The 144,179-nt window shown below is 40.4% G+C and overlaps 1 protein-coding gene and 1 pseudogene across 1 annotated transcript; both read right to left on the bottom strand.

Annotated features, from left to right (window-relative positions):
• Positions 1–23,387: 23,387 nt before the first annotated feature.
• Positions 23,388–24,641, bottom strand: LOC133444852 (ciliary microtubule associated protein 1A-like; annotated as a pseudogene).
• Positions 24,642–37,551: 12,910 nt separating this feature from the next.
• LOC133443805 (PDZ domain-containing RING finger protein 4-like) lies at positions 37,552–107,024 on the bottom strand. Its single transcript, XM_061721068.1, has 8 exons — positions 106,812–107,024; positions 64,064–64,317; positions 59,598–59,697; positions 50,539–50,637; positions 45,121–45,183; positions 43,083–43,184; positions 42,172–42,300; positions 37,552–40,316 (listed from the first exon to the last, which is right to left on the bottom strand). Exons 1-8 carry the CDS (start codon positions 106,878–106,880, stop codon positions 38,844–38,846), a joined length of 2,289 nt encoding a protein of 762 aa, XP_061577052.1. The 5' UTR covers positions 106,881–107,024; the 3' UTR covers positions 37,552–38,843.
• Positions 107,025–144,179: the final 37,155 nt, after the last annotated feature.

Below are 144,179 nucleotides of genomic sequence, written 5' to 3'. Positions count from 1 at the left end.
CTGTGTTGTTAATTTAGGTGAAACATACAGCTGCAGGCAAAACTTTCAGCAACAGCTAGCATGTAATTGTGTGTTGGTGGCAAGTATGAAACAATGTACTGTGTACATTTTGACAAATTAGTGACTGTGCTTAATATCAGGTAATGTTTGCAGGTGGCTAAATAGAGCTGCTTCTAGAGAAGAAGAAGAACATAACCCAAGTGCTCACTGCAATTTTTGAATTAAACTTTTACCTTCTGTTTAATACGGATATGCTACTTTTATGTGATTTTTTTTTTTTTAAACTATGGTGTATTGTGACTTTGTCTTTTCATTTAGCTTGTAAATTTACCGTGAGCAGAAACACTGAGGTCTGGCTGCAAGCAGTAATTTAGTGTTGAAAAACAATGGCAACCATTTAAAAAAAAGAGGCATTAAATGTGCTCCTATTATTTTTTTGGTAGCTCTGAAATAACCATCTCCTCTTCACACAGGATAAAAGTCTCATCTGATACCTTCTAGCTTATGATATAACAGCGGTGTATGATTGTTATGTCTGGTTTCATACCATCCCAGTTTGCAGTTTGTGAATGGACGCAGCTTCGCTGTGGGGGAGCGGCAAAATAACACTGCCGAGCATCTTTATTGAAATAGAGGAGAGGTTTGTTTTTAGAACCCTTTTAAACTTTACGGTGGTCATCACTCATTATTCTGTGGCTGAAGTTCACAATATCTGGCGTGGCACGGCCAGACCGTGGTGCTTCTGCACCCAGTGGGACCCGTTTGGGCTGTCTTTCAAAACAAACTACTACTACTTATTGGTACTTGACGGTACTTAGTACTACTCAAACATAGTACACAGTATGAAAACAACTGCATGATTTCTAGAATGTATTACTTTAGGAAAAATTTTTGAGTAGGCAACTGACCAATATATTGCATCCCATAATGCCCTGTGGAACTACAGTGGTCAAAACAATGATGAAAAATGGCAAACAGCAAAAAAAAAAAAAAAACTAAAAGAACTTATCATGAATGCTGCAGCCTATTGTAATTTAAAATTGCTTTCACAGTTTTATTAGAATTGCCAAAATAGAAACAAAAAAATCTATACTGCGTAGGAGTACATAGTAGGTTATACGATTTTTAAAAAGCAAAGGTCACTTGTATTTTCCCTTGTCAAACTCACCTCTTTCTTCATTAAGATGTCACTACTTGGGTCTAATGATTTTCTTTTCCACTTTTGTTTGAGCTTATTCCTAAATCTTATTTTTGTTATCCCAGTCTCTGTCAGACTGTCTTTGCACAACCCTTCTCTTTATGTTGACTTCTTTACAAGGCTCAAATCATCTGATTCAAAGACTCGGCTCACTTGCCAACTCTGCTCATCCTCCCTGACCAACATCCTGAATTCAGATCCTCCTCTCTTCTTGCTTTACTGATGTCTTTGTTCCACTGTCAGTGTTTAACTCTGGAACTAACTCCCATGTGACATCCGTAATAGTGACTCTTTATCCCAGTTCAAATCCAGACTCATCTGATTCAAATTGCATACAATTTATAATCTGTACTTTATTTTATTTTATATAGTTCTTTGTCTGTTTTTATTGATTTCATTATGTTCTAATTTACTGTAAAGTGTCCTTGAGTACCTTAAAAGGTGCTATTAAATAAAATGTATTACTATTATTAACTTGTACTTTTTACATCAATACATTTTCCATCAGTATTTCACTTTACTTCTCCTTATTGAAGTTGCTGTAGCTAAGACAGTCATGCTTTTACCTCGGCTTTTCTTGTATTTCAGGTTTTCCAAATGTATTTTTCAAAATAATCTTCACATGCCATCATTTCTCTTTCAATTTTTATTCATTTATTATTTAACCTCAACATTTTAGTTTTTACGAAACATGCTGCCATCACCAAGATTGAACATATGGAGGTTACAGTTTAAATGAGATGATGTGCCGTGCCTGGTTTCCTCCAGATGCGCCTTTGGGAAATTGTGATATAGTTCATCTTCAATCTTCATTTCATTAAATCACAACATTTCACTTGTGATGATTAGACAATCATTCAGGCGCCTTTTAGCAAACTCCCAGCAGGCTGGGTGGAATGGCTTCTTTTTGACCACTGTGCCACAAAGGCACGATTGGTTGAGTATTAACCCATTTTAAACTTAATTTTAAAATGACACTTAAAACCTGAGTCATCTAGAAAATATATATATAATATATATATATATATATATATATATATATATATATATATATATATATATATATATATATATATATATATGCAATTTCATCTTGCAGCAAATGTAAGTTTTTTCTAGTATGCATATAAGAGCAAATGTGAGAGCAAATGTGAAAGTGCTGGATGGCACGGTGGTTAAAGCAAGCGGCCCATGTACTGAGGCTAGTCGTCCTGCAGTGGTCGCAGGTTTGAGTCCCGGCCTGTGACCCTTTGCTTCCTGTCGTCCTCATTCTCTTTCTCTACACATTGAATAAAGGCCACTAAAGTCACAAAATAAATCTTAAAAAAAAAGAAAAAAAAGTGCCCTTCATCAGCCCTCTTGATGGCATTGCATGGTTTTTGTTTCAAATCCATTGTGGTAGTATATGAGGAATAATCTTAACAATAAAATCTGTCATTGTTCAAATATAGACAGATTTGTGTCTTTTATATTATATGTAATGATTTCCATAAATTTAAAAAAAATCCATTCACACTTCTATTAATTCTATAAATTGTAAAACATCTCAGGGATACATATGGGATGCAGCATCACTCTTATAAAATGGCTTAACAAAAGTTTTTTTTATACTTGTGTGAATTGCATATTACAGTTATTCATATTTAATAAACTAATTAAATAATCTTTTCTTCCATTTCATCATGGACAGCTATGTGTAGATGGATGACAAAAAGTTTTGAATTTAAATTTTTGTTAAAAATCAAGTAATGTTTTAACAATGGTCTGGTAATTTTCTATTGGAACTTATACAGAATGTCATAGGATGGATGTGGACATAAACCTTGTATCATCAATCCCCCAGTGCTTCCATTTTTTCCCCCAGCCTACATCCACAATACTTAGTTAAATCACTCCAAACCTACAGACAAACCGCCGCGCTCCATCTGTTTTCAATCCAAAGCGGAGGTCCCAGACAGGTGCACAAACCTGTGATGCCACATTAAAGCTGTAGGAGTCTGGGGATCTGGAAAAGAGATGAGGGAGCCGGAAGTAGGACATGCAACAAAAGGGTAAAATCAGCTTAGGAAATTCCCTCCGGGGGCTCTGAAGGCTTCCTCCCCTCAAGCAGCTACCACACACGAATCCATAGACACAGACGCAAAGCACAATACCTGTTTTGATCCATTAGTAGAATGATAGGAGGGCTGTGTAGCACAGAGACGAATATACATGTGAATGCAAATTCAGTTTGTGGACAGAATGAGGAGTATCCTTCAGGGGACAGCATGCGGCTGTGGCAGCAGCGGGGCGGCTTCACCAGGGCCAAATATGAAGGCTAGTAAACAAGCATTAAATGATGCCGAGTTTGGCAGCATGACATTTCTGCTCTGTGAGATTAATAATGAAGGAGATTACAGGCACCTCGATGGGGACAGACAAATGAGCAGAAATCCAAGGAAGAGTATTAGAAGGCCATCAGCCAACGTCAAATAAGGTAGAGCCCCAGACAGCTGTTCTGAAATTAATATATCATGGCATTCCCGCGAAGACTACAAAGATCTTGCTACCGATGATGTGGCAGACAAAACTGACATAGCCATGTCCTGAAAATACAGTATGTGCCGATTATTATGGAGGGGAAGCAATGAAATAATTCATGCAAAATAATTGTTATTCTTTTTGTTTAAGAAATAAAACATAAGTGCCTAAACCAATTGTTGTTTCGGTGAAATGGCAGATAGTGTTTGTCAAAGGAGCAAACAAGGAAGGATATTTTTACATCTTGACACAATTTGAATATCCCTTTTATGGTCTTCAAATAATGCTGCAGTGAGGAATCTTGATGTAAACTGACAGTAAGGCAGGATCAAACAGATCGGGATTGACAGGTGAATTTAATTTGCAAGTTTCCGCCCTCATTTAGTGCTGAGTGTTGATTTTGATCTCTGACAGACACATGAGCAGTCACTGCCTGTTTCACTTCCCCCAAAACAGCAGGCTGGCTGCTCCTAGCGTACCATTTTAATCTCATTTCCAAACCAGACAATGCTTTTGCTCAGGCAAACTCCAGAATGTAGAGCAGGACTATGTTTGTTGACTCAATGTGCGTTAGAAATACTACGCCGGCATTACTGGCAATTCATCACCTCAGGGAATGAATTGCTTCATTTTGCAGATGTATAAATTTCTCTGACAGTACGTGGTGAAATGAACGTAATTATGGTTCCATAGTATCCTCTGCATTTGCCTGTGAGGTTCGCTGCATGCAGCTGTTGATGCACGGTTGTGTCGAGCCTCATCTAAACGTGGCTGAAGGTCATTCAGCTTTGCAGGAATGATTCATAACTCTGCGTGTTCGCATCGTCGAGGCGAGATGGAAACCGCTGCCTTTCATTTGCAAAATTTATTTCATTTTATCGCAATGTGAATGTCTGAATATAAACACCAATGCAGTGTCATATATAAATGTGATGTTGCAGAGGATTTGAAGGTTTATGGGACTAAACAAGACTCTCTAAGGTAGCTTTTATTGTTTGGATTACTTCTGCTCCAGCAACTGACGTCAACAACGGAGAACAGCCTCGCTTATCAACGTTGACTATTTGAATTAAAACTTACAGAAACCGTGTAAGCATAATACTTTTTCAAGAGTGACCTTATACCTCCACATCACTTGTCATTATCACCATAAGGCTTTAATGACAACATCATGATCCTCTTGGGAACTGTTAGCGTTACGGCCTTAAATTCTGTTTGAGTAATTCTGATCACGAATGTTGCACTGGAGGGTGTTTGTGAAGAATACTCAGCTATATGTACAGTACAGGACAAAAATGGCACGGCTCACTAACGTTAAAACATCAACCCAATGGCCAAGTATGGTAGTGACTTTACTGCCTCAGACTCTAGCCCACTTGCCATCGTCAAGGGGGAAAATGAATTCTTACATTTACCAAAATATCATCCAGAATGAAGTGAGGATGGCTGTTCTCCAGCTGAAGCTCAATCATGAAGTTGAATGATGCAGCAGCACAATGACTCAAAGCACTGAATTAAATCTACCACAAATTGGCACAAGAGAAGAAAGTCTGCATTTTGGAGCAGTCGGTCCAGATCCCAGAATGACTCTGGATGGATATGCGGTGGATTTACTTCACAAGAGCAGTTCATACCTGATCATACATCCTACACATGTGTCTGAGTTGCGGCACTCCTATGAGTGTATAAAAGTGTTTACTTACATTTCCTCCTGCAACTTGAATGATTTCTGCCTACATTCAGTAAAGACACCTAAAGTTATAGTTGTGTCTTTTCAGCAAAGGATAGCAGGTGTCTGTCATTGTTACTTCAGAGATCGGATCACATTTTATGACAGTTTATATGTAATATACACACATATTTGAGTTTGACTAATGGTATTGGATCGAGTTTTTTGGAGTTTGCATGTTCTCCCCGTGCTTGCGTGGGTTCTCTCCGGGTACTCCGGCTTTCTCCCACAGTCCAAAAACATGCATGTTAGGTTACTTGATGATTCTAAATTGCCCGTAGGTGTGAGTAGGAGCTTGCATGGTTGTTTATCTACATATGTGGCCCTGCGATAGACTGATGACCTGTCCAGGGTGGACCTCTGCCTCTCATCTGTAATGAGCTGGAATAAGTTCCAGCAGACCCCCGTGACCCTACAGGATTAAATGGGTATAAAAAATGGATGGATGGATGATTGGATGCTGGTATTGCCTCAACCTGAGTGTGGCTGCCCTAAAATGGCAGGTTATCCATCAGACGTGGCCCAATTCTTTATCAGTGTTTCTCAGTTCCAGTTCTCAAGTCCCACTGCCTCTTTCCTGCTCCAGCACACCAGGCTCAGCTTAAAGGGTCATTGAAGGATTTATGACCTTGATGCCAAACAAAAGAGATGATCCCCTCATTTGACTCTGGTGTGTTGGCACAGGAAAATGCCTAAAACATGTAGGGCAGCAGTACTTGAGGACTGAAAGAAAGAAAAACTGCTCTATTATCTTTGTTCTTTCTCAACGCTTAAAGGGGATATATTATGAAAAACTACTTTTTACTTGTTTTAACATATATAAAGTGGTCTCCCCTCACCCTGCCAACACAGAAAAGATGGGAAGCCACGAAATTCTGCAGGGTCTGTACAACCCGCCCGGCTGAATCTTCCAGTGTCATGTGACTTCTACGAGCCGTTCAGAATCTGCGCCTATGGTGACGTCACCATAGGCGCAGAGGTTTGGCCTCCGCTGCTGAAACCACGCCCACAACTAACTCCGCCGGCTGGAGCGTCCGCCATTGTTCAGAAGCAGTGACTGTTTCCACAGGCGAGGGACAGTTTTTAGTCCCTCGCAGTCAGCGGTAAGTGACGTTATTTTTTTTATGTTATTTATATTTGTCTACAAGTATGATCTTTGCATGGGCTAAGTATTTAGCTTAGCTCCGGAGCACCGGGGCCGCTCACCGGACCGGACTGGTGAGCAGCTCCGGTGGCTCCAGTGTTACCTAACGGAGCCACTCACTCGTTAGGTAACACCGGAGCTCTATTAGTAATACATTTTTCTTCTGTTTATGGTTTCAGATCTTCCAAGCAATGCACCTGATTTTCAACGACACCTTTAGAAGAAATGCACGGTCCTTCCTTGAGCCAGCAATAGTGCATAAATGTAATTTATATACAACTTATGTTTTATTTTTTTTAACAATAAAGTTGCCATTTGTGAAAATTCAGTGTTGTGAGTTCTTTACAGTTAACATGATTCATTTGTCTTGTAACATAAGAAATGAAATGATGAGGAATTGGAGTTAATAACTGTGGTGTACCTGTTTAGAATTCAATTAAATCTTCCTGTGTGAATTAGTGTGAAGACGAGGTGAGCTGGATTCCTCTTCAGGTAACTAAAGGCTGATTTATGGTTCCGCGTTACACCACCTACGGCGTAGGGTACGCGTCGATTTAGCGCAGAACCGTAAATCAGGCTTTAAGATCCGTTTACACCGTGTAACTGCATGCGAGCGTCCGGCTATCGTGTCGAGCTGCGTGACATCGGACTCTCTCTGTCCACATTGAAACCGTTAAACTCGCGGCCAGTTAGGACAGTCCAATACAAAAAAAATAAAGCAATGGAATTTATTTTGTCGCCGAAGCTCCCTCGCATGGAACACGCTTTGTGTACGCAGCCGGCTCTTCAGCCCGGAGAGGCTTTGTTCCCTCCCCTGCTACACGTCAGCCAATCAGCGCAGAGCCTCATTATCATAACCTCCCTTCCCCTCAGAATCACTCACAGAAAATGAGGTTAGAAGCGGTAAAACTAGAGACATAACCCACAGGCTGAATTTCTGTTTTATGTAGAAAAAACAAGCTTTAGATTGTTTTTAAGACATTCAAGGCCTGTTTAAAATATACATTAAATGCCATAATAGGTCCCCTTTAACTGTTTACCTCAGCAAAACCAGTTTATCCGGGCCTCATAACACTTCCCAGTGCCGTAACTCAGCCCTAAGTGCCCCAAAACTTCCCAGATTAGACCTTAATAAGTCCAAGTCTCAAGTCTGAGTTGTGATTCAGCTCCCATGTGTCATGGTCCAGTCACTAAGAAACTATTAAAGAATTATGTAATAAGCTATGTAAAGCACATTTATATTCTTTTAACTGCATAATGAATGGCTAATTTATGAACTTCACACATGCCCGGCTGGCTTTATATTTCTTCTGTTAATAGTTCTTATATACTGCTATACTTTACATTAAAATGTGTTTATCTGCCCAAAACCTTAAGTGGTTCTATTAAGAGCAGACATTGTGTGCAATCTCATCAAAGCTGGCACAGGAAATTAAACGGGTTGCTCATACTTGACAGAAACATTAAATCTTCTTTCTATAATACCTTGGTCCAACAATATGATCACACATGAATGGCTATTGGGTCCCTGTGTGTTTCTGATTATCAAAAGAAATATTAGCCGAGCTATTCAGCTTCCACTCATGAATGGAATCTAATTTACAATTTGCCTACAAGACATTTTATTGTAATATGAAGTGGGCGGCTGCATATGTTAGGTTTAACATAGAGGACAATGAAAAAGAAAAGGAAAGGATATTGGAAGTGGATAGTGTGGTTTTTTTTTTACTATTTTTATCCCCAATTTTTCCCATTTCCTTTGTCCCTCAGTGTTCCTCCTTAAGTCAGTCCTGGGCATTGCTCTCCCTCCGCCAACCCCAGGAGGACCCTGCACTGAGCTCAAGCCTCATTCTTAGTGTGCTGGTTTTTATCAAACAATAGAACGTTTCTCAGGAAACAAAGCCAATGGTGGAAGTTTTAAACAAACCGTTAACTCGTCCACAGAAATGAAACCAAATGTTTATAGTTTATTTGGTGCCAAGATTTAAATGAATCGCTGTAAAGCAAAAAACATATTTGACTGATGTATTAATTAAAAATGAGATTAAATTTTTAAGATTTTAAAGATTTTTTTTTTTTTTTTTTTGTTTGTAAGATAGCACAAGTCTGTTTTGGGATCTCATTCCATTCTTCTGTAGAAAATTGTTCCATCTCATCCAAATGGTGTCATTTCCAGGCTTGGAAATTAACCTTGAATTCCCTCCACACATTCTCAGCTGGATTAAGATCTGGGCTTCGAGGGGGCCAATCCAGAACCTTGTGGTGCCCTTCAAATGGTTTTGGTCAAAATTAGATGTGAGAGTTCACCGTGTCTCAAGAAGCAAAACAGATCTAAGGCCCCGTTTACACATAGCAAAAACGGTGGTGTTTTCATGCGTTTTGGCCGTTCGTTTACACGAAAACGAAGCTCAAAGTCACCAAAAACAATCATTTCTGAAAACTCCGGCCAAAGTGGAGATTTGCAAAAACTCTTCACGTTTGCTTGTAAACAAAGGGAAACGGACATTTAGGCTTCAGAACGTCACATTATGCGTGAGAAACGTCACCAGCGTCATGTGGTTGACCTGTGTTTACAATTTGTTTGGCCACCGTCAATATTTTCTTGTATTTTACCAGTTTTAAATTCTAAAGTCACACTTAAAGGTAACTCCACTTCTCTGTCACTCCAAACGAAAGAGTCTCGTTCCATCTTGGAAGTAACTGGAAGTTACACATGTCATTTGTTGATGTTTTTTCCAGGATTCCGATTGGCTAGCATGACTTTATGTTTCTCGTTACACTGCCCCCTGTAGGTTTGGCTGCTCATCTCACCCTTAACAGCACATTTATGCGGGTTCGTGTAAATGATGGTATTTTTCAAAACGTAGAGGGAGAAATATCAATTTTTGTAAATACCCGGTTATGTGTAAACGTGGCCTAAACCTCTCTTCCCACCTCTGCTTTTTTTTAGGTTGATTTGGTCTCAGACCAGAGACAGAGAGACATGCAAACGCCCAACCACACAGCTTTATACCTGGAAGCTTGTGGCTGTGAAACAACAGAATGATCTCCACCATTGTGCTGCCCCTGTCAAGGCCAACCATGGTTTAAGATGATATTAATCTGAAATACTCGAAGAGCTGTTACTGCGACTTCATGTGTGTTTCTACATCGGATGATGATGGACACATTCTTCCTGTAACTGGGAGAGAAAAGGTTCCTCTGACTCCTGCTACTTCAGGAACCACAACGTAATGAATCTGGTGAAGACTATCAGCAGCCTCCTGCTGGGTTTTAATACTTTATCTTTAATGGACTCCACATGCAACAGCCTTTTAAAATAATAATATAAGTAAATCAGTAACAGGCAGGTTTACAACTACATTTCATCACAGGGCTGTTGTCAAGACTCTCCCCTCAAAGACAGTTTCCTTTTGAAAATATTCTTTGATCGTCTTTGACCACATTTCACATTCATAACAAGTCCTCACTACCTTGACCATACCTCATTTGTTATTCTTCCAAATTATTTGCAAACCCCATTTATTGGGTTTACAAATTAGTAAGCATTGATTTGTTGTTTTGGTTTCCATGGTTTGAAAAAGAGTTTGCAGAATTAATTTTTCTTTTGTTTATCTGTGTCTTCAGAACAGAAAGTTGAACAATACGAGCTGATTATCGATGCTAAAACTTCTTCTACTGGTCTGCCAGTGTCCTAATGAACAGAGACTCGGCTTGCATCATATCTTGAATTGCACTGGAAGTGAGTAATGTGGTCCAATGTTTCCGTTTTATTTTGTACACAGCATGCTCACTTTCAATTGTAGCTTGTGCCTCTTTTTTTCCTCTTACTTGCTGCTGATTTAAATTGCCTTTATTTTACTCACCATCTCTTCATCTGCAGCAGATGTTGACTGTCAGGTATCACCACCTTTCACTACTTTCCTCCGACTCAGACGACTGATTTGACTTGTGCCGTGCAGGTGTATGGAGTGACAGCTTGATGGTAGTAATGGTAGCACTGGCTCCCTATCAAACACCGGATCAACTTTAAAATCCTCCTCCATACATTTAAGGCCATCCACAACCTCGCTCCCCCATACCTCTCTGACCCCCTTCACATCAATGTCCCCACCCGGTCTCTCAGGTCTGCTTCTTCCATCACCCTCACCGTCCCGACCGGTCCGTCTGTCCACCATGGGGTCTAGTGCAGGGGGGCGGGGGGTACGTGAGATTTTAAAATATACATATATTTAAAAAGTAGCATCCATGCAAAAATCCTTTAAAAATAAATATTTCATAAATAATTGAGGAAAATATAAGTCTAAATTCATAAAATGAATTTTATCTTCAGGAGTAGGCCATTCAACTTATTATCCTAAAACCGCAGAGTATCCCCCACACCAGGATGGTTCCACCTAACCTGTCAAATGCCACCTTGCTTCACCTGTCAATCACTTGGACCAACAATGGAGTCGTGGTTGAAGCGTAGCAGCAATATTTTTATGTTTAATAAATCAGTTACTGATGGCACAGTGCTCTTTTTTAGGTCTTTTTTTTACAACCAAAAGTGCTTTGTGCTGGTTAGGGGGTACTTGGCTGAAAACATATTTCACAGGGGGTACATCACTGAAAAAAGGTTGAGGACCACTGGTCTAGAGCTTTCAGCCACTCTGCCCCTCATCTCTGGAACTCCCTCCCCCCTGACCTCAGGAACACCGACTCTTTCTCCCTTTTCAAGTCCCTCCTCAAAACCCGCATCTTCAGACTGGCATATGAGACCTAATGTTCCCCTGTTTGTGGTTGCTCTGCTACGGGTTCTGTGCAGTTGTCTGTTTTTATATTTTTTTTATGAGTCTGTTTTAATTATTTTATTGACTGTATTGTTGTTGTACGGCGACCTTGAGTGCCATGAAAGGCGCCCTATAAATAAAATGTATTATTATTATTATTATTATTATTATTATTATTATTATTATTATTATTATTATTATTATTATTATTATTATTATTAATGTCAGATCCATCTCCTTTAAGAGACTTATGTCCTTTCAGATCAGTTGTCACTCGGAATCGGATCAGACGAGGCGATCATTTGACTCTGTAAACAAATGTAAGACAAATTTGGCTGTTGATTGTTAGAAAAGTCGGCTCAGTAGTAACAGGAGGTGTGAATAGTATTTTCGGTATATACTGTACTTTTAGCAGAAATATTAGTATGCACAGTATTTGTGGAGGCTCTGTGCTCATGGAGCTATTTGTGCTTGTACTGAAGGTGTTACTGTATGTGCGTAATGTAGTGTTAGTAATGTTCTGTGTGCTTGAGTTAAAAAAAACATCTTTTTGTTGCAGTTTCTTCCCCATGAAGATACTCTTCTACTTAATTGACTCACGTGCACATGCTCTTTTTTTTTTTTTTTTTTTTTTTTTTTTACTTTTGCATGGTTTTTACTGAAAAGAACATCTCTTTTGTGTTCTCAACTTTTAAAGCAGCACAGAGACATTTTTTCTGTTTTTTTTACTCTTTGAATTCCCCTACTGGTGTAGATGCAAAATGTTTTTCATCAGTGTCTACGATTTACTTCCTGTTTTACTGGGTAACTTTTTCTTCTGCATTTTATTTCTTGAGTCAGTCGACCCTGCCATCATGTTCTCTGCAGCTCTGTGAGCTAGCTCCATCGATGTTGATGTGTGGTGTTGCGCCGCAAAAGTGGAACAAAGGAATTCTTAAGCTACTTTTGTGGGTTTTTGCTGATGGACAGATGACCACGGCAGCTAAACTGACACTTTCATTTGAACAAAAGTCCTTTTTGCTGCCTAAAGTTTTATTAAAGACAAAACATCTGAATGCACCAATAAAGAAACAAGACACCAAAGAAGATAAACTCTTCCTGTAATTTAGAGGCCTAAAGAGGCAGAAAAATGTCTTTGATTAAGAAAAAAAAGGCAGATGAAAGATAGAAAGCAACTTAAATTGAGAAACCTGGTCAAAAGAGATCAAAGAATAGTTGTTAAAGGAATCTGTCTTTGAAGATAGTCTTGACAACAATATTATGAGGAAATTTTGCCCCAAACTGGCCTCTGACTGATTTATTGTAATTATGTTTTTAAAGAGCTGTCAGATCTGACATCTATTGAAAATATTACATTAAAACCCAGCAGGGCTCCTGATTCCACAATATTTTCCTCTATTTGATCTGAAAAAAAGACCCATTTTATTTCAATTTCCTGAGGGATTTATGGAAAATGGTATGATGTTCAAGGGCAAAATAAAATTATTTTGTTTCATATCTGTGTGTATTTTTTAATAAACAGGATGAACTTTTCCATAACTGGTTATTTTTTATGGGTCATATTGAATTAAAATCATTGCACAGTCTGAGGAGAGAATGCATCCGGGATCAATGTGTATAAATGCACACGCTTTCTCTCTCTTCTTGTAGTTTCTTTTTGTAGATTTCAGCTAAACAAATAAATAGTATAATAGCAATAATGCTCATCAAGGAAGACTGTGATGTTATCTGACATGACTACAGATTAGAAAGTACAGTTCTGCTTTTAATGAAGTACTGCTGCTAGTTTGAGGATGCTGAACGTGTCTGTAAAGTTTTCTGCCTGTATATAAACATGGAAAACATTCTCAGGGCTTTTTCATCTTTTCTCAAAAAAATCATAATAGCATTTATTTATTCTGGTAAACACCAACATCACAATTATTCAAGATGATTATCCACTCACTTTTGAAGTATGTTACATTTATCAACTCTAAGATAATTTTTTATTTTATTTTCGTGATTAACTTTAATTGCATAGTAAATAATTTGTTTAATAATACATTTAAAAAAAGGAATTCAGGTAAACCTAGCAAACATTGCTAGAGTTGCTCAGATAATCCCTTATAAATCTTTAGCCACAAACACCAGCATGACATTGATATTTCTTAAATAACTTTATGTTGTACACAAAAAACTTCCCCCTACATAAGAATACGTGGAGTCTGTTCTTCGAGTGTGCATCTCATTCAGATCAGATGAATATGTGGTGAAATATGAGTAATTTTCAATTACATTGTTTTTGTCAATGGAGCCAAAATTGAGATCACTATTAAAACTTCAACCAACTGCAGACTTATTTTCACTGACAAATGTGTGTTTTAGTCAGCAAGTTCACATCACCATGACAAACTGTTGTCTGCAGACAATTTCATGCACACTTTCTCATTTGCAGTAACATCAAATAACTTTGCCACATTCGGACCACACGCAAAATCCCCCTCGTAACAGAAAGCAAACCTAAGACAATGTTAAAGTCACTAACAGGGTTGTTTTCTAGATATCAACTTTGCACATTAAACAAGGACAACAGATGAGGACGACAGACTGTTATCTTGGATGGAGGTTTGATCGGTAACTGCGAACAATAACCTAATTTCATCCAAAATTTGCCTGGTCAGAGCCTGACTAATCTTCTCAGATGCTCATGAATAAATAGCTGTTAACAAAATATGCTCACCAACACAAATATCATGCAAATATCATGCACTTAAGATAATGAAAATACCCCACTATATCATGGCCATGTACACCAATCTCCTTAAAAGACAACTAATATGGTTCTCCAGAAGGGATTTAATTGATTACACTGCAGCAAAGCAGAAAACATACCTCATACCTTCACATGCTTTGTGTCTGTGTTCACTCGGTGCTTATATCCCAGGTGTGTAAGAAGCAAAGGGTACACCTGAGGAGTTTAGAGCTCTAGGGAGCGTTAAAAAAATTCATTCTCAAAGCAAAAAACAGCACTGCGGCAGCAGAATACACTATCAGCCAACGTTTCAAAGGGAGATTTACATACTGTAGACGTGTAAAGGGTACCATCTTTCCACAATGCCCGAACTGTGTGTAACCTAGTTTCATCGCACCCTATTTTAACCGACAGTTACTTACTATTGGTCCGTATGCAGACTGCACCTGCAAAGCGATCAAAAATCAATTCACAAGAGACAAAATTCCTGCAACCATGGTGCTTTGCAGATGAGATATTCCCCTCAAAAAAGAAGGGGTGGGGGGGTGACGATGACAGTGATGTATAGCCTTTTTGCTATTAGGGACATCAGTATGTTTCTTGGTCTTTGTTTCTCCCGGTGAGTGTTGTACAGCTCTACTTCCACATTCAGTGAAGCTGCAAAGGTTGGAACTGAAACCAGTCACAGTGTTTAAGAGCAGTCCCTGTGCCAAGTAGTTATACTCATTCAAAATGTGACCTATTAACAATACCAAGGGATATGTTAATGCCTTCAGTAAAGCTTTTCACTTTTTTCTTTTCTTTGCTTTTTTACATTTAAGAGAAGGAAAGTTAAGATGAGGCAAATGGGGCAAGGATTTAGTGCCAGCATGTTTTGTTAGAAGATTCTGACCCATTTTTATGTTTCCAGGTGAGCACCAGCTATGTACAAGGGCAATATGTTTTTGGGTTACTGTGTTGATAGGTGCTCATTTTTTAACCTTCACCTTCATGGTTTATTTTTAGTCAGATGCTGAATTAGTTGCAGTTGTGTTTGGTACACATGTTTAAAATATTAGTAAGGATACTAATTGCACCTTATTCAGAGAGATGTACAACTATAAAGCATTACATCTTCTAGAGTGTCCTTAATGGTATTAGCTGACTAGCCATGGTCAAATCTTTCTGTGTGTCTCTGTACCAAAAGCCACTCCTCTGTCATCTCTAAACATTATTTCCAACATGTTGAGTGGTAAATTGAGAACCAAAGACTGTTTCTAATGTCCTTTCTGTGGCAACATCAGCAATAATTCAGCCTTGCACTACTGTAAAATACAAACGACTATGCCCTGTTGGGTCTATATTCACAGCTCAAAGCAAGTTTATTTGTATAGCACAACTCAACAACAAGATGATTTAAAGTGCTTTACAGGGACATTAAAACAGAAGAAAATACAAAGTATGATTTAAGCTCAGAGGCCAAGACGGTGCTAAGTACTGAGTAGTTAACGCGACGACAGCTAGCCATCGACCAAAAGACCATGCCTCTAATTATGTGTTATTTTGTGGCTTTTATATAATTTTACCTCATGAGATACATAAAAATTCACCCCTCATATGGTTGTCAAGGATGTTAAATCTAGCTATGGAGACCAAAACTGTTTTCTGAACCAGGCTGTAAATATTGTTATTTTTGATTCAGAGTTGGATTTAACACGGAGGTCAAAGCAGGGTGACGTGCTTTTGGAGCCAGACCCCTGGGCGATGGAGCCCCTTGGTTAGGAATATAAATACAGAAAACTTAGAAGTCAGCAAGATGAAGAGGAATCGACCAACATCTCCCAGCACCACATGGCAAGACTCCCAAACAACCAAGCTGTCATCTTGAACAGGACTGGACTGGGAACTGAACTCAGGCTTGGGAGGTAGACGCTTATGTGCAAATTAGGTCGTTTCTGACTTCACAGTCTACATAAGTGTTCTTGGACAAAATGCCGAACCCCACCTTGCCCCAGATGTTTTCAATAACGTGTGAGTGTGTTTAAGATGGATAATAGAAGTACTGTTAGACTTAGTAGAAGACAAACATTAATATATTTTTGTGGACAAATACCAAAGTTTGACTGCATGAGCATGGGCTGTTGCAGACAAACAATGCTCATTGTGAGTGAACTGGAGTCATATTTTTTGTCTTAACTCCAAATAAGTGATGTGTGAGCAGTTCAGCAATGGCCGTTTCAAAGGTCTTCCAACAGCGTTAGAAATCATATTATTTTTTCTACTGACAATCCAACTAAAATGCTAAATGAAGTGTGTTATTACCCAAAACTCACTTGGCAAAACTGGCATCCCAGTTTGGCCTCGTTTCCATAATCATGACTGGAACATCACTCTCCTCTTTCATCACTTCTTATTTGAACCACTTTCATTGTAAATAAAAAACACTGCAAAAGTTAAGTTCAGTTTCTTGTTCTGCCTTTTCACAGCCAGTCTTTGTGTGTGGGGAACCTCTGAGACATACATGGGCTGAAGGATGCCCTGTATGGGATTGCCCATGGGTTCCAGTTGACCTGAGGTGAATTGCCCATTTGGGATCAGTTATGTGGTTGGCCTGAGTGGGTTGGCCCATTCCCATTATCACCCATGTGCCTAAGCAGAACCGTTGAAAACAATGTGCCTCGTCTTTCAGCCTGTTTATATCTTTGAAAGGTCCCGGATACAAATGGTTGCGTTGTTTACTGTAAACGCATGCTGATGATGCTTTTTTATATCCACCGTAGCCGATTCAGGAGGTCTTAACCACCCATGCCAGAGTTGTCATACAGTGTGATATGTATCACTGATCTTATATGACTGTAGAAAATATGCTGTGTATAGGAGCCTTAACAGTATGAATGTTAATGGGTGAATACGCTTTGTAGCGTTAAAATACAACAAGACGGCAAAAGTGACAGATAAATACAGGCTATTTACAATTCGAGGGAAGCAGTTTCTACAAAATCAAACGGGAAGCAAAGCTATTTAAGGTGCAGATAAAGAATTTCAAAACGTTTACAAGGCAAATACAACAAAGAGAACAGGAGTATTATAAAACCACCAAACACAAAATATGTCAACAAAACGTAAAAATCAAAAACTCCTAATCTGTAACTCAGCATTGTTACTTGATGTGCAAATACATTTGAAACAGCAGCCTGAAGCCTGGCCAGACTTTTCCTACCTGCTATCATAAAGGATTACCATTCCAGCAACAAGTTCAGTCAATATTCATAACACTACTTTGTGCAGATGGATAAATCAGTCCCACTTTTGATTTCTCTGTCTTTCTCCTTCTCATGTCATATAGCCCGCAATTTAAAACATCTACGTGTTTAAAATGATCTTTTGATAAACAAAGGCACATCATTATGGCGAAGGAAGGTGAACTTCTAAAAGAGGGACGATGTGTATAGGTCTGATCTGATTGAAGCGGCCGAGTGGGAAAGGACATTGTCAGAAATTGACGTTCCCCCAGTCTCTCTGGGCAAAGCAAACCCGCCGGTTACCATTTCCAGAAAATCCATTTACATGTTTTTAAAATTTGCGGAATATATATAGGAGAATAATATCATTTCATAACAGATGTGTTCTTAAAGGAAGAAATTAAGATAAATAGGGCACAAGTTCTTTTGTGTTTAGATATTTGACTCGTTTACTCTTAACTGCAGAAAAATATGTTGACAATGACAACCCTATATTTATTCCCTTTTTCTTTCCTTTTAATTTTGTTTAGCACAAACTAGATGGATCGGGGTATTGAGGTACTAATCTTACAATTACTGTCCCTGTAGTTATGCTCAGAGTTAAGTTTAAGCGTTGTGACTGATATGCAGCGTGTCGAGGCTGCAAACCAAGCATGGGCTTCTTCACAGTGAGGTCATTACTCACTGACTTGCTCTCTGCAGATGCGCTGTGGATCATTCCCAGCTTCACTCGCCTGTGGCAAAGCCTGGGAGCATCCAAGATCTGAGTTCTGAGCAGCGAGGCCTCCTGGCAAGATTCTCATTACTCACAGAGCAGGTGTCCTGCTAGCACGGCCCAGAATGCAACTGAACAAGCAGCTTGATCCTGCGCTATACCGACCCTGACGGAAGAACTGCTGAAATATGCATTCTTTGTAAAATGTAAGTTTTACATTCCCTCTACAAGCTACGGTTTGATTATGAAGCACACTAGAGTTGGAGAAAATTCAATCTGTGCGAGGACAAATCTAGTTATAAAACTGCTTCATGACATGACTGCCGAGGATATTACACATTCATGCAAAACCAGAACTGATGAGCTCAGGAGTGCCAGTCAAAAGAACCTCGGATGTGATGCTGAATCTGACATGAGAGGGAGGAGTTTCATTGTGCACATTGTGTAATAAATACGACACAAACCCAATGCACTGACTGTCAGAAGTTATTTATGTATTCTCGAGTTCAGCCAGATAGAAGAACAGAAACCCTAACCCTAACAGTAACTTCTTTTGGATACGGACTCTGACCCATTGCTCATGAATAAAAATGAAACAAAAAAGAGTGAGAGGGAGCTTCACAGGAATTTAAATAAGATTCGACCAGACAATGAATGTACAATGGTTACTAAAGTGTCGCATTTGCATACAGCAAAGAGGTTGCATGGTTGACCACACATGCCAATCTTTTGTTGTTTTTTTCTTCACTTTTGAGGTAGAGGAAGGCGCCAGGTTTGAAAGTTTGAAGAGATTTAAATAACAGGCTGTGTTTGAGCATTGGGATGGAGAACATTTGAACTATTCTGGGGATATCAATTTGAGTATTGAGTAAATATAATTTTCTCAGAACGGTGGAGCTTAGTTTTAGTGTATGAAGAGCTGATTGGACAATTACACACATTTTTTTTTACACAAGACTTGAGAACTTTCTCTGATCAAAATTTACAGCCACTGATGATGAGAAGTGGAAGTGATTTGTATCCTCGGTGTGTTCGGCTGTTTGAGAACCAGATGTTCGACCGCAGTAACACTGTCAGCTCAGAGTTATACTGAGAATGTATTTCCCCAAGCAGGCCTTTCACAGCTCTTGAGGTATCAACTATGTGAGTAATGTACTAGAATAACTCAATCTTGGGTTAACAAAGTTACAATCTGATTACGGAAGAGTTATACACGTGAGTCCTCTGTTGTAGGTTATGTTCTTTTGTTGTAATTATGCTCCAAAATATTCACAGGTCTTTGTTAATTTAGTTCCAAGAAAACTTTTAGCTTATTTAAAAATAAAAACAAGCCTGATAAAACATGGCGTCTAGAGAAAAAGAAGTATATTAGATATATATTCAATTCAGTAATCAACTATGAGTTGCTGAAGGCGGTGAAATTGCAAATACATAGAGATGATGATGAAGAAAAGAGTGAATTAATAGAGGATTAGACTTAATTTAAGCTAATCCGCGAGGCTTTTAACAGGAGCAACTGTATCATTCACAGCAGGCTGTGAGCCAGGTTTTCTGAATGATGTTGAAATACTTTAAATAAATCAAATATCACCTTATTTAACTATTAACTATTTTAACTATTTAAATAATATATTAGTTATAGAACATTATTATCTATTCACTGTAACTTACATTTTTAGAAACACAAATCAGAAAAGTTGGAATGACATGGAAAATGTAAACGAGAAATAATGCAGTGATTCCTCTAGGGTATTTGCTTTTATTGCTTTATACAGAGTATGAAACCAGGTTATTTATCCTTTCTCTTTGTCAACTTCATTTATAATGTTGTTCATTACATATATACATACACATTATACATACATTTTTGCATTTCCAGCCTGTAATGTCACCAACGCCTCCAGTTGGTGAACAAATGCATAAGAAAATGATTTAAATGTTTACGAGCCAAATTATATTCTTTAAGACGTGAACGTCTTTTTTGAGAGGTGATTCCAACATAGAAGTGTGAAAAAAGACAGTTCCTAAAATGTCCACTTGGGTTTGGCTCCAGAAGTGTGTCAGTCTCCCACTGACCCACATGTTAAAATGTCCAAGTAAACAGCAGAAATAACTGTAATTACAGCCTTGAGCCTTTGGTCTTCAGATCTTACGTAGCTCTGTACTCAACATGTATAATTATGATCACTTTTTTATTTTTAAACCACAACTGGACTCAGAAGTTCAAAGTAGGATGCATACTCTTGTTTGCTGGGGATGGTGGGGTGGATTTCCCAGCACGCTCTAGACAGTGTTTCTGTGTCTTTTAGCATAATTTCAAGATAATCAATTAATATCCGAAACTTGTTTTTGTTACTGATGTTACTGTTGACACAGGTTGTACAGTTTTTATGTTGGTAAAAGTTTCGGTGTCGGTGGAGGCCACGATTATGGGTGGGACGATACGGGTAACTCACGATTCAATACTGTGGCGATATGTGGCCCACAATAACGATAATATCACCTACACGATATCTATGATATTCGACATATTGTAAGAAATTTCATCAATGATATATCACGATATATGTGACTGAAAAAGAAAAAATACCCATAAAAAGGAAAACTGTAGTTATGCATTTATTCAATGCCAAAACTTCATACAATGTACAAAGAAAGTGCATTTGTATAGTACCTCACTGCCTCCTAGGCTTGTAAATGTAAACATTGTACAGCTGGACAAATTAAAGAGTATGAACATTAATAACATGTTTTATATAAACCAGGACAGTGCACTGCTTTGTTTCTAATACTGAAAAGTCAGTAAGCAACTTAATTTTGCATAGTACCTCACTGCCTGTAAAGGACCAATAGCCCTTATTTGGTCATTTCTTTATTCAGTTACTTCTCTTGTATAAATATTTATGATTTACATTATTTTAGCACCTGTCTTTAATTGAAAGGATGAACGATCCTTTGAAAGGATGAAAGGAGAACTTTATTTTGAAAGGGACTTTTATTTTGAATGTTCGAACCGGATATCGTCCATCGCAGTTTTTTTTGATGCTGCAGCTGCTGCGTGCGTGAGATTTCAACAGATTTTTTTGTTATAGTGTCTCAGTTAGAGAGGAAAAAAGGTAATGTTGTCAATGAATACGTTTGTAAATATTTGTTTGAAGTGTGTTGTAAGATGAATATCTGTTTACTGCAGCTCTTTTACGGTGTGAAGGAACTTCTAACAACAATATATTGCAATATCGATTTTTTTCCCCACCACTAGCCACGATGCACACTGTTTTCACAGAGAGAAACACTTGCGGTGCGTCCAAAATGCCATACTAAACAGTATTAAAAAGTATACTTTAGTTCGCCACACTTTTGAGTAAATATCAGTAGTGTGCATTAATTCGGACGTACTACTCAGAGCCACACGGCACTTCCTGCCGTTGGGAGGGGGAGTTGTTACCATGGTAACAACCAGAGGTGGAAAAAGTACAAAAATATTGTACTTAAGTAAAAGTACAAATTTTTAGCTTGAAAATTACTTAAGTAAAAGTAAAAAGTACCCATTAAGAACATTACTTAAGTAAAAGTATAAGTACCTCAACTTAAATATAATAAAGTACCAAAAGTACATGGTGTAAAATGTACTTAAGTACAAAGTACAAAGTACAAAGTACAAAATTCAAAGTACAAAATTATTTTCAAAAGGATTGCAAAGAAATGAAGAATCCAAGAATTTGCTTACAACTCTAAATAATGGTGATATTATTCTGACCCCTTTAGCGTTTGTTTCCATTACCCCATTTTAATTTCTCCCTTTGCTCATCACTGCTGCTGTACCCCATTGGCCCCGCTGACAGGTTCACCCTCAGCCTGTAGTATGCAGTGACAACATTAAGCAACCCCAGCTGATAAAGGATGAGACTTTTGAACTTTTAAATGCCAAAACCTCCTTAGAAGGGGTGGAATCAAAGAATGGTGCGCATGGACACACGTCGGCTGCCGCTCAAGGCTGATTTATGGTTCCGCGTTACACCAACGCAGGGCCCGTACCCTACGGCGAGACTCTGCATCGATTTAACGCGGAACCATAATTCAGGCTTCAGTCCTCATCGGTACTCGACGCAACGGCGGTTCTTCCGGCCTTCCGGCCCGCCTCTGCGGCGCAACTCTCCCGGGAGCTGCGGCTCCTTCTCGGTATGTTCACGCGCCCCCCTTCCTTCCCGTCCGCCTTATGGTTCCGCGTTAAATCGACGCACACCTTACGCCGTAGGCTACGGCGTAGGGTGTGCGTCGCCGCCGCGTACCCTACGCCGTAGCTCTGCGCCCGTGTAACGCGGAACCATAAATCAGCCCCCGCTGTGCTGTTCTTTAATTTGTAGCGAGTAACGACGTGTCCAATTTTAAATATAGCGGATTAAAAGTACGATTTTTTTCCTTGAAAATGTAATGAAGTAAAAGTAAAAGTACAGAAAAATGAAAGTATCAATAAAAGTACAAATTCTCAAAAATCTTACTTAAGTAAAATAACAAAGTACTTGTAGTTCGTTACTTTACACCACTGGTAACAACTCCTGTCACAGCAGCAGTAGCAGCGCACCGATCCGCTCTTTCCTGTTTATCCTGGCCGAAACAAGATGACATTATATAATATTATTATATACGAATATTATAATATTAATATTATATAATAATATTATTATACTTAATATTATACTTATGACATATACGTATCACTTAGCAACCAAACACCACTGCATTGCATTGTGGGAAGTTTCTGCTTAGCTAGTGTCCATCAATCCACACTAATAAATGTCTCTGGAATGAGTATGGATAGCGCATACTATTGAGTACGTTCTAATGTTTCGGACGCACTAAAAAATCTCGCATAATCATTAGGGTGGAAGTATGCAATTTCGGACGCAGTCTTGATATCTGTGTATCGTTTACTGTGTGTATGCATGCGCGGATTAATGCACAGGCTTCCCTAGGCTGCAGCCTAGGGGCCCCACGTGTGGAGGGGCCCTTGGATTGGTCAGACTATTTTTAGAAATGTTAAATACACTACAATGGTATAAAAAAAAGTGACCTCTATTGGTCCGTGGGGTGATATACAAGTAAAAAAGCACTGAGTCCCTAATTGTTCGTTGCAGTCTATTCATATTACATAAGTTACTTATAATTGGCAAAATAGATTTAAGACATGCAAACAGATCTGAAACTTGAGTACCCCTAGTTTTTTCATTCGATGATGAGGAAAATAAAAGGATAAAAAGATCTGTGCTTCAAAATGAAACATATTACAATAGGATTTTTACTTATTGTCAAAACTGATCCAGGCTGTGACTTTAGAGAAAATGAGTAATAAATAATGATTAAGGCAGTAGTTTTAAGAGGTTTGCTGATTTATTAAAAACATCTATTGGAAAGATGTACTGAGAATGACGCAGTTCAAATGTAAAGCTTGGAGCTGTTGGGCTTGTGAAGCTTACCTAAAATGGAAAGAAATGTTGATACATGAACAAAAGTTGAACATTCAAGGAGTTTCTGATCAACTGAAATGCTGCTTACACGCTCAGGATAGTATGCTCCTGGACCCGGTTTCTTTGTGGAGTCAAGAGGAGGAAAATGTCTCCCTATCATGCTGTACTGTGGAGGTTTCTGCCTGGAAATGTACGGGTCCACAGCTCCATAGACAGCTGGGCCTGGGGTCTGGAGGAGAAATCACAGTACTGAGAGCAGCCCCACACTGGGAAGGCTCTGTTCCTTTAATGTATATTTATATGTACCTTCTGCAGGTCCTCATAGAAGCTCCCAGTTTCAAGGCGACTGGCCATTGTATAGCTGCGTGCTGAAGGTGTGGTTACAGCTTTAGACCCAAACATATGGGGCAGCTGGTATGCACCTGGACGTGAGCAACGGATAAAATTTGCTGATGTACTTTTGAATGTGAAACGCTAATATTCTCCTCATATATAAAGCTGACACCAAATATGCTTGTTACCTGGGCCGCCATTATTACTGTCCAGCTTGCGCCTCCCAGTTAGAGAATATGCAGGAGCTGAAGGAAATTTCACTTTCGCTGAATGCTCTGGGGAGTAGTGGCCTGAAACCCCCCCAGAAAACAGTACATAGAGAAACAGCTGACAGGTAAACTGCTTGTATGTTGATTTCAGCACTGCAAAATCTGTTTTAAGACTGTTATACTGGGCCTCACTGACCTGGTCCAGGGGTCTTGACCATTTGTCGTTCTTCTGGAAGGCTGTGCATGGAAAATGCAGGTGCACAACTGTGGCCATGTCTTGTGATGTTGGAAGGAATCAAATATCTTGGTCCTGGAGAGCAGTTAGTATTTTCCTTCCAAAAACGTTGTCCGAAAGAGAACATCGGTGCTTTCGGTTTGGTGGGGTCATGTTTGTATTGACCTTAATCAAAGGTTGAAGGGAGGTAATCTTAATACCGAGATGAAACCATAATAATACTACTTATGAAAAAAAAAAAATGGTCATTTGAGATTTACCTGTAAGTGCAGGCAGTGAATACTTTGGCCCGGGGCTGCCTTAGAGAGCAGATATTGGCCCTCTCGGTCGGTCTATACAGGTTCCAACCCAGGGTGCATCACTTTGCATATCCTTCAAAGATGGATTGGCTTTTAAGTTAAACAATAACTAAATAATGCTGTCAGATTTGGCTGTAACTTGAGATATTGTCTTTCCAAAAACACAAAATATGTCTTGTGCCCTCTAAAAACTAGGAATGCTTTGCAACAAACAAAGAGATACCATCATGAGAAAAAGCTCCTGACTTGATTTTGTTGTTAGAAACATAGTTTATATTCTGTTAAAACTTGATAGTAGGATCACCTCTGACCTAAATCCAGCAGAGGTTCAGCATTTGAACATTGTACACTGTTCTCAAATCCTCTTCAGTAACATGTGAGCGATCGTAACAGAAGTATTACTAGCCCACCACAGGCTTCAGCTCTTCATGAAGCAAACAAAGAAACACATTTCAAAGAATCTCACGAACAAACTTTTCATTTAAAAAACAAAAAGACTGAGAAAAGCGGAGGCGTAACGCGACCAAAATCAGTAAACACGTCTTACACCTAGATTGACGTGTTTCACGACCAGAAGGTGTCTGCCAAATTTGCACAAACTCGACGAATCACGGGTTGTTTTCCTTTAAATATGGTTACTGACGCTAAACAAATGGATGGTTTTACCTTATTAAGCTTCTCTTCCATCTCCCGAAGTTTGTCTAAGCCTTTCTCCCCTGCAATCAGCACATACACTGAATTTAAAAAACATTGTTTAGTGCTTGTTTGTCACTATAACAACGTTGTCATGGAGATAACTCCTTCAAAGGCTTGCACAATCCTATGCTATGACTTTGAGTGCAGGAATTCCAAATATGGAAATCCTTTTTGGTTTAACATGATAGGACACAAGTAGCGTAGTTTAAACCATTGAAAGCAAATATTAACTAAAGTTGTTTTCAGTGGTGTCGTCACGATTACAACTGATTCAAAGGCTGTTGCTCAGTGTAGTCAATGCCATTGTCTGGCAAAAATCTAACAATAATCTAGCCGTGCAAATAAGCTACAGTGTGTTTGACAGAAGCTAGTGCTCGATTTTACCAAGCTATAATGAATATCGTGACAAGTTCCTGGACAATTCAGTTGTAATGTAAAACAGGAAGCAGCTAATAAAGAGTCAATGTGCTGTTTAAGATTGTATAACGTAAGCAGATGGGTTTTGCTGTTGAAAGCGTTGTGACTGATTTTTGAAAGTGCGTCTTGGCGCTGCTTTCTTCTCTCACTGGAAGTCTGTTTTGTCAAAGAATCTTTTGCTATGACGTAGAACCAGACCACTCTGGAATACTTTCACCCCTGGCTGAGTTTCATTGCAGTTTATGGTGTCAAATGACAAAGTGTCATCAGTTTCCCGCCATTGCACTTCTTTTGACTTCTGAGCTGTGAATAAAGACCGAACAAAGCATTATCATTCAGTTATTCTACCGGCTAAAGACAATACAAATCTGAGGACAGAAAGTACAAAGAACATGACACAGCAGAATTTTATTTTTCCAATTATTGGAATCTAATACATTTTCGGAATGAAAAACATTATAAAATCAAGACTTGTTTAAACAGAGAAACACAGCTGAAAACTATAAATGTTTCCTTATTTTCACATTTGCACGACACTTAGAATACACAGATGGAAACATTTTAATTGAAAAGTTATTCTTGTTTGTCTTTCCAGGCTTTATCTGGCAGCAGTTCATTTTAATGAGAATGTGGACGGTGAACAGGCAATAACCTTCGCAAGCATCCACTGAATACACGATGATGTGTCCTACGTCAAAGAAGGGACAGCCTTCAGCTAAACCTGTGAAACCAGAGCCAACATCAGGTAAGCAAAAAAATGTTACATTTATAATGAATACAAAAAAGGAAAAAGATATTAATTAAGGACATACTCACCTGACGGAACTCTGATAAAACCTCTCAGAAACTGCCAGACGTGTAAAAGTATCATGTAATAAGTGAAGTAGTATTTCTTTTTTGCAAAACAAAGCAACTGATGTTGCTGTTAATAGTGTCACCATTGAATCTATCCAGACAAATGATCACAGTGAAGTTTGGAAGCTGCACAGCTGTCAAGCAGAGACCTGTGTGGTGAGGGTGGTGCAGATGATTACTGGGATGGAACTACCATACCTGGACACCATGTATGCCAACAGGACAGAATGATAAGCAATCTGGCCACTTACAGAGAGCACACGCCCTGATATGCTCTGTTTTGACCTCTGCTGTCCAACAGACAGCTCAAAACTCTGAAATGAGAACGACAACAGTGCTTTATCGCTGAACTGTTGTCTCCATCAGACCTCATCACATCAGCAAATGATTGGAAGTAGTAATAGTAAAATGAGCAACAGGTATTGTTCATGAGTCACGAGGTCTGACTCCACCCATCAGGTGATACTAGTACTGACCCTTTTTTTTTCGAGAAAAGTCCATCCTTGTGTTTGTCGACCAGAGATAATTACAGGCATTTGGAGTTGCACCGGACTCAAAGCTTCTCTAGAGGTGCCAAAGATGTACGCGGGTGGATGGGAATCAGTTTGTTATGGCCACCTTAACCTTGTCCAGAAGGGATGAACCACCACATGGAGGAGTTGTGTATTATAGTCATATGAATCAGTGTCCCAGGTGTTTGAATTGGTCTTCTATTTGTCAGAATGCTTTTCAGGTGTTGTGGGAAGGGATAGAACATTTTAATTACATAATTATAAGTAATTAAAAGTGATTTACTGCTCAATTTTTCTTCACAAATGAAATAAAATTGATGAGAAAAAACATGAAATATTTTGTGTTTATACTGTCTGCAAAGACAAGAAGTCAAAGTAATTTGTAAGAATCACAGTTTTTTTGTATATTATTTTAATTTCAATTTTACACAGTGTCCCTACTGTTTTTCATTAAGAGTTGTATTTACCAAAGTATGAGCTAGTTTATTACCGTACTTCCTCAAGTTATCAACATGCCTATATATAGGGTCTTGAATTTTTTACAGTGTATCTATTAACAATGATATTGACCTGAGCAGATGGATTGTGGCGCTGATTTGTCCATTTAATTGGTTGTTTCCTGACTAGAATAGTCGGGGAACATTTGGTCCTGATGTGTCTCGGGACCTACCGGTACATCGAAATCCAGAACAGCTGAACCAGCTGTAATCTGAATATCCATGATGGCTTCTTTGTATTGAAGAGAAAAACAATTAGGATGGCTGGCCAGGCTACTTGCATCTGTATTTATGGGTTTTCCACTTTGCAAAATTTGGAGAGATGAATAATTACATGAAACTCATTCACTAAATTTTGTCAATTGTTCATTGGCAAAAAAACAAACAAAACATGTTCTAACTTTTGTGGTCCATGTGACAGTGATAGATCCCTTTCAGAGGGGACACAAGTGTCATCCAACCACGGCAGACAGGAGTGTGTGAAAGGAGAGATTTTCCCTTTCTTAAACTTTCTTTGGAAGCCAAAACATATTGATTTGGAAGTCATGTAAGAGACTGGAAGAGCTCTCTGATTTCTTTGATTACTCTTACTAAGCATCTTTAATAGTGGGGCAGCTTAGCTAGAAATTCCATAACCATTGTGCATTTTGTGATAAAAGCATCAAATTTGGTACACTTATAGCCAAAGGCATAATGAAAAAAATTAGATATGGAGCCATCATGGATTTTCAATATGGCGCCCATTTTTCAAGATGGCCGCCGGTGACCACTGTTTTAGATACAATTTCATATAAACAATGGATAAAATGTGATAGAAACATCAAATTTGGTACAGTTATGGCCAAAAACATGAAGAACAAAATAAAGATATGCAGCCATCATGAATTTTCAATATGGCTGCTATTTTTCAAAATGGCCGCCATTGACAACTGTTTTTAGGTCAATTTTCATCTTAACAATGGACATAATGTGATATTTAGGCTTTAAATTGAATGTATCTACTATGCATAGCACTTGGGAACTATCGTTAAGATAATACATTTTTCAAGATGGCGGCCAAGATGGCAGCCAACTACCTGTTGCAATATAGCTGCATATACTCGTCTGATTTGAGATATCTTTGAGTCGATTCACTTTTTTTGGGGGGTGAAGTTCAAATTATGAACTTCACTATTCCTCAGAAGCTACAATTCAAGACTCAAAATATGTCATGACAATATATTTTTTCAAGATGGCGGCCATGCCAGTAGCCTATCAAAATTGTAGTTGCATTACAATTGCATTTATCAGATTTGGGTATCTGTTAGAGTTAGGGTTCGAGTTCGGGTATTGTGTGTAGAGTTGTGTCCATTCACATTTCTATGAAATAAAATTGCACAAAATAGAGTGGATGTCAAAGCACAACCAGGGCACACTGGTGACACCACTGCTGTGAAACTCAGCATGGAGTACAGTGTCAGCTAAATACACTCTGCTTAATAATGCTTGTTAGTGATAGTTTAGTGGTAGTGTAGTTTAGTTTCCTAAATGCTATCTAATGTTAGCCCCACATCTAGTTAATGCACATAAAGATGTAGTTAGATAGCCGCACCTGAATTGACAGGATGTGCCAGCGCGGGAGAGCCGAGCCAAGGGTAACAGGGCTTTAAATGACTTTCATTTAGTTACCCGGATGGTGTACAGATCACACAGGAATTAAATGCCACTGGATGAACGATCGAAAACCCTTTCCAGTTCCAAATGCCAGCCAAAGCTCATCTTCTGGCTGGAGACCCTGAGCAACTGCGACAGCCAGCACCACAACATCAGTATCAACAGTTTGTATCATGATTTTCTGATGGCCATTTCTTGCTGCGTGGGCCACATGTAATAACATGCGACTATCAGCTTCGTCGTGTGTACATGGAGCAATTGAAGAAAGAAGTGGTGGCTTGCTGAGGACATCTACATCATTTGTGACAACAAGCTGTTTGTTGTCCAGCACAAACTCCCTGAGCAGAGCATCTGAGAGTAAGGTGAACAACTCAGTCTTATTGTTGTCAACTCTGAGAAAGCTTTGCCAGTTCCTGGGAATGGGTGCAGAGCCTACCACACGTCTCTGCACCCCTTCTCCACGCTTTGCTCTTGTAACAGCTTTCAAGGACTCAGACAAGTAGCGGTCCCACACGAAATCAAGCCTGGTCACATGTCCAAGTTTTCTTCAGATATGGAATGAAGATCTCTTGGGTGTACTCTTTACAGACTTTGGTTTGAGCATTTGGATAATGGCTGCCCCATCTACAATAGTGCAGGTAACCTTGGGGCCATCAGAATATGCACTATGAACATCTTCCAGGCATGAAAGAAGATCACTCTTCATTCCGAAGCAAAGGCCTCCCCCTTCAGATAGCGCTGGGGGACATGGCTGGTTCTCGTGTCTGAAGAACTCATGAAGGTTTCCATATCTGGTCTGGCAAGCAATGAAGAGCCTTGAAAAGAGCTGCATGTCTTGTTTGAGAGAGACCAATTTCTGCTTGTCTTTTGATACTCTCCTCACAGGTGAAGTCCCATGAACCATGAACACCATCAGCTTATTCCTTGGTATGGGATCATCTATTGGCTTTGTTCTTTTCACAAGACACTCTCTAGTAAAAGATTCAAACTGGTGCTGTCCTGTCTGCTTCACCTTGCTGACTGCCTCAACAGCTGAAGGCCCAGCAATTTCTTTTGAGTGGAGTGCAATGAGGTCCTTACTTTCCTCTTCAAAGGGGTTTCCAAGGTGTTCCACTGCGCTGACCAGAGAGCGTACTGTACATCCTTGATGAATGCAACTTGGACACTTGTTTGATCATGGTGACGTGTGTCATCTGGTCTTCCTGGTTTCTTGGAGCTAGTCTCAAACTCCTGTATGGTTCGGGAAACTTCTGGTCCTGCTACCATCCAACGCAGCAGTGCTGAGGGGTGGTCAGTGAGGCCCACAGCACCACCATCTCCCTTGATGCAAGCATTCATTTGCTCATGGGCCTGGTCAATGGCCATGGAGGAAAACACCCTCTTAGTCTTCTGGACAGTGAAGTTACCTGCTCTGAATTCTTGGTCTATCTTAGGGTGTGTCCTTGGGAGTTCAGCCATGTCTCTCAGGTGAACTGGAATCCACCTGGCATAATGGGTATGGTCCATTGCATGAAACCATTTGAAACCACCACAGCAGTGGTGTCACCAGTGTGCCCTGGTTGTGCTTTGACATCCACTCTATTTTGTGCAATTTTATTTCATAGAAATGTGAATGGACACAACTCTACACACAATAACCGAACTCGAACCCTAACTCTAACAGATATCCAAATCTGATAAATGCAATTGTAATGCAACTACAATTTTGATAAGCTACGGGCATGGCCGTCATCTTGAAAAAATATATTGTCATGACATATTTTGAGTCTTGAATTGTAGCTTCTGAGGAATAGTGAAGTTCATAATTTGAACTTCACCCCCCAAAAAAAGTGAATCGACTCAAAGATAACTCAAATCAGACGAGTATATGCAGCTATATTGCAACAGGTAGTTGGCTGCCATCTTGGCCGCCATCTTGAAAAATGTATTATCTTAACGATAGTTCCCAAGTGCTATGCATAGTAGATAAATTCAATTTAAAGCCTCAATATCACGTTATGTCCATTGTTAAGATGAAAATTGACCTAAAAACAGTTGTCAATGGCGGCCATTTTGAAAAATAGCAGCCATATTGAAAATTCATGATGGCTGCATATCATTATTTTGTTCTTCATGTTTTTGGCCATAACTGTACCAAATTTGATGTTTCTATCACATTTTATCCATTGTTTATATGAAATTGTATCTAAAACAGTGGTCACCGGCGGCCATCTTGAAAAATGGGCGCCATATTGAAAATCCATGATGGCTCCATATCTAATTTTTTTCTACATGTCTTTGGCTATAAGACTACCAAATTTGACACTTTTATCACAAAATGCACAATGGTTTTGGTTATCTGCACCACTATAAGGATTTATGCATTTTTGAAAATGTTTATATAACAGTTCCATTAGTTTTTTAATAGTTTGTAACAATGCTAACCTCCATCAATGAAAAGGTTGATGTGTTAGCTTTACAAATAAACTAATGTTAAATTTACACTACTGTAATTACACTTTTTACAACTGTCTTTATCAAAAATGTTCAAGATGGAAATATTAGGTGAGTTCATACACTACAGTACTCCATCATTATTATCTTCTCTTTACTCCCACCAGCTCCCTCAGCAGTTTGTCAGTTGCGCCCGCATGCACATGGCTCCATCTGGGGTGATTACCAAAACTTATACCCAATATATCAAAGATCAAAGTTGTAGCCAATGTCATGACATAAAGAGAAGCATTATCAACATTTCCATTAAGTCTCAAGTGCATCTATTTGTCAATAAATGTGGGTTTCTCCGGATGAATTACAAGAAAGAATTTGTAGTTTTCACTGTTATGGGAATCTCAAAGGTTATCAGAAAACATTCATAATAGAAGTGCGTGTGTGTGTGTGTGTGTGTGTGTGTGTGTTCATGTGTGTACATGTGAAAAGCAGAAGATCCATCGCTTTCTGCTTGACATTTCTGCCAGTACCGGTATTTGAACTGCTGGGAGGCTCGAATAAATGCCATGGCTGTCACAGGCTCGATTTTAATTACACCTGACTGGGTCTTTCAGGAGCTCATGGATGAACTTAATTAGTTTGCGAGCACTGTGGGTAGTTGTGAAGTGAGTTAGAACTACTTACACAGCTTCTTCAGTGGCTTTTTGGTGACATTTTATCAATTTACGCCAATCCAGACTGGGAGAACTTATAAATCAGGGGATTGAAAATCACCTTGAGGGATGGCGGGAGTCTGTTCTCCAATTCCTTCCTAGGTGTTTTGGGTATGGCAAACTGAGAGGAAGCCCTGAGGCCAACCCAGGACATGCTGGAGAGATTATATCCTCATCCTGCCAGGAAAAACCGTGGTGTCACCCCACAGGAGCCGGTGGGGGCAGCAAGTGAGAGGAGAAACTTGGCTTAGCTGCATAGTTTGCCACTTTCCCAACAGCAACCTGGATAAACACAGGTGGATGGATTGTGAAAAATGAAAAGTTATCAAAAAAGTACCATTCTCATCATTATAATACACAGGGCTGCACATAAGTGGGCCGCCATAGCGCATGCGCCGTCAAAATCCACAGTGCGCTGTCAATCTTGTGCTGCGAAGCGCTTTTGCGTACCAACAGCTGGGGCTCATATTATTGGTTGTGGCCAGACCAGAATACTAGTATTAAAAAATCTATTGCGAGAGCTTTTCCCCAGAACTGCCACTCAAAGTTGGTACTGGCCAATCACAGCGCGTCCTTACTCCCCCTCCATGCTCGTGGCGGCGGTGGGTTGGGCAGGAAGAGAGGTAAGGATCTATCATCACAAGCAGCTTTACTGAACAAACCCCGACACGTCTCGTCAAAATGTCCAAGAAGCAAGCGCCATTAAGTAATTATTTTGGCGTTCCACCACCACCAACTACAAAGAGACGCCAAACTGAACCACTACCCGAATCGAACAGAAAACATGTGTTCGCCGAGAAGTGGCTGCATGATGTTACGCGGCGACGCGCACCGTACGTTCGCGTTCCCGCGTATCCTACCCTTTTATGAAAACCCCAAATAAAAAATAAATTGGAGAATATTTTATGAAATCAATAAACAGTTCCATCATCAAAATTATAACAAATAAAAGTTCAACATATCTTGCTTTGCATGTAATAAGACTAGGTAATATATTAGTTTCACCTTTTACGTTGAATTATTGAAATAGTTTAACTTTTACACCATATTCTAGTTGAATTATTGAAATAAATTAACTTTTACACCATATTCTAGTTGATTATTGAAATAAATTAACTTTTACACCATATTCTAGTTGAATTATTGAAATAAGTTAACTTTTACACCAAATTCTAGTTGAATTATTGAAATAAGTTAACTTTTACACCAAATTCTAGTTGAATTATTGAAATAAGTTAACTTTTACACCATATTCTTCACCTGAAGCAATATTCTACACCTTGGCTGATGTGGACATACATAGCATAGGAGGCTATTTCAGCTGCTATATGGTTGGCTGTCTGTACAGTCATGCAAGTTCAATGCTATTAAAGAACACGTTTTTTCATATAAAATAAACACATTTTTATGCAGTTTAGAAGTTTTGGGGCTTTTTTTTGGCTCCTGCGCTGCTGAAATCGGGGCGTCCTTTATTTCTATTTCTGAAAGTTGGCAACCCTAGGTGCAAAATATGCCATGAGCATCCCAATCTGGCCGATAAAAACTGTAACTTTTATACTGACTCTACAGACTAACACGCACCATAATTTGTTAATTCATCTTTATAAGTGAATAAATATCGTTTTGCCTATAACTTATTCCTGCATCCCTCTTTTATGGATCCGGCGAGACGGGTCACCGCGTTTTTGGAGCCCCAAGTCACATATCCAGGGGCTCCTCTGAGCACCAGACCAAAATAATTATGTGCAGCCCTGATAATACAGCAATGATGACTGTATATCGGTGTTCCATTTGATGGATGCAATGACATTGATAGATGACAGCAAAAAAAAAGGATGTGAACCCTTTGGAACTGATTTTCTGCATTACTTTCCAACAAAATGTGATCTGATCACCCGATAAACAGCTTTAGAAACACCCAGTGTGGTTAGGTTGAAATCACAGAACCATTATGCTCGCTTGTACCCTGGAAGTTAATTGGTGGATTTATTTCTTGCCCTGCTGCATCTCCTAACTTATACTGAAGTTCCGAACTTCAGCTAATGGACAGCCATGCTGACATTAGTCTGTTGGATATTTTGTTAAACTTGAAAAATATTTTTACCTTTAATTGTGGCTACTGGTCCAGGGCCAATGTCATATGGCAACAAGCCCAAAATCACGATACTCCTTCCACTGTACGTCACCATTGAGATGTTGTTTTGGCGTTAAGCTATTCTCATTTTACCCCACACATATGTTTTAGTATTCCTCCTGAACAATTCAGCCAACAAAACCTTTCTCCAATGGTTTCTTGGATTGGGCTTTTCATATTCTTTTTCATTAGTTTGGAATACCAGCTTTTTCCTCTTAAATGCTCTGCAATGGGCATCCTGAACGTCCAGTGACTTACGTAGACTCATGAACAGATATTCTTGCCAGTTCCACTGATGTCTTCAAACCTGCCAGCTGTTAATCATGGGTTATTCTTTACCTCAATGATGGTTCTGCGTTCTGTCTTTGGAGTTCTATTGGCTCGGTTTTCCGGCTTCTAGGAAGATTAGTTGCAGTACTAAACTGTCTCCCTTTTATAGTTGAATTATTTACTGATGGATGTCAAAACAATTTGAGATGACTCTTTATCCGTCTCCAGTTTTACGGAGAGTCATTTCATTATTAGGACACCAGGTTAAGGACATTGTGTTTGTCTCTTACTGTGACTAAGATGAATATCCGATCACATTTTTTGAACAATTTTGTTGGCTGATGAAACAAAAGTTGAATTGTTCTGCTCTTGAAAGGGAAGGGTTGGAGTTCTTCACAGGCCAGCTTAAAGAAAAAAAAGGTAAAAATTGAAAGACTTGTGTGCATGGTAAAACAGAACAAATGCCTTTGGTTAAGCTTAAACAATCTCTTCTTCTGAGACAAAAACTTCAATATGTAGAGGCTCCCAGCAATTCTTTCATATTTTACCACTCTCTTAAAATGGAAAAAGTTTCCAATAAAACGGGAGAAGAAAAGGCAGAGAAACAGTCTTGAGGCTATATGATATCTGTGACACTTCAATTTCAGGTTTAGCACACTGACAACTTAAGATAATACAGAGAGCCATGTCCCAGTAGCTCTCCCTGCATATTACAGGGCCATAGTGATGATTAAGTGGTTGGTACATTTTAATGAACACAAAGCCATTCAAGTGGAAGGACATTTTAATTGAAATGTCCCACTATTTAATAACTTAACACATTTGCAGTGAGTCACTCTTGAGTAGATATTTGAGGTGAACTTGTGCTCGGTGAAAAGTAGTTCTGTTTCATTTCACCACACTGGTCTTTACCCCTCAGAGATTTCCTGCAGTTTTTGTTGCTGTTCTTTGTTTTCCTTTTGGGAAATAAATATTAACCACACTTCTGTATTTACTGCCCTGGTGCAATCACATATTCAAATTCTATTGCGATTCTGAATAGAAATCCTATCACAATGTGTGGTGAACCTAACCTTTAGTCCACTATCAGGATCTTCTCATGACCAGAACTCAAACATCATCAGTATGATTCCCTAAATAAGAAGAACGCAGAGAAGTGCAATGTCATACCAAAAACAATAATTTATTATCATTTCTTTTGCAAAGATCACCAGTATCACACATTTTACTTTATTTTACTTTGCTACAAATTGGCCACTATGCATTACTCAAAATTAGACCATCAGACATTGACTCAAAACATACAGGACTTGGTTTAAAATTTCAACTTTATATTTCAATTAAAAATGAGGCATTTGGAATGAGTACTGTACATGATACTGAACTATAAATCCATTCATTTTGCCAGTTCTTAAGTGTTCTGAGTCCTGCTCAGTGGCAATCATCGTAACACAACACAACTGCAAACATAATAATCATTAAAAAAAAAACATCTCAAGAAGATCTGTAAATGTTTTCAGGTAACAAAAGCTCAAAGTATAGGTTATATGAATAAGGCAGAACAAAGTATCTCTGAGGCGCAGAGATACAGTCACTCTTGTTGTTGTGTGAAATAAGGTTGACGCACTGAAGTGTCATTGAGGTTTGACTGTTAAGGCTATGAGTAAAGGAGAGTAAAAATAATATGAAATAAATACCAGCATTTAAAAGCTATTGGCAGGTCCGTCTGTTGTTGAATATGCGGAAAAAAGCAATATGAAACTGAAATTGCATACAAAACAATATTTCTTTTAAAGCTGCAGCTCTGTAAGACAAGTCAGTCTGAATAATCATAAATGAACATCACCCAAAACAGAATTTGTATTTTTTTTGCTTAAAAAAACAGAGAATCACGAATAAACCAAATGACTGTTAGTTTTGCAGTATAAACTTCTTGATACAAGGTGTTATTAGCAGTTGTGCAGCCATCTTGGTTTGAAAAGTGGCTCTTGGATGCCTCTGCATGAGTCTTCACATAAAACTCGCCCTGCCTCTTTTGAACCTGAATCGGTACAATACGTAGCGGTGGAAAGGACTGTGTGTGGGAGGGGAACCAGACACATTGCATGAGAGAATTTCTGCAAAGTATGGCTTGCTGGCCAGGCTAAATTCTAATTGTCATCCTTTTGACAAATGAAAAACTATTTTGAAACTCAATTTTTGAAGACTTTTTTTTTTTAAGTGATAAATTAAATAATGGATCATTTTTCCAATTTTTTATTTTTTATTTTTTTGTGCTTAGATAATACATTGAGAGCACCACCACTGTTGCTTCCCAGTAAAGGGTTTTCGTGGCTGCTGGTTTGATTTGCTTGATTTGGGGTTTTTCTTTATGGCATTTGAATGTTCTCCCTGTATTAACAGAGGTTTTCCTCAGCTGTTATGATCTCCTCGCACAGTCCAAAATCAAGGTAACCGGTGATGCTAAACTGTTAAAAGGTGTGAGTGTGAGGACACATGACTTTTTGTGTCTTATGTTTGCACAGTGATTATCCTGCTAAACAGGATAAAGCTGGTTTAAAAGTGTTTGGTTTCTTTGTTTCCTCATTTGCAGCTGTGGACACTTTTAATAGAGGACTTTTAGAGTGGATCAACTGACGCGCAGTTAAGACTAGACAATCTTCTATCTTGTAATCAGGAGTTGTGAAATCATTGCTGTGTTCACACCAGGTGACTGATCAGAGATCAGAGACTTCACAATCTGACAATGATACAGGCAGTTCACTGGTCTCCAAACTAAACTACACTTTAGTACACTTCACAAAAGCAGTGGGAATAGAGGTATAACCAGATGCAAGTTGTGTATTTGAAGAAAAGATGACCAAGATGAAACAAGCATTGCAAGATGCTGTTGCTGTTTTGCCCCCAAACAAACTGCAAACTTGGTGACTGGCAAACTGGACATAAAGACGTGTAGAGTTGAACTGTTGATGTTCAAAAATTAGAGTTAATACATCAACTTTGCAGTTATGGTTAACGACCTTAGATGAATCATATGATAATTGTGCCTTCCATTTTTACTCTGAAGTTTCCAAGTTTCAAGTGATAACTTTTAACTAGAATTCCCTCTGAAGTTGGAATTCCAGATTGGGAAGTTGTAGTGCATCCCTACTCCGACTTCAGAATCCAACATGGTTGCTCCTCTTATCAGGAAAGTAAACCCTTTGACCAGTTTTTCAGTTTTATAAAAGTTATCTTATTCTATTCACATTAAATCAAATGCACACCTTGTACTGATCGCTTTTACCATGGGCACATGTGTGCTGTGCTGCTTGTGTGTGCTGCGTACATTGTTGTCATGAATGACTTTTACTAACAATGGCTAATAGGGGAAACAGCTGAAAGGTTACGGTTCTGACCTTGCAAGTGGAATGATGTCAACGTGGATTGGATCTTGTTACGAGTTACGACTTTTGAGATAAATGGAAAGCACCTCAAAGATAAAGATAAAGGGATAAACTGTCCCTTTTGCTTTGACTGGAACGTGTGAGCCGCTGAAACTGAAGTTTTAACCCCTTCTAATTTAAAAAAGCACATATGAAAACTGAATTGTATGTCGTGTATGGCTGTCTGTATAACATTTTAGGACCATGTCAACGCAAATGGTGGGAAACCTCATATTTGCTACCTTTTTAACCGATAATTAAAGGATTTAAACACATATGAAAGGCAGCTTTCCCAGTGATCCATCATTGGTTAGTGAACATAATGTAAGAAAGAAAAAAAAACTCAGACTCATGTAGTTGTCTTGAGTCATAGCATCACAACATAAATATGAAAATAGAGTCAAAAAGATAAACATGTTTAGAGAGAAGTATTAAAATAATTGTATAGTTATAGTTTCATAGAAATTGTATTATCCCACAGAGCCATGTGAACTTTTTTTTTATTTGAAAAACATCAAGAAAATGTCATGATGCCACTGAAATTCTATACAAAATGCTTTTTGGGTTAAAAAGTGTGAAAAATATTCCAACTGTCATCATAAAAATGCCACATTTAACGAGGCATGTATGTTATACCACATGGGGTAGATTGCATGTGGTTGTTTTTTTTTTATACAGTAGTGACTGAAAGGAAGGCGTTATGCACCTTTGCTCCCTCAGGGGCCTTAGTTCCATGAGTCATCAGCTCCTGGATGGTCATCCAATTATCCAAGATCTTCTTGTTGCGTTTCTTCATCATCTTCTTGTGGCTGAGCTCTATAATGCTGACTTCCTTGCGACCTTCGCTACTGCTCTGAGGGTTCTCCCTCAAACTTTCCAGCCGGCTACGTTGCATGAATTCTCGTCTTCTCCTCTGTTCTTTGGCCCGGACCAGGTGCTGCTTTCTTTCCTCTTTACTCCAGTACCTCCCCATCTTCATTTCACTCATGGCGTCATCATCTGTCGTCATTCCCCCGCTACGTTCCTCTTTAATCTTTAAGGCTCGCTCCCTCAGGATCTTGTCTCTCACAGGCCGTTTGGTGATGTAACGAGTGCCGTCGCTGCGAATCTTGACTTTCCACTCCATTTTGGGCTCATTAATGGGCCGCTGGGGCTCTTTGCACACACTGAGCAGGCTGAGCTGGCTCTGAGCGTACTCTACAGCTGAGCGCTGCTGGATTAGCTGCATGTAGCTCTGGTAGTGGCGGGCGTGAGCTGGAATGTTGGCCTGCCGCTGCTGGGAACTGTGTGAAGGAGAGAAGTAAGGATTCCCAGAAGTACTTTGCTTCACCTTCCTCCTGCTCTCCTCCTCTCCCTGTTGTGTCTGGTCCGACTCCGAGGGATTACTGTGGTCAGGGCTGCTGCTTTTCACCTGGACTGGGGCACAATATGCTGAGATGGGACTTGGGCTGAGTGAGTGACCGGTGGCAAGGCCGCTGCAGAGGTTCCTCTGATTGGTGAGACTCACCATTCTCTGAAGTGAGTGTTCAGGGGAGCGGTCCATTGCCAGAGGAGTACTCCGGGAACTCTCTGCAGTGTTATAGGCACTGGAGCTGTCCTTGTCTGATTTCTCCAGCCTCTCGTTAATGTCCGTCAGCTTACCCCGCAGGGATTCTCCTTGGTGGGGGCTTTGATTTTTGGTGGAGGGCACAGAACACCCTTTTAACGGAGTCTGCTGACCCTGACGGAGTTTATGGGCTTGCATGATGTTTTGACATTCAAGCTCGATGCTGCGCAGCTCCTCGTTGAGCATACGCAGCTCGTGCTGCACGCCGCCCTGCTCCGCCATGCTGCATTCGATGGTGCTGCAGCGGCTGTAGAACAGGTCGTACTCACCGCTGTTACGTATCTGACATTTTAGCTCCAAAAGTTGCTGGAAGCGATCGCCCTCCGTGTCATCATCATCCTCCTCGTCCTTGTTCTCCAGCCGTGTGGAACCAGTGGTGCTGCGTGTGTCGCGACTGTCTCTCAGGCACATGGATAGACGTCTCTGGATTTGTGCCAACACATTATGTTCTGAGCTCTCCATCCTGTCCTTTTTACTCCATGCACTGTCCTTATGATGAGGGAGCGTTGAACAGGTAGGCTGGTCATCTTCAGCTCTCTAAAAAAATGAAACAAAACAGACAAAAAACATTTCTTGTGTAAAAAGAAAGAAAAGGACACTTTTAGATCTTATATAGATGTTTTTTTTGTTTTTCCTTTATCATTTATAGCATCTGAAACCACACTTCCAGAGAAGTTAAACATAACAAATAGCCCAAATGTGACATATGTACCTTAATATGAAGTGGAATTTGATAGAAGTTACAACTAGAGCTGGGTATCATCACTGACCTCCCGATACGATACGATTCCGATACACTAGGTCCCAGACGATACGATTTCCGATACGATACGATACGATACGATTCGATATCGATATTCTGGTTACAATACGGGAATAACATGATCCTTCCACGCGCCACGTCCGGCCAGAGAAACCCCACCCTGCCTGGTGAAAAGAAGCAGCCTGCTCACTCCTCAAGTAAGGAGGAGACTTGAGCTCATTGCAGGGCCTCCCGGGGTTGGTAGATGGAGCAATGCCCAGGACTGACTTAGGTAGGAGCACTGGGTGATTAAAATGGGGGAAAAAAATCGGGATTTAAAAAAAAAAAAAAAAAAAAAATTTTTTTTTTTTTTTTTTTTTTTTTTAAATCGATACTACTACTACTAAATCGATAATCGTTCCTACACATGCATATCGATAAAATATCGATATATCGATATTTTTAACCCACCCCTAGTTACAACTCTATAAGATGTGTAGACCTAAAGTGCCATTGAAAAGACAGTATCTATATTCTGCGTAGCATGTTAATATGGAGACTACAGATACAGGAGCAACATTTGCTGCCATCCAGATTACATATTTCTGCCTTGCTTATTTCAGTATGACCATATTCTGCATGTATCACAAAATCATGGCTCTTTAGTAAAAATGTCTAGGTGCTAAACTGACCCGCCAGCAGATCAGTCATCCTCTGAAAACCTCTAAAGCAAAACATAAAAGAAGTCAACATTTTACTTTTTAAAACGTGAGTAACTGTTTTTTCAGTTCTTGACAGAAGAGGCTATGCAGGAATAAAAATGAAAACCTATAAAATTTGCCCTTGTTCCCACTTTACTTTTGTGTTATATTCAGTTAATTATGATGTGTAAATTGCTTTTAAATTACTCGATAATTTGTATTTACATTTTGCAAAGCATCACATCTTTTCTCTTTTTTTCAATGAACCTTTTGCAGTAAGCAACTTTGCATATTGCAAAATGTACATAAGCAGGTTTTCTTTGTGTATGCTGCTGAATTATTTGTGATTTTTTTGATGCCTAATTAACATGCGTTGACAACGCTCACTTTGGGAATTCTCTTGGAAATCACAGGTTTCTTTCTGAGAGGACAAAAAACAGCAAGGAAATCTTTTTATTTCTCGATACTCAACCTACTCTATGTTCTCTTGAAAGAACATGTGTATGCCGTTGTGTGTGTTCCAACTCTGATACTACTGGGACTTTCTCCTCTCCTCGACATCTTTGAAGTCTCATTTTGATGTATTTCTTGTAGTATGTTATTATCCCAGATAGACAGAATTTTAGATTATGACTGCTAATAATTAGAATTATGGTCCCTTTTAAATAAATATTTATGAAAAAATCTTTACTTTATTCTCAGTTCAAGTGATAAAGTGTATTTCCTCTCAGTTTTGCAAGTCAAGAGTTTGATGCCATCTGTAGCCTACTTCCAAAATGTTGAAAACGTTCCCATTAACTTAGCCATTCCTGACCATTGGGATGTTATTGACACTTAAAGGTTCCACTGAACAAAATAAAGGCTTTACATTTCTTGAATGCAGACAGACAAGACAGGTTTGGCAGCCAACTAATCATTTGGAGCGCCAATATGTTTTGCGTTTTCTGACCTGCTCGTTCTCCTGCTCCTCTTGTAAAGCAGCTAATTCCATCTCCTCTCTCTGCTGCTCCTCCAACATTTCCAACTTGAGCTGCTCCAGGAACTCACTGTGCTCATCGTCCAGCCAGGCCTCCTCAAGCTGGGGCAGGACGAAGAAAGGAAACATATGACAATGGGAATGAACAGGATAACGGTGTAGTGTTGTTTGTCAAAACCCAGAGTCAAAACCTAAGAGAATGCAGTATTAGCAAAATAGGCTAAGGGTTAATATCCAATATTTGGATTTTTTAAAATGGGTCCACAAGTGGGATTTACTGAAAAAAAAAAGGTTTTAAAATAAAAAAACATGCAAGAATCTACATGTGATGTCTGACTGATATACAGCTCCCCTCAAAAACCCCTAATCTTAAGATCAGGCATATCCAATTTGATAAGCATAGAACGACTGGTTTTGACCTTTTTTGCTCCACATCATCCATCAGTTTGTTTGATGTGAACCAAATGGCCTCCATATCTGATGACACATTTACTGCCGAAAGACCCATTTAATTACAAAGAGCCTACTCCTGCTTCCTGCTCATCTACACTGCGGCAGAGTCCTTCCACTTACTCGCCTTCCGCCTTGGGCTTGAACTCACTCCACATTAGCATGCCATTAGCTTTTATGGCTTACTGTTGGAAGTCAATTACAGCGGTGATACATAAAAATAAAACATGATGAGGTGTCGCGGTGGTGGCTTCCACTGGTTTGTGGATATCAACGCATTGGGAGGGGGTTGGTTGGCACTCCCACACTGCCAAGGTTTGCTTTGAACAAGCGTACTTTAAATGAAAAACCTTCGTAATTTATAATTTGTTGGCATTTCAGTCAGTAGCATAAAGATATAGTATGTGTGATGTACAAATGCAAATATTTCTAACCTGCATCTCGGGTCTGGCAACCAGTAGAATGATGTTCCTGTAGTCATCACTGAAGAGCGCAGCCATTGCTTCTTCTCTGTCTTTCACATCCTGGCCATTAATCTGGAGATGACAAAAATAATTACCACAGTCACTATTAGGTCAAACGTAAGCAAGTAATCTCACATAGGGAGTCCTCTCCAATGTAAAAGTCCTTAAAGGTGATATATGGTGACCTTTTTCTCAAGTTGACCCTGTTTCCTGGAGTATTAATGAAATATCTGACGTGCTGCGGTCAAAATACCACAGATACAATACAAGATCGTCCATTTTAATCATGTCTTTGCACTTCTTTATAGCATCTGCCTTTTGGTGTTGGGTCTTTGCACTACCCAATTCAGAAGAACAGTAAAATAAAGGCAGTGTCCGATTTAAAGACCGATTTTAAGGGACATTGGATCATTTTACTCAGATCTAGGTCTGTGATGTCACAGGATCCTTCACTTGATGTGATATTTTTTGACTTACTGTATACATTCCCAACTAAACAATGCAGCTCTTCCATGTCAGAGTTACCAGTTTGTTAGCCACTGCACACATCCTAGTACATATTTTTTCATCATATTTTATAAAACAGAATTCCACAATAAAAGTGGGCATATATAGCAATGTCTTTCTTTTCTTTTCTTTTCTTTTTTCCCCCATGGGTAGTCTATCAACACTTCATGCTGCTCTGTAGTATGAAACAGGACCCAGGAAGTGATTATGAATGAGAAGGTGGCTGTGGGCTGACGGAGCTGTTGTGTTCACCAAAGTATCCGGCAGCGTACATACATCTAGCCATACAATTAACTGTTCACTGACAGGTGGCGTCCATCTTTCTGCTGGCTGAGTAATGACCCTGTCGGTGGGGGATAATGGTGCCAGAGTACTAGTGCACTTCACACACACCCGTGCACTCCTTGTCTACGCTCAAGTCCGCCACAGTTTGACAATTAGAGCAGTAATGCATATGGATATAGTCCTCCCATCTGCCGTAACATTTACTGCACAAACTAATCTTCCGTGTTCACAGAGAGAAAATCATGTTTAGCCCAAACTCAGCCCCTATGTGAGGTTATCTTTGGTACACATTTGGCTGTGACTGATGCCATTGACTCAAGGTGGATACATAAACTTGGACACGTATCGACCCAACATGGCCCCGTCCTTCATCTTCTATTGGGCATTTGGGCCACACCAGACCCAACCAACACTTGTGTCACATTAAAATAAGCTCATGAAATTTGTGGTTCAAACAACACATGGCAAAATCAATGTTTGGCCCAGTTCATAACATAAAAACTCCTGGTAAACTTGCTCCAAACATGCAACTCTTACACTGACAGCTAGCCTGAAAACGAGTTAGTTACAAGTCAAATTTTAACCTTTGACAGTCAAGAAAAGCATAATATGGGACGTTTTAATAAAGGAAGTTGTTGAATTCCTCCTGCGTCCTGATCTCTTGCATTCGTATTCCTCCTACACCTCAGTCCTGACAGAAGCGATTCTACCCAACATGTTTTACATTTTGCTCTGCACACAAGTGGCAAATGTAAATCCATTAAATAGTCTTAAAATTAAAATCAGAGGCTATTACTCCTTTTCTCAAGAACAATCGCCCTCCTGCCGTAACCCTCAGATGGTGCGCCATTTAGCCCGAAGGCCTGACATTATAATACTGTTCCCTGCTCCCGGGCCTGAAGATGAAGTCAGGGGTTAATAGCAGTCACAGCCTCTCAGCTATCCCACAGGAGGCAACCATCCTGAAGCAAAACTCTTAAAAACCCTGTGTTGGTGCTGAGTCGGTAACTAAAACAGCCACAGGGGCATTTCCCCCCCTGTAACAGTCACAGTGTAGGCGACTTCCCCCTTTAATGTGCTGCCATTAAAAATAAATGTGCTCCCGTGCTGGGAGACAGTGGGTGAGAACGACAAAATAAAAGACTGTTTCCATGTCGAATCTAATGAGAGTGAGCTCAATGGTGGAAGGGAGACCAGTGAGAAGGTCTTACTGTACCTGTAAAATACGATCCCCCTCTCGGATGCGTCCATCTTTGGCAGCGATGCTGTTTGGACAGACCTGTTGGTGTTGAAGGAGAAAAATAATGCCTTTCAGCTTTCGGTCTTGATTTGTAAGAGTATTTTAATTTATTAAGGAGACATTATTGAGCTAGATGGATCTAGACTGCTAATGTGGACAATGTCTTGGGAAGACATCATTAAAGTCTTCATGCCTGTTTAGTTGATCCAGCCCAAGCATCCACATGTAGGATCTTTCAGCCTGTGAGTTAACCCCAGAGGAAGATGCACAAGCACTTCCTGTAACTAATACTGGTCTACAAGCTGGCAGGCCACTTTTTCATCATCTGATCAATAGACAGTGGGAACCATTGGTTTCTCTTGCTCCTATGAGACACAATCTCGGAGGATGCTACGGTTCAGAGGGGATCCACCATCATGATAGTTCAGTCGCATGGCAGGGATCGCTGAAGGTCTGGAAGGGACGGATTATACTGAATGTAATGGCTCTGCAGATTAGGATACAGATGTAAAAAGCAACTTACTGGCATTACTGAAAGCATGTACATTTCTGTTTATCCAGGGTCAGGTCAATATTGTTGGTGAACTGGCTGCAGCTATAGCTTTGAACTGATCATCAGCGGGTGTGCAGACCTCAGTTAAAGCAGGTGTTTTGGTTATTTGCAGGATTCAGGTAGGTGCCAACATTGATTGAGGTTCTCACAACTGCATTTGTACAACCAACAAAACCTCTGGACCTACAGACAAAATAAAACTAAAGTAGACTTGTTTAACCTCATTGTCCAGTGCCATGACAGGCAGAAACACTGCATACCCACTGGAGCAGGTAATGTTTTGGGCTTGTTTTGCAGCCCACAGGACCCGATCACCTGGAGTCAAATGAATGAACCATGAACTCCCATGTAGACCAGCGTATTCTAGAGGCAAATGTCAGACTGTGTGTCTGACGGCTCAGTTGGCATTAGGTCATGCAACAGGACAAAGATTCAAATCACACCAGTTAATCTGCATCAGATTGGCCAGTCCAATTGAAATGGTGCAAACGATCCTAAAAGAACCTCACACCTCATTAAAATGAAGCATCATTGTAAGGACGACTCTCAGCCACATGAGAAACCGATAAAGTCCTACAGGAAAATACTATTTCAAGTTAATGCCACTAGAGTTCGGAAGCAGGTTTACCTGGCATTGCCCACATGATTTTTCCTCCTTCATTTTTATTACAAAATCAATAACAATAGGAAAACATTATATTATTATATATAATTAGAAATCTGAAGCTGTATTTGCAAGATCCACTTTGAGCAATTTTTATCTTGCTTGTTTTTGTTCTAATTTTTATACATGTTCATATGTAACAAGTAGATCTGCATCAGTGAAACTTACAAAAGGTTAAAAAGGTACAATATGGGTGCAGGTAATTTTATCTGAGCTGCCAAGTTGAGGAATTCAGCTCGTTTTAAGATCTCTTTTATTATTCTCATCCTGTATTGTTCTATTTTAAAAGATCAGAGCTAGATATTTTGTAACCTCATCTGAATGCTGCACACTCCTCTTACTTTTTTATTTATATATTTTTTTCCCCCAATAAACCAAACGCTTAATGAAGCTGCCAAAAACCAAAGAGAGTCCTGATTTATATGCTGCTCAGCTCTCAGAGACACCTTGCATGGCCAGTGAAAACTTTAAACATATTTTAGGAGGAAGCTGAGCAGAATGGATAACAGTGTTCTCCTCAGCTTCTGTGGAGATATATTTTTCTGATTGGAGAGTAGGATTCTTGGTTTTCACAGTTGGACTTTCATTTCACACCTCTGTTTCTGTTCTGATCTGCTCAGTATCCCCTCCAGACTATGTTTCTGCTCTCAGGTGCGACACTGCTCGTACAAATATCCTGTTCTCTAGATTGAGCTTTTTTTCTTCAGTCCTCTGTGCACGTGCACCACATCTGGTCTCCGATCTATATCTGTGTAAAACACCACTTAAAAAATCCCAGACAGTAAATTGACAGATTCATTCTGGTATCATCACATTCTTACAAGTCCTGGAGTCAACAAATCACACAAAACTTCTTCACAAAGTCTTCTTTATACACTTTATGGACAGTTACAAAGTTAAAATCACTTTGTTGTGTTTGTGGAGCCCCGGTAAATCCTATCACCGAAGTGGAATTACATTTTTGAATTCTATCAGAAGATGAAACTGTATTTTTACGTGAGTCGATTGCCTGAAGTGCCAACATTAATGGCCATTTTTCTGCAAATGCACATCCTGCTTTAACTCAAAATTGCTTCTTTCACTTTGGTCTCTGACAAAAGTTGATATATTTCACCATCTAGCAGATGTGAACACAAACGAGAGTCTTTCTGAGAGAGAGGGCAACGCATCTGATCATGTAAATACACTATTCAGCCCTCAAACTGAAAGGTTATGCTCGTGATCAAAGATAGATTTGTTAGCTCCATAACCTTCAAAACATAGATTTGTTCTCTCCATAACCTTCCAAAAGCAGAAGGGAAACAGAGCAAGAGTGTTTCCAGCTGAACGGAGGCTGCCTGACTAACAGACAGGATCTCAAAGCTCTCTTGTTTGTTTTATTTAGTTTCTTTCTCTCTCTCTCTTTCCCTCCTGGCGGTCATCTCATCCTGGCATCTGACAGTGTAATCATGCAGTTAGATCATCTGTTCAATAATGTGATTCGTGCTTGATAGGAGTTCAATTTTGAAGGACTGCGCACAATAGAGAAGTCTGCTTTGCTCACATGAATGCTAAAGTACATTGTAAATTGGAAAATGAATATTAAATGTCACAACTTATTTAGTCTGAGAAACGCAAAATTCTCAGTAGTTAAAACATTTCACTGGGGTGCTCTGATGTGCAACAATGATGACGGTTGCTTCAACAACAGAGTATTATATGCAAATAGAAGACTTCAAAGAACCGAAGTATCTTTAAAATATGCATATAGTTTTTGCCCCGAGAGTATTTTAATTTTGCAAACTGTGAGCAGTTGTAATTTTGGTGGCTGGCAGAAAAACAGCAGACAGGGGAGAGATTTGTGTATGGTTCGTGCTTTTTCAAGTTTCTTAAAGAACAAAGCAGAATAATAAAACAAAAATCTCATCCATCACTCCTTTTATTAAGAGGTCACTCAACTCTGTCTACATTTACTAAATCTTAGATTCAAGATGTTCCCTCTCATCATTTAGTGTCATATGAAAAAGTCATTTTAGTGTCCTTAAAGCTCCTCTGTGTAGCAGTTTCCCTTCTGATCACATGGGGGAAGCATATCACATGGAAGACACAATAAAGTGCACCTCTAGTGGGATAATGTGGCATTACTAGAGATAATGGAGCCCCTCCACTCATTAGCACAATATTGAGTTGCTCCATGTGCCCCATGTGGTCAGAGGTGGTATTGCTACATAAAGTGGCTTTATAGTACAGTAGCACTAAGGAACTTTATCCATCTTTTGCTCAGAAGTCATTTAAAGGAGCTTGAGGCTCCTTTTAAGAAATGAGACTCTCTAGCGCCACCCTTCACCACGACGGCCGTTGGGGGTACTGCAGCCAACAGTGAAGCCGGCACGGGAGAACGGGGAGAAGGCGCATGCAGCGTCATGTGACGTCACATCCGCAGCCCAGCGCGGGAAATTCGGGACCGAATTGCAGCACATTTTGCAGCACACAGCCTGGTCAAGGCAACGGAGAGATACACTAGAGGGCTCATTCTTTTGGGTTTGGAACGCTTCATCTGACATTATTACTTAAAAACTTAAAATGTATACAGATTTTTTTCATAAATCTTGCCACAATCCGGCCTCAAGCTCCTTTAAACGACACATTGATATTATTGAGATATTTTTTGTTCAGCTTCTTGCTCTGTACTTCTTATCGTTTTCTCTTCAATCAACTTCTGAGTTAATTCATGACGTTTTTACACGCTGTACATTAGCTGTAGCTGTTGCAGTGTAGCTGTCGTGTGACAGACGGGCACAAAGGGAGACAGCTGTCACAAGAGACACCTGGAACAGGAATCCCAAGTAACTTTGGGTGGTTTTTGCTCATGGCAAGGATTGCGACTGTGAGAGGTAGGCAACACCTTCTAAAGGCAATCTAAATGAAATTCAAACTGATATTTTCTCATGAAAAAAACCCATCTGTGCCGATTAAAAGCACACAATTCTGCATTGAATGGTTGTCGTGAGTTTTTGTTTGGCATGATAGTATATACACAATACTTTCAAGGGCAGTAGATCGTGAATAGAGCTGTGCACTAAAAAAAACCCAAACCCAGATGCACAGTTCAGCTTTGTCTTGTCTCATTTTGTCTTTAGGATCCCTCCAGGCTTGGACTTTAATGAGATGCCAATATGGAGCTTTTAATATGCTATAAGAACATCATGGCTAGAATAAGCAATACATACCCAGGTTGGGCATTTCCACCTCGAAAGCAGAACATAACGATTGTAGTGGGATTTACACGGACAAATGTCATGATTAGGAACAGGGTTTTGCTGATGATCCCTAACCAACTGTGATTTGGAGCGCCTGCGGTGCCCAGTTTGTTTCATATTTCTCAAGTTTCTGCTCTAGCTCTTCACAGATGTTCAACAATCGGGGCTGCTCTATGTTGTCCTATTTTACTTTCAGTTTTTCTTGAATATTAAAACACTTCTGCCAACTTATTTCCACACTCACGTGACAATTAATGTAAGTGTCTTGAGTCCAACTTCTGGCCACTTGACACAAATCATTTCAGTTTAAGATCAGAAAGAAGAACCAGAAGATAATGTTTACTGTCACTATTAAATTTGTCACGATGCAGTGAAACATAATACACACATTTCCATTCTGATAATCACAATTCATGTTCTTCTGGGGAAAGCACTTAATCGGTCGTTGGCTATCAGTGTGCTAAGAGGATTTCAGATAATATAGCAAATAAATGCTCCAGAGAAAGACCTCCTTTACCTTCCTTTGATGTGCAAATGGATCATTTTTCAGAAGAAAATCCACCCATGTAATTTTAATGGCTTTTTTGGGGCTTTATGGGAGAAATCAAAAGTGAAGTGAACACACGAAACACAACTGAATTGAGTGTTTCAATGTGCAGGCGGGTTCTTGTTCATAGCTTGTTGAATTTAGGCCTGTACTTCAAATTCAGAAGTGTATCCTCTGTACACTGACAGCAGGTTGCCAAATGTCTTGTTTGTATATGCAAACCTGGCCTATAATGGTGGTTCTGATTCTGATCCTGATTTTGATCCTTCTCGCAGGTCCACTGTTTGGTTTATTTGTTCTGAGTTTCAGAATTCAGGAATACTGCATGAATATTTACAATAAATGCTGCACACTGGCTCCACACCAGAAGAAAACCTCTGAGGTGACTCACCTCACTGACGTAGATGGCAACGTCCTCTTCTTCGTCAGTCCTGTAGCACAGAGTCAGTCCCAATTTCTCCTGACTGCTAAGTCGACAGAGTTCCACTTCCTGTGCAGACGAAAGAGAGCGAAACACAGAGATGTAACAACAAGACTCCACCTGCTGGGCCAAACCATGTGAGTGAATGCTTCAAAGCAGCTACAGAAACTTTGATGCACACCGAAACAGCGGCTACAAACACACCAAGAAGCTTCTCCAACGAAGGTCACACAATAAGGTTTCGATACAAAAAAAATGTTCCTTGTTTGTGTCTGGACTGCCAACTCTCAACTCTCCGGGCTTTTTGAGTCTGAAATTGTTTGATCTTGAAACGAACTCTCAGCTTGGAGCGTTTCACTGGAGGGACTTTATTAACTATCAGAAGATATCCCGTGTTATTTTTTTTTTAAAGTCTTTCTCAAGTTATACTTGAAGAATCATATATTTTTATCTTTATTTTATATTTTGTCTTTTTGGCTTGTTTTTTTTTTCCCCTTCAAGCATCCTAAGAGATGATATACAAATGCCACATTGCTCCTACTGCAATTTGGTACAAACCCCCGCTCCATCCCCAACTACTGAAACATATCAAGGGTGTTTGAGGGAATCAACTGTGAAATGGCCTTCCCCTCCGAGGTCTTTATTAGAGCTGAAGACTCTCGGCAGGAACAGGGTAGTTGAGTGGAGAGGAGGATGGAGCGGGCAAAGAGAAATGAGGTGGTGGCGAGTGCTCTGTCGGGGTCTCGCACCAGATCAGAGATTCATTTCGTTTGTGACAAGTGCAGGTTGGTTGGTTACACGTGTTAGATGTGGCGTAGCTTTGGGAAGGGATTGGGAAAGAGAAAGAATCTGACCATGTTGGGATGAGTTAAAGGGGAAAAGGCCAATTCTGGGTGCCCATGCTAACACTTCTCAGCTTGTTATTACTTTCTCTCTCTAACACACACACACAGACTTACACAAACCTTCAGGCTGGATTACCATTCTTTCCTTTTCCCTATCCTCCCACCTTCCTGCGTTTTTCACACACGCTTGACAGATCATTGAGGTGATTTTGAAAAGCGGATCCTCGTAAAACAGACACAAAAATCTCTGGATCTCTTCACAAACCCTATTTGAACACACTGACGTTCCCTCTACAGAGACATCTGCAGAATCAGACAGAAAGCTTAAGCAGACTGTCTTCACCTGAGCTTTGTCCTTTAATCACTCTTACATCAACCTCCGCATTATGGTGAACTCGGATCCTTAATCGACTGCTTACAGTAAGTAGTGACAGAAACTGGAAGTATGAAATTCAACAAAAGGAGAAAGACGTGACTCATGGAAGTTTTGTTGAAATGACAACATCAACCCCTTAAAATGTTTAAATCCGTCCTTCTGAAAAATGTTTCTTCATGACTACTACTGTTGTTAATCTGAAATGCCTTAAACGCAGCAACAAAGCAGTCATGGAAATAATGGGATCTCCAGACGGCAGACAACTTTCATCGTAAAACGACATGAAGTTGTCGCATATCTGTGGGCGATACGGAATCACTAACAATCCTCATCAATCACTATCAGAGAAATTAAAAAAAACATAACCAAAACAAATGAACTGCTCAAAGTGAGACAAATCAGAGGTGTGAGTCACTTAGCAGTTAAAAGTGATGCTGTAGACCTGAAGCTACATCAGAGTCATTACAAACCAGATGAACCATCAAGTCTGTTTATTAAACCATGCAATCCTTGTTTCTTTATTAGAGGATCTTTAGCTTCCTCGGTTTGAGATATTTTTGTGTATTAAAAAAAATAAAAACCCACCCACCCGGCCACCCACTCAGATGCCTTTGTGGTGGTCGTCTCCTGAACCGTCAAAAACACATTTGCCCATCTCTGCCTCTCATCTTGCCTATTTATTCTTCTTCTCCGTTTTCCCAGTAAGCTCTCTGCCTCTCAGGGAGGAGATTGCGGTACCGCACAGGGATGAGAGATGACAGTAAATTAATGACTTTGATGGCGTGATTAAGGGGAAGATTGCTGCCCACCATCAAAGCACACTGGATGCTGTCATAATAATTGCACCTTTGATTAGCAGTAATTGAAAAAGCAGTTGCAAATGCATGGATGGCTCCCACTGGCAGAGAAGGAGTACTATCACTGAGCTCGGGGTACTTCACTTTCTCAGATTTCTCCAAAACTAATCAAAGAAACCACTAGCACGGTGCTGCGGCTGCATACGCTTCGGGGATTCCTCCGAAATGCATGATGATCAGATATAAAATAGCACCCCACAGGAATTTTGATCAAAAAGAACAAAGATGAGATAAATTCCTGATCACAGAAAACTTATCTAAAGATTGAACAATTAATTCTGGATATTTTCGCAACAGCTGTTTCAGCACAGCAGGAACTCTTTCATATTTCTTTCAACCACGGACCTCCTTACACTGCAGGAGGTACAGTTGATAGAAACTGCTTTTATGGCTATTTTTAGCTTTTGTTTCATAGCAGAATCTTTCCTAACATGAGGGTGATAATCTGTGTTCCCAGGGTCAAACCGTGCCACTGTAACGTGATTGGTCCAGAGGGAATAAGCATATGATGAAAACTTGTAAAGCTTTTATAAGGCTGATAATAAAAAAAAATCTGACTTATGAACAACTGCTCTTAACATTGGTCTCTAAATAAGGACTGGAGCAACACTGTAGCCTGTTATTTACTAAAGTTATATGTGCCAGAGGAATTAAAATGAGCCACAATCACCTTGGCTGTTAACATCCCTTCAACGTTCTGAGGCGCAAATGCAAACAGAGGAAAAAGCTTGTGAAGCTATGGAGCTGCTCTGTCCCCATAACCCTCAGCCCTGGGTCCCACTGGGATCCCAAGTGCCAAAATCCATCTCCATTTCAGTTTTTGTTCCATCCTCAGTCTGACCTCAGGTCCCTCCGGGAAGTGTTTCAGACTCAGCTGGATTTGTGACATGACTTTTACAAGATAATATGAGAATCATGTGGTTATTTGCTTGTTTAAAGACCATTCCTCTCCATGTCATGTCTTTTCTGGAAATGTACATATAAAAAGGATGAGTGATGTCGAATACAGCCCCAATTCCCAAAGATTTGATGCTGTGTAAATCTCATATTTTTACTCCCAGTGGAACATAAACAACATATCAGATGTTGAAACTGAGACATTTTCCCATTTTTCATGAAAAATATGAGCTCATTTGGAATTTGATGGCAGTGACGCATCTGAAAAATGGGTGATGTTTATCATTATCTATCATCCCCTCTTCTTTTATTGATCTAATTTTTGTCTTTCCTCATTATTCTCTTGGGTGTCTTCATCACCTCTGCTTCGATGTCTGGGATCTGATTTCATTGCCATTGACGTGTGACATAATACCACAAAGTAATACACAGAGACAACTGGGCCAAGTGGCTAAAGTCACTTCAGAAATGACGAATGGGGGCAAGCAGGTGACACAATCAGGGAAGACGTGGGTAAATGAGACACATATGACAATAATCAAGGAAGACAAGAAGTGGTGAAGGCAGGGAGGGAAGGTCAGACCAAACTTAGACAAAAACCAAGAGTATATAAAACAAAACACAGAATATAGGCATGGCAGAAAGAAAACAGGAAAACCAATGCTAAACCATGATAGTTGATCCACCAAGAGTATTAGATGGCCACAAAATAAAGTTGCATATCTGTTCTTCAATTCAACAACCTACTGCAACACTCTTAATGATGCCTCAAATTAGTGGATCATCACATACTGTAGATAAGTTCTCCTTTGGTTTGTTTAGACCAAGTAAATAACTGTTCAACACAAAGTATACTAGTGTTGGCGTGGGCCTCGTGGTTACGCTCTTAACACTGACCCGGACAAGGCTCAACCATGAATTTGTGAGGTTCCAGTGATGCTGAAAATGGTTGTGTTTCAGCAAACTTCAGCCATGCCATAAATGTGAAGGAGATCAGTCTGGTGGTTCCAAAGTTGTAAATTCCTCTCCCAAAGTTTGCAGTGTTTCAGTATGTGAGGACACTCAGTCAAGTCAGTCAGTCCTTTTGGCTTGCATATCATGTCTCTCTCCAATGTCAACGTCAGCCTACTTCCAGGTCACACAGTCCAGTGAAGCAAGGACAGCAGAGATCTTTAGATAAGACTATAAAACAATAACTCTGCAAACGCATGGCACATCACAGGACAGCCAGCTCATCAGTTCCAGAGTCAGCGATCCACCTACATCTCAAAGACAAGAAAAACTCTTTTGAGGGCATTAGTGTCCAAATTCTGGAGAGAAGAGACAGAATATTTGAGAGAGGATTGAAAGAAGCCTCTGAAAATCAGGAAAAGCCAACATTAAACAGAGGAGGTGGCCTCATGTTCAACCTATCCACCACTTAAGATGCAGGCTTGGATTTACTCCCCGGGTAGACCAAAAACATCTCATGTTGACCCAGTAAACGATGTAGAGTGGACAAAAGATCGTAATGACCCACAGGAGACACGGGTGGGACATTGATTTATATTTAATTTCAAAGACTCTAACAGGTGGTCTAACAGGAGCTTATAAACCTGAAATGCCCTATTGGTCGGTTAGAATTGAAAAAGCGCTTTGAATGAAAGGTGAAATGTTCCCAAGAAAAGATGTTGATTTGTCTTCTATGAAACATTTTTAGGGCTACCAATCTACACCAGCAGGTGACTTTCAGACAAACTGCACCTTATTCATGTGGTGTACCATGTGGCCAGTTATCATTGTTGTAGGAAACCCACAAACATGCAAGTCAGATGTTAGTCTGACTGTTTACATGTAATCACACCAGTACAGGACATGTTAACTTTATTATGCTCTACAAGAAAATACTCCCTCCTTTGGGATCTGGCGTCTCTCAATCCCATCACAATAGCTGCCCTGGTGTGTTTGAGAGGTGAATTATATTTGATATTCTCTCAGTCATGCTCTGGGAAATGATCTCTTCTGCGACCCTTTCAGTTAGCAAAGCCAAGAGGTCCCTTTCCTTCACTCTCCTTTCCATCCTTCAGCAGAGATTCAGAGCTCTTCTCTGAAAGAGGCTCTTCAGTTTCTGCTCACATTTTAGAGCAAACACACACAGTTACGCGGTGGCGCATTAGAGTGAAATAACACCCTGAGCACGAACTGGTCCGGGCTGCAAAGCATACACAGTGTAATAGGATTTGCACATAGCAATGAGGCATAAAGAGATGCTTTAATACATTATATATTTTGGATTTGACATTGGGGCTTCTGCGATTCACGTGGCTGAGCAAATCTTATTGGGATGTGAGGAGACAGATGAAGCTCAGTGGCTGGAAGCATTCAGAACAATTCCAAATGAAACAAATAGAAGGAGGGAGAGCTGAGCAATGATCATATATCAGAGCTGTCGGAGGCCTCGCAGGCTGCATGCGCGCTCCTCAGTGACTTGGAAATAAAGAATATTGGAGCAAAGCTGAGCAGAGACAGCCTGTTTATGCCTTCCTGTCGTAGTTATATCTGTATGTGTCATAGATTAACAGTCTTCCAAACATCACCTATACTTCCGATCTTCTCCTAACACTCCAGTAATTGTGCAGAACCAAGGAAATGTGTTTTTTTTTTAATACTAACACCTGCTACACACAGCTCATTAAGCTTGATCAAACCTGCGGTGAATAAGTTTTATAGTTTTGTTTTTAACAGAGCTGTGGAGCAATTAGCAACTTTCTGACATCACTTTTCCCCCCCTAATGTTATAATAAAGAAGAAAAAAACATGTTTGTCGCATCAATTTCAAGTGAACCGAAGTTGTCTTCCAGGTTTGCAATGTGAATCTGCCTCCACAGTCAGTTAACATTTGTTATTTCCACCCTTCGGTGATCATGATGAAATATGAAGCAAGGGAATATTTGTTCATTTTTGGGGGAGAAGACAGATGTCCGTATCCATGAACACTAAAAAAATCATTAATCACAGTATGCCATGGTTAGCAGTAAATCTCTGATGACTATGAAAGTCCAAGTTAAAAAGTGTTAATAATCAGTCAGTTCTCAGTGTAAACGTGTGACATTACCAGCTTTTCCTTGCTCTTTATAAGGAAATTATAATTATACTTTGGTTATAACTTACACCAGACACACGTTTAGTGAAAATGGACCTGGAAGGGGGCTTAGATCTGCAGGGACTGGTCAGCTGGTGGTACCCAGAGCTCAGACGCAGCAAGGTGAAAAGGCTTTCAGTTACTATGCTGCTCTGGTGCAATCAACCCTCCAAGGTAGCATCTTTAAAAGCAAAGTAAAGACCTTAATTAAATGCTTTTGAATAAATAAAATGTGATGATTTTACTGGCGTTCTTAATGTTTTTAGTGGGGTCCAGACTTTGTGTTGATGTTACATGGATGACACGGGTCAGCGAGGTTTGACGGCAGACAAGTGGTCCGATCGAGGCACTGACAGCAAACAGTGAAGCCAAAAAAAACCCTCGGAGTGCTCACTATGTGCATGTTCTTAAAACAGCTTTAGTTTCATTTTTCTGTTCTTTTCATCTTGAACCCTTGAACAAATAAACTTGACTTGCCTAGTAAACTGATGCTTGTGGAGGAGCTGTTGTCTTAACAGTGTGGGGAAACATCAAGCTATTACTCCAAAGGTTTGTGACCCAGATATGAACAGAACTAGTGTTTTTGAAAAATAAAAAATCTCATTTATCAGTGTCTAATAGAGCACAAACTGAGACTGCACTTCTTTTTGATCTGGCCTGTCTCAACTGTGATTTCTCTTTAGTTATCCGCCAACATGACCCAACATCATGTTGACATTTTGATAAATTTGTTGGGTTGTTTTTAAGCTTAATTTGGCTAAAGCCTCAACTGTGCATCAGTACCTGGTTTACGCAAGTTTCAAAAACCACATAAATATGGCGTGGAATAAGGGCCAAAATTAAGACTATTGCGCAGTCGGCGGTGTCTACATCTTTGTCGCAGGAGGCTATATGCAGTCCGAAGCCGGCTATTGATCTGATAACTGATAGGCCTGCAGCAATAACCGGCGCTGGCAACTGAGACGGCGACTACTCACGTTCTCATAAACAAATTACCAAATAAAAAAAGAGTTCTCAAGTATTATATAAAGAAGTGTGTTTGTTCAACTCCTTTAATACATTGATTCAGTTTAGTTTTGAAGGGGAATTGGACAGAAGGATATTGAAGATAAAATGTGCATCATTTCATTTGGTCGATAATTTATTGATGGTCCCTAAGAGAGGCCGTTTCGGTTCCGTATTGAATGTATTTTGGATATCCAACCTAAAACTAACTTTGGCGTGGTGGCCGTCGTCGGCTTTGGCACAGTAGCTGCCAGCTTCTCGCTATAAATGCCCAGCCCTTCCAAACTTCAAGACAGTCGAGGTCGTGTCTAATGCAGTGGGTGACCAGCCTAGGCTTGCTAATCGTTAGCCTCTCCAATGCTAACGCACATTGGGAGAGTAGGTGATCCAATGAGTTGCTGGGTTTGATACCAAAATGACCGGCCAAGTAAAGCGAGTAGTCGCCGTCTCAGTTGCCAGCGCTGGCCGCTGAGTTATCGCTGCAGGCCTATCAGTAATCAGATCAATAACCCGCTTCGGATTGGATATAGCTTCCTGCGACAAGGATCTAGACACCGCCGGCTGAGCAATAGTCTTAACTTTGCCCCTTATTCCGTGCCATACATACGTAACATTTAAACTGATTGAATTGGCAACACCTGTATTGTGAAATCTTCTCATAATAACGGCATCAAAAAAAGAATGGCATCATGATAATCACAGAGAAAATTAACGTTATACAACCTATTCTATTCAGTGAAATGTTTCAGTCGTTTTATTTGACAAAGAGATCATTCAAGCCTTTTTAAATCACAAAAATCATGATTCAATACACACATGCAGCACAGCAAATGGACAGGGAAATCTCAGGTTTAAGCCTATAAACACCATTTCCATCTAAACAAAACATAATTCCAACATCAACCGACAATGTAAACACATTCTGTAAAAGAAAAGATTGCAGCTATCACATAAAGCTCGCACGAGCAACCAGCTGTTATGTGCTACAAACACTGACATGTTATCAGGGTGAAACTAATGATCCACTGATCCCAGAGTTGTAAGGATGATCAATCTGCAACAAAAACTCACTCATCCAGCAGCATCTGCACTGTCAAACTCTGACTCTGGTCTTGTCTGAGATGTTTCACCATAATCAATTATATTCCACTTGATTCATGCAATCCCAAATCCTCCATCACAATATCAAAACAAATGTTGGTCTCATGGGCATTTCTGTTACCAGAGAAAGCTTACACAAGCCGGGATCTTGGAAACATACAGTATTTGAACTCTGATTGGATAAGGCCTGAAAAGACAAATATTTGTGAAGTTTGTGTTGGATCTATTAACGGTGAAGATTTACATGTCAACCATCCAAACTGGTTGAGGGGTTCCAGAGATATGGCCTCACAAAAACACCTACAGTTGGGGGTGTATGGTTATGCCATCAATTCAATGCCAGATGTATTCCTTATCAATAACCAGAAAATCTCAGTCAAAATCAGATACCTGAGAATGAAAACTCAGACTCTGTTACCAAGAAGTCAAAATCTCTTATTGAGAGTGAATTCAACTTTCTGGGTTAATTTTTTATTTTCTCGCCATCAGCTCTAAAACCATCTCCATTTTCAAACTATATTTTTCAATTTCAGTTTTTCCTTTTGTGGTTTTAATTCTGAAAGAAGTGTTGGATCAGCACGGCGTCGCAGGTAAAAGCTGAGCTCTGCGATCTCATTGGTTACTGAGTGACTCAAGGTCTTGGGTGAACGTCAGAGTGCCAATGACTTGCTTGTCCCAGTTATGAAAACTTCAACTTTTTAAAATAAATAACTCTTAATTTTGCCTTCAAGAAAACAAAAGCTGCGTAAATGATGATGATGAAAAAGACGTTTCCCTCAGTCACACCTCAGATCAAAACTGATTAAGTCTTTTTTTAAAGTTCTTACCTCGTACTCAAATTCCTCTGTCCTTTCTCCATCAGCTGGAACAGGAGAAAGGTCTGTCCCTTCGTAGTAATCCTGGTCCATTGTATGAAGAGAATGACAGCTGTCAGGACAAAAAGACCGAGAAAGAAAGAAGGGAAGTACAGGGAGGGAGACAAGATCCAGAAAGAGGTGGAAAATCAAACGTTAGCAAGATTCTTTTCTTCATTCTTGCTCATAGCATTCAAAATGTCAAAGTGACGGGAGTTTGGCACCTTTGTCTTAGCTGGAATCAAGAGAATAAAGGATTGTTCAAGAGCTTTCATGGCTGTTGGAGTGTGTGATGAAAGTAGCGGCCCTTGTTAATAACAGCATATCCACACTCTGTAATTTGCTTCCTGCTCTTGACAGACAAAGCCCCCCACACTGTACGCTGTAAATCCATTATGCCTCCTTCAGTCATTGAACAAAACAGCATTGTGAGAGCCTTAAAACACGAGCTGCCTCAGTGCCACACAAGATAATCACTGTGGACCAAAACTTCAAAAAGACACCCTGTTGAACACGTTGAGTGATGTGTTGAAGAGCTGTTTTACTCCAGGATAAGCCAGCGCTTTCAAACTGTCTCAAAACAGCATCTCATTGATAAGAACAGACTGTTAAACGTCAGAATGCCTGATGCTTTCATATTCTAGGTAAAACAGCATATAAAAGCAGGTGCACAGAGAATAAAACTGCAATTTTACAATCAAGCCTCAACTATAAGATGGACAACATTTATATTTCCCTCTAATAATATATGAAGTCAGCCGTATGCTGGCTTGAGCACCTGATCTCCTCCGATGTTGCCAGTTTTATGGGACACATTGATTACATTTGGATTTGGCCTGGGGCTGCAAGTATGTTGTCTTGTGTTACCTACTTTTTTTTATGAGCCCATTTGCTTTAATCACATTGTAAACCTTACTTGAGTCAAAATGGATCGTCAGAGCACCTGAGGTGAAAAGTACAATTACAAGTAATGATCTTTTTTATCTTTTTTTTTTTTTTTAAAGTTCCTCAATAGTACAGTCTAACTAGGATGCAACTCTGAGCAAAATGTTATTTTCAAATGATTTTTGTAATGATGTATAATGGAGAGAGGGAAGTCAAACAGAGACTGCATCCCTGGATAGCTAAACAAATCTCTAATGAGAAATAAAAACAGGTTAATGTTAAAAATGTTTACTGAGGTTGGAATTAATTCTGTGTGCCAAAGCGAGCCCTAAATCCCAATTCTGTGCTATTAATCTCATGCACTGCTATTGTTACGTTCTCTTGAGTTGAATTCAGATATTCCTTCAGGATTTATTATGTTTAATGTTTGTTGTTCACAGTTGGCTTATCGTCAGAAATGCACTCAAAATAAGCTAAAATGGACAAAAAGAAAAAAAAACCCCACCAGTTTCCTTTCTTGTCTGCAAGAAGAAGCTCCTGTCAAGGCTTTGTACTTTAAAGTTCTTTTCTTTTTATGCACGTTACATATGAAACAAAAACGGGGCTTTGAAGTTATGTAAAAGTCAACATCTACAACAGTTGAGAGGTGATCATTGTTGTTTTGGACTATGACAGTTACCACAAAGTCACAACTTTTTATATTTTTTTACCCTTTGTGTCTTTTATATATGTACTGATGTTTAAAGACTAACAAGAAATACTGAGTCAGATATTTGGATCATGATTTTGTGCATTCATTTAAGCACAGCGAAGCTGAAAAATAGTCCAAAGTCATTCAGAAAGTGGAAATGTAAAAGTCAAACTGCACGCGTTAAGTGCTAACATGTAAATCTAATTCAGAATCATCTGAATTCAATAAATCATTCAACTTTTTTTCCGGTGAGCGAAATTAAGCATTGTCTGACATTGAAAAATACAGGAAAATAGTTAAATCAAAGCAAATTGAGAACTCGAGGCTTCTGGGTAAACGTTGTGCGTTTTATTCTCCCACTTGAAGGTGTGAACTTCTCGTGGTTCTCATTTGTACTCATGAAGCAATGAACAATGTGAACAGCTTGAAATTAACTTGTTTTCTGCTTTAAATTACCATTAAATGTGATCTGCTTTTCATCTAAGTCACAATAACAGGGAAACATAATGTGTTTAAGCTGTTAGCACACAAACATTTATAGTTCCCGTGTCTTTATGGGACACACAAGTTAAAAATTCAAAGTGCCGGAAGGAAAAGTCGTACTTCCTTTGGCAGCAATAAGTCAAGTAAGCGCTCTCAGTAACTTTCAGGAGGAATTTCATTTGTAGGATTTCTTCTTCAACCGGGTCCCTTGAGGTCATTCCACAGTATGTCTAAGGGTTGGAGGTCTGGAGTCTGACTGGGTCATCCCAAAATGTGGATCTGCTTTATTTGAAGTCATTTTGTGGCAGATTTACTTCAGAATTTAGAGTCATTGTTGGTCCTGCTGCAACACGCAGTTTCTGCTAAACTTCAGCTGGTGGAAATCCAACCTGAAGTCGTTATCCTGCCGTATGAAGGTAACTGGTCCAGGCCTTGAGGCAGCGGAGCAATTCCAAATCATGTTCCTCCCAACCACCAACCATCCAACTTCCAAGTTGAGGTTCATGTGGAACTAAGATTTATCGCTGTTCCTTAACTTGCCGCTGCCGCTGGCTCCAAAAGTGAGTCAATGTCCATTGAGCCCTATGTTATGTCCAGCTCTAGAGCAAAGATAAAAATATTTACAAAAAAACCTTTTGCTGTCACTCGCTTAACTTCACATCCATGACAACTCTGAGAGGGGTGACTTTTTTGTAATGCCAGGAGAATTTATATAAACCATTTAATACATTTCTTAAATGACTGATTGATAGTCATCTCTGCCAGTGGCTAGCCACTATCACTTCCTCATCCGTAATCATCATGTTACCACACTTAGAGAAGTATTATCCCAGTTAAACTGTATAATCAGTTGTAAAGAAGAATTATCTTCAAAACGGCTCCTCAGAAACCAATGGGTCACATGACTGATGCTTTGTCCATTTATTTTATTTTTTTTACAGTCTAAGGGCGCACCCTCCACCATATCTCTCTTTGTTCTCCATACACAGCGCCGCATAATCTTACTCACCACATGGCTACCTGAAGTGATTGCTCTATTGGTTCAATCCTATTTTCACCCAGAACTGTGAATCTTTAATGGGTGTGTTCAAAAAAAGACATTAAAAATGACAGTAGCCTGTCTGCTACTGCTAATTCCAAGGGTTCACACACTTTCCAGCCACCATTTTCCCCCTTTAAGCTTAATGGTTACCCAACACATTAAGACGTGACGTACCTTGGGCTCCCTGCTAGCTCTTTATCAAACTTTTACAGGGAGCTAACTGTGACCCTCGTGTTGGTGAAGGAAAATGTGAAGGGCACTAAGAAGCTCATTTATCCAACAAATCCATATTTGTCCAAATCCAATATGCAGCTTGTTAGTAACTTTAATTATATTTTACAAGAGTCCTGCATACTTGTGATGCTAATCGAGCGAACATTGATATTACTTCAAAGCTAATCAACATCTTGCAGGACTTTTTTTCTCTCCAATTTTTAAATTACAAAGTCAAAACAAGGACACAACAACAAATTTTCAAACTGTCTATGTCAGTTAACCGAAATCCTTCTAATTAGTCTTACGCCTTATTCGCACAGTATTAAAATTCTCTAGGGACCTGCGGTAATTTGGAATAATCACGAAGGACGTCTGTGATTTTAATCCCGTTCGAATGTGCCGTGTCTGTAATTTGTAAAGTAAAAAATGCACCCCAAATTACCCACAGTAGTTAAGGAAACACTGAGGTCATGAGAGGATTTTAACCCTGTCCGTACACATGTCAGTAATTCGGTGACGTGTGGGCAGGAATCTTTTGTTTAAAAATTCCTCTCTAATCAATAAAAATTGTTGAAGATAAAAATTCCTCACACCTCTTTTCACGCATAATTTTGCAATTACAGTTCATATAGTGTGATATTATAATACCATTTCAGCCTATATTCAGCACATATAGTGTGATGATCTGATATTTCTAGATGATAAATGTATATCCATCAAATTTAAGCTTCAAGTGGGGAATTAGGAAATATGGTCCAGATCAGCAGAAGAGCGACAATGTGATTAGGACACGTGCAGCTGCATCACGCAGTAAAAAACCTTTTATCTTTCATCAAGCTCCATGCCTCTCTGACAGCACAAAGCCTTGAGGGCTTCAATGACAGCTCCGGTTACATTTACCATTAAGTTTAGTTAGTTTAATTTCAGAATTATTGCAGGTCCAGATTGTTTTAGCCCAGTGTGAATATTACATTAGAAGAGGTCCTAAATCTTTTGAAAGTTTTCGAAATTTTCTGTTTTTTCATCCAATGAGTTTTGCTGGTGAACTCATACATGAATGGGACTGAAAAGGTGCAGAGAGAATGGAGTTTTACAGACGTGTAAAACAAGTGCACACATTACCTGTCAGACAGCAGGAAGGGACAGACGTCAGGCACAGGAGGGGTTGAGGGACGGAGCTTTGCCAGCGCCATGATGTGTTCAAAGGTGATGTCAGTCTGAGTGCACACGTCCACCACATGGATTTCCTGAGGGGGGCCGTGGGGGCGGCCGCTAGGGGTCCGCCTGATGACCTGCACCACGACGGGGTCCTTGGCAGCTCGAAAGGCCTCCACACCCTCATCATGGCTGGACTTGGACAACTCCTTGCCATTCACCTGGGGATAGTTGGATTCATTTTGTCAGCATTACTGAATAAAGGCATTCCCTCTGCACCCGATGCCACGGCAACACTAGACATACGCAGTTAATTTCCCCCTTTTTTAGAAAAAAAAGAATTGTCTTCTAGACCAAAGTTCACAAGGAAATCTTCATCAAAACAACACTGCAGAATATACATACAGAATGCAGTTTGATGCAACATTATCAGAATATTAGATCAAAGCCCAAATGGCCCCATTCACTCATTCTATCTTCAACCTCATCTCGATGAAATGGACTGGATTTGCTGGCAAGCTGAAACCCATTTGCTCTACAGCTGGCACATATATAAAAATCCTCACTTCATTTAGCCAAGTAATTTCTCTGGAAGAGAAACCGCAACTGTGGAATACCTCAAGGAATGTGCTTTAGTGAACGCCGAAAGCAGAGATAATAATTTAGATAATCAGAAAGTAAGAAAAGAAGTTAAATGCTGCAGAATTACACATATAGTGTTCAATTAGAATAGGGCTTTGGGGAAGAGAAGTTATCCTTACACGGAAAGATAAAATCGATTAAAATTACAACTGTGAAGTAAAAGTAACACATTTATTATCACAAGTGTCACAAAGAAAGATAAAGTCAGACTGTGAACCCCACAAGCAGCACGGTTATAAGGCCTGAATGAAAGATGAAATCTTTAAAACCTAATATCTTGGCAGAAATAAAAGACACAGTGAAGCACCAACAGTAATAAAATGACCTAAATTCAGACTCTGGCTGTGTCTGTGATGCTTTTAAATGAACATTAAAGACTCAAAAGTCACCAGGGAACCCCTTCAGAGGAGCTTTGTACTTTAAGCACCAGAATTCCAACACAAATACTGCAGTTAACTTCTATCAGTGAGTTAGACAGTATATTTTGAGAAATGTATGAATATGTTTAAACCAGTAGATGTTTTGATAAAGACACTGAGCTCTAAAACTAGGTTCAACACGCATTTTTATTTTGTGATATTTTTGTGTGTTTGTTTCCTAAGACACCAGACCCTATTTAAAATATACACAACCAGTGTCCAAGGGAGGCTAAGGCAATCCTGCCCCCAAGGGCCGCTGTCTTGCATGTCATGCTTTAGATGTTGCATCAACACACCTTATTGGAATTAATGGATCATCATCCACATGTCATCAAGGTCTGCTAATAATACAGTCTGCTAATAACACAGTCATCTGTATCAGGGTGTGTTTAAAACATGCAGGACAGTGGCACTCCTGGTCCAAGGTGTAATCTGTCATACTCACACATACAGTACACACACAGACATGCATGTGTATGTGTATATGTGTGTGTATATATATATATAGTAATTGATTGAGGTGTGTTTTGTTATTTTTCTTTTCTATTTAGACTTTCAACACTCTCTGTGTCTCTAAAGACTGAGTGATGCTCTGCAAAGAAAAACTTTTTTTTTGCTCTAACAGTGCTCATATATAATTCCCTTAGCTCTTGTTGTGCTCTGTCTTGCTCCCCCGCCGTCCATCGTGACCTTTGTTTGTGGCTATGCTGCATTAATCACCTGCGTGGGAGATAAACTGGGTCAACACCACTCCAGTGGAACTGAAGGGCAATTTGGAGGGGAAGAAAGTGCAATTGTACAGCCTCCATCATTCCTCCATACCTCACCCATCTAACCAGTATTCTTTGTGTTTTTCTAGCCATATAGTGGGTATTAAATACTGCAACACCCATTTTAGACCAAAATATAACATTAAAAAAAAATTGCACTACAATAATTTGTTTATGCCGTCTTTTTCAATGTCTCTCTTTCTCTTTCCGTCTTGTACTGTGGCCCCTTTCTGCAGCCTAGTCCTTGAGCAGCCAGCCTGGTGGAAACAAAGGAGCTAGAGCAGACAAATGAGGCAGCCTATGGCGTATGACAGACCCTAAGAAAAATGATCACATTTTCCAGCTCTCCTTCTGCTTCTGAGTGTCCGGTCCAGCCCCCCTCCTCCTCTTCTTCCTCCCCCCCTAAGCCTCACCGCTCAGTAGTTGGACTTGACAGCCACAATGCAACAAGCAAACATAAAGAAAAAGAGGGGGGGTGGAGAGTTTTTTTTCTTTTTGTTTTCTGTTTTCTGCTTTTGACAAGAGCCAGATGGAACAATTAATCCTGATAATCACAAGAATATTAAGCAGTCTTAAGTCCTGCATGAGGGACATCCTTGCATCCCCTTGACTGATATCTGTCCAGTTAATTATAATGCCTCTGTGTGCAGTATGGATGTGGATGTGTCGTCTTTTCTCTGAGACGGGAAGGGTCTTTGACTGGAGTTTTCCAGATATTCTGGCACTTATATTCCCAGCACACAGATCTCAAAGGGAATCATCAAGTCTGCTGACCCGATGATGGAAATGAGTTTACACTGGGATTTTATTTTTTTATGATTGCCAACTCATTAATTTTCAAATGTTATTTCAACACTTCCATGCAGGCTGTTAATATTTAATCACACATCTTGTGTAGTTACACAAGCATAAACTCCTCAAGTGTGCATGTAAAGCATGCAAATATGTGTGCCTTCATCAGCATAAGACAGTAAACAAAATCTGTTAGCAACAAATTTTTAAGCAGCTGCAGTGTTCAGTGGATCCAAAGCAGCTCTGCAGGTGCTCCAGGGCCCTAACTGCTCCATATGCACAGTGTCAACAGGAATTAACTTATTGGTCTGGAATACAACAATGACAATAACCGAGGAGGGATCATTCACTCAACAACTGAGATAGGAGATGATAAAGTAAATGCAGGGTTGGGAGGGAAGTGGTGCTTGGAGTGAGTGGATGGATTAAGACACATCTGCTGGCTGTTTACACAAGGATACGCAGCAGCTGGAGCCAGAAAAAAACCTGTTTTCATTCAAAGCCTCTGAGATGACCACCAGCTTTCCAAGATGCTACTGCATCTGGAGTGGAAATAAGGGTAACCACCCTTGGTTTTTTTTCTTGTATTTATTTATTTATTTACCAAATTCCCCAAAATTAACTGTGGCACAATAAATTAAGGATGGCATTGGTAGTACCTGGAAAAATTTTAAACAATTACATGTATTTTGAAAGATTACACACAAAATGTTCACACCCTTCCTCATAACCTCCATCAAAAACAACTCTTTTCAGATTCATACCTCCAGAACACAAGCACGTACTACTGGCTAAATATCAGCCCAGGCATCAAAACACCTGAACAATATGTAATATTTGAAAAGGGAAAACAGGCAATTATCTCCCAAACAGACAAACAGCCACAATAACATTTCTTACTGAGGAAATGCCACAAATTTACTCCTTTTTTTTGCCCACATACACTCAGCAGGATCTTTCACGGAGTTAGCCATATAAATAAACATTATTGGAGAGACGATTTGCAATGTCGTCCCATAGGTTTCCTGAATAGCGGTTATTTTAAGCCTCTTTTTTTCACCATGTTGTAAATACTGCAGGCAGGAAGCTGACTGGAAAACATTGTGTCCATCACTGATAGCCATGGCAACCAGCTCCTTCAGCATGTCCAGATTCTGCATACGGCAGTTGGATCGTAGGGTCAAAGTGTGGAGAAAATGAAGAGAACACTATGCTGATAGCTGCATTGATAGAGTAACATCTTTTGGTGGAGAGACTGTGATGATGTGGCCTGGCATCTCCCTCACTGGGAAAATGCGGCTTGTCATCATTGCAGCCAATCTCAATGCAGAGATATATATCGAGATAAGATTCTGCAACAACTAAGACATTGCTTGTCCCCACAGAGCCGGGTTTATCAGAGACTAACTCCTGAATTTGGGAGTGGAGGGGATGGAATGGATGGAGAGGATGGAATGGCCTATTGTTAGCCGTGGGTCACATCTTTCTAAAAATCAGAGATCAGAATCGGCCAGGAATACTGCAACCATAGCAGCTCTAAAAACTTATTATAAACAAACACCTCTTCAATATACTTCTTCTTTCTTGAGCTCCATTTTGCTCCTTTTGAATGTCTCTTCTTCAATTTCAGCGTCTGAGTTTGGGATGTTATTTCAAGCATTACTTGATCTTTGGAAAAGTCTTTCATTTACATAACTTTCCCAATATTCCCAATCCTAATGGCCATGTATGTATCATTTTGCCACTGTTGGTGCTCCTGAGTTTCTGCTAAAGGAAAAAAAAAATCACTTTACCATAAGAGCCTGTTGTTGCCCACAGCAAAGCACAATCCTGAAGATGCTTTCGTCTGTCGACCATTATTCATCCTCTAGCTACGAACAGCTGCGAGGAGGGACAGACATGCAACTACTCTCCTGGACTCTCCAGAAACCTCCTTTATTACTGCTTTTGTCTCATTGAATGCTGCTTCCACATCAATATTGCCAAAGACTGAGGGCACAATGTAGTGATAGTGTGGCTGGTTCATCTGTTAACATGACACCTTCTGCCACATCTGATGCTGCTTTTGCTGAGGGACCTTCTCCATGGCGGAAGGCACAGACACTGCCAGCAGCTTGGAAGGGGATCACTGACAGAAGTGATTGATGTACATCCTCTGCAAGGAGAAGGCAGCCTTAGGCAGTAGACTCTAATAGTCTATTAGCTTTGTGCCTCTGAATTAACTGCATACAATAACTTTATGCAATGAACGGAGATATTTGAATCGTAATAAAATGCTTCTGTTTTTGAATTGATAGTTTATGGCAAGGTGAAGCTTTTCACAACACACAGACCTGACTGTGTAACCTTGGGTGTTATGTACAAGCAGTAAGCCTCAGTTACACATTCTACTGTATCTCGTATGCGCTGTCACCTGCTGGTTTGAGTGGCAGCCTGCGGGGTGTTGAGTGCATGCAGCCAGATGGAGAAAGTGTAACATGTAGGTCATCCAGCTCGGGAGTGTAGCACTTACTGTTGTCAATTACAATCCTCTCCCAGCTCCTCATCTTTTGGGAAAAGGCACCCCGGCCTCTCATTGTTAGGAAATATGACATTTTTACCTATTATGCATAGTACAAAATTAATCATTGTGACTTATTGCAATTTGATTTATTCACCATGAAGATAACAACATTGGTGTGTTAAGGTGGGCTTTACCTTCTCAAGAAAAACTAAAAACTGGCTTTCCAAGAAAAGGAAAATTAAATTATGTCCTTTAAAACAGTTCTCTTAGCCTCTAACTCTTAGCACCACTTGGCAGCCCTGACAAGCTCCTTCATACCAAACGGTTCCTCGTAATTTTCCTGTGTAATGTTCCTTGTAACAGAGAGACAACAGCAGGAATGACAGAAAAATGGCAAGCCAAGCATTTCCGCTCTGCCTTAGTACTGATGATTAATGGCTCTCCAACTTTCAACCACTAATAATCAGTGAATAAAATGCATTGGAGATTAAGACTGCAGACAAACTCAACAAAAGCAGAAACTATGCAGAGTGGTAATTTAGCCATTTGAGTCTTTGCATCAGAAAACACAGGACAGAGAACCAGGAGTTCTGCTTACGGCCACCTGACAGCTGGAAGCTGCTGCTTCAGGGAATCTGAACAACTATCGCAACATGTGGCATTTGACGTTAAGATTTTAAACTGAATTTAAGTTCCCAACGATGAAAAAAACATATAGAAAGAAGGACTAAAAGCATTCAATAGAGAAGTGGGGTTAAATACTCCATGAGGATTTTCTAAATGCTTGAAGGATGATGTTCAATGTGAACATGACTGCTACCAGATTCACTTTGTGAGAAAACAGATTGAGTTACTCTTTATACCCAAATGTCTCATTTCAATAATAAGTGTCTTGATAAAATACAGGCCAAGGTCTTCTGCAGAACAGCCCTTATGACTGCATAAATCACTGTTAGACAGTCGCTGTTACCGTTTCAGCAACTACAGCAACGCTCCAGTGACATGAAACAAAGAGAGCGCGAGGATGCCACTGGGGAAATTTGAAAATCGCCTCAACATCTCTATATGAACCAATGTACAGGCCTCCTCTAACCCCTCCAACCACATAAAACACACTCCACAAGGCCCCTGGGCTATGTTTCACATTAAAGGCCCAACACGTTGTCGCTGAGGTGTTATGCCTTCAGAACATTTGATGAATTCAGCCAATTTTCCTCTTTGAGCACCAGTGTTGCATGGACTCTGTTGTTAAACTCATTGAAGTCCATGGCTTCGTTCAGTCTGTTTCAATCTGTTACTAAATCCAATAACCACTTGTTTTGCATGCATTTAATATCGATTTTGTTGCTGTAATAATTTATTAAATGGACAACTATCTTACGAATGACAAAAGGAGAAGAAATCTAGGTATAAAGTTTCCTTGCACTTAAGAGTTCAGTGTTGAGCACCAGAGAAGGTGAAAAAAGTGCCTGTCCATGATTAGATTGCTTCATTTTTATAGAACGCACTGCGTAAAGATATTTGATTTTAATTGATGCGGATGGCTTTATATCATACATCCATAACAACATCTCACAGAGCTGCAGAGGGCCTCATAGCAAAGCCAATTTAAAAAACTCAAACAAGTAATGACAAACGAGAAAATGAGAGCGTGACCAAACTAAAGCATTGCAAATGTGACTTAACCTCCATCCCTTAACAGGGATTCACTGTGCTAAAAAATTACAAGACTACCCTTGTGTTGCTTTAATATGCTTGTCTCACAATAATTTTGGGTCTCAAATATTGACAAAAAAATAAAAGTCCTCCATCACTGAACTCAGTTCAATAATGTGAGTGATAAAGCAACAACTGACAAATTCCAAACCCACCCATTCATTCATTTTCTACATTATCAGGACCCTATTCCAGCTGTCACTGAGTGAGTGATGGCTTACACAAAAAGAGAAACTATGACAAATGAAGACAAATAACAAGACTACACAGAACTACTCCTATGGCCAATTTAGGCTGACCCAACAACCCATCATACACATTTTTGGATCATACAAGGAAGCCAGGTTACCTTGAAAAAACAATAAAAGCATGAGAAAAACCTGCAAACTCCACTTTGAAAGACATTTACTGTGGGAGTGAGGTGACCGCACCAGCCTGCTACCCAAACCCAAAATCTTTGCAATGTTGTTCCACAGGGTTATTGTCCAAAAAAGAAACTTAATCTGGTGACCAAATCACAAAATTGGCCACGCTTGCAGTGCCTGTCTCTGCTTTTTATCTCACCATGTTATCTGCTGTGAACTTTCTCTTCTGTGAGAGTATGCAAAATGTGTTAACTTTTTGTTTGATTTGTTTGTTAACTATCTAAATAGCTCTTTAAATAAACCCTTCCTTTAATAATCATTTTGGTATATTAATGGCTTTATATTATTTCTAAGTAAGTAAGGCTGGCCTTTTTTCTGCACTACTGTACACTAGGGGTGGGTATTGGGAAGGACCTCACGATACGATACGCATCACGATACTTGAGCCACGATACGATACACACTGCGATATCCCGATTATGCGATATCCCGATTATTATATTCTACATAGTTCACCGAAAAATTTTAAAATGCATTACACATCTTAAAATCCAAGTTGTATATATGTACATCAGATGATAGTGATGGATCTTAAAATCCGAGTTGCACGTTCATCAGATTATAGTGACAATTCATGGGACAAACTGAGTCAAAACAATGTTTTATTATAACTATACAAGCTAAAGTTACAACATATTTGTATATGTTTTTCATATTATTTACATCATATGAAATTAACATTAAATTTAGTATGAGGTTGCTTTAATTATGTGGCAAATGATAATAAACACAAGAAAGATGGGTACTAAAACCAAGGACAGGCACAGTGATCAGTCAGTATAGATATAAATCCATAAATAAATAAACCTCTGTCCATTATTTTTCCTTTTTTAAGGACAGGCAATTGTGTTATATAAAAAATAAATTATAAAATGAAATAAAACGTCAAATAAAACCTGAGCTCAGTGCAGGGCCCTCCCAGGGTTGGTAGAGTGGCAATGCCCAGGACTGTCACTTAGGTAGGAGCACTGGGTGATATAATGGGAAAAAAATCGGGGATAAAAAATATTTAAAAAAAAATAAAAAAAATAAAAATAAATCGATATTCAAATTTTAAATATCGATATTGAATCGGCTGGAAAAGTATCGCGATATATTGCCATATCGATATTTTTGCCCACCCCTACTGTACACATGAGGTTAAGTGACTACATGCATGATCCTTGCTGACGTATTTCTTGCATCTCACACAGGTATTGCTGGTCTGGGAACCATTTCTGTTTGGTTAGACCTGACACCTCCCACATTTTTTGCCTGCAGTTTGAACCACTGGAGGATTTGGGGTGTGTGTCTCCACTTGGATGTCCTTCACAACAGTTGCAGCAGCTGTTTATTGATCTTGGTAGGCACCGTCTTCTCTTGATGTGGGGTTTAACCAATGCATAACCCAGCTGCTCCACTCTTCCAGTCCTTGTTTATTTCACTCCAAATAACAAAAGCATTGTAGGTGCTTACATCAATTATGTTGAAGAAAATTACAAAGGGCCAGCAGGCAGTCATGCGTCAGCAGCTCCATATTGCTGTGACCTTGTCCAGGTTATCAACCCCTCCCTTTGTCTCGTTGTAGTCCAAGACCATTTGTTGTTTTCTCTCTTCTCTAGTGTTTAGGACAGTATCTTTGTGCATGGTGCTCATCAGCAGGACATTTTTCCCCTTCTTGGGGCGATAGGACACAACAGTGGCTCTGTCAGTGAAGGCAAACATCACATTTCAGTTCTTCATCACAAGCAGCTCAAGGGGAAGCTCAGGCTTGTTTTTCCTCACTGTCTCCAACATGCTCAGCTTCCCTTTCAGCATATATTGGTACCGTGTTCGCTTGGTTTGCTTGGCATGTATTTTCTGAAGGTACAGCCCCAATGACATTCATCCACTGTCATGCAGAGGCCTGGATTTTATAGCAAGGATAGCTGCTGTATGCACTTCCCATATCCCGAATTGCTGCAAGTTTGTCATGCTCTCTCTGGCCCTGCCTTGTTCCTCTGTCATCAAAGCATTTGACATGGGAGAAACCATGGAATATGTTCAAAAGCATGGTGGCTGGAAATATTGCCCTTCCAGTGTCAGCAGCCCAAAGGCTTGCTGTTTTTGACCTGTACACTTCTGCCGAAATAAGCAACACAATGTAGGCTTGCAAGTGGGTCACATCAAGGTCTTTCCTACTATCCCCCAGCACACACCTCCCCTCTAAAATTGTAATCTCAAGTATGTCTCTTTCAATTGATGTTGTTCTGAAGAGCTGAAAAGTTGATTGTATGTCTTGGCTGACAACATATTTAGAGGGACGTAAAAAAATGTTGATTGCCGTTAGCAGCGCTAAGTCTACCCTATTGTTCAGGTGGGGAGATAGACCATAACAACTTCATGTTGTGTTTGCTGATGGTTGAGCAACAGCAGGAGGGTCAACACCAAGGGTCTCATTCTCATCAGAGGAGGATGCTCGTCAACATCATCCTCTATCTCAGAAGAAAATCTCCTCTATGTCACTTGTCATGGTCAAAGAGCTGTGACAACACCTGTTCGACTTTTGTCAGCAGTCATTTTCAGTTGAGTGGGACCAGAAAGAGAGAGCGCAAAACACCAAGAGAAATGGTCGAGAAGGCTGCTGCTCAAACCTTTATGTGCCTACTCCACCCCTATGTTGTGGGAACCGTATTTCTCCACCCCCACATCATGGGAATGATCATGTTTCTCACAAGAATTCTGTTTTCTCCTCCCTCATGTCGTGTGAACTATCAATGGTTCTCGCACTGAAACAGTTAGTTAATTATAGAGTTGCATGTTATTCTGACCTGTAAATCCTCCAAAGAAAACAAGACAAATATCCATCAAATGCTAATATTTCATGTAATGTTTATGCAACTAAAACAGCTTGGGGTCAAATTGACCCCAAAGAACACCAATGCATACAACACGTGTACAGAACATTTAAAACATATAAGCATGTTAATTTTATGTTACCCCAGGTGTCCTCATTAAATTAGGAAAAGCCTTTAAATATAAAGCAAAAATGTGAAATTATTGATTTAAAGACCTTAAACATTGTATGGGTTTGACCCCAAAACGATAGGAGGGTTAGGAGCCCTACTGTCGTAGCTAAATGCTAAGATTGGTGTCTGTAACTTTCATTTGTTGAAGGGATTCCTCTTTTTAAATGACACTTTTTGCAACAAAATGTTTTATTCCAGCCTGCAGCACAAAACTGAACAGAAGCATTGGCTGTTTCCTTCTGTTACTCATCTTTCATTATGGTAATATCGTATTTCTACCCCTTCTTCAACTCTTAGTCTCATGTTTCTTAAGGTCAAACTTCAACATGATGTGGTAAATAGCCTGACATTAAATCGGGCAACAAGTTGCCCTGTGTGGAAATAAAAGGGTTTGCAAAATGTTTGTGCCAAGCAGCTGATATCCTAACATCATTAAAAACAAGGGTCTTTACTTTTAATATCTCCATTACATTAAAGGTGCATTACATGGTTACTTCATTAGAGACATCTTCCCTTGTCTTTTAATGAACACTGCTAATGCAGCTTTTCAACCTTCATCTGCCGCTCAGTTTATTTTCCTTTCCAAATGAGATCAGCAGACCATTCACAATTGATTTGTCTGCATGTTAAATAATAACAATATTTTGGCTGTGTTATATAATAATTAAGCACATTTTAAATTCAATTCAGACTAGTATGGGGAAAAAGGATGCATAGTTAATCTACTTCTTCAAGGTTAATAGTAAATGCAGGGTATAATTTTTGAAGAGATTTAGACATGCACAGTTACGCTTTGTGCTTAACTTTTAAGATCTTCCCTTTTTAGCATGAGTTTAAATGTAAAGTGAGGAGGGAAAATTAAATTAGGGAAAAAGAAGCACTTGGGTGGATGAATAAGTAATAGATGATCAGCCTCCTCCTTAGTGATAACCAGTAATTGGTTTTGGGGGAAGGTGGGTGTAAAATAGTGTGGGGGTGGGGGCAGTTGGATCACCAAAATGGCCTCGCTGGCATGAAAAAAAAAAAGGAGTAATGGTGCCATCCATATGCTGACTGCATAATATCATCTGGGTACCTCCATGAAACAGCTTTTAATGTGCTGGAAATTCAGCATATTGGAGGATTAACAAACGAAAGCTACCCAGAAGCAGAAATATTAACATGAAAGGCACAAGATGGAAAGAAAACACCATAAACCCCCTCTTACTGCTCTTCTGTTATTTGTGTACAACTCGTTTCTGTGGTTTTCACGTTACAACGCTTCTACACTGATAGATGATCCAGTGTCATGTTTAAACAACATCAGCATCAAAGCTTTAGTGCTATCTCTTTTATGCATATCCATGTATTTAGCTTATGTTCAAGCCAGACACGTCTAAACAGTGTCTGAGGTACATAAATGTATCATCTTTTATAGCCCTCAAAAATATGGTGCACCATAGACCATCTGAAGATCAATGCCTTACGTGTTAAAGTGGAAATACTTTAGATGACCAAAAGCTGTGAAACATGATCTCCATATGTCCAAACTCAAACTATGTCATAAACATATTCTGCCCATTTTTTTACAGGTTGACATGATTTCCTGAGATCTTAATGAAGCATGTCAGGATTACGCTTCTACAAGTCCCCTTTTAACTATGAATTAATACCTCTGGTTTCATAAAAACTGGTAAAACCAGCATGAAAATGCTCGCAACCTCTTTTCTCCCACAGTTTCACCGTATTTTAAAGTTGCAATTTTTGTGTGACAATCAAAATGTAAATTAGGACATCACAATCTATAACCTTGGAAACATGCTCTCCCTCCTATTAGCAAATGACATTTCAGCCTAGGAGATCCCACTTCGTTACACTGAACTGATGAAAAATATTAGACTGGCAATTTTAGTCTTGTTAAATTATGGATTTCCCTTGTTTGCAGCTTGGCGCTTACCAGTTTGTACTGATTCCTATTTCAGTTATAATCTCGTTGCAAACTCATGAATTGGAAAAGGTGAAACAACTGAACCACAGATGGGAAAGCTGAAGTAAAGTAAACTAGTCCGTAATACACCTGTCAAAGTCCATCCTGTATCCGCTCCATTACATATAGGCTGGATAAATCTCAGTTTTTTTCTGCGTTTTGTGAAACTTTAAGAGGATAAAATCAAGAACTGTTTAACATATGAACTACTTTTTCACAAGTGCTGGAGATGAGAATAGAAAATTGGAGTCTCCACCTTCTACCTGGGGGAAAAAAAAAAGCTTAAAGAAATTTTAAGTCCTGTTTCCTAGTCAGGATATAAAATATTAAAACAGACAGTTAACAATAATAATAATTCAAGATTCTTTATTTGTCATTGAGCTATTATCCCGGCACAATTAATTTTCATTCCAGTACAGCCTGTCCAAAGAGAACAAATGGAAAACCAAACAAACAACACAAGGCGGGTGCCTGAGGCTGCAGCCACGGGTCAGCGCTGCCCTTTTATAATAATGATAATAATAATAATAACAAAATACATTATTGTAGATCAATAGGACCCAATTTACATTTTAGACTTAGTTAATTATTGAAATTTGGATGAGAACGAGTAAAAAGCATATGAAGAGTGTTGACCAGCCAATGCTGACATCCACTAACTGCAGAATGATTTTTAAATGACAGATTTCATACCCAGATGCCCCCAAACAGTGACTTTTTCCATTTATTTATTTTGGGCAGAACAATATAACATGTTCCAAAGTGGGCAATAAAATACACTGCTGGTGTGCTACTTCCAGTACATAATTGACAATTCTACCTCTTGGGACCTTGTTTAGGCAGTCATCTCAAGGAAGCATTTTATGCTCCCTTTCACCCCTCTGCATGATTTATTCCAATTAGCATGTGTAATATGGAGTGTGCAAAAGCCTCTTACGAAGTTTAAGGTGAGACATTTTCTTTCATGTTGCTCAAATGTGTGAGTTAAACACCTCAAATGACAATGTGCCAATTCAGATCACTCTGGCTGTTTTTATTGGCTTTATGTTTTAGTGAGGCATGGTGTACATACATATGTCTTTAAATTCCAGCTGGATCATGCATGTGTTGGTATTTTCCACCAATGCTCTGTTACTCCTGATTTTGCTCTATGACAGCTGACTGAAGAGACACAGTTCCGGAAAAGACAGAAAAAATTAACACTTTAACTGGAATGCAGCTGTTCTTTAAGTAATAATAATAATACATTTTATTTATAGAGCGCTTTTAAAAGATCTCAAAGATGCTTCACAGACACAAAGGTAAAACATCGATCAAGAAAATTAAAATAAAAAACTACAGGATAAAAAAGACAAAAAGATATGATGAAGTATAAGAAATAAATCACACATTAAAAGCTGTTCTGAAGAGGTGAGTTTTGAGATGCGATTTGAAGGTGAGTAAAGCCTGATTTATGGTTCTGCGTTAAACCAATGCAGAGCCTACACCGTTGCCGTGACGCCGTTGCCGTGACGCCTTTGCCGTGACGCCATCGTGAACCCTTCCGACTTCTCTGTCACTCCATTTTGCCGCGGTGCAATACCCCCCCAGAGCGCTAGGGGGTTGCGTATCTTTTCCGGAGAAAAGAAAAGGCGATTCATGCACAAAAACCCTCCAATGTGGCTGAATTACAACAATGTTATTGTTATCGTCGTCTTTAATTGATTCTTTGTTTAGCTTCCGGCTTTTCCGGTCACAGTGAACATTGGCAACCGACAGAGAACCGGAACCGGAAATGCGCTGCTACCAAGCAAACCAATCACAGCCCTCTCGGTCTGCGTTGGGTCTGCGTTGGGTCTGCGTCGCCTCGACGCGTAGTTAAATTTTTTGGGAGGTGCACATCAGGCTACGGCGTAGGCTACGGACAGCCTCCCGCGCACCCTACGACGTAGGCTATGGAGAAGGCTCTGTCGCCCCAGATCCGGTGCCCCAGGTCCGGTGCCCCAGGTCCGGTGATTGGTTCTGAGTGGTGGAGACAGGAGGTTGGCATCGGAGGATCGGAGACTGTGGGAGGGAGTCTGGCGGTGGTGCAGGTCGGTAAGGTAGCAGGGGGCCTGGTTGTAGAAGGCTTTGTGGGTGAAGAGGAGGACTTTGAAATGGATGCATTGAGGGACAGGGAGCCAGTGGAGCCTCTGGAGGACTGGGGTTATGTGGTCACGGGAGCGGGTGTGAGTGAGCAGGCGAGCGGCAGAGTTTTGTATATGTTGAAGTTTATTGAGGACCTTGGAGGATGAGCCGTAGAGAATGCTGTTGCAGTAGTCGAGTCTGGATGTGATGAAGGCATGGATGAGCGTTTCAGCGCCGGGGAAGAAGAGTGATGGGCGGAGGCGTGCAATGTTTTTCAGGTGGTGGAAGGCGGTTTTCCTGATGTGGTTGACGTGGTGTTCGAAGGAGAGGTTGTTGTCAAAGATGACTCCGAGGTTGCGGATGTGACTGGAGGGAGACAGAGTGGAGTTGTCGATGGTGAGACTGAAGGTGTGGGCGGTGTTGTTGAGGGATTTGGGGCCGCTGATGATTATGTCTGATTTGTCACAGTTGAGTTTGAGGAAGTTTGAATGCATCCATGATTTTATTTCAATAAGACAGTTGGTGAGGGTGGAGTGAGTTGCGAAGTTGAAGATTCCAGATTTCAACTTTAACTTTTTGAAAAACGTCCAGTGACTGAAAGTTCACAGAGCTTTACAAACTGGTGTCCTCAAAGCATGATGCGCCAACGGTTCACCAAACTCACAAAAATGGGAGTGCATGACTTAACGCCAGTGTCAGATGGTCTTCTATTGAAAAGATCTACGCTGAAAAATATGCCTTTGCTCTGAACAAAAATATATTTAGTCCAGATTTATAGAGAAGCTTTCTTATGAATCAAATATGTTCACATCTATTGTGCTGTTTGCCCCCGTTTACTTCTGTGCTCATTTTGCCCGTTTCCTTTCTGCCTATTCATAAAAAAATCCTAATAATTTCAGTGATATCAGCATCTTTTACAAATATAAATTTGTAAAGTTTGTAAAGAATGAAAGAATTCCATGTATATTTTTTGATGTACAAGAAAAACACAACATGACCATGAGGTACTAACTAAAGGCAGCCAAGGATGTCGCCATTCTAGACCACATTCTCAAGCACATTTATTAACCCTAAAATAATAGAGCATGTCCTGACAATATGGTTTGAATCGTTCGACTGCAATTGCTCTTCACTTTACTTTCTCTTCACTAGGCTGGACATTTTTCTTTCGACTGTAACATCAGATATATAGTGAATTTTCCAAACCTTCTCCTACGGTTTAATCTATAACATCAGCCCTAACGAAGCTTAAAAAAACGTCAGTTTGATTTTACCTTCCATCCGTTTTCTATACCCCCTTTATCCTTTGCAGGGTCACGGGGGTCTGCTTGAGTCTATCCCAGCTCATTATGAGCCTATGGCGAGAGGCCGAGGTTACACCCTGGACGGGTCACCGATCTATCGCAGGGCCACATATACAGACAGAGAACCATGACAAGACACTCACACCTACAGGCAATTTTGAAACATCAATTAACCAAGTATGCATGTTTTTGGACGGTGGGAGGAAGCCGGAGTACTCGAAGGGAACCCACGCAAGCACGAGGAGTACATACTACAAATATTTCAGCTAGGACTGCAATGATTAGTCAACGTTGTGGACAAAAATCGATAATAAAAAAAGATAAATTAAATTGTCGACTGTTGACGGGAAAATCTTCCACAAAAAACCAACTGAGTGCGCCATATTCTACCTTCCCATCTCTGTTGAGTTGCACATGTGCAATAGAGTACAGTGGCAGGTAAACAATATGGCGGCGGTCGATGCAGCAACAGGCAGCAACGTTCAAAAGATGTATTTTGAAATGACGTGTCCACCTTTAATTTTAATTAGCTCATCATTCACACAACCTCATGCAAAATGTATAAATTGAGAACCAAATAAGAGCCATTTAATAATTAGGAGATATATAACCCGGTTAGTCGACTAATCGTTTCAATAGTCGACGAGTCATTGACTATCTTTAGTTGCAGCCCTAATACCAGCCCAGGTGAACAGGTGTATCATTAAATGTATTTTTGTCATTAAAAAATACATGATAAAAGATTGATTAGATCATAAATTATACATTGCAATTGATTTCTAAAAAAAATTAAGAGTAATATTTAATGAGAGATTACAATTTTATTTTAAGTTTAACAATAACTGAAAAGAATTGGGTGGGGCTTGTCTTGCAACTCGTGGGCGGGGTTACATTCTGACGTCACAACTTGGGGGCGGAGTTGTCCTTTGATCATCCTGGATGATTTCAAGCAACTCAAAAAAGATCTGGACAACTGCAAAAGACAGAACGCTTTACTGAACCAATACATCGGCAGTCTGAGAAGTCAAGTTTCAGAGCTTCAGGCAGAAGTTCGGAGGTTCCAGTTGGCCGACCAACGCACGGCCTCAGAGAGACCAGATATACCCAAACTGAACAAACTGTGGGACAAACTCATGCTGCTGAAGTACGGAAAAGGACAAGACGCCATCCAGGGAGAGATGGACCTGGAGAGGGGGACGTTGGAGAAGAAGCCGTCACGGGGGCTGACGTGGCCATTGCTGCAGGAGGTGACGACCAAGCTGCACAACGAAAAGGAAATGTTGGAGCAGAAATAGAGAGTTGAAAGCAAGCAGAGAAAAGTCGAAGATACAGTAAGAACAGAGAGCTCCAGAAAGAGAAGGAACACCTAGCAGATAAGATGAATAAGATCCTGGAAGAGACGAAAAGACAGACTGAAGAAGTCAAACGAAAAAAGTGAGAAGGAGAAGATTGACTTGGTGGAGCAGAAAGAAAAACTGAAGATGGAGAAAAACGAACTGTTGGAGAAAAAGAAAGAACATCAGAAAGGGAAAGAAATACTTAGAAAGGGAAAGATGGATTTGGAGAAGGAAATTAAACTCCTGGAATCAAAACAGAGAAACCTGGATGAGGAGAGAACTGAGATGGAGAAAATCAAGAAGAGGATGGAAGAAAACAGTCAAGAACTACAGATGGAGAGCAGGAAGCTGCAACAGGAGGCCAACATGTTGCAGGACAATCAGAAACAACTGGAAGAGGGTTGGAAAAACCTGAACCGGGAAAAAACACAAACACGGAACATCAAAGGAAAAATGGATCGAGAACACAAAGAACTTGAGATGCAGAAGATGAAACTGCAGCAGGAGTTCACAAAGTAAGAAGATGACAAGAGACACCTGGAAGACGTTAGGGGAACCATGGAAATGGAGGGATCCACAATACAACCGGACATACACTGGAAAAGAGTCCTGAAAGAGAGGAGGAAACTGCAGCGGCAGATGGAGAACTTGGAGGCAGACAGGAAACAACTAGAAGATGAGAAGAGAGCCTTGAAAGTAGAGAACACTATCATGAGTCAGTCCAAGGTAAACATGCAAGATGCCAAGAAAAAGATCCAAAAAGACAAGAAAAGGTTGCAGGTGGAGTTCACAAACGCAGAAGAGCAGAAGATGAAAATGGAAGATTTGAGGATCCAACTTGAGAAAAAGATGGTTGAACTGCAGAAGAAGAATGAAGAATGATGATGATTAAACCTTTCTTCTTCCTTTCTGGGCAGCAATGTCTCTACATGTGCAGCCGACTCCGTGATCGCCAAATATTTGGGTTTTCTCCGTTAACCTACAGTATTTAGGTTAACCGGAAAATGTAAATTGCCCCCTCATTAAAATCATGTGTTTCAGTAATATAAGACTACGTCACATTCTGTCTGCTGTTTGTTGTTGTTGCTTCAATAAATGAACAAAGAAATCATTTCAAGTTCAGTTGTTCAGAATACACAGAAACCTCCTTATACACACCACCAGCAACTTGAGAAGGACACAACAGAAGTATCAGCAATTTCACAGTTATAGAGTGCATATCACTTAGGGGTGACATATTATGAGGCTTTAGTCATGAGCCAACACAATGTATTTTAATTAATGACATGTTTGTGCTTTGCCCAAAATACCACGGAGATACAGTACAAACCAGCTTTTTCAGCCGCATGTTTACACCTCTGTTTATCACACCCAGGTTTAATGGGGGGTTAATTGGCTCTATTCCTTTTCCTGTAGGGATGCGCCTAATTAACAGTTTTCCACAACCCACTTTTGCAAAGTTTTCTGGAGCTAGAGATGGGAAAACTGGATAATTTTATTACTAAACGGAGTCTGTAATGTAATAATATCCAGAAAATCTTAAAAACCCACTGAATGACACAATTTAAGACTCCAAATAAAATGGCAGATTTTTAGAGTTTTTGAATTGGTATCCAAGAAAAGGCTCTCAAACACAGAAAATGTAGTTGTTTTTTTCCACCATATGTCCTTTAAACTGTGGTAGCAGATGGCACCAGCAGTGGCACTAAATGCCAGGTCCGCTCTTATTGCCCGGGTTTGAAGAGACTTTGAAAGTAGCAAATTGTTTCCTTCATGTTTGATATGCTAATCTTGGCAGCAGAAGCCAATAACGTTGAATAATTGCTATTTACATAATGCCAGACACATTCATGATCACAACAAAGACTTCTCATCCTTTTCCCTTTTCCTTCCTCTCTGCAGCTTGTTTTCCATCTGTGAGCCTGTCACACGGTGGCTGGTTTGGGAATGGGGGAGGTCAGACGGTGGCACGTGGGGCTTTGACAGTGCAAATAATTAACTGTATGGGTTTGAAAGGTCAGTTAGGACCCCTGCGGCTGGCCACTGATCTGCCTGTTAACCATTAACAACAAAGCAGTTCAGGTGGGGCATTAGGAAAGAAAGCAACAATAGGAGTAGAGAGGAAATAAGGTTAACAAAAATGGAAGGAGGGGAAAACAAACATTACGTACTCCCTGCGTGCTGAACAGGGAATTATGGCTAAATCCACAAAACAATTATATTTTGAGAAACCTAAATATGACTGTTCTCTTTAACATTTTCATGGCCATCTTAGAGTCCCCCACCATATCACAAAGAATTGATCAAATCAAGGCCAATTATTTAGTTCAAAAACCCTTTTATTAGTCCCGGATTAATAAAAATCTATCCATCCATCCAACAATATGAACTTCCATTCATATAAAATTGGGTCGCAAAGTCTAACCTATGGTCAAGGTCACAATCAAGATGAGATGTATTCATATAGCACAATTAAAAACAATCAAAATTGACCAAGGTGCATACAGGTAAGATAAATATGGTTAACAAAGAAGGCTAGAACACCAAGGGTCCCAGGGTCTGCTTCTGGTCTGCTGGCCAGTTGGACATGCCAGAAGCACCTTCTTCAGTGAGAAATAAAGATCACAACTTGATGAAACCAACAGGATCGTATCTGCTAAAAGCTGAGACCTAATCCTGAGCACACCCAACCTCTTTGCAGTGGGATGTCTCCTCCAAGTCCACAAAGCCCATGTGGACCAGTTTGGCAAACTCCCATCACCCCTCTAGGACTAGTGCTGGTCCAGTTTTCCACGACAAATAATTCAATTTCAGTTCAAGTCCATGTTATCTATATCGTGTCTATTACAATACAAGTTGTCTCTATGCACTTTCCAGAGACCAAAATAACAGCACAATAAGCACAATGAGCACAATAAGTGCAACAAAATAAAAAATAAAAATACAAGCACTAAAATCAGAACTTTGAGTAAGTAGATGGGTATGAAATTAGTAGGAATTTGCAAATTTAAACAAGTGTGGTTTAAGATGAGTTTTGCAAACAAAGAGTTGTTGCTACAAACTTCTGGTGGAAAAGATGGAAGGGGATAGAGGGGAATAGTGGCTAAAAGTTGTAGCTCTCATGATTACCAAAGGGAGAAGTAGTATGGTGAGGTAGATAGAAGAAGATCTGGAGCGTATGGGTTGGTGTGTTAATGTGCAGGAGCAGGAGGAGAGAGTTTCCGAAGAGCAAAGTTATCAATAGTTCTGAAGGTTAGGAGCAGAATATTGAAACTGAAATATGTCTTCTGCAAGTTGGACCTTCTCCAGTGTGGCAGGTCAGACCACCTCTGTGCAGAGCATTTATAATTTTTGGGTGTTTTTAAAGGCCTCACTGGATCTTAACAACGAACAACTGGGATAGTCACGTGACTCAACAAAGCTCAACACCACAGGGACCAAGCTAACATGTTACAGTCTCTTTGATTTTTACAAAGACCAGTTGAAGTCCGAAAGAGTTAAAGCATTTACCTGGTAACTGACAACCTGCACTCAAGCTGTAAAAGCCCCTTAAATGCAACTCTTAGAGGGTGAAAAAAACCTTTCTGTGTGAGTGACAGCATGTAGACAAGAAGCCTGTAGAGACAAAAAGAGTGGGCTGTAAAACAGCAGCATTCAAATGTGAGCCCATTTCCACTTAAAGACGGAGAGCAGTAAATAACATTGAATCTTCAAACGAAAACCAGAGCTGTCCAATTAGGAAAGCATTTAACAATGAGACAGTGATGAAGCTCCTGATGATAACCTTATCCTTGTAAAGAGCAGAGGCACAATGCATGATTAGAAGGAACGACTTTATCTTAGCAGAGTGATCACAAGTATAATCAATCTATTTCACAGCTCCCCGTTGTGTTGTACATAGCACCGCAAAAGTGGTAGTAAGTGGCTGGAGAGCTGGTGTTGGATGTTTCCTCTCAGCCCACTCAAGACTGACTCCTCATCATGTCCCCGAGACAATAAACAAAGAGAAATACAAGGAAACTGGGTGAAAATCTGAATCCTCTTGTACTCCTCTAGAATCCTTTAGTCAAGTTTTAAGGAACACTGAGGAAACACTTAGGGTGAATGTCTTTTCAAGCTTTATGTCATCACTCACCATTTTAAGATGTGCACATATTGCAAAATTACCGTAAATTACCATTGCCAATAACTGCAGAATGTTTATGTTTATGGTTCCATATAAAAGGAAACACTTGGAAATGTGGTTCTTATTTGGCATAAAAGGGAAAAAAAATGCCCTTGGTCATTGTGTTAATCTCATAAAAACAGCGAACATATTAAACAGTTCTCTTCCTTTTCTGAGAGACTTACCAATGAAGTACAGTAGTATACTAAAGTGTGAAATATATGTAAAAGTTACTGCGAACTGCTAACTGGGTAGCTCAGAAGGTAGAGCAACTGGGAGCTGACAACTAATCAAAAAAGGAAAAGGGCTGGAAGCAAATGCTTTCATGATGTGAATTGAATCAAATCTCTGCCACACTTTCATAGTGAAATGTTCCTTTTGCCACTGGCTGAAACATGAGCCCAAAGCATGACTGATCGATCATTTAACTGTTAGAGGGATGTTCTTTTCATGACCCCCTCCTCCCCTTTATTTTGTTTACTCATTTGTTTGTTTAGATTTTTCTTTTTGTGATGCAGACTTTTCTACATTAGGATACAGAAATAGTTTCCTTCCATTAAGGTCATATTTGCAAAGGCACTGCTCCAATGTTGAACAGTTCAAATTCATTTAAACTTGAGTTTAAATCTGGAAATCGTGTTGGCAGCTTTTAGATGTCAACTTGAACGCAACTATTGCTGTCAACTGCTTCTCTCCATTCCATAACAAACTGAGGAAACTGCTACCTTTAAATGCGTTGTTAACTTCCTACGCCAGTGCTTCTCAATCCTGGTCCTCATGGGCCCCTGTCCTGCATGTTTTAGATGTTTCCCTGCGGCAACACACCTGATTTTAATTAATGGTCCTCATTAGCTGGTCACCAAGGTCTGCACAGCTCTGTTGATGACACAGGTACTTGTATCACGGTGTGCTGAAGCAGGGTAGCATCTAAAACATGCAGGACAGGGGCCCACGAGGACCAGGATTGAGAAACACTGTGACCTATGCCAACTCTTGCAATGAAGACTTCAAATGTGTTCCAGGATTACAGCTACAGAAATAGCCTAAGTAGAGATCTCCAGATGTGTTTCTCCCCAGCCGCCTCCTCAGCCTGAAGGACTTAAGGTCTCACCCTATCTCTAAGGGAGAGCCCCAACACCCTGCCAAGGAAACTCATTTCAGCTACTTGTCTCCACAATCTTGCCCTTTTGTTCACTATTCACAGTTCATGACCACAAGTGAGGGTAGACATATAGATCAGTTGGTGAAAGGCAGCTTTCGATTTTGGCTTAAGTTGGAGAATTAAATGGGCAAAATATCCTTGGATCTTATCATGTCAGGGACAATTGCTATTGGTATAGGGTATCCAAAGGCAAGTCCTAGGAGACAGGCAAGATGCAATTGAACAATACATACATGGATTGTAAAATAAAACAGCCCAACAACCACAACTCAGATGTGCTCTGGTACCACTGCAGTCATGCCTATGGGTTGAGTGCGATATGACACGAAGCCACTGACATAGGAGGGTGTCAGTGGCAACTAAACTTCTGTTTTTGGTGATGATGTCAGAGAAGAAGGACTTCCTTGCATTCCTCAGTTGTAAATTATGAGAGTGAAGTTTTTCTTCATAGATGACCTGGAGATTTGTTTTTCCTCTATCTGCGCTCAGTTTTCCGACACTGTCTTTTGCCATTTTTTCAAATTTTTCTTTAAAAGCTGGGACCAAGAAAGGGACTTCTACTTTGAATGTTTCTGCAAATTTAGCATTGATTGTTGTTTAATGTTACATAGGGATACATCTCTGTCTAGCAGCATTAAGATCTAGATTTGCAGCAGCAGGATGCTGGATTGGCCTCTGTCGTATAACGGAGTTGATGCACAAGAATACAAGTTATTACACATTTAAGAGCAAACTGCGGGGGATAACAATCACAATTTAAAACTTAAATATATTATCATGTTTCCTTACTTCATGGCATAAAGCGGACAAAGTGACTGAAAGGGACTACAGTGACCTACAATAAATAGATAAAGGGAGTTGGGTGAAAGGTGGGAGTGTTTTGGCTATATGCTCCCTTATTTTTAGCACCCATGATGTAACATTACTAGTAGAACGCCACCAACTTGGGAAAGATTTTCCAAACTTTTTTGTATCATTTTATGTGCACGTGCCTTGATCTGTGTTTTGAAGAGGTGGCAGTACTTTAAAACAAGCTTATTTCTAAGTAACAGGTCATAAATATCACCAAATGCAGCTTTAGCTTTAAAGGCAATGGCGCACAACAGGCCAATGGTATTTTTAAAGCGTCCCATGAAACAAAAAACATTGTTTTTGTCTGTGTAACCTTCATAAGAAAAACAATGCAAACCTTGTCAGCTAGTCTATTATAAATGTAATAAAACAGCTGTCAAGACATGTTTATATGACCTGGAGCTTTGCACAGCAAATGAGCTGTAACATTACCTTGCTCTTGGTGAAGAACGCATTAATGAAAAACAGTCCACCTGGCAATTTTAATATATGCGTGAAACAATCTAACAAGCCAGTCTTGATGAACATCTGGTGCTGATGTTGTTTCAAAAGCGCTCCCAGGGATGAGTGAAGGGATTTTAGACACACTACACTGCAAAGTTCCTGATAAATTATTCTGAGACAACTTCAACCTTTTCCGAAAGATTAAAAAAAGTGCTGATGAACATATTGAGCTCACTGAGGCACTCAGTTTTAGTATTTAGGGTAATAAAGGGATTAAGCAGATAAATGAGAACAATGTGCAGATTTCTGAGTTATTATCATTATTTTCAGAGGGGGATACTGTTATAATGTTATGCGCGAGTGGTGGGTGGGTGGCTTGGTCACACACTGTCATGGGAGCCATTGGCGGGCCACGCATGTGGTGACCAGGCTGCTCTGAAAGGCTCTGGGTCTGCCGGCTAATGGATGTAATAAAGCAGTGTTCATGCCACCGTCCGCTCATTTATTCTCATTCCTGAGAACGTGAGGGGACGCTGCAGCAATCAGCCACAACTCACTGGTTAATTGTGAGGCAGATTTATAGGCCAACTGTGTAATGGATGCCCGTGTGCATTTGGTTGCTCCTGCATGTGCATGTGTGTGCCTCACACTGATCTTTCTGGCGCAACAATTCAGAATGGTTTCACGAGACTTTCTAGCAACAACTACTTGCACATTTTAATCAGCTGTTAAACCTAATTGTAGCCATGGTTTGAATCTGTTGGCAGCTACACCAAGAGCTCACACCTGGACAATACAGGCAGCTGCAGAGCTGTCATCTGACCTGGCGCAGTCACAGAGACAGGTCACCTGTGGCTTTGGTGGAGAGGAGAAACACTCCTGCCATGCACACATGACAGCTGCTCTGCCTTCCCAGCACAGAGTGTGCAGTGTGAGGGGTAATGAAGCTAGGGAAAAGAAGTGAACACTGGAAAAAGAGGAAAAAAGACAGCGTGAAGTCCAAAAAAGAGATCAATAAACAAATGCCTTTTTCCACACCAGCAGCTTAATGTAACATAATGCGTTCTGCTTGGATGTCCATCATTCTCTGCTTGATTTCACAAGGTTTTGCTGAGAGTACGCTCTTATTGAAAGTTGGAATTATACTTTCATCAAGTCCCTGAAGCCACTACCAGTGTTGTTCCTCATAATTGGTCAGGCGTATGTGCCATCACATCTCAACAAGGGCTATTACTTTAAGCACAAACATCATTTACTCCAGTGGCAGCAAAATGTTACTTTAACCAATGAGACCTCATTTAAAATGAAGGAGCAGTGCTTCTGAACTCTGAAGGGTGGAATAAGATGGTGCTTGAATTAGAAGTAAGGAATTAAATGGTACAATCAAGGAAACGATCAAGGAAAACCACAGTATTCGCAAGAAGCATGCATCTAATTTGATTTAGTGGGCTTTGTTGAAAGTTGTGAGACAGGAAATTGGGACCAAGGGAGAAGGGGAAGACGTGCAGGTCAGAGCTCAAACCTGGGACGGATACAAAAAACTGTATCTATAGGCACCTTTAGTACACAGGGATGCTATGTCTGGGTGAGATAAAACATCCAGTCAATCTGTTCATAGATTATTTTATGAATGCACAATATTAGGAAAATATGAAATGCAATAAAATTGTTGAATATTGTGATAACGATATGACTTGCAGTACTTAAGTACATGTTTGTCTTTTTGTTTTGGCCGCAGGCAATAAATTGGTTAACAGGCAGTGGAAAAAAATGAAACATATTATTATATTCCAACAATATGGTTTTAATGAGGAAAATTGCAACTGGCAACAACTGGTATTGAACTGAATTCATTATAAACAATACAGTCACTGGAAACTGTGAGCACAATGTCCTAATGCTCCCTTTGCACTTTTAAATGACTGAATAAAAATCTTCAAATAGATGAAACAATGTATTCTACCTTCATGGTGGGTTATTGACCAAAGAAACCTGCAACAGGATGGGTGGAATTGCACCAGAGGAAAAAATCAATACAATCTGTTGGGTTCCTTTGTTAGGTTTTATTTTATTTTATCTTTATTAATTACATTTTATGAAGTTTAAATCTGGATTCCTCTGGAAGGAACTGGATTATAACAAATTACAGTAGCTCTCAAAGAATTACCCTGAACTGTAATATAATTGAAATGAAATGTAGTTTTTTAGGACCTTAATAAACTGACATGACAATGTACCACAAAGTTTACCTAAAAAAGAAGTGCAGAAGGCCTTTCTATGGATTAAACACATTTTTAGGTAATATGCAATTAATGCCCTCTGTAGGCACGTTTCCATTACCCCTAGATTTGCGCAAAACCAAATAATGCGCTTCATGCACGTGTTCACACCTGGGATTAAAACAGCATATCTTCTGAATGATCAGTGCTGACCTTTCTGCGCTACACGGAAATAAACATGCACACTTTTTTTACGTGCAAACACTAAATTTGATGTTATTTTAAATTACCGGTACCTGAGACAGCACCTGGAAATGACTGGGCATAACTCTTAAAATAACGAACCAACAGAACAAAAATCCAGATATCAGGAAAAGATACCCCAAAAACATTTTGTTCCTAAACTTTACTTTATAAAAGTACATGTATCATATACCAAACCATATGAACCAGACCCACCAAACAAAGAGCTTCATGCGTACGCCAAGTCAAATGCATCAATACCAGCATAAATCAATGGGTTTAGTTTAGTAGGCAGTCTCTGAATCCGTTCAAAGAAAGTCACGTTCAGACTACAAGAGAAAGTGGGCAGAAAGTGCAGCAGACCACATCCAAATGCATCCTGAGTGATTGGATCTGAATCCATCCAGGTATGTGTTCATCAGTGTTGGCTATACTTGTGATTAGTTTTCCAAAGCTTGAATAAGATCTGTGTGCTTTCGCATCATAGCCACTGACATCTTAATTAGGGGTGGACCTTTTGGGGCAGTAATCGCCCATTTAATTGTTCAAAGATTTTACTGCCTCTGAATGCACTTGGAAATATAACTGAATACCATTTATTGCAGTTGAAGCATACTTTTACAATATTGCTATTGTGTACCTTGATTTGGCAATGCGATACATCTTCCATGAATCTATTTGCCATTGTTTTCTTCATCTTTCTGCCTCATTATAGCATGATTCTCCCAAATGCAAGATGCAAGGACACTACAGCAATTAGTCATTGAAAAACAAGACAGCATTCTCTGACAGCAGCGAGCGGTTTTCCTGTTAACATCAACTCCTAAACTAGACACCTCAAGCTGAGGATTCGGACGCTCCAGCAGGATATGACACCACTTAATTTGAAGTAGAGGTCCTTTTGTTCTCATCTTCTGGACAGTATGCAGAGCTGGCAAAGCGTTTTGGTTCGTTTATACCACGGCCGTCACTTGGCAAGGATCGCCGCTCCATGTGGAGAGAATGTAACACTAGAATGAGACCAAATGGCTCTCTCAATTGGAAAGCAGTAAGGGGGTAGGTGGGGATGGCGCCGGTGGAGGGCATCTGCTCAACATTTACCTAGTGTTTTATAATTAGATGAGTGCAACTGCTTGGGAGGAAAGCGTCTGTTCCAGTGTGATTTTTCAGATAACAATTCTACGACCTGGAAACCGGCAGAAGAGTCCTAGATGGAGATAATTAGAGACGCTAATCAAATATGAACCATATTGCACGTGAAGACAAAATGTGTGTTGAAAACATACAGCCTGGTGGCGGGGCGGAAGTCGGTCATGACAATTGCTAATTAGTTTCAAGCATTAGTCAGAGAAACCTTTTAAGAACCTGTTCACATCTGGCACTTTTGGTGTCTTCCCTATATTGTATATAAACTAAAAGTGCCAGATGTGAACAGGTTCTTAGGAAATTCTTGTTTTAATCTGTGAAAGAAAGCAAAAAAACATGTATACATACAGTATATAGTAAAGCAGAAAGTGATCTAATACTATTTTAATGCTAAATCTTAGTGTAGTAATAATTTAAGTTATCAATAGATTGATTCACTATGAAAAGAGTTAGTTAGTTGCTGCCCTAGTAAAGAATGGATCATAATACCCAATAGGTAGCATAAAAAAATCAATTTTGTCTCCCTGAATAAGTTTATCTTCAGACTTGAAAAAACCTTGCAAACCAACTGAACTTCCTTCATAATACTCTTGTGTTATAAAAATACATCAGGTGTAACAAACCAACCTGATTGAATATCAATTGAAAACCAATGTGTTTTGTTAGTTTTTACCGTGAGTCGACAACACACTACAAATTAACTGTCAAGTGAAGACATTGTTCTTGAAATGATAGACTTGTTTCATTCTGGTGAAGGGTAGAAGTAAAGAAATAGATTTTAAATTACACAGATGGCTCATTTTTCACCTTACAAAGAATTTATCCGAACAAATGAATGCCAGCCCCCCTGGTGGTTTGTATTTACAAGTGGTCAGCATTGAAAGCGCAAAGCTAAGGTTAATCCAAAATGTCACTGAGCATTTTAAACATTAATATAGTCGGCTTTAGGGAAAAATATATCTCGGCTCTGAATGTTTTCAGTAAATCATAGATGCAAGTGACATCAATATTCTGTAATTGTTATTTTTTCCACAGATGCAGACTATCTTTGAATAGCTATTTTCTGATAAAAGAGGACGTATATATGATATATTCACCTTGGGAAATCACAGAGGTGGAGGATAAAGAGTAAACTTGTCAGACAAAGAGAAAGAGGAAATGGATCTCCCTCAGTTGTGGGATTGCCAAATTCCTGTACAAAGAACAAGCAAAGATGATAGATTTTCCCCACGCCACAGGGATATTTCTGGATATTTGTGTTTCCTGACATACAACTCTGTCCCAAGTGGAAGAAAACCTAATGCAGAAGGGTAAACGTATATATTTTGGCATGCAGAAAAACGCACACACACAACCAGACTAGACAAACACGCAGAAACACCATGTCAAGTGCTCTTTGCCCTTTTTTTTCTCTCCCTTCATTTCACAGCAGGCTGTCAGGTCCCTGATGAACAGCATCCCTCAGGAGGAGGAAGTTTTCTTTCCACATCCACTGCCTTTTCTCTGTCTCTTCGTAAATATACTCTGCTATTGATTGATTCAGAAACAGTTTAAAATGCACTCAGTATCTGAAAACAGGCATTCTTTTATTGATTACCACCGTGCCGTTCCCTCAGGCTCCCTCTATTTCAAGGCCCACCTCTGAGGAAAACTATCAAATCAAATTCAATTCGTTAAACTGCTTGTACTATAAAATGAGGCAATTTCAAGACAATGGCAAAACTTCAATGCCAAAGTTGTTTACCATTGAACAAGGTAACTATACTGGTATACCTATAGCCTTGCTACAGGAAGCTTTGGGACATTACTGGGGTCTCAGCATGTCTGTGGACTGAAAGCAGCCACTCCCATGTCACATTTGACAAGTGGTACTGTGAAACTGCCATGGACCGCTGACACTCAGAGTTAGTGACATGCCAGTGACACTAATGGACTACAGCTCTGCGGCCTCCTGACATTGTCCTGTTTGCGACTCGTCTGTCTTGATCGGTGTCTTTGGCACATGGACCCAGTTTACCCCTGAGGGGGTGGGAGGAAATCAACATACAGGGAGGGCACACATTCAGCGACACTAGGAGATATCCGCCCTCCCCAAAACCTATATCTCCCTTTGATATGGCTTCTGCAAACCTATTGCAAATGGGATATATTATGGAGAAAGAAAATTGATTGAGGTTTGTAACGTGGTTCTGGGACAGAACGATGACAAATCTAAGTTTTTCACTGCCAGCATTTAACAGCTGTAGATAGCAACTTGTGCAGCCTACAAGGTGAACACAAACTAAAAACTTTGAGGCACCCTGTGTAAATGTGATACTCCAAAACCAAATGATTCATGAGTTTAGGAGAGTGTTGGAGTGTTATTTTCTTTATTTTTTTTAATTCAATTATATTTTAATTGTCAATCATAGTTATGGCATCGGAGCAGATCAACGGAATCTATGCTAAAAGAAGCTAAGGGGCTAAAAATAGCACTATTACATGAAGTCACAAAGCGAGCAGCATTTATTATCTTCCGCTGGTTGATTCCATTACCGTATGCATTGGATTATAGTTTTTAGAAAGAAAAACTAAATCAAGCAAACTCTTAATAGGTCAGGCCTCAAAGAAGACTAGAAAAAAATTACAATTAATGCATCTCAAATTCACCCAAGAAGAAGAGACACTATAGCACATGTGTCAAACTCCTGGCCCGTGGGCCAAATCCAGCCCCCCATATCTATTTATGTGGCTAGAGATTATTCGTAATCGTCTAATCATGGCAGCTAATCTCCATCATGCAGCAACCTTAAGCACTCCCACAACGGGCCATTTGAGGACATTCATGATCTTGATGTGACCCAAAATGAAAATGAGTTTGACACCCCTGCACTATAGGATAACACTGGTTTGTCCTCGAAACAGACCCGTCAGTCCAACACAACACCTGGTGTTATACTTAACCAACTCAGTAATTTATATTGTGAATCAAAGTTTGATAAAGGTGGATGGGACACTACTTCCGCATAAGAATCATCACTGATTCAACCCACCTGGGAAAGAAGTAACTCTTTCTGCACAACTAGGAACAGATCCAGAACAGGATTAACACTGCACAGCGGAGGTCGGTCAGGTGTTATCAGAAGGAAAAACACAACAGAGTGAAATTTGAATAGGCCGACTGTGTTAATACAAGTCAGGTGCTTAAAATGAGTCTATAAACTGTCCTGGCAGGTATAAATTGTTTTTGGCAAGTACTTCCTTCATAATTTGTCCATTGGCAGCAACATATAATCCCATTCTGGCTGAGAAACTTTGGTGTTTGGATTAGACCAAAATATTCTCAAGCTGTACCGGGAGGGTAAAAAACTGCAGCCATAACTAAAGCAATCCCCAGATCTAACATTATGTGTCCGTGCAACAAAATAATCGAGCAGGTGCCTCTCCTCTGCTGATCTAATGTTGAGACTGTGAGGAAGTAGAGCCGGGTGTGAGAAGATCTGGATTGTGTAGGAGGTGCTAGGCTGACTGCAGCTCTGTGGGGGAGAAAACACGGTCGGCATTCCAAACTCGCAAAGATCTCATCCTTTTCCGACTGTGAACTTCTGCGAGCTGCTGTTTCACAAAAAAATCTTGAGTTGTAAAAATAATTTTCTTTCTCTAGCACACTCATACTCATACATTTAAAATGACTATTAGAATTCTAAAGTGGCCCTTTCATTTTGCTTACTGTTGCAATAACCAGGATTTATTGTACTGAAACAGTCTATACCAAGCTGGAAGATATGATACCCTTCTTGTAAATCAATGCACACACTTACTTGCATTTCTAATGCAAATGGACGTTTCAATAGATTTTACCGTTCAAATAAATTACATTTACACCCAGTTGTCAACTGAAAATCGCCTGACATTGACAGGGCATTGATTTCTTTTAAGGAAGGATTTTTATAAAGCGACTGCAGCTCATTAAGGCCAAAGGTTTTGTAACTGTGCCAGTGTGTCAGTGTGATTTCAACAATGAAGGCACAGCACGGCTCAACTCAGTTAACTTAAAGACTCACCACATTTGAGGTGGAAAATAGAACACTAGCAAGCTGTATTAATCAAGACACAAAGACGGCTTGCTGTTTGACTGCTGTGCTTTGGGTAATAATATCAAATGGAACTGACTCTTTGTGTTTTGAGCCCATAGGAATGACTGTGCGATGCATTCCCAGAGCTTCTTATCGCTTTTGTAGCAGAGCTGAGCCATGTGAGCCGCTGAGCGGAGAGGTGTGAGTGCGTGTTGCCCTTCCCATCAAATGGTTGTCAGACTGGGCTTATCATCAAGGCTGCAGGGGGTGCCTGCTGACCTGTGGAGTGACACCCAGCGTGGATGCCTCACCTGGGGGGGCTTTGTGTCACAGTGACACCCCAACACCCTTCACCCCCGTAATCAGCTGACCTCTGCCAGCTGCAGTCACTCTCTCACACATATGCATGTGTATTTGGAGGCATGCTCGGACACACAGACCTGCCGTTGACAGCCCGCACCTTCCGAGTCCCCGGAGACACGCAGAGGTTAAAAAATAAAACTAAGAGCAATCATGGAAAAGAAGAGCATGAAATTAGACAGAAGAAGTTTAAAAAAGAAAAGCATTGCAGTGAAAAGCTTCGGCCCCAGGACTTAAAGGATTTGTCACTTTTTTTTTATCGATTATAAATGATGCGGCAAGCCCCTGTTCTGTCACCATCCTATTTCTTTAAATGTCACCAGCGATGTTGGAGCTGATACTTTATGACTTGAGGTGGTGGAAACTGGATGCTTAGCACATTGCATGATACAGATAAGAAAAAGCATGTGTATACTGTCAGGCTTGCCGGCTTTCACGTCATTTCACTATATTTTGTTAAAATCCAGTCCAGTAAAAATCAATAATATTATACATACACACACACACACACACACACACACACACACACACACACATATATATATGTATATATATAGTTCTGTATTTCCATATATTTGGAACCATTCTGACATTTTGCAGTTTTTAAGGAGGTCATTTATCTTAGATAATTTGCCATTAGCCTATATCAACTCACTTAAGTATCAAGAAGATATAGCTTCCTATGTTTTCAGATGTAGGACATAATATGGAGAACATCATAGTTGGATTAAAAGATAAGCCATTTTGTTCTTGTAAATGGCTTTCATGGCATAAGATTGTTTTTGTTTTATTCACAGTTTGTATAAGCTGAGTGTTAGGCTTATAGGCTTATTAACCCCAGCTGTGTCTCGTTTCCCTTGACACCTTGATTACCACTGCTTGGAGGGGATTGGCCCAGGTCCACACACCTTCATCTCTGCCTTCCCCATTGGTTGCAGCCTTTCCAATCACTGTTCCAGATCCATAGACCAGGAAATAAAAGACACACTCAACATTCATTAGGGAGGCAACTGTTTGCTCAGCTACAGCCTGCCTCAAACTTGTGACCTGATGATTGGACTTTTGATTAGTGGGTAATTGTATAGATAGACTTATTAGATAGGACTTTGAAGGCCTGCTACCTTCTTTACTTCTGGTAAAACCCTGTGCTTTTGAATTGACTGTTAAAAGTTGTTTTGGTTAAACTTACAACCCTCTTGGCTTTGTTTTCCATTAAATTAGTTTTGATAGCGTTTAGCCCAGAGTTGGGATAGTAAGGATTTTGTTTTAGTAAATGTGTTTCGTATATAAACACTACTTGGATGATATCTGTAATTCATTTATGGTACTGCTCCCCTTTTGTATTCCGAAGACCAGTGTTTTGTCACGTCGGGATCTTTGAGTAACTGGACTACTTATTTTCTTTTTGATGTGTTGAGCAGCATCTTGACCCCCAACTGTTTCTATACATTACCCACCGTGTTTTTTTTGTGTCTTTTTTTTCCCCCCTCCCTTGTTACAGTGAGTTTGATTCAGTGCTGACTGAATGGCCTGAAAAAATGTCATCTCCTACCCCTTCAAGTCGGAGTCTTCACTTCTCATTCATAGCCAGCATCTCAGTAAATGTAAACGGGTACCATATCAACTCTAAATGTTGATCCCGTCATTATTTTTTATTTTTTTATTTTTTTTCTTCCTTTAATTTATTGGTTGGCAGACAGTGAAAGTGGTGTGCCATCGCCAAAGTCAGTGAATCCTCTCAGATCCGTCACTGTAATGGGGAAACAATAATTTAAAGACCTCAGTAGAAGGTTGGTGCCCTATTAGTTTTCAAGGTTTTACCCTGAACCCTTGCATAGTCTTAAGATATGAATTTGAAGCATCTGTCTGCTACTGTGTGCAAAAAAAGCGGTCATTTAGCAGTCATCAATAAGTGACAATATGATTTGAAACTCCAAATTAAAAACTTAAAGTAAAATTGATATCAATAATAAATGAACAAGTAAAAGTAACAAGGGAAAGTTTTAGTTTACAGACCCCTCATAGGTGGGGAGGTAAAGTCACTTTTATGACGCTGTTTGGGCTCTTACTTGGTCAGACTCTTGTTTTCTCCTTTCGTCATGATTTGCTTGAGTCTGCTAAGCCCCGTTTCCACTGAGCGGTTCGGTACAGTATTTTGTGTTTCCGTGATAAGATGATTCCATTTAACAAACCGTACAATTTTAGGCCCCCATTATTTGTCTGTCCATAGAAAAACGTCACCATATGCTAAGGGCATAGGTACTGGTGTCACACTATACAATCCATTGATTGGTGGACAGAAAATGTCCCTACCCACAACAAAAGCAAGTGCGAAACCAGCACTGGTGTTTGTAAATACTCTTTGCCGCCCGCAATCTTCTCTCAAACAACGTGGCATGGATTGCACATACGAAATACCAAAAGCCAAGCATAAAAAACGAGCTGCTGGATGACCTCCATTGTTGCTGTTGATAGTGTCTCCATGGAAGCTTTGCTTTTGTTGTTGTTGCACTACTACGACGCCACGCTAGGCATTTGGTCTACACCGCGCATGCACCGTGGAGGTCTGACTAGCAGTGGAAACACTCACCTGAACTTTCCTGGATCATCTTAAACCGTACCGAACCGCTCACTGGAAACGGGCCTTTAAATGCTTCTGGCATGATGGACAGTAGCTCTGCGAGCTAGTTTCATCATTGCTGATGTGAGGTAATGCTGAAAAGCAACACAGTTAAAACACCAGTCTGGGACAGGAGTTCAAAGGTACTTTGGGTGGTTTTTGTCAGTACGAGGTCAGGGAGAATGTGAGACTTAGGAAATGTTATTTTACCATGGAAAAAACTTTTTATTTTAAGAATGAAAGTTTTGGCATCATAGCGTTCCCAACACAAGCAGAAATGATTGATTTCGATGGTTTGTTTTCTGTCCCAGTGTTAAAGGAGCCATACACAAAATTCTGATTAAAAAATGAATAAGGGAGGCTTTTTTTTTTTCTGGAGAATGTGATTCATTCAGTAAAAGAAAATGGAAGGCTCTCTGTAGATGGATACCCCTTGGTGAACTCTGCCATCTGGCTTTTACCGCACAGTGTTTGCAAATAGAGGCTCATATGTATGCAGCTGCCACAAGACAGAACAGAGGAGTTCATTACAAGCAAAGCAGACGGAGAGCGACTTCGTTCTCCTGCAAATACGCCATTACTCAATAGGTTTGCTTTATCACATGTTCCTTTTTGCTCTGTGACTCTTCCAAATCTTCTATATTCAACCACTAATCATATTTAAATTAAATGTAGAGCAGTGAGCAGAATAAGCTGGCAATATGCCATTAGTAAGGTTAAGTACAGTGCAGCGTAGACAAGTCTGAGAACTTTTAGTATCTCTAAAGACACAAATGTTTGTGTTACTAAATATAATGAATTCAAATTTAACCTACCTTTTTCCCCTAAGTGCCTGAATATGTGACAGTCACAAGATCCAGAAGCCCCTGTGCATACTGTAGATTTAGATCCAGTGATTAATTTTGTAATTTCCAGACAAAAACTTCAATCTTTCTTTGCTGTTGCTGTTTTCATGAATAGATTATCTTCCTAGTTTAAAATCCACCCCAGAATACAAACCTTTATAATTGGGAATAGACATAATAAATGCATTTAGTTGGATAGGAATATATTAATGAGAGCCTTTCTGTTTGCTTAAACAGAGATAATCAGCTAAGAAGCACCCTCGATGCAGATGCACTGCCCCCTGTGTGAAACCCACAGCTCTTTGTTTTCACTCGTGTTTGTAGCAAAAAGCACAAGCTGTCAGGTCTGTTCACACTCCACACAAACACAACAGTTGAGAGCATAATTTAACAGTCCAAAGTCTTACAGACACACCACATTTTGCATACAGCACACACACACATCCATACGCAAATGCTAATCAGGCACCAATAAACACAAACAATTCTGAAAAAATAACATTCATCTACATGCACTTACATACTGATATTTACATAAACAATCATACTTGCACATGCCCAAATGAACTGTGTGCAAAAAGGGTAAAAGCTGCTTTAAAATTCACATTATGTCGTGTTTCGAGTTATCAAGTCACAGACAATGATTATGGGATGGAAATGATGCCTTTTTTTAGCAGGGAAATGCTAACAAATAAAAAGTCTGGGATTTTTGTTATTTTATTTCCCCCGAGCCAGTGACATGCTGTTTCCCAAATCTACACAAACAGAAGCACTGAGTTCTTTCACACTGGGTTGGATTCATTAAATAGATGTTTTGGTTCAGTGGGAATCAGGATTGAGATACTCAGGCATGTAGTTCATTTTCTTAGAATCTCCCCCAATCTGATTGAAGCTGAAGGCCTTTGATCTTGATGAGAATGTGAGAGTAAAACACACAAGGATGAGGCCTAGAATTACTCATAGATGATGCCACACTGATGTCATCCTCATCTAAGTGAGAGCAAGACATAAGTAAGATCGAGAGATTACATTGATCCCAAGGTGACATTACTAAGAGGAAGGTGAATCAGTACAATGCCCTCAAGGACTCTGTTATTTGCATGGGTATCTTATTCCTGGCTGGTTTGGTTGTGGCTGATGACTCCTTGCTATTACAGCCCTCGTCTAAATACCTTCAAAAGTGAATACAACTATCAGGCGCTCAGCCCGAGAGATATAGAGAAATATATTCTCTGAAGAACAGCTTCACTTCCCTCAGGAAAATAGTGTGTCACGGTTTGTTTGTGTGGCTTGCCTGCGATGAAAGCTGTGAGAAAATCGAAAGAAAAAGGTAGAGGAGGAAGCAGACCCGGAGGAGATAAAACTGATTTTGAAGAGCCATGCTCATCTGGAGTTGGAGAGTAGTAAGAAGACAACAGGGGGGCTCCAGAGGTTTGATATGTCTGAAAAGGTCAGGTGGGTTGTTATTGAGATAAGAAACACATGAAAAGGAATAGGTCAATTCATCAGCTCCCTTTTTAAACCCTTTCCGCTAGTCCACATCGAGATTTAGTTGACTGACAGATAAAACTTATTGACTCCATGTCTTTTGATAAGTGTGACATTGTGTGTCTGAGGACTGCAGCACACATCTCTGGGCCAAACAGCGTGATCTGGATTTTAATCATTTTTTAAAATTCTCTTCTTATCTATAACATTGTGTTGAAAAACAAACAATCTGAGAAGAAATCTGATGAACAGCAGCAGTCATGCAATTGAGTGTGTTATTCACAGAGAATCAGACTATGAAATCTCCATTTACCAAGTCAGTGGGAGGCTTTGGTTATGCAACAGCATATGGTAAAAAGCGTTAGAGTCCTGGAGGGGAGTTTCAGAATGAGGGGGCAAATGCCATCATTGACACAAAAAAAAAGAAGATAATATTAGAATATTTAGATCTCAATTTCAGCCTTTGAAAGACATCAACAATGCTCGCAGACATTCTTTTGTGTTGTCATCAAAAATGGCTGACAGATCAGATGGTTGGTTAGAAGCTTTGGGATGAAGAAGAAGAGTGTGAGGGCTGATGATGGGGATGGGGGGGACTCCGAGATATGGCTCTTTATATTGCTTTAGCATAAAAAAAGATGTGTGTCAGAACGCATCCACCTTTTACAATGTTTTGAAAATGGCAAAAGCATCGCCGAAAAAAGGCCAGATTATATTTCAGGTTAATCTTTCCGTGGTGGACACGAAATCAATCAAGCAGCACATTTTCTCTCCTCCCCCCCGTCTTCGCTCCTATCAATTTTAATGGTTGAGGGGCATCTTTCAGAAAGCAAAGAAAAAGGACAAGAAGATGGATGAGAACATTTGTGGTTAACTGTCTTGAGATAGTGCTGAAGATGTGGGTGGGGGAGGACATGAGTGCAGGGTTCAACAGCCTTAATGTACCATCCAAGCTATCAAAGGCACATGTTATCCTGCCATAGGAAGTAATCATAAAGCTGGATCTCTAGGGCTCATTGTAGTCATAAAGATTTGCAGCTGTAAATAAATGTTTTGTCATCCCGTAAAAATAAATTTGCCTGAAAATTCAAGTTTGTGAATGTTTAAAAAATTATCTGCATTGATGTAAAAAAAGGTTTTGTATTTGTAGAAAAAGAAAAAAAAAGTTCACAGATGTGAAGCGCAAAACCGCCTGCAAGATTTTGAAGGTGGCTTTGCAAGTTTTGTCCCTGTCTGATTTGGATGGTGAGGTATCACACTGTCCAATTAGAGAGCAGGCTTCCTGTCCTCCCACTGCAGACTCTTAAAGCGTTTTGACAAAAGCGCACTTGTATGGGTTATAATTTACAATATTCTAAAGTTCACATATAATGTATTGAAGCATTCGGTTGTTTTACTATCACTGCAGGGAAGTCGTCCTTGTGTAATTTTTGAGTTGATGTTAAACTGTACATTGCATTTTTTTTTTACTATACTTGCAAAAAAGTTTTCTTTAGTTTATCAAAGTCATTGGGGGAAATATTGAGTCATAGAACATGGCAATTCTGGCAACAGCAATTCTCCTTTTCTAATAATCTAATACAAATATTTCCAAAACGACAGCCCAGTCCTTCAGGAATACTCAGAGATATTCACTTTACCAAACTCCTAGCAAATACCTTTAGAATCAGGCTTAAAACGTTCCTTTTTGATAAAGCCTATGTCTATGGCTGGTTCCTCTAGGGATGCTGCTAGTCCTACCCTACCCATGATGCGCTTGGCACTTTCTTTATCCTGCTTTCATTATTGTTTGTGTATGCTTTATAAATGTCATTGTTAACACAGTCAACACTGTGTTTCTCTCAGGCATGAGTCCGAGGACTAATCTCGGATCTCTCTTCTCCAGCCCTCTTAGACCCCCGCCCTCCCTCCATCAGCTGGTCCTGTTCATACAAAGCAGTTCTTGTCCACTGTTACTGCTGTCCCCAGCAGATTTCTATATATGTTGGGTTCCTAGGTTTTCTGTATAGTGTCAAAACAAAAGTAAAAAATGTAGACCGTTTATTCCAATACATTTGGATTCAGCTTCCAAAGAAAAAAAGAGTTTAGAAAAGGAAAAGTCATCCTGACTTTCAGCCTGCAGGTACATTTAGCAGTGGTTTGAAGCTAATACTTAACAGTTGACCTCTTTTCTTAGATTTTTAACACACCAGCTTGAACTTTAATAGAGTGGATTCTCAACTGTTTAACCTTTTGGAAGTTTAAAACTTTGAACGCCCCAGACTGCTGAAGTAAATCTTCTCAAACTTTCCAGTTTCATATGCTAAATAGAAAGTCATGGCTTGGCTGAAACAGAAGACACAAGTGTGATTCTTCTGCAGGCTTCCCTGTATGTGATGATCCAGGCAGCTCCGTGCAGCTTGCCAACCTTTCTCCCAGGAAGTCTGGTTGTTCTGATAGCTCTGCAACCTTTTATTGACTACACATCCATTACACACATGGCCAGTAGTGTTGCAGAGGCAGCAGCAGTCGCAGCAGTAATCCAGCCATGTCCTTCTAGACTGTCTCCGCTTCACAGATTTCACATCTGGTGCTAGTACACAAAACATGGTATCCTCCCAATTGCAGGACCAACCTGCTGGGAACTACCATTCACCTCAGGAGCAAATGTCCTATCCGGCCAACCTTATCGTCTTGTTTAACATTACCTCCCCCAAAACTCCAACACTCTGTTGACAATGCAAGTCAACCTCTCAAATGTCATCACACATTGAAATTCATGAGCCCTGTTTTATGGTTTTATATGAGAATATTCACCAAGACTGGGTTTTAGTTTCTTTGGGAAATATTTCTGTGTGTGTGTGTGTGCTCTTTTTCTCATTCATATGCATCAGCAAGTTATCAGGGACTGCTGTGCCTCATTGAGCTGAGAAGCTGCTTTCCATTTATTTCTCAAATGCAGTGGAAAGCGTTCCTTCTCCTGCCTGATATAACTTATAAAACTGGCCATGCTGCTTTCTGAACTTCTACTTACCAAAAAGAAAGCCAGGCTTATTGGAAAACTACAAAACAGGATAAAGAAATGTGGAGTATCTGAGCTCTGAGGGGGGACATTTATTATCCAGCACAGCATACAGCACTGACAGCCTTGGAGCAACTGGATGCCTCTTAAGCCCCGTGGCAGCTTGACGGTCATTTTAGCACCCTTGGGACCTTGCATTTGGTTTTAGTTTCATGATGGAAAAAAATATGAACAAAAATGTTTTGTCCTAAGACAATGCAGATCGTTAAAGTGTGTGCATTGCAAAAGTTCCTTTTAAAGCTAATCAATGATGCGTTGTTACTCTCGTCAACATCTGCCATCATGCTAATTAGACCCCAAAAATTCCACACATCACTGGGTTTATTGGTTCACAGATGATGTGTGACACTGAAGAGGAGGAACTCATGAACACAATGGGAATTTTAAAGCCCATGCAGCCCATACACCAGATCAACTACAGCCATGCCCTGAGACACGGGCTGGTTCTGAACACAAGCTGTACGAATCTGGATCCCCATAGCATGAGAAGTGCTGGACTATGAGTCGATACCTTCAACAGAGATTTCATCTTCGGTGAAGAAAGAAGAGAAGAAAACTTCTTCCCCTAGACAATCACTGGAAGGTTAACTGGATTGGATTCGTGCAGAGAGCAGCTGGAGCAAAGATTGAAAGTAACGCAATCAATGAGGATGAGCAATCAGAGGAATCAAACAGAGACAGGAAGATGGACAGGTGGACCAAGATGGACAGGAGTTAATCAGTCATAGATGAGAGCGAGGGGAGTGCTACAAGAGGGTTCCTCTGTCTTCTTGTTCGGGCAAGAAAGGAGATTTCAAAAAAAGAAAAATCACAGGTCTGTGAGATAGCTTTGCAGGCCAGCTGAGAAAGGTGAACACATTTTCATGCAGAACACCTGCAGCTGCGAGAATAAAGGAAAGAGGGAACACAGAGGAAGAGAGCGGGAGCCAGCTAGTAATAAATCTCCCACAGCTTCTGGGGTCAGGCAGATGGAGAGAGTGTCGAAATAGTTTCTGGGTGTGAAGGGGAGGAGAGGTAGGTGGCTGAGAAGCCCCCTGCGAATGACTCCCGCTTTTCAAAACCGACCTGGCACCAGACTGGTCGGTCACGCTGCTCCACCGGCGAGACGTCTCTGCTTCATTTGCATGCGTGCGTTCACCAACTTTGCATAATCGTAGTATTGGAGTATCAGTTGTGGGTGCGACTACATGTCTGGCTGTGTGCCTTTCTGAACAACGGACAAACAGAACAATAAGGACAAAATATCAAGAATGTAAGGGAAAATGAGGAAAAAAAGCACACAAAGGCAAAGAAGAAAGCCTAGCAGGCTACGTAAACAATATGTAAGAGCAGATTAGCTGACCGGTGGCGTGAGCAGCAAGAGCAGCTCCCATTTTCAGAATGACACTTTCAGACTGTACACACATGCAGGAAATGCACTAACATTCAAGGTAACTCCTTTGTGTTTCTTTTCTTTTCCGCCAGTTAAGTTGATGTTTTTCCGAATTTCTGGTGTTGTCGTCAAACACGCACCCCTTGTTTTGTTTCTCCCAGGGGACATCTGCAAGTGCGTGCACGGATGTGCCGGCGCAGCACTGTTTTGCCCGTCTTTCCTTATCTGTGTTTATGTTGTACCTGCTCCTCCTCTCCGCTGTAATTTCCGTCCAACTCTACATCTTTTAACGACTTATTCTCTATTCCCATCCCAGCCTTTATCCTCCACACTCTATAATCCTTCACTCCCATAGTGGTGATCAGAAAGTATATGCTGATGATGCAGCTCGCCCCTGGATCTGCTCAGTTCAGTTAGTGGGGGCGACAGACATGCATGGTAGCTATAGTCAGTGCCGACTGTGCCCCAGAGACCCCGACAAACACCAGGCTCTTCTGTGCAACCACGAACAAAGGAGTCAACCCAATGTCTTAACAACTGGTGCAAAGACAGGTGCGAAAGTCTACTTAAGCACCAAGATAGCAGGATTTTTACAACCCCTGAGTGGGGAGGTATGTGCTGCAGTCACCACTCATCCTTTGGGGTCTCTTTACAATTGTTTTTATGCTTGCTTATATCAAACAGAATGTTAATCAATGAAACATCCTTTACTGTTCATATAAAGATTTTAATCTCTGCACATTAGGGAATGTAAATCAGATCGCCCTGGCAACGTCCATCAACAGTTTGCCATGCATCTACATTTGCACATGAACTGAAAGTTATGGGCAGCGGTTAAGTGTAACTGGTTCAACTTCCCTGGTTCTCCTCACCCCGTCGCCTCACGAGGGTAAAGAGAGACGTCTCACGTCTAATTAATGCACGGGATGGTTGTATAAAACAGCTAATGAGGCTGTGATCACAGTGGCGTGAAGGAAGGCACGAGTGAAGGGGAGGAGACGAGCGCTGCTGCACATCCAGGGGACACAGAGCCTTTCTGTTATTAGCCTGTCAAGGGAAGAGTGCGGATGGGTGGGGGGGGGCTGGAGGTATGATTGGCTGCTTCTTGCTTTATTTGACAATGCTAAAGTGAAAGTCCTGCAGTATTGCCAGTCTATAACGCATGTTAATGGATATTAAGAAAACGGTGCAGTCAGAACTCAGAGATTTGCGCCAATTTCAAGTGCATCTGTACTGCCAACAAGAGTTCTCAAAGAAATGAAAGACAAGACCTGTTGGTCCCGTCTGGACCAGTAACACAACTTTATAAAAGATATAACATGTTAACACAGTCCAAACATCATCCGTTGAAGAAATTGGCACAAGCGCTCCATGCAGTAGCACCCATGTTACAATACTAAAGAAAAAAAAAAGAAAAAAACTTGCTCCCTCAGCAGATCTCATCCAGTAGGATGAATGAGCTGCACGCTAGCTGCTCTCTAACCAACTGCTCATTACTCAAAACACATCTGCTGGTGGGTATAAAGCCCCCCCTGCGCCATTATTCAGCTTCACTTTCATTCTCTACATTAATCCCTCATTCTAACCTTCTCATTTTCCCTCTAAAATACTCCCAACAAGGGTCCAGACTAGAACTGCTCTCTTGTCAGCATGCATAATGAATCACATCTAACAACACGCGCAATCGATGCCCAAGTCATCCGTGCCGGTGCTCACCTGTGCAATCTCATAAAGCAGCTTGTAGTGTTCCTCTCGCTTCTGTAAAGTGCACAGATTGCAGCCCATTATAGTTGTTGTGGAAATGCCAGGTGTGCAAATCTCCCCGAGCGGTGGTGTTGCGTACACAGGGGGTCACCCTCCACACTGGAGCGCTGGTTCTCATCAGTCACTCCTTAGCAGGCATCTCTTCCAGGCATCCCGGTCACACGTTCAGTCTAAATCAAGCCCAGCTTAGAGGAACAGAAAGCTCCTGCTGAGTCTCAGAAGAGAAGAGTGCTCAGATGTGGAGATGTGTGGCAGCAGCTTCGGAAGCGGTACAAGTGGCAGCAGCCGTTTCAGCATCAGCCGGGATGTCTACCCTCTCCCTCTATTTCAGCTTTACACACACACTCGCGCGCCAGAGTTGTGACTCTCGCTCACTGAGACACTCCCCCCTTTTTCCTCATCAGTGTCAGCGCACATGACTTTGCCGATACCAGCTCATGAATAATGAGGGAGACCGCTGTGTTACTAGAGAGAAAGGTGGGAGTAGGGGAGGGGCTTCACAGAGAGAGGGAGGAGTGTGTTGGAGCGGGAGCACTGCTTCATTAAAACTGCCACAGTTACACAATAAGCTCCTTTGTGTGAGCTTGTCCTGAGAGAAGCTTGGGTCGCGCTCGCTGCACCGGGAAGGCAGACTAACGCTGGGTATCGTCTTTCGGTAGAGGAAGGAATTCATTGAAAATTTATATTTATTTTTATGAGAGGACAATATGATTGAGTACTTTATTTGACAATAATAATGAAATTGTTGCATAATTCTGGAAATCCTCAATGTTGAAACTTTCCATTAGAATTATTGAGAAGTAATGAAAATGAACGGAAAATGTACAAAACCACACGTTAGCCTGTAACAGGAAAACTGAAGCTGACAGATGATGGAAAGAAAGAAAATTGATCTTCAGAGTATTTTTGGTTTTATGTGTCTTGATAACATGTGACTCCAAAACTCACGGGCGAAAATACAAATATGTTGTATTTGGTGGACCTTTTTGAGGAGGATACCTTTTAGAAGTCTTATGCCCCTTTGCAAAGTAATAATAATCCAAACAATTTCTCCATTCGTTTCTATGTATTTACATGTTTTAGACTTTTCACTACTATATAGGAAACACTTTACCAAAGCCTCACTTAAGACTGTTAGCTCAAACCTACTGACCATTAATCTCAGTGTCTTCAACACTGAGATCAATAATGAACTCATATATGACTTTAAAGTGAAATATGAGTTGATGCTACAGAAGTATATTGCATTTCCTTGAGAAATAAAATCATGAGAGTTTTGATTTCTGGAATTAAAGACATAATTGTAATTTTAGAAAACATTTTGCCCATTTTATTTCTTTGAAGATATGCTCTAAATGAACACGTTTTTCCAATAATACAGGCTCCTGTTTCCTCTTCAGACCTTGACTGAACAGGAGCCAACATGTCTCACTTGTTTAGTTTTATGCAGTTTTACTTTGCTTTGGGGTGGAGACTTTGAGAGTTCCTCCTGCTTTTGAGTTATAAAGATCAATTAAAGCTGCAAGCAGCGATGAACGGGCCCTCGCACTCATGGCCACCGCCCCCCATAAGCATATCAGAAATGACACCACCCACAACTTCCTATGTCAAACGATTCAAAAGTTATGGCAGAAAATAGGAACTATGAAATATCGACCAATCAGAAGAAGGGGCAGGGCTAATTTGCACCAATAATGGTCAAGGACTCAAAACCATGTCCGATGACACCACCCACGAGTCTTTATGTCAAACCATTCAAAACTTATTGCAGAAAATCGGAAGTATCACATATCGACCAATCAGAAGGAGGGGCGGGGCTAATTCATGCCAATGAAGGTCAAGTACTCAAAACCGAGTCCGATGACACCACCCACGACTCTCTATTTCAAACCGTTCAAAATGTATGCCAGAAAAAAGGGACTATCAAATATTGACCAATCAGAAGAAGGGACGGGGCTAATTCATGCCAATAAAGGTACTCAATACCGAGTCCAATGACACCACCCACATGTCTTTATCACAACCCGTTTAAAAGTTATGGCAGAGAAAAGTTTTCTAGGGGGCGCTGTTGAGCCATCTTGCCACGCCCATTAATGCAAACCATGAAATATCAAATTTATCGCCAGGCCTGGCTTGCATGCAAAATTTGGTGACTTTTGGAGAACTATCAAATATTGACCAATCAGATGAAGGGGGCACGCTTTTTGGCGTCTAGCGTCGCCACGGTAACGCTTTTGAAAGAGAAAAGTAATGCGCGTCGTCGCAGGATGGAGATGCACATTTTGATGTATAACACACCTGGGTGCATGTTACGGTTCGGGCCGCATTAACTGCCGAAGGAATGGCATAAATTGCGCCAAAATTACGCGATTAATTAAAAATGTTAAAAATGGCCGACTTCCTGTTCGGTTTCGGCCATGGCGCCAAGAGACTTTTCTTTAAATTGTAACATAATACAGGTGTTTAGCGATTTTCGTGCATGTACGTCAAACCGTATTGTGGGGCTTGAGGCACAAAGTTTTTTAGGGGGTGCTGTTGAGCCATTTTGCCACGCCCATTAATGCAAACCATTAAATATCAAATTTTTCGCCAGGCCTGGTTTCGCGTGCAAAATTTTGTGACTTTTGGGTTACGTTTAGGCAAAAAGGCCCTTTTTTCGTCAGAAGGATAAAGAATAAGAAAAAAAGAAAGAAGAAAAAATTCCTACAGATACAATAGGGCCTTTTAATTTGATTTAATTTCATGAATTATGAAAAAGCAAATGATATGAACACAACTTTAAAAAATTTTATTCAAATTAACTCAGTTTGATTCTTTGCAATACAAACAACTTGTGAGGCGGAATTAAAAAAAAATATATATTTGTTGCATCTTTATAACTGATGATGATGAAAATGAGGACGCTCAAAGGAAACTGGCAATCAGACCCGGAGACTTGAGAGACGATTCATCACCCACTGTCGTCCCTCGAACTGTGATAATTGCAAGACAATAGACCTCGGTTATTGTCTCTGCTCTGGAACCCGCTTTCATGAGGAGGAAGCTACACTAACGAGAGATAACTGTTAACAAATTGGCCTCCCAGACAACAGCGTGGCTCAGAGTATGGGGCACAGCAAAGAGTAGATGAGTGCTCATCAGCTGTCTACTGGGCATCCCACCCCCAGGGACACTATAATCCGATTTTCGGGGCTTTAATTCTGCTCCTCTGCCTGGAGGCAACCCAAACAGAAAGCAACATTGCAATTATGATTAATACTACCCGGCATCCTTTGTTGCTCTCTCTTCCACCCAAACTGTCTACTCCAACCACTCCTCAACCAGAAAAAAGACGCAAGGAGTGGGCTTTCTGCGGTTGCCAGGCAATATCAAATCCATGAGGAGCTTTTCACTAAAGTGTCAATTTGACATCAAAGAGTCTTGTTGGGAAACTGGGAAGCTGGGGCATAATGCTGCATTTGATGAACAGAGGTGCTGTTTGCTTGCGGTACAACGGACTGTGGAGAAAATGTAAGTTGGAGGCAGTCTTCTGAAATTGCATATCAGGGAGCAAAGCTGTGAAGTAGAAGTGCTCCTGAGCAAGAAGCTCTGCTTGTCTCGTCGCCTATGGTCAACAGAGATGAAAGGTATACAACCACCAAGGGTCAAATCCTCCTACACAGAGATCCAAACGTTCGACTGAGCATTTGCTGGTCCAGGACCAACTAATTCTCAATGGGGTGACCTCTATAGATTAGGATGCTCATCAGTAACACAAATGGCCTTTCTCATCATCTGTGAAGCAAAACTGACACAGCAGCCTCTGCAGTCAACCAGCACCAATGGGACATGCAGATTGAAGGATGCTCTTTTAGGAGAGCGTCAAGACTCATGAAATCTCTTCTGAGGTGTTTTATGGCCACACGCTCCGGAGTGTGACAACGTGAATTTACCTGAGGCCACATTGCCACAGTACTCCGAGGGTAAGATTTACACAACGTACTTGCATTCACTAAAACCATTTACTGTCAAACAAGGTGAAGCTCAGCTGCTTGTATTATTTATCTTCCTGTGTGTCCCTGAACACTTTGGAAGTTTGATTGATGACAACTACTTAAAAAGAAAAAAAAAACGTTAAATGCATTGTTTAGCATTTATATAGAAAATGACAGGAGCTATTGTGTATTAGGTATGTATTTCATGTTGATAAACAGTGATTCTGTCTCCTTCTTATGTCCCCACAACTTCTCAGCCGTTTTTCTTTCCTCTTCCTGTCCAGCAGTCGTTTATCATCTGCTCTGCCCTTTGCCAGCTCAGGTAGAAGCAGCTCCTCAGTTGAGTTCATTCCCTCGGTTAAAGGATCTCCCATCGCAGAGAATAAGAACAAGATTTAACCTCTCTTTGATGGGTGAATTTCTGTTTCTAAGCTGAAATTTGAGCTCGCCTTGCACCTGAAGGCATAACTCAGAAAACCCATGTGGCCTAAATTATGCCTATCTAACATACAACTATTCCAGTCATCTTTTCTTTTACAAGTGCATACGTAGATTAAACTGAGCATTAAAAAAAAAAAAACGCAACCGATCTGGAGGGTGCGAGTGTGGAACATAAACTCACAATCAGTCCCCATGAACAGCATTGTTATTGGTTTTTTGGGTTAAATCCCATAAGACATTACCGAGACCCCAAAAGTTGTACCAGTTAAATATTCTCCTGCATGTGGTTTAACAGGGTGACATGCATTACATATGAGTGACTTTTACAATAGGCAAGATGGTCCTTCTGTGGTGGCTTGTAATTTAAAGGAGCTGTATGTAAGAGCAATAATAAAACGAATCATAAAATGACCCCGATATGTCAACAGACATTTAAAAATCATGTTAATTTCAAATACTTATGTCACTGACAACAGAACTCAAGCCAGGATATTCCAGTTTAAAAAGAGGAGTTGCAGCCCTCAACTGATGTTTATGTTGTCATTTTTTGTTTTGGCCTGAAGCTCCACCCTCCACCTATCTCCCAATCACCAAGTCAGTATTGTTTCTGAAGCTCCACCCTCCACCTATCTCCCAATCACCAAGTCAGTATTGTTTCTGAAGCTCCACCCTCCACCTATCTCCCAATCACCAAGTCAGTATTGTTTCTGAAGCTCCACCCTCCACCTATCTCCCAATCACCAAGTCAGTATTGTTTCGGCATCCGGGTTGCCAGCTCGGCTCTAATTATCGCAGCCATGGCAGCCTACGTTCCTGCTGCATTCTGCAGCCTACCTGGCAACCTCTGGTCGGGGGGAGGAGGGGGAGGGTACACGCCGCTCAACAATATTTTGAAAGTGACTGCAGTACCAGTTTTGGCCATTTCTTACAGACGGCTCCTTTAAAGGTGACCTATTATGGCATTTAATGTATATTTTAAACAGGCCTTGAATGTCTTAAAAACAATCTAAAGCTTGTATTTTCTACATAAATCATAAATCCAGCCTGTGGGCCCTGTCACTAGTTTTACCGCTTCTAACCTCTTTTTCTGCGCCTCATTTTTAGGGAAGGGGGGGGTATGATAATGAGGCTCTGTGCTGATTGGCTCCCTGAATGACGTGTAGCAGGGGAGGAGTATAAACCTCGCTCCGCCAGAGCAGCCCGAGCCTGTAAATGATCACAACACTGAATTTTCACAAATGGAAACTTTATTGTTAAAAAAATAAAATATGAGTTGTATATAAATAACATTTATGCACTATTTAAGCCGGATCTACCCGGCGGATGCTGAACGCTGGCCCCGGAGCCACGCCGGGCGCCCGGGAGCAGCGCGCATCACCGCGGCTTTAACGGGGGAATCTGACCGGTTCCGACCGGCCGGGACCGCAGGAACCGGCCTGGACTGATAGCAGGGACTCCCGGGGACCGACCAGCGGAATTTCAGCCGGATCTGCCCGGCGGATGTTGCCCGCTGGCGCTGCAACCCCACGGCGGGCGCACAGATCGGCTCCGGGGCGCATCCGCGGCGCATCGCCCGTTACCGGGGATCAAACCGACAGATTTGCCTGAAAATCTCGGAGGGTGAAGCTGGTCCGACCTGGGACAGATCCCCGAGGACCCAGCTCCCAAACCACCCGGGAACCTGGATGATTTAACCCGGATCCGCTCCGCTGCGGCGCCGCGTCCGACTGGCTGAAGGATGGAGAGAGCTGGTTGTGGGCGTGGTTTCAGCAGCGGAGGCTGAACCTATGGAAATCTGCTCCCGTCGTGACGTCACGACGGGAGCAGATTTTAATCGGCTCAAAAAAAACACGTGACACTGGGGGACTCTGTCCGGCGGGGGTCAGAGAGCTTGCAGAAATTCATGGTATTTTGTCTCCCCTGTGCTGGCAGGGTGAGGGGAGACCGCTTTATATATGTTAAAACAAGAAAAAACGTGTTTTTCATAATAGGTCCCCTTTAAAACATCCACATCTGCAATTGATTTTAGAGGAAATTATGCTAACGGTTCTTTAGAGTAGAAAAGAATATCATCAAGATATTTTCCACATCAAAAACAGTTAAGATACTTAGGATTGACTGAGATAGAATCTATCATCCCTACTTCATTGAATACATTTTGGTATTTCAGCACTTCTATATGCTCATTGGAACCCTGGCAACAAAGACAAAAGCATTTTACATCCCTAAATCAGATAAAAGTTGGGAAAACATGGAAAATAGCCAAAAGGCTCAGTCTTTGAAAAGCAAATACATGCAGAAGATCTCTACTTTGTCAGCAAATGTGCATGGAAATCTTTTTAAAGTTTACATACACATTGGAAGGGATTTGCATTTTTTACCCTCTACAGTGAATAATATAAATATCCCTGAGACGAGACTGTATCGAGAACTGTCATTCATCAGTAGCATATACTATACATATCACAGAAATGCATGTCGTCTCAGAAAAATCTGAATTCCAGATCTTTTTTGGGGTGGGGGGGACACATCAAAGACAGTGCTTAAAGCTAGGGGCTGTGATGATACAGTAGGCAGCTGTATCGCTGTATCGGTGCCCTTGGCAAAGGTCATTTATGCTTCTGTGATAGTGGCATTGATGTAGAAAAGTACTTTCAGATTCTCGTAAAAATTATATTTCCTATATATATATACATAAAAAAAAAAAAAAAGAGTGAACAAGAAGATGGTTTGGGTTCTGGACCGGCACGGCTACAGATAATCGAACCAAAACGGAGAATGTGATGAGAGTTTTAGAACAACATATGTAAGAATAGTGACTCTACTTTTGCACACCTTAGTATGTGTTTGCAAGAGGAATGGGAGAAAATAAAAACTGAAACTTAATTTCCGGGTATCCTCAATGCAAGAATGCCTTTTGAGCATTTTTTTGAAGGAAAAGCAACATCACGAACTGATACAAGTTTTAATGTGCAGACTTTTTTTCGTGATGTTTTGCAGACCTGAAATGCAAAAATGAATGGATATTAAGAAATGAAATGAAATGAAGATATTAAAAAGAAACATGAAATATATTGGGCTCATACTGTCTGTAAAGAAATGAAAGTCAAATTAAATGTTAGAATTACTGTGATTTAAAAAATAATTTTATTACATTTTTTATTTGAATTTTCCATATTGTCCCCATATCTTCTGATTTGGGGTTGTAATGGAGCTGGAAATTTAATAAGAGGAAGTTATTGCAGTGATTACTTGTCTGTGGCAACGTCTGTCAGGAATACAAAGTGTCTCCACAGTGTTTTATATATAAACAGGTTTATTAGGCTGGCTCTGACACGCCGGGTGGGTGGAAATCCCTCTGCTGTGAGCACTGAAGATTGAAATCCTGTTGATGTGAGAGGAGAGCGGTGGGGACCTGAGAGCAGTTTGTGATTTCATGCATGCCTCAGATCTGATGGCGTACTGCCACGATAAAGCAGCTGCTTCTCCTGGGTATCTATGTGACCTGATTTGAGAGTAATTAAATGAGAGCTTTTTATGAATGAATCGTCGTGGCAGCCAGCTTCCCCTCATGACAGATTTGACAGGAACTGGTCCAGCATGCACACACAAATGCACAGGTGGGTTCTTCAAAGCCACTGCAACCAGACCGTGGGAAGCCAACCAAAACACTTTTCTGAAGGGCAATACATTATTAAAGATGCGCAAATCTTTAATTCATGTGTGAACATGACCACGGCTAAAAATAGCATTTTTGGATAAAATATATGTAATGTTACTTTTTAAACAATCAACATGACTGCAGTCTAATTCATGCTATAAAAAGGTGTTTAAAGTGCACACAGCTTTGTTATCAAATCTTGTATTTTTTACTGATTAATAATACATTTATGCTTTATTTGAGCTAAAGTTCCTTAAAACATCCTTAAAAAGCCTGGAGTTAACCCTGACACCATGAGCAACTTCCAGACAATTTCCAACCTCCTTTTCCAACCTGTCTAAAATATTGGAACGTGCTTTGGCCACTCAAATGAAGACCCATCTCACCTCCAATGATCTGTTTGAACCATTTCAATCTGGCTTCTGCTCACATCACCGCACAGAAACAGCCCTAAGTCATCAATGACCTCCTCCTTTTTGAAGAGTCCGGCCACCTCAGCATTCTCCTCCTTGTTGACCTCAATGGAGCTTTTGACAACATCAGCCACACCATTATTTCTCTTCAGCCTGGAATACTCCATCAACACCAACGGTACCGCCCTCTACTGGTTAAGGTCATACAGTATCTCACAGACATACAAGAAGTCATCAGCAACAATAATGGCATCTCCTACTCTGCTCCTCTGTCACAAGGCATGCCCCAGGGTTCAGTTCTTGGTTCTCTACTCTTCATCCTGTACATGCTTCCCCCTGGTAAGATCATGCGTCACCATGGTCTCCTCTTTCACTGCTATACTGATGATGACCATACATCTCCACCAAATCCTTCATCACTGCAACTCACTCCACCCTGCAACTGTCTCACTGAAATGAAATCATGGATGCATTCAAACTTCAAACCTATCATGGCATCTAATACCTATTTTAAACAGGCCTTGAATGTCTTAAAAACAAGCTTTTGATTGTTTTTGCTAAATAAATGAGAAATTCAGCCTCTGAGCCATGTCTTTATCTTCCCATTCTCTAACCTCATTATCTATGAGGGATTCTGAGTGGGCGGGCAGCTATGATAATGAGGCACTGTGCTGATTGGCTGCCCGAATGAAGCGATACACCGCTACGAAAAAATGGCTGAAGCTCCAGCCGGCGGAGTTAGTTGTGGGCGTGGTTTCACGCATCGCTCCCGTCCATACGTAACGACGGGAGCAGAATCTGAACGGCTCGTAGAAGCCACATCACACTGGACGGCTCATCCGGGCGGCTGTACAGACACTGCAGAATTTGGTTGCTTTCCTCCTTCTCTGAGTTGGCAGGCTGAGAGGAGACCACTTTATATATGTTAAAGCAAGAAAAAAACGTGTTTTTCATAATAGGTCCCCTTTAAACTAAGCTGTGACAAATCAGACATCATCTTTGTAAGACCCAAATCCCTCACAAAAACTTTCCACAACTTCAGTCTCACCATCAACAACTCCACCGTCTCCCCCTTGACCCACATCTGCAACCTCAGAGTCATCTTTGACAACGACTTCTCCTTGAACACCAAGTCAACCAAATTACAGAAACTCCCTTCTTCCATCTTAAAATATTGCCCGTCTCTTCTCATCACTTCCCTTCTCTGCAGCTGAAACTCTCATCCACACCTTCATCACATCCAGGCTCGACTACAACAACACCATCCTATATGGCTCATCATCTAATGTCCTAAATAAACTCCAACAAATCCCAAACTCGGCTGCTCCCCTGCTCACCCACACACACTCCCATGACCACATCAACCAAGTCCTCCATAAGCTCCACTGGCTCCCTGTCAGTCCACTTATCCATTTCAAGTCCTCCTCCATACCCACAAAGCCCTCCACAACCAGACCGTGCTACTTCACCAACCTGCTCCATGGCCACACTCTGCTCCTCCAATGCCAACCTCCTGTCTCCAGCCTTCAGAACCAAGCACCAAACCTGGGGAAACAGAACTTTTTCCATAGCTGCTCCCACCCAATGGAACTCTCCCCAAACACATCTGACATATTTACATCACACATTTAAATCCCACCCCAAAACCCACGTGTTCAAATCTGCTTTTAAGGTGAGTTGTGTCCTGTCTAAGTACTTTCATGTTCTGATCTTGTCATTTTTGTTTGATTCTTGTAAAGTGTCTTTGAATTTTTTGTAAAGCGCTGTTCAAATAAAATGTATTATCATTATTTTTTTATTCAAGTTCTGTATGTCAATCTAATATTTTGACTTTATTTCTTGTGATGATAAAGTGTGATGATACTCTATTATTTGAACAATTGTCATTATATTATGGTATTGTATATTCTGAAATAAGTTATTCATCTATTTTTTTTTAAAGGAGGTAATACCTTAAAGTTGTCTCTTCACCCAGATGTTACATATCCACTGTGAAAATGTATTTTCACATTCCCAGAATGACACACTTTATGGGGCTATATCACAGATCTGGGTCCCTGTTCCTTGATTTTGAAACATAAACGTAATATTTGTCATGCACAGGCAAAGTTGAGGAAAGAGGAAATACGCCGGAATCTAGAGTGAAGAGTCAGTTTGTTTCTCAGTGAAATACAGATGATCAATTTTAAGGTTTTATGATTAGGATGCTAATGAAATATCATGGCTGGGCATATGATATATTTGCTGGTCTACTCTGAATTAGCACCAAGTACACGTGCAGTCACCCAGGAAAAAGGTGTTTGAGAGGACTGCTTTTCCTTTAGAGGCAGTTAGTCAGTCTGGGCTCTGCTAAAGACACATCCTGCAGATACATGGGGTCACATCCTCAGTGATTTATCCTAAGATTATTGGGTGTTTCAGATCTTTCAACAAACCAGACACATTTGCCTGGGCGACTGAAGCCAGACTGCAGCCCATGGCCCAGTAACATTCAAGCACAGATCTACCATCTTGATCCAAAGCCCTCCAGTGGCGTTTTTGGTGGCTTTAGTTGCAGCTCAAATGGCCTCCATTGTGTATTTTCTTTTACACAGTTTAAAACTGCAAAATTCAGTTGATTAAGATAATTTATATGTTTGCAACATGTGTGTTACAGGTTTGCGCATATGGTGAAAATAACAGACCATATAAAGTATTTGCATTGTAAAGTCTGATAATGTCAAGCCGTATTAATGTGCACAACTTCCTTATACCAGCTCTACGCATGGTCGGAGCGAGGAGTAGATTTTGTTTGTTCCTCTTAAAGGTTCTGAATTGCTAACATTTTCATGAATACCAAAACACACGTGAGTTTCCCTCCGTTTCTACCCAACTTCATCTCAAAAATGAGGCCCAGTGTTTACAGCAACTCATAATGGGAAAAAAGCAGCTTCATGTGCCTTTAAAGGGGACCTATTATGAAAAACACGTTTTTTCTTGTTTTAACATATATAAAGTGGTCTCCCCTCACCCTGCCAGCACAGGGAAGATAAAACCCCATGGAATTCTGCAGGGTCTGCTCCCCCCGCCTGACTGAGTCTTCCAGTGTCACGTGATTTTTTTTTTTGAGCCATTCTGAATCTGCGCCTAGGGTGACGTCACCCTAGGCGCTCATTTCCATAGGTCGGCCCCCGCTGCTGAAACCACGCCCACAACCAGCTCTCTACGCCAGCTGGAGCTCCAGCCATTGTTTAGCAGCGGTGGCTGTTTCCACAGCGAGGGACAGTTAAGATGAGGTTTTGCATCGACACTTACCCTTATAAAAGGATCAGTACCAACAGCACGGACCCGGCAACTGCACACGAGTCAGCGGTAAGAACGTTATTTTTTTTTGTTATTTATATTTGTCTACAAGTATGATCTTTGCGTGGGCTAAGTATTTAGCTTAGCTCGGAGCTCCGGGGCTGCTCACGGACCGGACCGGTGAGGAGCCCCGATGGGTACCGTAATATATTTTTCTTCTGTTCATTTCAGATCTTCCAAGCAAAAGGCTGATTTATGGTTCCGCGTTACAACAACGCAGAGCCTACGGTGTAGACTCCGTGGCGGGGCGCCTGGAGCGGAGAAGGAGACGCTGCTCCCGTGGAGCTGTGCCGCAGAGGCGGGCCCGAAGACCCGTCTCTGCCCGAAGACCGGGCGGTGGTTCCTCCGGGAGGAACCGCCGCCCGAGCGGGAGCCGATGTGTCGGCTGCCGCTCGGGCAGCGGGCTCCGTTGTTTACTGTTGAAGGAGCGCGGCCAGAGGGCTGCGGGCTCTGCCCGTCGCAGCTGCAGGCTCGGATGAATGCAGAAACGGAGGATGGAGATTTCGATGGGTTTGATTAATGTAATAACTTAAATAAAGCACAATCAAACTAAGTTTTGCTCCCGCTCTATTTTTAAATACCACACTTGTGTGTGTGTGTGTGTGTGTGTGTGTGTGTGTGTGTGTGTGTGTGTGTGTGTGTGTGTGTGTGTGTGTGTGTGTGTGTGTGTGTGTGTGTGTGTGTGTGTGTGTGTGTGTGTGTGTGGTTGTTAGCCTTCCTGTGTGAAGACGAGGTGACCAAAGGCTGATTTATGGTTCTGCGTTTCACCAACGCAGAGCCTACGGCGTAGGGTACGCGTCGATTTAACGCAGAACCGTAAATTAGGCTTTAAGATCCGTGTAACTGAATGCGAGGCTTATGCTCCTCCCCTGCTACACGTCATTCAGGGAGCCAATCAGCACAGAGCCTCATTATCATACCCCCCCCTTCCCTTAGAATGAAGCACAGAAAAAGGGGTTAGAAGCGGTAAAACTAGTGACAGGGCCCACAGGCTGAATTTCTGATGTATGTAGAAAAAACAAGCTTTAGATTGTTTTTAAGACATTCAAGGCCTTTTTAAAATATACATTAAATGCCATAATATGTCCCCTTTAAGCACTTAAACATCTTCTTGGAAGTTAAACTAGGACTTAAGTAGTATAGGTGACATAAAAATATGACACCAACATTGACAAACTAAAAGTGCAAATTCTCATTATCAAATATTTCTGCACTTAAGTAGAACAAATAAACCATAGCTGTTAACAAGTATTACATTTTCATAATTGTTATGCTGAGCCCCCCCCCCCCCATCTGGGACATTTGGGTAATCCAATTTCTTCAACATAATAGAAGTACTCAATGAGTGAACCAGGTGTGACCTGTACCGCGAGCAATGAATGTTATATCAGTTTAACACATGTAAGAGCACTGACCTTATCAGAGAGGAAACATTCAATTTGATGCATTAAGCTGCGGGAGCAGGGGGGGAATAAAAAAGAGCTGTGAGTGAAAGACAAGATGTTTTCACGGCTTTCTTGGCTGATTCTCCTGTTTTCGTATTCACTTCAACTCCTGATGGCAGGGTGTGTGGCCCACACCAACTGCTGGCATGAAAATACTCACAACGACATCACACAGTGACCCCAAAACCACCCGCGTAGCAGCACACCCTGAGGATATCCTGCGCTGCTGCTCCTGCCTCCCTGCAGCTCCGGGGGAAATTAAGGAGAACATGTTTGCTCCCTTAAGTTTAGCTGCAAAGGCTGTAAAAGTTCTCCATAACCTCTGATGAACAGAAATGGATTCACATGCATCCACAAACACTCAAGGTCACGTTGAGCTCACTGTTCAGTACGTCTTGTATCGGCTCATCTAACAGAGACAAAGTGGAGGACCACAGGTCTGCATTCTGTTGCCGTCTGAGATGGATGACGGTATTTGTGGTCTGATAAAATCCCTGCGTGCGCTGGCTTCACACTCTTTATACGACATAATCGTACATACAACAGCGATACTTAAGAGATCCTGAACCAGGGAGGTATCACAAAGGAAGCAAAGAAAGCTTCTTCACAGAACCATAATGTCAAATCGTAAAAAAAATCTGAAAAGAAAGGAGATATTCAATCAAAATAATTACATGGGACATTTCTGGCATTTACTACTGTACGCGTTCCTACATTACAATCCACTGAGACAGAAAATCTCATTTAGGATTCTGTTGTTCAAGGAGAACGTGAAGGAAGCAGATAATGTATCTGATGTATTTCAACTTAGGAGGAAAAAAGATTTTGAGGGTGGAGGGTGCCTCTCATTGTCCTGACTTTATATATACAGTATACATATATATACAGTATACATACATTTGGCAGGAAAAATCATTTGAATGACTTGAAATTAATTGATTTTCCGCATCAATGATAGACAAACACAATATTTTTACGCTGATTACCCTGAAACATTTGTAATTTCGTGTGCCTTTGCTGAACAAACCCATTAAGCATTCAGGGTACTGGAGGAAAAAGTACTCGAGCAAAATCCACTTAATGAAAACAGCTTACAGGTGTGGTTTAGAGACACTTTAACATAAGACACCAAAACACTTGACGTTTGCTGTGCATAGGAGGCATCTGCTGATATCAATCATACTTTGTAAAAAGATTACAGAGATTACAGTTGTTAAGTAGAAGCTGAGTCATGCAGCAGGAGAATGACCCGACGTATCAGAATAAATGCGTCACAGAAGGACTTCAGGAAAAAAAAGCTGCCTTTTTAATCGTATAGAGTATAGACCTTAACACCGTAATGATGTGGTTGAGTATGGACCTCAAGACAAGGCTTTTAGCATTTAGGCACTTTCTGTGAAGCACTTTGGTTGCGGCTCAGCCGTTTGTATATGTGCTATACAAATAAAATTTGACTTGACTTTGACTTGGCATTAAAAAATATATTAAAAAACAATTATATAGTTGGAGCAGAAAGTTATGGTTTACGTTTCATACTTCAGTTTTTAGAAAAGACAGAAGTGAAGTGAAGTGAAGGTGGCAGTTCTCAATGACAACAGGTACAGGACAAATACAACCGGCTTGTAATTGATTTTTTTGTCCCCGACCACTGCTGCCTGAGTATTCATCAATATGCATTCAATACACCTTTGATTGTGGTGGAGAGTTTTGTGCTTCTGAAGAGAAAGCGGCAATCTATAAAGACAATCAGCTCAGAGGGCAAACGGGTTTGGACTCCATACCTTCCTGTTTGACTCACTCTATCTACATCTGACGCTGATTCTTGCATTAACATAACACCTACAGCCCCTCCGCATGTCCTATCAAGTGCCGTTGAAGACAGTGTCACCGACGGATTATTTAATTTTAGGAACACTGAGGCAGCTTTCCAACATCTCCTCTCAATGTCACAATAAAACAGTCACTTAAAGCAGCTTTTTCATCAGTCTGCATTGGCAGCACCTTGAGATGGAAGGTAAACTATATGACATGAACATTAGACGTCTGCTTTGTCAGCAATCTTAAAAATGGCACCTAACATAGAATATTTCTTGATATAAAACTAGATTTAAAGCAGCATAAAGGAGGTTTTTCATGTTAGAATATCTTTTTCAATTTTATTAGAAGAAAAATTTAAGTAAAATATAAAGTTTTAGGAAGTGTGATCTAGTTCTCTGGTCCATGCTGTCGGCAAAAATCGTGTCTAAAGCCTTTATGCTTCTGCATAGTAGCTACACACGGAGGTTAAGCATGGCCCCTGCACCGTCACTGGCGTTTATACTTCTGCGTAGATGTCTGCTTTGCTCTGTAATTCCACCGCAAACCACTTATTAGCAATGTGGATTCTTTAGTGAAGTAGAAGCTTTTCTTTTGTTTACTTATTTCATGCACATTCCTTCTCTTAATTCATCAAAAATTGCGACTGTAGAGCAAATCTTGTGCGAGTTGAGGCTCATGAAAGTTGAATAGCATTTGATTTTAATGAAATTACAGCAACAGAGAGTTGAATTTAGAGCCATCTGGCTATCTATGATGATGAGATGATGTGTCATATAAACAGATATATTTTGGGACTTCTTTCATAAGTCGCTCATCAATCCGCTCCATCTCACTTGCTGTCCATTTTGATAATAGCGGCAAAGAGGAAGTAACCGGAAATATGTAGATGCTAGTATAATGCTACAGAGTGCACCAAACACATTCTTATGGTCTGCATCGACGCAATGCCAAGTTACATTTGAGAGACAGGTGCATGTCAGGTGCACGTCAGGCTACGCTGCAGCCTATGCCGTTGTGTTCACACCTACACCATAGCCATGTAGCCGTAACTTTGACTCAGAAATATAAATCAGGTTGTAGTTGTTTCCTGCATAAACTGTGTATTAGGGATGGGCGGTATGGACTAAAAAATGTATCACGATAATTTCCGGCATTTATCCCGATAACGATAAAAATGACGATAAAAAAAAAAAACAATTCAATTCCACCTTTTCAACTATAAATCTATCTCGCTTTCTTTCTTTCTTTCTTTCTTTCTTTCTTTCTTTCTTTCTTTCTTTCTTTCTTTCTTTCTTTCTTTCTTTCTTTCTTTCTTTCTTTCTTTCTTTCTTTCTTTCTTTCTTTCTTTCTTTCTTTCTTTCTTTCTTTCTTTCTTTCTTTCTTTCTTTCTTTCTTTCTTTCTTTCTTTCAGGCTCTTCCTTCCTTCCTCTTTTCTCCCTTCATTCCTCCTTTCCTTGTTTTCTCCCTTCCTTCCCCCCTTTCCTTCCTTCCTTCCTTCTTTCCTCCTGCTCTCTCCTTCCTTCCTCCCTTCCTTCTTTCCTCCTGCTCTCTCCTTCCTTCCTTCCTTCCTTCCTTCCTTCCTTCCTTCCTTCCTTCCTTCCTTCCTTCCTTCCTTCCTTCCTTCCTTCCTTCCTTCCCGTACGTTGTGCGTGGATTTAACGCAGAACCATAAATCAGCTTTACACAAAAACTTAATCAAGGGGAATTTATCGTTTTTTCCGTCAGATGACAAATTCTTATCGTGATGAATTTTTTTGACGGTATATCATGAACGGTAAAATATCGCCCATCCCTACTGTGTATCATTTTAAATCTTAGCAGCTTTGCAGCTTTGAAGCCAGCTTATACAGCTATAGTGGACATCATGGCAGAGGCAACAGAGACTTGAGGAAGTAATATAAGAGAAAATGAGAGAGCGACTTTGAAAAAACATGAGTAGGAGTTACTCCTGGATCGTGTCGTTAAAGCAACTTAACGTTCATGTCTATAGAAAAAACCCACTGAACTTAAAAGTGTAAAAGCTCCCATGGGCTGCTTTAATAACTCATGTAACATGGAACGAAAAGAAAAACATTCAATATGCAGCTGTGCTGAGATTTACGAGATTTAGGTTGTTTAAAGTGCTCTTATTTGGTTTTTCCTTTAACTTATTTTGAGCTATTAGTACTTCAATCTACAGAAAAATGCGTAAAATTCTACCAGCTAGGTAGTAAAGTGCTACCTGTACCAACAAAGGGGCTAAATGGGGATTGTTAAACTGACTTGATCCCAGAAATATGGAAAATTACATTTCATGCACTGACAACTCGGACATTTCTCTCTGGAATCTTGAGTATGAGTTGATATTTTCACTGGATTGATGGACATAAAGCATGAGAGGACAGAAGCAAGTGGAAACAAGGGGTAAGAATAGAATAAATATTCATCAGAAACACAGATCCAAATAAACAGTAAGTAAAAGTAAAAGTAAGTAAGTCATACTGACATATTTTACTGTCATTATATTTTCAATCTGCAGTTTTGAATCAAAATTACAATTTCCAATAGCAAACAGGACGATGTTCATGTTAAAGGAAAATCAACTCGTGCTTTTAAGCCCAACTGCTTTTAGGTAAAGGCTCAGCATAACAGATCTATGACAGCTTAGAATTACATTTCATACAGACAGACTTTGGCAACACCACAATAATTTATGTTTTATCTCCATTAATGCAGCACCTGGTGTCCCCCTGTGCCCTTCATGTACTCTACAATTTGTGTTATGATGTGGTTGCTCATTGTGATCCTCGAGCTGTCCTGGTGGGTGCACAACCATCCAGTTATTTCTCATGTGCTGATCTTTTTTTGTGCCTCCGACTTGTTGCTCTGTCAGGTGGGGATAATGCCATCAGCATGTCTGAGCATCAGCTTAGGATCTTCACCTTAACTGTAGTGCACCAGTAACAGAATGAAGACTGATCCTGTAATAATAGACCTGCAGATGGACCACATGCTTATTTTTCAGTGGACAGATTAGTCTGGTAGGATAATGATACCCAGGGGGCAGGAATCTTATTTTCTGTGCTGCTGATAAGAAAACAAGAGCAGACTGCAACCAAATGGGAAGTGAGGGAGATGTGTGTGATTTTAACATGCTGTGCTGCATGCTGGAGCGTTGGCACGCCGGTTTAGGGGACTGCATCAGATAGTGTCTGATGGGTAATGTTTCGGTGTTGGTTCGGGACAAATGACACCTCCTGTAGCTTCAAGATGAAATTCTTAAGAAAGCATTTTAAATTGGGAGTGGGGGTATGGCTGGGAAGGAGAAGGAAGGCATGCCTTTCATTTTAATGTGGAAAGGTGAAAAACATACAAGCTTGCCACTTTTTCTTTTAAGCAGTTGAATAAAAATAATCATGCTGTTTTTAATACTTTTTTTTTAATACTCAGAGGTAGAAGCAACAGGTCAGCTTTTTTTTATATACTTTTTGTAATGGAGTAGCTTTTCTATTCTGAACCACTTTGGATCAGTCTAGTTTGTTTAAGCATTTGCTATTCATGCTCACCTTTCAGAATTTGTTGAAACATTATATATATATTTGACACATACAACCCCCCTTACTTTCAACATATCCTAAAATACAATAAAAATTGATAACAGCAATAGTAAAAGGTTAATTTTAGTGGGTTTATTTGCCCGGTTGAATGCAGGTAACCATTATATAACGATTATGTTATTATTGCCAATGTGAATGTTCATATCATTACAGAGGAGGTACTTGGATTTCAGGATTAACCTCTGTGTGTAGACACCTTTCCATGGTTGTTTTAAGTAAGACACAATATGCTACAATTTATGGTTAATGCTAACAAAAATTAGCCACCTTTTTTTTATCTCTTATATCACACCATAACCTGTGAAAAGTCAAAATTCAGTTAGTGAAAACTAAGTCAGTTAAAAGTGTGAATATTACTTTCTGGCAATTTCCTTTCAGAGCAGCATGTCAGTGATATTTCAGGATTTCAAATGTAACGGTTGCTATTCATAATACATCTGACCAGGTTGATAAATGTTTGATACTGCTGATTTGCCAGTGAACTGAGCACAATATTTAACTCAATTTAGCTTAAATCTTCTTTCTTTGAGCTAAATTCTGAGGGTAAAGGGGTAAATCCTCGAGCCAGGACAATTGAAAGCAAAGCCACCAAGTGGCCGTGCTGTGCATGTATATTTCTTAAACCCTTTCTTATAGATGACTTCTGGTTATGTAAATTTGGGTGGAATTTACTAGACACTTGAAGAAAAGACTGCATCATCTTACTCCTGTCTGTCCTAAAGGACGAAGGTGCAGAGCTAAGCCGCATGGCCACTTGTGAACTGATCGACCAAAATGCACTGCAAACAAAAACCATCATTCACCAATTGCTGAAATGGTCACATGGTCAAGAGAGTCCTGCGGAAACCTTTGGAAATGTGTTGACTTCGGCTGACAACTTCAGAGTAAACACACCATACAAAAGGGATGACTGTGGGAGGAGAGGGTACTTGATAGGCTGCCTGCAGCGCCGACTCGTCCCCAGACCTAAATCACTTCAACAGTTGCTGTCCCAACTACTGGAGGCCTGAAAGCAAAGCTTACACTTGTACGCTTTTGCAGTTATATTTTTTATCCAGCAGTATGAAAAAAAAAGAAATAAAAAACCCTATGAAAATTTAGCCTCGGGATATGAATTAATATATTAGGTTTTCATGGCAGTTTCACATTTTCTTGTGTGACTGGGTTGGTCAAAACACCTCCAACCCCACTGAACTATTCTGAGGGAAAATTCAGACTAATGTAGTTTTTACGTTAAAGAAGTAGCTGTTTTGTAATATAACAACAGACTTTTAGTTAAATAAATGAATCCGAAAATAACAACTGCTGCTCCTCTCAAGTATTTTGACATTAATAGATTATCTTAATTAAAAAAGAAGGATCCATGTTGTAAATGTTCCCAGTCCATGGCAGAAAGTCCATCACACCATTCAAATTGTTACATTTTCTTTCACACGGTTAGTTACCCAGAAAAAATCAACTTGCAGCAGCTTTAAAAGTGAAACTGTGTACACAAAAAACTGTGTAAAACAAATATGAGGATTTGTTATCGTCTTATTATATCGTAACATTGCTGCATAGACAAAAAAAGAGAGTTTTAAGGCACTTCTTGCTCAACAAATATCTTTTTTCAATAAAAAAAAACTGATCACATCTTTGAAGCAAATACCCAAGAATCCCATTTTGCTTTGTGTGCTAAAGTAATGTGATTCATCTTTGTTTGAGGAGAATTGATGTTTTGTTTTTTTAAGAAGCCATTTCACAAACCACTGACTTTTTTTCTCCTTTTGTCATTTGACAGAACAAAGAGCAATGTCTTTAAATCTCAGGATTGGATCTTGATCAAAAGATACTAAATAAGGCAAATATTTCATTTGATAGTCATTATCAGAGTATGAAATTGAGATCTGACACAGTGACTTCTCTGATGCATCTATTATAAAATTAAATATTAGTCTGTCAGATAAAAGCTTTGGCACATGCTCAGATTGCCTTCACCTGGCCCTGATTATGGATATCAAGAAGTTAAGTTAACACACATGAGCGAGATGAACAGGCACAGCCAATTAAACAGAGCTGACCTGTCACTGTCCCTGTCTCTTCCTCCAGCTCTCTACATAATAAAGGAGAACCACTATTTTTTTGTTACAATCATAATCAAATTATCACATGTCAGTTGATAAAGTGTTGGGGTCTGCAGGTGCTTCTGCAGGATTGGTTTGCTCAACCACTTCATGTCACCATGGCAACCTGAGCTTTTTGACGGAGCTCATGACAAAGAACACCGGTGCAGAAATTTGTCTTAAAAATGAGAACCTTTCTACCGGAGACTCTGGAAAGTAGAGTCTCCTTAAGCACCACCAACCCCTTTTAGCGAGATCTGAGGAATTTGACTGTGCTTTGAATAGCAAAGCTGTGCTGCATGACAATGCTTCACACAAAGAAAGTTTCACTTCAACACTAAATTGAAAATCTTGGGAAAAGATTAATACTTAAATGCATTGTGCAACTGCTGCATCATCAGAATATTTCACAGACTCAAAATAACTGATTGGGACAGACAAACCATCATCAACAAGCAATACAATCTGAGCTCTGAATCTATACTGCAGACAAAAACCACTGAATAATCATATATAGCCATATTTCTTTGTAGCAGCCATCTAATGAGATTATACATCATGGGTATAGTGTTTCATTGATTTGTTTGTTATGCTTGACACACTTCGAATAGCTGCAGGGCGGCCTCTCCACTTATGTGAGACAACAAATTTCCCATATTATAGAACTTAGCAGGGTCATACAAATGTACAGCCGTCCTGTGGCCAATATTGTAGAATTAGAAGTTGTTTAACAGAAACGGTTGTATTAAAGCAATAAGAGTGACCTCTCAGTGTAGGGACAAAGCAACACTAAAGGGAATAAGTGATTATGTCTCCCAGAATAAATACCCATGGAGAGGTTGTGTGGGGGTAAATCATGAAAAAAAAACCTCAAAGGTGCCCTCCGATCGCCTGCTTGTCATTGAGTGGAGTCTATCTGAACGTTTTGGGTCAATACAGGTCAACATTTCCCCTGTTTACTTTGGTGAAGAGAAGGTTGGAGTGTGCTCTCCTGCCAGGACACCGTTAATACACTGGAGATAAATTAGCAACCCCCTCGCGAAGCCCTCTGGGAATAGTTTCCGCCTCACAGCACACAGCAGATTAAACCAAAGGTGAACAATATTCACAAATCAGCCAATGGTTATGAGGAAAGAGGCAACACTATCTATCAGATCCCCGACCTACAGCTAGCTTGGAGCACACTCTTTGGTCATCAGAAGCAACCTAGATAGCTGAATTTGCTGTGATACCCTGTTTTTTCCCTATCCCCACTTAAAAAATCACAAGAAAATCATTTGATACAAAACAACACGAATGCTGAAAGAGTGTTTTTTGTGTTTATACAAGCAAATCGCAAGTGGTTAATATATTAAATGTATTTTAAAACATCATAACATCAATAATTAGTAAACCTAATCCTAACCCTAACGACCACCAATTTCCATAATCTTTTGACCATCAAGGGACTAAAATTCCCAGCGTGAGAAAAAACTACCATATTTTGCGGACCATTAAGGCTGAGTTATGGTTCTGCGTCACACCAACGCAGAGCACACGCCGCAGCCGTGACGCCGTGCTGAACCCTTCAGACTTCTCCGTCACTCCATTTGGTCGCGGTGCAGTACCCCCTGCGGCCGCTAGTTAGCAATCTTTTTCTGAATGGTTTATCCGACTTTTTCCCGTCACAGTAAATCAAAGAAATAAGGACAAGTATTGTGCAAAAAACCAAAGCAAAAAAAATAACATATAAGCGAAGAAAAGAGCCCTGGAAGTTCACTACTGCTTCAAACCGGAAACCGGAAATGCTTCGCTTTCAAACGAACCAATCACAGCCCTCTCGGTCTGCGTGTGGTCTGCGTCTCCTCGACGCGTAGTTACAATTTTCGGGAGGTGCACGTCAGCGACGGCGCAGGTGACGGCGCAGGTGACGGCGTGTCCTCTGCGTCGACGAAAACCAGACGCCATAGGCACGGCGCCATTTTGACGCAGAAGCATAATTCAGCCTTTAGGCACACTACATTATAAGGCGCAATATCAATGAACCGGTTTATTTTCATACATAAGGTGCACCGGGTTATATAGTGCATGATAAAAAAATATATAAAGTGAAAAAAGTCTGGTTAAGTTGTAACTAATACAGAAAAATACTTTCACATTTTAAATTATTCGTCTTCCATGAAGAAAAAGGGGAGGAGGTAAGCGTTGTACCACGTACTGTTCTCTGATTGGTTCATCGTTGCCAGCGAGAGTGGACACCTGAAGTTAGTGTGAGGTTGGAACAACGTTGTAATCCAACATTTGATCATAATTGGATTTTGATATATATTTGAGAATTCAGTTTACGATGAAAAGCTAACGTTGGCTTGACATTCTAATTATAGTAAGGTAACATGGAGAAGATGTTGGATGATGGTTGCTTGCCAGCGCTACATAATTAGTTATCTAACGTTGTCTGACGATGCATCCCGTATCCAACCAAGGACCAACTTTAACGTCAGCTGAACTGTGCGACAATCAATCAAGAAGAGCGGCTTCATTGCTTACCAAAGTCAAACATTTTGACAGATTTTTGAGAGCAGTGTACCACATAAAATTGGTTCGAGGTCAGTAAATTCAACAAAAATTCACACATAAGGGGGATCTGATTATAGGGCATACCGCTGATTTTTGAGAAAATGTAAGGATTTTAAGTGCTCCTTTTAGTGCGGAAAATACAGCAAGTTGATTTCTTGGGGCTAGTACTGGAATATCTGTGACAATGCAAGAGAAAGGCAACTGCTTGTTGCCTGTTGTTAAATTATTCACTTTAGCTTCTCCAAAACTTAATTTTCAGCCAGTGAAAGTTGCATTGTCTGTCATGCACTACATTCAATACAACAGCCTCATTAAAGGGGACCTATTATGGCATCTAATACCTATTTTAAACAGGCCTTGAATGTCTTAAAAACCAGCTTTTGATTGTTTTTGCTAAATAAATTAGAAATTCAGTCTCTGAGCCATGTCTTTATCTTCCCGTTCTCTAACCTCATTATCTATGCGGGATTCTGAGTGGGCGGGGAGGCTATGATAATGAGGCACTGTGCTGATTGGCTGCCTGAATGACGTGATACACCGCTATGAAAAAATGGCAGAAGCTCCAGCCGGCGTGGTTTCACACATTGGAGGCCAACCTATGTAAATCGCGCCCGTCGTTACGTAACGACAGGAGCAGAATCTGAACGGCTCGTAGAAGCCACATCACACTGGATGGCTCATCTGGGCGGCTGTACAGACACTGCAGAATCTGGTTGCTTTCCTCCTTCTCTGAGTTGGCAGGCTGAGGGGAGACCAATGTATTAAGGCAAGAAAAAACGTGTTTTTCATAATAGGTCCCCTTTAAGTTAGAATACTCACTTCAAATGGCATTAAAGTTGACAAGTCAAATTAGAGTGGCGATCAGTAGCAGAAACACATTTTCACAAGAGCTGTTGTAGTGGTAGCATGTGTTGCACATGGCCAACCTCCTTGGTTGGTCTGGTTTTGGGTCTTTTGCTTAAAAAGGAGATGAAAAAAGATGTTTATCCACTCCATCTCCATCAAGTAATTGCACAAAAGGAGTAGTTTTACATTACTTGTTTTGTAAAGAAACACTTTAAGAAAACTCATCATCATCCAGACTCTATGTGGACCCTACAAAGAACATGAAATAAATGGTAATATGTGAACTTTTTAAATATACAAGAGTCTCTTGTAAAATATTATGCCATAAAGGACCTCACATTTAATCTGAAAAGTCTGTCTTGCTTTGTTTTTATGTACCTTGGCTGCAGGCTGTTCTGCCCTGACACATTTATAACAAACCTCATATGGATAATTTAATATATGAATCGGAAGGACTCTAATCAGGAAAAGCACAATAGCAGAGCGTACAACACGGCTCCCTCAGTGATCCTGCTGAGGAGCATCTTTGCCCACGTCTTCCCCCTTTTCTGTTCCTCACATCATAAAACTGCTGTTAGCTAACATTGTGCGTGTTTAATTCGTCATTGCGGAGCTCTCCTCAGGGCGGCCCTGCCAAACCTTTCCTGGATGAGATTTACAGTCAGCCATTTTGTGGACTAATTGCTCAGTGCAAGAGCAGCGAGGTCAGCTGCAGACAACTCGAGGAGCTGGATCATACACCTAAGGCATAAGGCAAGTCTTCAGGCAGCAGAAAACACCACACCGCTGTCCCGTCTTTAATAAGGTCTGTCAGATGTCACTGTTCAGACTGTGTTCCACCGGTTGGAGATAAACAAGAGGTCTACAAAATATTTATTTTTGCAACTGACTGCATCTTGTCTGAAGACAAATAGAAGTCAGATAAGAGGTGAGTGTATGAAGGTAGAGCGAGATTGGCTGAATGCAACCCTTGACATTGGATCTAATCTTTCCAGTCTGGGTTCCGTTTGTAACTTATCTTCTCTTTCTCTTCCACCCACATCATCAGCCTCTTGTCTCCCAACATTTCCTCTCACCAATCTCTTTTTGATTAGATGGATTACACTGACGCTCGGACCATGAAACCGGTCTGGTGTTGCGGCGGATCATTCATTGTTGGCACTTAATCCTCAACTCGCATTAACATTTCCAGAAGACAACACAGCTATGATTAGATCCCACTGCCCACCTCATTGATCCCTGATATTGGTGCTGAAGAGTTAACACATCAGCTCTCTCCTCACCATTAACTACACACACTGGTGGTTCTGCAAATTAAATGACATCTAAAAACTGTTTTTCCTTTGTCTGATCAGTTTTAATAGCTCTTAATCACCATCTATTAGAGGCTACTTTTAGAGTCAACTCAATTCTGAGCACTGTCCATTTGATAATATCAGCCAACACCGCCATCATTCAATAATTTTGCTGACGTTAATCACAGCTGGTGACCCTTCTATCTATCTAATTAACCACAATTTACTAATCACATAGGCCACTTTCCCAGAGCTGTGCATCCTCCATCACTGAGCAGGGACAAAGGCTCATTAATAGGACCTCCCTACCATTATCACTGAGAGGTAAAATATAAGGATTCCTCATGGCAATTTGGAATCAAGAGCCCTAAGAAATGTGCAATTTGGGCAGATATAATGGCGCTAAGCCAGATGCAACTGTGCAAAAACAATCCTGCTGTATGAAAATAGGAACAATTTCTCTGCCTTGGTTCAAAATAAGTATCTCATTTATATATTTATATATCACAGGTTGCAAAGTTTATCAAGAACTACGACCTGCAAAGTGAAGGGGGAGGGGAGGCAATTTCAGTTTTCATTTTACAAGAGGAGGCCTAGAAAATCGATGGACTGAACGCTGGCCTATTGCCAACTTGCTGGGGGAAATATAAGACGATAAAAAAAAGCTGCAAGTTGTTTTTCCTTTTTTTTTTCTCACACACTCATTGCCCAGGATATTGCATCGCAAATGCAACAAAAAAGTAGAGTTGAGGAACACAATAAACACACAAACACACACATTTATAGCAGATGGAGTGGGTCGAGACAAAAGACTCAACAGACATACCTGAGAGATCCTTAGACATTTCACAGGTGTTTGTTCCAATCTTGCTGCAAAATTCGCTTATTTCCTTCTCAGGCTCTACAATAGCCAAAGACATGTCTGAATATGTTCATGATTGGCATTAAAAAGTCACTTTTTCAACAAGTTTTGGCTTGTCGAATGGAAAATTGAATGTCGTCTGGTTTTTTGATTGGGTGGGGGGAAAAAATCAGTTCAAAAATTACAACTTGGGCTCCATGTAGATGTGTTTTTTGTATTTCTTTTTTTTTCTCCTTCCTCTTTCAGTCCATCATAGAGCCAATATCTTTGGCTAATTTTACCCATCACATATCAGGGTCAATATACTTTGTGTTTGGCCAAAATGGCAATAGAATAATCCCAAAGCTATATTTAATTAATTTTATGTCAATAATGGTTAGAAAAATTGGACATGCCAACATAGAAATGGCTTCTGTTACAGTAACTAAAGGCCAGATTCACACAAAAAATCCATAGGTAATTTGTGTCACTCTGGTCCAGGTTTGCTTGAACAGTGTGATGCGTATTGCTGTTCAGGAGAGTTTATCTTCCATGGTCTTCCTACTCTGCATCCTTTATTTACATGTGCCCTTCTGGCAGCTTTAACCTGACCTTAGAGTATGTGTATAGTTGTTTGGTTTCAATAATGAAACTGCTTATTTTACTGATGCAAAACAGTGTATGCATTGCTATATCTATCGTATTATTTTCTGTCATTGAGATAATGCAAAAACAGACAGGCTTATCTTCATGAAACATGCAGGTGAGTGGGAGAGTGGGCAGATGGAGCATGTATAAAACTGTTAGTGTAAATTCTAAGTCATCCAGGCATATAGTATAAGGCAGCTGGGTTTCTCTTTCTTGGTTCTTGAACACATTGCGCCTCTCATCTGAGAGGCTTATAGCTGCTTTTAGCTGTAACCACTGGTATTCCACTGGTTTCATGCTGGAACTGATGAAAATACTGATGAAAAGAACCAAGATAGGAGGCCCAGTTGTTTGAAAGTCAAGCTTTTTAGGACATGGATAAAACTGTTGAGCAGATTCAGACTGCTTCCTCTAAAACTGCCCACAAGTAGAGTAATACCTTGTCCAGGAGCGGCTACATTATATATACATATATATATATAATTTTATTTACCTACATTTGTCTCCCTTTCCCCAAAGTGAATCCCGTCATTTAGTCAGAGACACGAGTGTTTCCATAGTTCAGTGAGTCTATCACTCTACAGCTCACATTATGAGTGAAATCGTAACCCAGAACAGCTGCTCATGTCAGTAATGGGCATCAATAACTGGCGCCAGGCCTGTGGTTTGTAATTGTGTTGGAGGGGTCACTGTGGGGTCAACAGGGCATTCCCCCAGCCTGCCTAATGAAGGGAACACAACTCTCCCTTACCAATACTCTGCACAGCCATCTCCAATCCCAGGCCCCATTGCCCATGTCAGTCACTGCTCCAGTGATGGATGCTGTTCAGGCTAGCATTGCAGGGAGCCCATCACAACATACAGTTATACAGTGAAATCTTACTTCCACAATGTGCTGTTATACTGTGTGTTTGTTTTCCTGAAATTATTACACTATCAGTAGTACCTACCAGACTGATATCTATAGATATATGTATAACATTTAAACTAGAGCCTATAATTTGTTCTAATGACGTCAAATCTAAATTAAACTTTCACAAATTTGGACCGAGGTTGGGATCGATCAGCGGTATGGCTGCCTGGTTATTTGCATTTTTGATAAGATCAGCATACACTTGATTTGATAGTGTTATTAAACAAAACAAAAACATCATTGTAAGATGATCATGAATAGTACCAACACAGCAGCCACACTGAAAAGGAAATGTTGTCCGGATTCCTGCTGGAGACCAAATGAATTCTTTCAGTTGGCAGTTTAATGTGTAGATGTTGTGAATTAAAATGTATCGTGACTGTAGTTCATTAGATTCAGTTCTCTCTGTCCTGCATGGACGAACCGTGGTCCAGCCATTGTGACTCGCAGCCATTTTAGTTACCGGGAGCAGGCGAGATCCCAGCTGAGGTCTTTGGCATATTATCTTCATGCTAAAAGCCAACATAAAGTGAAACATTACTGCAGCTGACCTCCACCAGTGAGTGTGAGCCCTGTCTGCTTGTGGTGGCCAGATGGAGGTGGCGTTATATGATTATTTCCACATTTTAATGATCCAATAAAAATTACAACATGCTGACAAATGTTTTTGTAGTTTGGCCGTTTGTGAAAGAAAAAAAAAGAAGAAGAGACATTTGTGGTGTGTGTGTGTGTGTGTGTGTGTGTGTGTGTGTGTGTGTGTGTGTGTGTGTGTGTGGGGGTGTGGCTGACCAGGTGCCTCAGGAGCTGGCTGCTGCACACCTGTTCCCGATCATGATTAGAGCCCCATATAAACCCTGGACCTCGGTGTGCTTGCTGACAGATTGTAACCACTGTCGGCAAGTTGGCTTGAACCCATTTTTGAGAGCCCGTGCTCTCTAGTAACGCCTCTGCAAGCTCACTGGTGTTTCTGTTTTTCATGCCTTGCTGTGGTTTCTCCAGCCTCTCTGGCTCCCACCCTCCACTACTGTGTGCCTCCCTGCCCTGCCATCCCCACCATGTGTCTTCTCCTCTCTCAACCCGGTACTTCGGCTCGCTGCCTCGCCAGCCCCATGGCACTGACCGCCCTCCTCACCCCCTGCCTGGATAATCCAAATAAATCAATGTTTACTTTCCTACTGATGTCTCAACCCCCGTATTTAGGTTCTAATCTTAACATACATCAGAAAATTTGGATGCCAAAATTGGAAACTGAATGTCCGCCTAATGATCAAACATCTGGATATCCCCAAATCTGGGCCCATCCCAGTAATATCCGCTTTGCCAGTTGGCCAGTTTAAATTTTCTAATAAATTTTTTTAAAGTTATTCTTTAGAAAAGTCAAACTTGTCTTGCATATCATTCATAACTACCGGCTTGTATGAGTTACCAGAGGACACATACACCCATGTGTCAGACATAGACTAAGGATGGGCCTTTGAACTCTTAAGTGGAGACAACGGCACACACTGTTGTGATTGAATTGGACTTGAAATGCCTTGAGGTGTGTGTGTGTGTGTGTGTGTGTGTGTGTGTGTGTGTGTGTGTGTGTGTGTGTGTGTGTGTGTGTGTGTGTGTGTGTGTGTGTGTGTGTGTGTGTGTGTGTGTGTGTGTGTGTGTGTGTGTGTGTGTGTGTGTGTGTGTGTGAAAACAGAAAACTAATTTACAAAGCTTGTTTTATTGAGTGTATGTTTGAGTCTGCCTTACCTCTCCTGAAGATAATGACATGCTATGAAACAATAGAGCTATCTTGCACAGACAATAATGAGTTTGTTTAATGATGAATGGATTGCAAGACAAATAAACAAGAAAACTAAAAGAAGTTGCTTTACATTTATGTCCGTTTTCAATTTATGTTTGCACCTGCTGAAGCATCAATAGATTAGAGTGGTGGTCTAGCTGGAATTGAATTAGCACAAAATGAATGGCTTTGGTAACACGAAGGAAAAGCAGTGTCCAATCAGTGTCTCCTTTCAAAGTGAGACGCTGCCAAGCATCAGTCAGTTACGCTTTGAGAAGTGGGAGGCTGAAAAATGCTGCAGAGCAAACAATAGATGAGGGTTGCTTGCAGGGAAGATGGAAAGAGCCAAATTGGACGGGTAGAGAGGATGAATGGGATGGATAGATTCGCTTACAAGTAGTCAAGGTGGAGATGATGTACAGACATGGTCAAGACAAATTTCAGACTATATTTGAATATGGCTACATACTTCAGCGAGAAGCCAAAAAATGGCAGCATTACGTAAAAATAAGCTGTCCATTTATAAAGAGGGACTGCTCACCTTTCTATCTGTGATACTTTATAGTAACGCCACATCCAATCCCTCTTCCCTATACACACGCGTATAGTGTGTGTGTGTGTGTGTGTGTGTATACACACACACACACACACACACACACACACACACACACACACACACACACACACACACACACACACACACACACACTGCCTTTTATATATGTAAATGTACTGCCTACAATGGTGTGATTTCAGAAAATACATTGAAATTGCTCATTGTCTTTTATAAAGATAGATTGCTCTGTCAATCTGTGGCTGACTAGCATTAGCTCGCCGTGCAGCATATGACTCTCCATACCCCAGCAAAAACGGTTTTTAATGCTTTCCTGAGAATGTATGGCTGCTGCTGTTTTCATTATCCATTTAACAGCCTCTAACAGGAGGATTTATTTCTGTAAATAAGCCCCTGTATAACATGATTGTATCATGGTTCATAAACTTTAAGTCAATACAGCATCGGGACACCATGGTTTGAGGGAGAAAATACCTCGCTGACCCTTACTTTTCCTTCCGTGCTCAGCAGACATCAGTCTCATTCGGGATGGTGGCAGCTGGTCCTGTGCAACAACTTTTTCATTTTTCCTCCATCTATAAAGTTTTTTCCAACGTCCCACAGTAGCCATTTGCTCATCAGCCTATTACTTTCAATAGGCGTCTAAGTAATTGGCTGTTTCACACATGTAAAGGTTGAGTTGGCAGAGGGGAAAGGCCAGGCAACCAGGCTGTCAGTGTCCCACAGCCAAGTCATCCATCAAAAATTATCAGGCACGAGAAAAGCCACCGCAGCTCTGAGCCGGCACATTGTCAAACCTGAACCAAGGAGCCCTGGTTATTCCATTACCAGGTCCGAGAGTAAATCTACTTTACCGTGCAGGGTAAAATTACATGTGAATGTGTACATGAGTGCACGGGAAATTTTATATGGCAAATAAACAAGTAAAAGCGAAAAACATATATGTTAGGTATGTTTGTGCGCGTGTCTCTCGGTGCTTGAGGGGTTGCAGAACGAAGGGCATCCGGCGTAAAACTGGGCCAAATTGATGTGCAGACTATGATCCGCTATGACGACCCCTCCAAGAGGGATTAAGCTGAAATGGTTGATAATATAAATCATAATAAAATTCCTTCTTTGAACCACTATTTATTTATAGGGCAAAGTAGTATAAAAAATATTTCTTCCAAAACCTCTTATAGTGCTGTAATGTAATCCCTAACCTTTCTATTGCAGTAAATTTAAACATGTGTACATGGTTTCAAATCTTAGATTGTTTTCTTGAAAGGGAGTAACCAAACACCGAGCTGTGCGCATCTCTTAGCAGTGCTGTAGTGCAGCCATTTAGTTGCTACACAACAACAATGGACAGGCCAGTGTTTATGTACGCAGCTTAAAACACTGCAGGAGTGTCATGAGGATTTTTTATTTATTGTTTAGTAATCAAAAGAATAAGTAGGAAATTAGTTCAAGCCAAATGGATATCTTATATTGACTTATATTGGCTTGCCAACCAAACCTTAAATAGTAAGATATATGTGCATTTTGATCTTGCTGTAGATGTTAGTTTCTTTGTGTGTTAGTGTGAGTAACTCACATCAACATTAATCTTTAAAACCATGGGTCTAAAACAAGTGCGAGTTTTGGTGGTAGTATGCTGGAGCTGCCGGGCATAAGAAAAGGTGGAAATGTTGTGGTGAAAGAGGACATATGCACTTATTCGGCATGTCAGAGGAAGATGGAAACAGGTGTGGTGATCCCTAAAGTGTGCAGTAGAGGACTACATTCAAGTAAGAGAATAAGAAGAAATCAATATTATCTGACTCTTCTTCCCACAGCAATGTTTTAAACTGATCTTGCTCTATTTATGATCCATATCCAAACCAGATTATAATCCTCTTATTAGACTTTATAGTCTTTTTGGTTTTTATGTTGGCCTTTTGGATGACAGCACAGAAAGTGTGACAGAAGGCTGAAAAGGGAGGAAAGAAGAAGTAAAAGAAGGAGAGAGCAGGATGGAGTCAGCAGAAAATAAAAGCAAAAGAGACCAGATGAGAAGGTGGACAGAAGATGATTCTAATGCCAACCTTAGTTATAAGTATTCATACTAATTAATAAGACTAATATATTTATAAAGACTCTATAAAGGCTATTGGTGGAAAAAAAAAAAGGGTCAACATGCTACAAACCAAAGACAAAGCATCAGGCCTCGGCAGGAATGCAGTCTCATAGATACAAAGCTACAACATGCCAGTTGTGATGAACCCACACCACTGCTGCACCATTGCCACTAAACACGTAACTGTTTACTCGGTTTTACTCCAAATACTCATCACACTTCAAAAAAGAATGTTCGGCATCAAATTATATCACCGCGAGGGAGATCGTGATCATGTAATGACATTCATTGCTTTCACCATCATCACTAAAGATAAAAGACAAAGAATTATAGCAAGGCAAATGATATAACAGATGGCCTCCAACGGTTGCCTCAGCCTGGAGAATCGGGAGAGAAGATGCTGTAGGCAGGATTTTTTTCATGGTGCTAAAATACAGCCTGTTCCTTGACACTACTGAAACACCTCATCTGGACAAGAAAGAATTTTTTATCTTTCACTGTGATGTTGACTTACATTTTTAAAGCTTGAAAAAACATAGAAACAGCTGAATCTTATGCTTGTGAACATTGTTTTGTTTGAGTTTTTCTTCATAAATATAATGGATGAGCTACTGATAACATACCTCAGATTTATTTTTGATACCACATTAGAGCTTTGATGATGCAAACATGTACAATCTAGCTCACATGTACTGAATATATTCCTAAAAAGAAAATGAGTCACCCTCTTTGCTACTGCCATCTCTCTCTGCAATAAAAACTAGGGGTGAAGATGAGGGAGTGCAGGCCACTGGCTGGCTGAATAGTTGGCCGGATGAGTCCCTACTGACAGTTTTTGAAAGGTGTCATCTATCACTTTTTGAAAAGGCCTGAGGGCTCACCGTACCAATTGTTGTGGTGCCAGATGTTATAGCTGAAACAATGCAGTCTAGCTCGCACATTATGCATACACAAACATAAATCATGCACAGGTAAATGGATCAAAAGATGAAAAAAATATGCCACTGTTTTCCACAATGGACTCACACTAACAGGATAAAATAAAAATGAAAAGTGTGTCAACCTTTCAGAATTAAAGGTAGAGTAAGACATTTTATGCAATGTTTAACCCAGAACCTATTCTTGTCATATTCATTTAATATCTCCTCATACTCCAAAAACCCTGGTGTTCATACAGCAGGGTGTAGGCAGTGGGGCCTGCCCTCCAAACATTTCTACATAAAATCACCCGCAAGGGAAGAATTATGTTCATGGACATGAAGTAAGGCAGGGGCTTACCCTTGGTTTACTACTACTACCGTCATTTAGCAGACGCTTTTATCCAAAGCGACTTACATCTGAGAGAACAACACAAGCAAGAAATCACATAGGAGGGTACAGCATGGACAAGTGGTGGTCAACTTGTTTGTCTTATTGTCTCATAGAGGTTTAACTGAGCCGACCAACAAAGAATTAGAGTAGTCAATGTATGACATGACCAGAGCCTGAACCTGTAGCTGTGTCGTATGTTCTGTCAGGTAAGGTCTGATTTTCCTGATGTTATAAAGAGCGAATCGGCAAGATTCGGGAAACCGGTCAGCTGGCTGACTTACATGACACCAAAATTCCTAGCAGAAGACGTGGGCACAAGTGTGATGGAATCAAACTTGTGTGACTTATGTGAGGAGATAATAAGCTTAGTCTTGGACAGATTTAGCTGAAGGTGACGGTCCTTCATTCATGCAGAGATATCAGAAAGACAGGCCGATATTCGCATTGAGACGGCAGTGTCACCAGGTGGGAAGGAAAGGAAGAGCTGGTTGTCATTGGCATAGCAGTGGTAAGAAAACCCATGGGAGCTGATGATTTCACCTAGTGAAGTGGTTCATAGTGAAAAGAGAAGGAGGCCAAGCACCGATCCCTGGGACACCCCTGTTGCCAGCTCATGCGATCTGGACACTCGTCCTTGCCATGACACTCTGAAGGATCTTCCTGCGAGGTAAGACATGAACCACAAGAGGACAGATCCTGAAATGCCAAGCTTTGAGAGTGTGGAGAGGAGGATGTGGTGGTTGATTGTGTCAAAGGCAGCAGACAGGTCAAGCAGTATGAGGACTGAGGATAGACCAGCAGATCCAGCGACCCATAATGACTCAGTTACTGACAGAAGAGCAGTTTCAGTTGAGTGGCCCTGCCTGAAGCCAGACTGATGTGGATCATACAGACAGTTGTCGCGAAGGAATTGTAGGAGCTGACTGAAGACGGCTCGTTCTATAATTTTACACATGAATAGGAGCAGCGAGACTGACCGGTAGTTTTCAACCTGAGCAGGGTTGAGTGTGGGTTTTTTCAGCAGTGGGGTGACCCAAGCTTGTTTGAAGGCAGAGGGAAAGATGCCAGATTTAAGCTTCTCCATCAATTCAACACAAAGGGGAACGCCATTAGCTTGAGGCTGCCATTTACCTATCAAAGTTCTGTGTTGAGGTGGATGTGCTGCAAAGTAATTCACTGCTAAATTGCTAGGGGGTATCAGGATTTGGAGCATAAATTAGGCTTTGGAAGTGTTCATGATGAGGCACGTTTTTTCTCAGGGAAAACTAGGGGGAGAAGCTAGGAGGAAAGAGAGCTCATTGTGTTTTTGTTGATATTTTGTTTCAAATATCAAGAGATGTAGTGTCATCCACTCTACCTTTAACGGGTTTTCTGCTTCATGTCAGTTAGAATAATAGACAATCACAAAGCGCTTCAGCTGGTAAAATAAAATTGTAATTTTTCCTGCCTCTATTGAACACATCCCTTAACAGTCACAGTGCTGGAGGTTAAAGAAAGTGAATCCATGGACTAATTACTTCAACACAAGCTAATTTGAGTCAACATTTAGAATACCTGGTATCCAGTTAGTTCGGAAGGGCAAGTAAGAGCTATTTTGATTGATAAAATACATTCTAACATTTGAAGTTAGCTGCACATGTGACCAATGTCTTGCAAAAAGAAGTCACCTGTTGACAGAGATCTCGAATAGTTGAATTGCATAATCCTGTAAAGGGATACGAAAATGTTTTAGGTATATTTATTGTTTAACAGTGAGCCAAAATTTGTATAAACAGAGATTGTTCATAATTGTGGGAGTTCTTCCTAGAAATCGATGGTCCAAAATAATAATCCAAAGAGCACTTTGGTGATCAACTCAGATATTCAGTATCCAGCACTATGTACATCACCTATTACGAAGTATGGTGGCGGGAGCATCATGATTTTTTACCTTTTGTTTGCTGCCTCAGGGCTTGGACCACTTCCCTTCACTAAGGGGGAAAAGGTTGTTCCAATACCAATACTGATACCAGTATACCCACCAATACTACTAGGAATACAGATGTACCAGTGATACAAATGTATGGGTTATTTTAAAATGTAAATCCTCCAAAAAAAGCCAGGAACCCAGAGCATTGACGGATAAAACCTGTAGAATTAATTGACCAGCATGACAAGCCCTCACCAGTTGTTGAAAATGTTGGATTTCGCTGCGTAAAAGAAAATCTGGAGCCACAGTAGAGCCACCCACAGCTCTGAAAAGGCTCTCTCCAACTAAAATGAAAGTGACTGATTGTATTTAATGTAAAGTGCAAACAATGAGCTTTTTTTATTTTAAATATTTGTGGCTACACTTTATTTGGTTGAAATTCCTTATATGATGTCAGTCTAAAAGAAAAAAAAAAGCTTGTTAATAATAATTTAAAAAAAAAAGAAATGAAATGATAATAGATCTGTACTTGAAGCCCAGGTTTGAGAATCAAGTGTTTGGAAAGGGCAAAAAAAGTGGTACTGGACCATCGCTATATCTTACAGTCAGAGCAATTGCCAGCTGAAGCTTAGCTGAAAGTATGATTTAGCAGGACAATGACCCTAAGTATCAAAGTAAATCTACCACAGAATGGCTTTGGAAAAAGAAAATCTGCCTTGTGGACTCACTCAATCAGATACCGGACCTTAACTCCATAGAGATGCTGTGGAATTACCTAAAAGACGGCTGTTCGCACCACAAATCCTATAGATGTGTCTGCAATAAAACAGTACTATAAACAGGAATGGTCAAAACCTCCTTGTGAACATGGTGCAGTTCGGATCCAGAGCAACGAGAAAGTGCTTGTTTGAGGTCACTTCTAAGAAAGGACATTCAACTGACTATCAATACTAAGGCTTCACTTACTTTTTCCTTAAGCATTGTGAATCTAGATGTATTCAATAAATACACAAGTTAAAGCAGCACAATGTAACTTTCAGCTTTTGTTGAGTTTGGCGGTTCCTTTGGACAAAATCAGTAGTCCTTTACCAGAAAGAACACTACATTTCCCATGAGCACCAGCGCGTACTGCCGGAAAGATCCTGTCCCCGTCACGTGCATTTGTTTTGATGAGAGAAGACGGGACGGACTTTCAAAACTACTTTTCTGTTTTCAGCAGTTGTTTGCAGGATGGATAGCGAAGAGGTAATGTATCTATTTTTGGCTAAACAATACAATATGACGATGTTGAAAAACACTTAAGTTCAACTTGGTTTTATTAAGTTGTTTCAGCGAGATAATGCGCCCTACAAACTCATACGCTCTGCACCTTTTTCCTGTCACGTTTTTTAGAGGGACTTCGTCATAAATTAGTAGTCCAACATACTTACTGACAAAATAAAAAAATACTTTATAACCTGTGAATAACTGAATGCCCCTTCCTTATATTTTGTAGATCAGCCCTGCACAATTTTACAGTTCTCAGGAAAAATACTAGAACCCAAGACGAATCCCCTGTATGTGAAAACATTCTAATTTACATTTGTATCATACCAATTCTGTCTCTTGTTTTATCCCCATAAATCCCCATCGGTCGGACATCCCTCCTCGTCTTTCATCTCACGCCAGCGAGTGAACGCCGGGCCAATGTTCTTGTCCGGGCATATTTTTTTTTTAATTTTAATTTTTTTTTTTTTGTCAGGGCATTTAGCTTGTTACTC

The sequence above is a fragment of the Cololabis saira genome, chromosome 5 (genome assembly GCF_033807715.1).
Source record: "Cololabis saira isolate AMF1-May2022 chromosome 5, fColSai1.1, whole genome shotgun sequence".
Taxonomy (NCBI): domain Eukaryota; kingdom Metazoa; phylum Chordata; class Actinopteri; order Beloniformes; family Belonidae; genus Cololabis; species Cololabis saira.
Note: the sequence above shows the minus strand (reverse complement) of the source record. Positions and strands in the feature narration are given on the sequence as shown.

What these genes read in the sequence shown, in the direction of transcription:
- LOC133443805 (XM_061721068.1), bottom strand. Translation starts at nt 106,880, where the DNA reads ATGGGCTGCAATCTGTGCACTTTACAGAAGCGAGAGGAACACTACAAG. An exon ending in TTGCCATCTACGTCAGTGAG is followed by an intron (nt 45,184 to 50,538) that starts GTGAGTCACCTC and finishes CAACACCAACAG; the next exon opens with GTCTGTCCAAACAGCATCGC. An exon ending in AGGGGGATCGTATTTTACAG is followed by an intron (nt 43,185 to 45,120) that starts GTACAGTAAGAC and finishes TGTCATCTCCAG; the next exon opens with ATTAATGGCCAGGATGTGAA.